At 43.6% G+C, this 142,854-nt stretch overlaps 5 protein-coding genes across 12 annotated transcripts in view; 3 read left to right on the top strand and 2 right to left on the bottom strand.

Moving 5' to 3' along the window:
* The window catches only part of LOC309876868 (rho-related GTP-binding protein RhoB), a 2,359-nt gene extending 160 nt beyond the window's left edge, over window positions 1-2,199 (bottom strand). Inside the window, exon 1 of the mRNA XM_082757703.1 lies at window positions 1-2,199. This exon is cut by the window's left edge and continues 160 nt beyond it. Within this exon, the coding sequence (XP_082613829.1) occupies window positions 1,327-1,917 (591 nt within the window). The 5' untranslated portion in view covers window positions 1,918-2,199 and the 3' untranslated portion in view covers window positions 1-1,326.
* Window positions 2,200-7,281: 5,082 nt separating this feature from the next.
* Window positions 7,282-11,392, top strand: LOC309875987 (ras-like GTP-binding protein rhoA). The gene is made up of 3 exons (XM_082755824.1): window positions 7,282-7,402; window positions 8,054-8,694; window positions 9,531-11,392. The coding sequence occupies exon 2, from the start codon at window positions 8,056-8,058 to the stop codon at window positions 8,647-8,649; it is 594 nt and encodes a 197-aa protein (XP_082611950.1). The 5' UTR covers window positions 7,282-7,402; window positions 8,054-8,055; the 3' UTR covers window positions 8,650-8,694; window positions 9,531-11,392.
* Window positions 11,393-28,321: 16,929 nt separating this feature from the next.
* LOC309876712 (b(0,+)-type amino acid transporter 1-like) lies at window positions 28,322-38,491 on the bottom strand (the record flags this gene model as incomplete). The annotated part of the gene is made up of 6 exons (XM_082757341.1): window positions 28,322-29,439; window positions 30,580-30,667; window positions 31,082-31,206; window positions 32,334-32,463; window positions 36,378-36,511; window positions 37,748-38,491. The coding sequence occupies 6 exons, from the start codon at window positions 38,489-38,491 to the stop codon at window positions 29,206-29,208; spliced, it is 1,455 nt and encodes a 484-aa protein (XP_082613467.1). The 3' UTR covers window positions 28,322-29,205.
* A 13,368-nt stretch (window positions 38,492-51,859) lies between these two features.
* PUM2 (pumilio RNA binding family member 2) lies at window positions 51,860-121,862 on the top strand. Of its 8 annotated transcripts, none has more exons than XM_082756985.1 (21): window positions 51,860-52,058; window positions 75,606-75,674; window positions 80,904-81,009; window positions 81,306-81,493; window positions 82,135-82,307; window positions 85,620-85,890; window positions 86,203-86,296; window positions 87,828-87,953; window positions 89,105-89,244; window positions 90,835-90,973; window positions 97,295-97,438; window positions 98,482-98,763; window positions 103,581-103,817; window positions 110,299-110,566; window positions 111,114-111,243; window positions 113,060-113,194; window positions 113,455-113,592; window positions 115,224-115,349; window positions 116,342-116,463; window positions 117,730-117,922; window positions 118,868-121,862. In XM_082756985.1, the coding sequence occupies exons 2-21, from the start codon at window positions 75,624-75,626 to the stop codon at window positions 118,997-118,999; spliced, it is 3,195 nt and encodes a 1,064-aa protein (XP_082613111.1). In that variant the 5' UTR covers window positions 51,860-52,058; window positions 75,606-75,623; the 3' UTR covers window positions 119,000-121,862. The 8 variants fall into 8 exon arrangements, 7 of the variants coding, with proteins under 7 accessions (XP_082613111.1, XP_082613108.1, XP_082613110.1 ...); XM_082756982.1 differs by lacking the exon at window positions 51,860-52,058 and adding an exon at window positions 52,310-52,374 and having other exon boundaries at window positions 87,831-87,953; XM_082756984.1 differs by lacking the exon at window positions 51,860-52,058 and adding an exon at window positions 52,312-52,374 and having other exon boundaries at window positions 87,831-87,953; window positions 113,060-113,188.
* Window positions 121,863-131,849: 9,987 nt separating this feature from the next.
* The window catches only part of SDC1 (syndecan 1), a 25,421-nt gene continuing 14,416 nt past the window's right edge, over window positions 131,850-142,854 (top strand). The window contains exon 1 of the mRNA XM_082755979.1: window positions 131,850-132,129. Coding sequence (XP_082612105.1) covers window positions 132,070-132,129 — 60 coding nt within the window. The 5' untranslated portion in view covers window positions 131,850-132,069. The remainder of the gene's footprint in view (window positions 132,130-142,854) is intronic.

The raw sequence follows: 142,854 nt of genomic DNA, 5'->3' as shown, positions 1-142,854 counted from the left end.
AAACAAACATAAATGGATAAATTTGTTCTCTGAACCAGAGAAACGCAAGATTATTTTCACCCAGGTCTGCTACCCTGTGAAAATAAGTTTTAAATAAACCTAAATTCTTTAAACTGCCCTTTAGTATTAAAGTCTGATGTACTCAATGCGTAAGGAACAGTGTTTTCACCCATTTTTTTTCAAGGCAAAAAGATACAGTGGTTTTATTTACGCTTGTGTTGAAGTCACAATTTTAAAAATGAGGCCCAGATGAGGTTGCTGAGTGTTTCCAACACTACAGTGTTGAATGCAGATGGCAAGTGCATTGAGTGTTTAATTCAAAAACAAACAAACAAAAAAAAAAACCTCCAAGTTGTGCAAAGTAACTTCTTTTGAAAATAAACTTAAATAAATCCCAATCAACGCATCTGCAGAAGACAACATCAAATGAAGGAGCAGGCACCAAGATCATAATATGGCAATATCACCCCCTCCCCTTGCTCATCCTGCCTGGTCTGTCAAGAACAGGATGGACACCGAGGAGGTTGGAGCAGTCCAGCTTCACTTCCCAGCCCGCAGCTGGAGACAGTTGGAGGCTCGTGCTGCCAGCAGGCAGCAGCTCGCCTCGGGCAAGTTCCTTTGCACAACACAAGTCCCAGCTGGGCACCCCCTCCCCACCTCACTTTAAATAAGCACCCCCTGCACTACCCCAGTTTTGCACAAGACAGAAAAAAAATGTAAGATATATACAGGCTTCGCTCGGGATCTCCCTCCCCGGTCCTCGGGGCACTAACTTCCACAGCAGGTCAGAACACCCGCCGGAGAGGCGAGGACGCCGCAGGCAGCCCGAGAGACACAGCCCTTCCCCAGCCCGCCTCGGGGGAGGCACATGCACGCAGGAGGCACCAGTCCCTTGGAGCATCTCAGCTCCACCGCTCTCCTCTTGCAAAAGAGAGGAGGCCGCCTGGGAGCCGGGAGCAGCAGGTGGTGGGCAAAGGGGAAGAGCCGGGTGCAGCGTTTGTTCAGTCCAGTCCCAGCAGCTGTTTGTCATTGAGAGTCAGCGATCAACTCGCAGGGGCCAGCGAAGGAGAAGGCTTCTCTCCAACCCATTCCCAAGACTCAGGGCATGCAACCCCCCCCCACCCTCTGTCCCCACGGCTGAGCCAGCACAACCCTTTTCAGCCAAGGCTAAGGGAGCGTGCCCCCTCCCTTAACCCCCACCCCAATCCATCGCCGGCCCCCAGCAGAGGGAACAGGCAGATGCTGTGTGCGTGCGTAACCCAGCTCCTCTCCACCCACCAACAGGTGACCCAGGCACCGTGCCCAGCACCACGCTCCAGCTGCCCCCTATAGCACTTTGCAGCAGTTGATGCAGCCATTCTGGGTGCCGTAGCGCTTCTGCAAGGCCGCCCGGGTGGCCGTCTCGAAGACCTCCCGGACGCCCTCCTTGGTCTTGGCCGAGCACTCCAGGTAGTCGTAGGCCTGGATGCGAATGGCCATGGCGCGGCCGTCCTCGGTGCGCACCGGCTCCTGCTTCATGCGGGCCAGCTCGTTGCGCACGTGCTCGTCGTTGCGCAGGTCTTTCTTGTTGGCCACCAGGATGATGGGGACGTTGGGGCAGAAGTGCTTGACCTCGGGCACCCACTTCTCCGGGATGTTCTCCAGCGAGTCCGGGCTGTCCACGGAGAAGCACATGAGGATCACGTCGGTGTCTGGGTAGGAGAGGGGGCGCAGGCGGTCGTAGTCCTCCTGGCCGGCCGTGTCCCACAGGGCCAGCTCCACCTGCTTGCCGTCCACCTCGATGTCGGCCACGTAGTTCTCGAAGACGGTGGGCACATAGACCTCGGGGAACTCGTCCTTGCTGAAGACGATGAGCAGGCAGGTCTTGCCGCAGGCACCGTCCCCCACCACCACCAGCTTCTTGCGGATGGCGGCCATGGCCAAGCTCGCCAAGCTGGCCTTGCCCTGCAGCAGGACGATGGCAGCGCCCTCCTGCCCGCGGCCGCCCCCCGCTCCCTCTCGCTTCTCACAGGACACCGTGGCGTAGGCGGGCCCGCGCGGGCAGGCCGGCAGGCCCTCCTCAACCCCCCGGCCTCGGGGGCACGCTCGGAAGCTCGGTGCAACCCGGCCGGGCCCAAATCCCGGCTGGGGAAACGCCGCCGAGGCCGCCTGGTAACAGCCGGGCGAGGGAGCTCCGACCCGCACCGCCGCTCGCCGCCAACTGCCGCAAGCCGCGACCGCGAGCCGCTATTTAAAGGCGCTCGCGACTTTCTTAATATAGCCAGCCAATGGGAAGACAGAGAGTGAGGTCATCCCCGGCGGGGAGCGACGCGATTGGTCGGGCTCGCGAAGGCGGGAGGCGGGGTTGGGAGGTGGGGGGGGGAGCGGGGCTGAGGGGCGGTGGCGGTCGCGGGGCTGAGGGGCCGTGGGCGGCCGTGAGGGGAGAGCTGGGGGCGGGCGGCCCCTGAGGGAAAATCCGGCTGTGAAACCCTGTGAAAGCCGAGCGGAGGCTGTTTGGGGTTAAATATTTGGGGCTCGGTTGGATCCCCGACCGCTGCCCGTCCTGAGAGGAAAAAAAAATTGGCCCCTGAGAGGAAAAAAATTGGCCCCTGTCCTGCCTTTGGGCAAAGGGGAGCGGAGGGGCTGTGCGCCGGGAGAAGCAGCAGGCTTGAACCGAAATGCCCTTTTGGTTTACGCTGACGGGTATGGGAAGTGCCAGTAAATTAATAAATGAACGTGGAGAATTAGAGAGTATAAAGGCTGTGTGGAGGCTGGGGCTGCGTGCCTCGGCACTGACTCGGTTCACGTTAATGTAGCCCTGCGCTGTAAAAGCTCACTGAAATTCCTTGAAAAGCTGGCTCTGTCCCCATCACAGCTATCGCTGTTCTCTGGGTGCTGCCTGAAGCTCGTTTCCCTGCAAGCATTTCCACCCAGGCGATTTTCTCCTTACCCCCCAGACCTTGCCTTCCCTTGCCAGCCAGGGCTGCCATTAGTGAATAGCACAGAACCCAGACAATACAACTGTTATTAAAAGCTGTATTTAAAAACACCCACTTAATGACCAAATACACCAATGAGCATATCCCATTCCTTGACAGGTGCCTTCCATAGAGTTACAGAACTGTGTGGTAATAGGGCATGTAGTTCGCTTATGACTCACTTAATCCTAGGCATTGAAATGTAATTCATCTTCTGAGAGCCTTTTTTCTGTAATTCCTATATCTCTCTTTCAAAATAACACATCTCTCCGTTGGGTGATGGATGGGTTTGTACCTTGATCTGAAGTTTGTACAGCATCTTTCCCATGAAGTCACCATCATAAATTCAAACTGACCAAACAGCAAACTATAAAAGTGTAGTCACGGTCATCAGTGCTCTCCAGGACCTTTGAACTTCTAACATGCTAAATTTCGGATTGGCATTGTCCCTTTACCTTTATTATCACTGCTCACAATCTTAAATTCTTCACGAACCCCAAAGAAGTCACTGATGTAAAAGTCTTCTTTCCATGCTGCCATGTCCTTCTCATGGTGAAAAAGACTTGTACCTCTTTCCCCTATAAATATCCCAAGCATGCAGAACCACTTTGACAGGCAAGCAGAGTCAATTTGCAGTACAATGCGAGTCTTAATACCTTTCCTCTTTTTAAGTTCCTTGAAGCTCTCAGCACTAAATGGATGATGTTTTTTTCGTCGGAGTTCAGTGCCACCTTGCGGCAGCCCTGCTGCCTCGGGTGCTCTGTGCTAACTTAGCTGTAAACCCCACACCTCTGAGGAATCAGCAGGAAAAGCTGCAAGCAAGTGCTTTACAGCTCGTGATAGGTGCTGCTTAAATCTGTGTTTGAATTCGCTGTTATTTGCTTTTTGGCTTGCACGAAGAATCATGCCTGAGCGTTTGATTCTGTCTTTTCATCAGCAAAACGCTTCATTAAATAGAAGAAAGAGCCACCCGAATGAGCAATTATGTTGATCGTCTCCTCCGTGCCGCTCCATGAGAGGCAGGGAAACAGCAGCTTATTCATTTCACAGCACACCGCTCTGCTGCTCACCCTGCTGAGCGCTGCTCACGCTGCTAGCTGCTACCTGTGTACAGAAAGCACACCTGAGCAGCCTACACTCACACCCTTTAGTTCTTGCAGCCTTCAGGACAGGGGGGCCGTGTCCAAACCATCTGCTCATCCCAGCTTCCAAACTGTGCTCAGGAAGAGCTCTGAAAAGGTCCAGCTAACCCACGTCACACTGATGGCAGAGGCTCTTCCCATTGAGCAGTGCAGATATTGCTCCAGTACCCGGTTAACCTCTCAGCCCCTGGTGGCCTGAGCTATGAATGCCTCACTCACTAGCAAAATCTTGCTTCTGTAGTCTTCAACGCGGTTATACTGAATGTTTGATCTACCACCTTGCAAGAAGGACTCCGGCAAAGTCTGTGTAACTCCAGGACATGGGGTTTCCAATGCCCACAGGCCTGGTCCAGCCACTGACGTAGGCTGAGACAGTTCTCATGTCACTGGCCTAGCCAATGGCCTCGAGGTGTTGTGGTTATCACACATTTATACTTAAATGCCTTCTATACCTTTGTACTTTTTATTACCCATGACATGATGATGGCCTGGGTTTCACACTTAATGTAAATTTGCAGTGTGCCACTTTTCTCTTGTAGTGTATTCAGCCCATAAATATCAGAAAGCTTCATTATCAAATCCCCCAGTTTAATTTTGCACTGAAGTAGAAGGAAGCACTATACGGTAGGTGTATTGAGCTGTCCAAGTGGGAGTGAGGAAGCCTTCATTTATATTTTATCAGATATATGTTTCTCTTCTCTGGAGCATCCTCTTATCAGCCTGTACATGAAAGCATGAAATGAGCCAGTTTCAAGAACAGCAGCAATCAGGAGTTGTGTGTAGGAATTCTTTCTTCCTCCTGCTTAGATCACGGAAAATAGGAATCTGAGCAGTGTTACAGTGCTGCGAGTGCAGCAGAAGGAGGAACTGCAGCAGTCCTGTAGCTGAGCACAGTGGATAATGATGTGTGGAGGTGCGTAGGCTTCCTTCTTGAAGTGGTGACAGAGCAGAGATGGAAAACCTGAGAAGAAGAGAAAATGAAAGCAGGCTCTGGGATAAGGTGGTTTGTTTCTCTCATTAGGGAATGTTGAATGGGACCAGTTCTGCATTCAAGCATGGCTGTGGCACAACCAGCTCACATATTTCTTAACTCTGTGTTGTAGTTTTTGTATTTCCTTGTCAAATTTCCATCATATGTGAAACTGTACTTCTTTCAGCAAGATGAAACTCCACTTCCAATAACCCCTAAATGTGCAGTCTCTAAGCGGAGAACTTATTGGTTCTGCTGCACCACGTACGTCGGTATGATTGATGAAAAAAGTATGAGGAGGAGAAAGAAGACACCACTTCTTCGCTTTCATTGCTTGTGCTGGTGGTTTTGAGATTAAAACCCAGCCTTTGGGGATTTTTTACTTGCTTTAATCCAATTGGTATTTTTCTGTTGTTGAGAAGACAATTTCAGTCAATTACTGGAGATTGTTTCCAGATTATGTGCCTCCTCCCTGTTCTCTTTGCTAAACAGATTTTCTAAAGGGCATGTCTGTAACTCGGATAATTTGTGTTCGAGCATAAATCTGCACCAAAAGCGCGAAAGCTCAGTGGGGAAGGTAATCTTCCCCCTTTTTGTCAATAAGTAGGCAAGTAAGTACATTGCCTGCTGTGGCATAACACGCTGCGGGAGCCGTATGTGCCAGTAGTGGCATACCGAGTCCTGCTCGCTGACTTGCACCGTAACGCTAGCAACAAGCATCCTGCAGGCCTCACGCAGAGCTTCTCGGGGAAACAAGAAGCTTCTAAAGGAAGCAAGAGCTTGCTAGATATGAGCAGTTTGGAGTGCTAAAAAGCTCTGAGAAGATACCAGCGAACAGGTAGAAATGGTAAGTGTCCATCTCTAAGCTGTGAAGAGTTTCTGACATATGTAGGAGCCAGAGCACTTGCTGCAAGTCACAGCAGGTTCACCACTTTCCAATGTCCCTTACAAAAAGGGACTCAACTCTCAGATCTTCAGCTCTTCAACTCTCAGATCCCTTGGTGATCAGTGCGCTCAGCCAAGAAGCCAGATCGATCTACCTAGAGACTGGAATGCCAAGGCACAAGAAGAGAAGGTGGGAAAGGCCTGGATATTTTCATTTAGGTTAAGTACAGCACAAGTAAAAGAACATCATCCCAAACAAGAAATGCCTTTATGATCCTAAAGAGCTGTACAGGACCCATTGGCATTGTTCTTCTAGTGGAGCAAGTCAGAATCCAATGACTTCAATTTTATTCAGGCTTATACGTGAACAGGACTCAAGAAATACAGTCTGCCGGAGTAAAATTAGACCACCACAGAAAACTAATTTCCTTCAGGTCTCCAGCTCTCTCCAATTAAAGAAAACAAGTTCCTAAAAACCCTCAGCTGAAGAACTCTTCGGTAGCTGCATGAAATAAACGGGCTGACCACATAACTGTACATCAGCAGGTAAGTGTCTGCATCAGCAGCAATGCCTGTGCAAACAGTTCTCTCTGCAGAGAGACCAAAGTAATCCACCTCTGGTTACCTTTGCTCTCAGTTTTTAGTGGATGCAAGCACCTTGCAGGCTTTGTCTACCATGGAAACTGAGACAGAGAGGAGAAATGACTTTCCCCATGCCAACAAGATATCAGGGAGGTCAGTTTCCACCTCTGGAGTCCAAGATAGTATCAATTACACTGGACAGTTCTTTCCCTTTAGACTGTCATGGATTTTATTTCACTACTTTGAGGATGATGAAACACTGGAAGTGGCTGCTCAGAGAGCTAATGGAGTCTCCTTCCTTGGAGATATTCAAAACCTGACTGCCCTGAGCAGCCTGCTCTAGCTGACCCTGCAAGGGAATGGACCAGATGATCTCCAGAGATCCCTTCCTGCTTCATCCATTCTTTGACTCTGGAATTCATTTCTGTGAGGTGCCTTGAGGCACGTCTGACAACTCTACTGCTCGTTTCCTCTGTCACCCTCCACCCCCTCCAAAAGCAGTTTGGCACACTCAGTACTGAAATGCTCACTCAGGATGAGCCTTTTGCAATAAGAATGAGGAAATTTCTGAAGCAAACATGCTGTGATCTGTCAATGAATTGTGTAACTTCCACTTTGTTGCAAGTTGACTCTTTAAAAAGCAATGATGTCATGAGGTTCTCCTCGTAGATTGGCTGGCTATATTAAGAAACATCAACCTATCCCTTTAAATACAGTGTTCATCGTGACAGTCGTTGAAGAGTGGTGGTAATCTCTCTAGATGGAAACGGTGACCTAAGGAAGCTGAGGCAGCCGCGATATTAGAAGAAGCCAATCTCATACTGACCATCAAGAAAGAGAAGACTGATGCTGGGAATTACTATCCTGTAAGTGCAACACTTCTATCTCATATAAAATGACCGTGAATATATGAAGAGAGAGAACACTTTCTTACCTCCCACATAAGAACAGATCTATAAGCAAAAGCAGCATGGATTTATCCAGCATAGCTATCACCGCTGGTAGAATTCCACGAGCAGACAGTGATGGGAAAAATGTAGGCAATCTGTATGGTTGTCCAGTACAGTGGTTTATGCTCCATCTCACTCACAGAATTAAGGCATTCAGTGTAGGAAATGAAATCTACTATGGACTGAACACTGGCGATAAATAACATTGAAGATGGTAAAACAGAAACACAGGACACTGAAGGAATCTTGGTTACACCCAGATTTAGTTTATACCTTCATTTTTTGATATACAATAAAGTCGAAAGCAAGGTAATCGCAATTTCAGAAGATTCTAATATCAGAGAAATTAAAAGAGAAAAAAAAAAAAGGAAAAAAAAAAAAAACAGGGAACAATGGTAAGGCAGAAATATGGGGAGAAAAAAGGATATAAGGGAAAGAATCCCAAGCTAACAGAATTTCTTCTCTTCTTCTACTTTTCACAAAAGCTTTAAAAAGAAAAAAAGAAGAAAAACAAATGCACAGAATGCACAGGAATAATCCATTTTTTTCTTCATCTTGGTTTTCAAGGAATGGCTGCTGTTAGGAGAAAGCTTACTGTAGTCGGAGATGACCGCAGCGGTAAGACGTGCCTCCTCTTCGCTCTGCGTCACGAACAGCTTCCCAGCTGCTACGAGCCAACTCTCTTCGACACTTATGCCACTGACACGGAGGTAGATGGGCACGAAATGAAACTATTTTTGTTTGATGTGTCAGGGAAGGAAGAAGTCAGTTACCAAAATCTCCGCTCGGTGTTCTATGAGGACACCAACGTGATTTTAATATGCTTCTCGGTGGTTAGGCCTGACTCGCAGCAAAACATCCTTGACTTTTGGGTTCCAGAAATCAAACTGTTCTGCCCCATGGTTCCCATTATTCTGGTGGCTACCATGATAGAACTGAGGGATGATGAAGGTATCCAGAAGAAACTAGCTACTTCAGGCAATGAGCCCATTAACACGACAGAAGGAAAAGCTTTAGCAGCCAGGATTGGGGCATATGCTTACCTGGAGTGTTCTGCCAAGACAAAAGAAGGTGTCGATACAGCCCTGGAGATTATTACCCAATGTGCATTAAATGAGAAAAGGAAGAGAAAGAAACGCTGTAGGTCCTGCCAAATTTTGTAAGAGGAGCGAACATAATTTTGTTGTTAGGTTTCATGATGTGGAAGGGTAAGTAGATGTCTTTGTTGCTGTTGTGTGGGTGCTGTGAGGGCTGCTTTTACGCTACAGGAAGAAAAAAGAAGTCTCTTATGTGATTGATAGAAAGCCTGCAAAGTCTCGCACTTGAAAAGTTGGATTTGTTCCTTCTCCCCTTCCAAAATAGGCTGAAGAGCACAATTCCAGGTTTGAGCTGAGCGCCAGCCCTGAGAAATAGAAATGACCAAGCTACAGATCTCCACAGAGGTGTTTTGGTCAAGGGAGACAGACACAGACTAAGACAGGAACCTAAACCAGCAGTGCTGAGACAATCACGAGAACGTGGAGCTCAGCGGATCTAATCCCAGCTCGCTGGCAGCAAAGCTCAGTGGCAAGCAGCTGTGCTGACAAGGGGTGCTGGTGTTCACTCCCTTCCGTACACTTCCTTGAAGGATGTCCTTAGGGAAGGGAGTCAGCGCACAGACACGCACAGACACACACACATACCCAGCCGTCTGCCCTACTACCAGCAGCGGGTTTCCTACTGGCAGAACAGGTCTGACTTTCTCTAGGATTGATTCTAGGATTCATTCGTAGAGCTGGCCTGGGCTTGGTTCCATAAATGCATGAGGGATACAACGTATATATAGGATATATATATATAGGATAGAGTGAGATGAAGGAAGTGCTCTTTACCTCTTCAGGCATGCATAAATAAATTGGGATAAAACAGCCTGGCTCTGCATTAGGATCTGCTTCTTGATAGAATTCTTATCTTAGTATGAGAAGCAAAAAGACCAGACTTCAGTTTCTAAACTTCTTTGTCTCTATGGCTTGAATGTATCATAAAACTTCCTATTTTTTCCTAGCACTTGCAGGCAGAATTCACGACGTAAGGGGAATGCCAACAACCACACTCCACTTTGCAAGTCATCAACAATCTGGAAAGAGACTGAGACATGCTGTCAACCTAAGCAGAGGATCTCAGAGAGGCGCAGAGATGGAGCGAAATAGAGATTTTTGGGTGCATCTCCACACTCTTCCCTTCTCCAAGGCACTGACTGCTGCCAGCCCAAGGATCTAACTGAATTATGGGCTGACATTAATGTGGAAGTCTGGGAGATGGTAAATAACGCAGGATTTGAAGACACGTGCTATAACACAGTAAATGGACAGAAAAAAAGTCCTAAGGTAAACTCCTGATCCTGGAAGTAAGGGGGCAGGACTAACTGAGCACAACTGTCATGAACTAGGAGGACATGAGGTCTAACATTTTCTTTTACTGACTTACCTATGGGTGGTCTCATCACTAGCAGCTTGTCTGCAGTTTTCCAAAGGGAAACAAAATGAGTAAACACAAATTTTGAAGTTGATCGTGCCACCTGCAGCTGGACACTCAGCAAACTAGCTTTCCCAGATGAGAGACCTAGTAAAATACTTAACATTCTTTTCTTTTTCACACTTAATATTTTTTTTCCTTACCCATTCTTCCAACAAAGATTTGTCTGTTGATGGTATCATGGGTATAGCGTAGGGTTGGCCAAGTATTATTGGATGGGTTGTTGCTACTGTTTAGGTTCGAAGTTCACAATCCCAGTGTGGCATAATTATAAATGTTTCAAGGATGATACTTTACATCTCCAAAAGTACCTTTATTCTAAGAATCTCAGAGCACTTTTCAGCACGAATTACCAACCCATCTCTTGGTGATAAGTAAGTGTTATTTTCGAAACTGAGAAACTTAAACTGCTGCCTGAAGTAACTGTGAACCATCTACTTCATGGAGTTCTGTTTTTCCTTCACTCTTTTTCCTTGCCCTTTCTCTTTTTCCTCCAGAGACAATTCTTCACCTCAATTTCTTCCCCTCTCTGTCTGTAACAATCCCCTCTATGCAACCAGCTATCGTACCCAAATTTTAAATCTGTTCTCCCCTTCCTCCCTGGATGCGTGCGCTATGCATAAGTGCTCTCCAGATTCAGGTAATAACATACATCAGTGCATTTCAAAGAGCTGCATTTATGTAGATCGGTTCAAATTGTTATTTCCATTTTATGTGTGCATGTGTGGGTGGGCAGGATTAGCCTGCAGGTAGGGTAAAGAACACAGGTGTCTCAGGTGCCTCTGATGTGGGGTATTGAACTGGGGAGATGCAGTTTTGCAAAGATGCTAGGCACTGACTGCTCCCACTACTGGGAAAGCACAGACCTCCCTGGTGAATCTGAGCTTACACTGCCTGTTTTTGAGAAGGATACTGGTCAGTGCATTGGCTGGCACCTGTCTTCAGTCTAAGCAAACCCGTGTTTTTCTCCAGAAGGGTGCTTTGTTCAAGATCAGGGTAGCTGGTTTCACTCCTAGTATTCACTGTGTGTGTCTCTGAATTAACCTGCTGCTACAGTGGGCTTTGTATCTATTCCTAAACATTAACCTTTTTACTTTTTTTATGTGAAATAAAAAGTTGGTAATTTTTTTTTTTTTCCACTGTATCCACCTCTGCAACTGAAAAAGAGAAATCTGGAGGAGTTTTTTCATCATCCTCTTGCTAAAGCAGTATAAACCTTCTTTTTGCCACTTTTGTCAAAAATGCAAATGCTTTTCCTTTTTACATGTCTCAGAGCACTTTTGCAGGAGCAGGTTACTACATTTTTTTCTATTTTTTATTTCAATAAATATTAATTTTGAGTTTTGTTATAAAAAAATAAAAAGCAGAAGAAATAAATACTGTAGAAGAGAAGATGGAAATTAACTGGACATTCATATATCATTCCACAGGGCTGTTTGTGATGTCAGTGAAGCAATAATGCAAATAAATATGTCTTTCAGAAGAACAAAAGGAAGGAGGGAGGGAGGGAGGAAGGAAGGAGGGAAGGAGGGAAGGAGGGAAGGAGGGAAGGAAGGAAGGAAGGAAGGAAGGAAGGAAGGAAGGAAGGAAGGAAGGAAGGAAGGAAGGAAGGAAGGAAGGAAGGAAGGAAAATAAAGAAGAAGGAAGGAAGAAAGAAAGAAAGATGGATGAAGGAAGAAAAAGAAAGAACAAAAGGAAGGAAATCAGTACACAGGAATATTAAGGCATATAAAGGCAATATGTGAGAGCAACTTTCCATTTTCAGTGCAGAGGTAGTTTGTATTTCATGTGATAGCGTTGTAGTAGCTTCTAAGGAAGTGGTCAAGACAAGGTTTGTAGACAAGCTGACATTTTTGTTTAAAAACAGACAGGCTTGTGGACACTCAAGTCCCCAAACTTTTTTCCACATCTGGTCTGATCAAGGACCTGGCTTCTCTGTATCGATCTCTACATATTGTGATGAGCCACGGGAGCCGTAACAATCTAGAAGGTGTTTTGGACGGAGATGTGGGCAGAACCTCTATGCTTCAGTATCATCTGCAGTGACACATCAGCAGTCAGAAACACACCTGCGCGGTGCACAGTACAGGGCTTCGGAAAGAGAAGTCTGAAATAACAAAACCCCATCTGTTATTTCCAGTTTGTAGGCTGCTCATTGCCTGCTTTGGGAACGGGCTGGAAGGAGGGTAATATGTCTTGCTTAGCAAGACCATTCTCTATTTTATATTAATTTCGTGTGTAAATATTATGTCCTTCTAGTAGCCCATCTATCAGTCTACCTACTAATTCATCTATTTACTCAGAATTACAATGAACCAGGAAGCATGCTGTATTTTATGAAAATAGATTCCCGTACTCTTTTGTCTTAGTTTTCCTCATAATATCTTTCCACTTAATCAAATTCATTTTCTGAGATGTACTGCATCTGCTTTAAATAATTCATCAGCTCAGAGTGTTTCTCCGCAAACACTCACAGAATCACAAACTGATACAAGAGCCTGTAATTTGTTAATATGTTTTGATGGAAATAAGGGGTTGGATGATGGTATTCCTCCACAGCAGCTCAGAGAAGCATATGAAAAGGCAGAAGGACTGGAATTTTATTTGCCAAAACAAAATTTTTAGGTGTCCCTAAGGCCTCAAAGCCTCCTTGTTCAGCTCCATCTCTGCTAGTGGACATGTGCATCACTGAAACCAGCTTCATGCTGCTGATGTGTTCACATTTTAATCCCACACCAAAGGTGTCGTGGGCTTTTCAGTCCTGCCATTCTCAGGCCTCTCACACCCCTTTATGCTGTAGGGATTTCTGTTTGATCTGGCGTTTCACCATGTGGAGAGATGGGGACAGGATTTGGTCAGAGCAGAGCATGAACCCTGTGCTCTGTTGCTGAACATGTGCTGCCTCCTGTGTCAGTGAGACCATTTTGGGGGGTGACTGTCTCAGCACACCCCTGGGCTGTGCCTGTTTAGGAGACAGGCTGGTAGAGGATCATCCGACTCATGAATCACCAGTGACTGGTTTCTGAGCAGCTCGATGCCATCGGGAGCAGCTCTGTTAGCTCAGGTGTGCCTGAACCAAGCAGTGTCACAAGGTGGATGTGCCTCGGTGCCGAGGGGGGGTCAGCTGCCAGTCAACACCCAAATTTGAGAGGGAGTTTGCAAGCCTGAAGGCATTAAAAAGAGCAATTTCCTGCCTTTCAATCCTTTCCCGCAGGCATGTGGCCCTGTGATGGGGGGCCTGACCTGGATTTATGGCTCCCAGGTCCCCGTACACACACACAGAACTGAGTCCCTCACCCAGGCAGGGTGCAGAGAGAAGACAGGCCCTGCTCACCAGGCACGGGGCACGGCCAGGCATACCAACCAGCCAGCCCCTCACACACACCTGGCTCCTTTCATCCCCTCACTGCTCTTTTTTCCCACCTTGTTCTTCCCCAGACTACCCAGACCCTTCCCTTTCCCCCTCTAAACATCCTGTAGTGTCTTGTGCCACTGCCCAGTCCATCACCGACCACTCCTTGCCGCTGCTCTCCCAGGGAGGAAATGAAATATGGCTGCGTTTAAGGCCTTTGGCAGGGAAAGTCTACATAAATATTTATCAGCGGAGAGAAGTGGAAGAGAGAGCTCATAAAAACGCATCTTTCGGAAGGCTCGCTGCCCACCACTCTTCCGCAGGAGGGCAAATTTAAATTAATGCTGCACAGAAGCACTGCTTTGCTATTCAAAACGACAAATGGGTCCAGGTACGTTTCCCGTGACCTGCTGGTAACAAGGTATACGCTGTGTTGGTCCTAAATTGCCAGCAGATGACAGTGCTCTGAAACAAGAGGGAGGCAGCTCAAACTTTTCTTTCTCTTCACCCCAGTGTGGTGAGGAAGGGCGCAACCCAAGCTCAAGGCCCACAAGGCCTGGTCAGCCCCAGGGCGCAAGGAGCACAGAGCCAGGCTCTTTTCTGTGGTGCCCAGTGCCAGGACAGGAGGCAATGGGCACAAACTGGAGCACAGGAGGCTCCTTCTGAACACCTGGCAGCACTTCTGTGCTGGGCAGGTGACCAAGCACTGGCACAGGTTGCCCCAAGGCTGTGGAGCCTCCTCCTTGGAGGTCTTCAAAAGCCGCCTGGACGTGGTCCTGGGCACCCTGCTCTGGGTGTCCCTGCTGGAGCAGGAGTGGGACCAGTTGAACTCCAGAGGTCCCTGCCAACCTCAGCCATTCTGTCGTTCTCTGGTTTTGTAATACATTTTGGACTTTTTTGACACAATTCTTTGTTGATATCCATGTGGACAAGGGAGAGCATTGGGGCAGACACTGATCTCTTCTCTCTGGGGACAGCGACAGGACCCGAGGGAACGGCATGGAGCTGGGACAGGGCAGGGTCAGGCTGGGGGTTAGGGAAAGGTTCTGCACCCAGAGGTGGTCGGGCACTGGGACAGGTCCCCAGGGCAGTGGTCATGGCACCGAGCTGCCGGAGTTCAAGATGCCTTTAGACAACATTCTCAGATTCACAGTCTGATTTTTGGGTGGTCCTGTGCAGAGATAGGAGTTGGACTTGATGAGATGAGACTGCAAACTCAGCATCATCTTTTTGTTAGGTCTTTGTACAGCCCCTATCACAATGGGCTGAACCTCCCCAGAGGAGAAGGAGCTCCTGGTGGTGCTAAGGTCTCTGTCCTGTGCTGCTGGTTGTCCACAACATAAATATATTAAGACAAAAAGCAAGCCATCAAGTCTGGTATATTCTGCTAACCAGGGGACCTCCCAGATTCTCAATCTGTTGAGAAAAGAGGTTAATTCAGTGCCAGCACCACTTCTCCCTATCACTTCTCCGCATGCCCAGACTCCTGATCTCAGGACCCCAGGCAGAGGAAGAGCCCGGGACCGTTCCCTCCTTACCCTGACTCACCGGGAAGCCTTCCGCCCAGTGCAGGACCTGATGCTGGCATTCGGCCTGTCCTCTAACTCAGCTACAAATTAGCGCTGAACAGAACTGTTATTTATTTCTAATTAAATATTAAGGCGGTGTGTAACAGCACTGGAGAAAGATCATATTGCTCTGTGTCTGGATGCAGCACGGCCCTCCCTAAATCACGCTGAAAGCCGATTTCCCTCCTGCTACACAGCAAATTATGTTGGGCTCATGGCTGGTACATAAGGAGAAAAATTGTTACCCTTCTGGAAAATCAATAGGCTCTTGGCAAACGGGGTTTAGTGCTGTTAATCTTCTTGAAGGCACCATCTGCCTCTGTGCCACAGCACAACCCAAGAGCCTCCCCATCGCCACGGGGAGCTGCCTGGGCACCTGCTGCATGGCTGCCAAGCCCCAGCACAGCAGGACTTGCTCCATGCCCCATGTGAAATGCTTCCAGTCAAAAGCTCCAAAAAAATCCATGTGCCTGAGGCGTCTCCACTGCTGCCTGCAGCTCCTCAATGCCCCATAACCGCATGGAGGATGTGAGAAACCCCGAGGCACAGCTCGCTGGGTGCAGAGGACCTCGTGTTGCCACATGGGGCTTCTAGCTCCCCAGAGGGCTCTGGCAAGCCTCAGCAAGTCTGGGGATGCTCCCACGGTTCCTGTCTGCAATGCCAGGCTCCAGCAGGTTCTCCTTCACCAGCATTGCTGCAGCAGCGGCTGGAAAACATCTGGGAGCAGGACCTGGGTCTCCAGCCGCCTAACTGAGCTTGGTGCTTCACCAGCAGGCAAAGCACAAAGCAGAAACCTTCCCTGCAGGGCAAGGGTGGGCTGCAGAGGCTGGAGCCAAACCCATGGAGTCTTCGGCAGGGTTGAAGCTTGGTAACACACCGTGACCACGTGCATGAGCAAGGAACGTGGCTGGGTTTGCAGGAGGTGTAACTATGATTGAAGATCTGGGGATGCCTTGGAGAGCAGTGCTGGTTAGGGAGTGCTGAGTGCTGGAAGCTATGGGGCTGGGGCTGGCTCCTGAGGTGAGGAAGGGACCCTTCTGCCACCACCTGTGGCTTCCACATCTCTTCTGCTGGGTCTCTGCCTCTCCCCTGCCCCATCTGGAAGCTCTTGTGGTCTTCAGAAAGCCACGGCGGCTCCTGAGAGCCGGCTGGAGACGGCCAGGAACAAACAGCGGTGCCCGGCTTGTTCCTGCTCAGTATTAATCAGCACTTCTCTGAATCACAGACGTGGCTTTGTCTGTGGGATATCATCTGTGAGATTCAGAAAGCAGCAGGAATTAATTCAGCTTGGGAGCTTTGGATGACTCAGACTGCTGTGAAAACACCCCAGGGCAGAAATGAGATGTAGGGCAAATTCACCCGTGGGGTAGCTCTCAATGGACTTCAACTGCAGATAAATTTAATTTGCAGAAGTGAAGAATATTTTATTTACACTTTCTAAGTAGCGTTTTAAATTGAAATATTCAAATAGACAATCAAGAGACTCTTAATGGGTTGCATTTATGGAAAGAGATTTTGATTTGAATTCCTCAGCCTCGGAGTCCCGGGCAACATTTCTTTTTCCCTGAGCGAATTCCCTGCTGAATTTCCCTGTGGCACTAATGTATGAAAATCTGGACGCGCTGAATAAACATACCCGATGACACAGCGCTGACACTCGGTTACGTGCAGCCCACCCGGTGCTCTTGCTGAGAGATGTCTGGGAGAGCAGGATGCAGCAACCGGCCGTGCTTCGGGGAGCCTGTGAAGACAGAGGGCTTCATGTGCATCGCCAGCCCACCAGAGATGGGCCCGAGATTCAAGAACCCCTTGGGCTGCTCTAACTCTGCTGCCGAATGCCTGCCTGGAGAGAAAAAAAATCCATTTTGGCAGCTGGAAAAATATTGAGGATTTGCAACACCAGGCCATGCAGGCTGCTGCTTCAGCTCTGCGTGCAGCACTCTTCCTCTGCAGTCAGTAAACATTTCATAATAATTCTGGCATGGGGCAGGGAGCCCGCAAGGAACCCAGGTTCCACCCTTGGCTCCCTGCTCTGCTTTCTGTATGCTGCGAAGGAGCAGTTTAGGTAAATGCAGCGGGGCTCCGGCCTCTTTAGAGCATCCCTCAGGATGCTGATGGCCAGGAGCTGGAGGGAAGACAAGCAGCCGCACGCCACCAGAGAAACCCCAACAGCAGGACCTGGGAAAACTCCTTCTGAAGGAGGGCATTTGGAGAACGCAGCTGGATCCCATTTGCTCCACAGATAGCAGGAGCTCCCCTTGCGATTAAAATGGGGCAGACCTTACATCAGGTTGGGGTTTCTGGTGGTACCTGTGGCTGTGGCTGTTCCTCCCTCCTCCCCAGCCAGGGAGGCTGCACCAGGGTGTTTCCTCCACCCTTTTGTCTTCGTTTTCACCATACCCTTTTTCTCCTTCTATCAGGAACCCCCCCAGCTGATAGCAGTGCAGGCTGTGGTGTTGTCCCCGCTCTGACAGACTTCTGGCTCTTCCATCTCCAGGTCTTTCTCTCCCAGGAGCTCTCACAGGTTCACCCTGTTCTCATTTCCCCCTTCTCCTCCTGTTTTCTTCAGGCCACATGTTCACCACCAGCCAAACCCCAGGAAGGAACCCAAGTCTAAGCCAAAGCCACCCGCACAGAAGCGGGCAGGTGGCCCTGCACAGCACCGAGCCTGCCATGGGAAGGGTGCTCAGCATCGTAACCCTGGAGAATTCACTGCTCGGGGTAGTAACAAAGAAACAGCACCATTACTGGGTCACAGAGACCTGCTAACAGGCACGGTGCTTGTAGTGAATTAATTAGCTATAGCAAAATGCATTCATGGCCAGCTTCCTACCTCTGCCAAGAACATTTTCAGAGCAGACAGACAAAGTTTTTGGCCTTTCTGTGCTTTCTTTTCTACATCCTCTTACAAAAGAGAGCAAGTGTATTGTTTTTACACGTCTCCTTTGCTTTGCAAGCTTTATGATACAGATTATGTTTGTATATACATTTATTTTTGAGACTGCTTCTGCATACGTGCAGCACCTCGAAAAATGCATGCTCTGACTCACAGCCACCACTTCTCTGTGCTGTGAACCACAGACAAACCAAACAAACGCCACCAGTCTCCAGCTACAGCACCATCTACAGAAAATTTACATTTAACTGATGCTCGGCCACTATCCCACGAGCTGTCTGCCGTCAGGACAGTGGAGTGAAAAAGTCAGCTTCCCTCCACCCTCGGCTGCTCAGCTCCACCTCAAGGCGAGACACAGAGCGTGCTACGAAAGCAGAGAACCTCAGGGGGCATTCCGCACCCTCAAAAGCATCTCATCCAGATTTCCAACGTGGCAGGGGAATGCTTATGTTTTGAGGCCATGAATAATTCAGTCTCCATGAATTCACCCAACTTCATAAGTGTTCCTGCTGATTTAAGGCTGGTAAACTGTCCTCCTTCCTAACTGCTGATGGATGCCACAAAGCACTGGGGCTAACATCTGCTGAACTGTACCGTGGTAGCCCAGAGAGGGCTCTGGGTGATGAAACAGTGGGCATGGAGACAATTCCTCCCTGGGCCTTCCTGCAGGGCTGAGCATGGCCTGGCTGCTTGTCCTGCTCTGCTGCCTGCTGTAGGTACGGGGAGAGGCCGATGCTGCCGAGGCCTTCATCAGATGTCTGCCACTGCCATCTGCTGGAGCCTGTTCCTTCTGCAAAATCATCTCATTCCAGCTGCCAGACCAACGCTCCTCACTCCAACAGCTGGCTGGAACAGGCAAAATACTGGACTATTGCTCTACTTGTTAGGGACACAGAGGTGACATGGAAAAGCTCCATTATGCTCTAAAGGATAAGCCAGAATGCAAAAACAAAAAGGAAGGGAAATCCTGCTGAACCAATAACCTTTATTCTGGCATTTCTGAACTTCCAGGCATGTGTCTTTGTTGCTTAGGTGTTGTCCATGTCCGTTTTTTACGTAGTCAATTCAGACATACAAGCCAAGACTCGTGCGTACAAGAATGCTTTTTCCACCTACTTCTCATTTTCCATTTTCTCAGCTCTCCCATTGCCTCCCTGTATGTCAGCCAGGGCACAATCCATGAAATTAAACAGTAAGAATTAATGACTAACCTTTAGAAGAAAAAGATGATGGTTTACCTGTCAGACTCTCAAGCCGTGGGGTTCACTGCTGCAGAGGACAAATTTGACATGATAGCTTGATACCAAAACCAGCTGGGCTGTTGTGCTACCCATTAGTTTCACTGCTAGTTTGCAAACCGAAGACCACCATTTATTGCATGACTGTGGATCTGTATCCTTTTTTAGCCAAAATCGTTCCTTCAGGCAGAATGAGTCACATACACGAAGACCCTGATGACAGTCAGCTAGCTAGTCTACAAAGTGCAAGATTGAGCTCCTGCTAAACTGTGAACTGACTCATCCTGTTGGGGAGATGTACCACAGCCCATCCAAAGTTTCTAATACTGGCTAATAATAAAATAAGGGCTAAGGCCTTATTATATATATTATATATAAGATTATCTTGACTTCTGGGCAGCAGCTGGTGATGCAAGAGTTGAACCTGGAGCCCGTGTTGTTCACTATCTTCCTGGGCAACCCAGGTGATGTGGCAGCATGCTCTCAGCAAGTTGTGGATGGTGCCAGATTGGAGGGACTGGCTGGCACACCAAACTGTGGAGCTTCAGCCTACGGGTACATGGAGACACTCGAGGATGAAGCCAGTAGTTGCCCTCCTGCAGTTGGGCAACGAGGAGCATGAGCGCAGCATCTGGGGTGGAACAACCCCGTGTCTCATAGAATCATAGAACCATAGAATCATTAAGGTTGGAAAAGACCTCCAAGATCATCTGGTCCAACCATCCTCCTACTAAACCATGGCCCTAAGCACCAACAGCTGGGAACTGTCTGGTTGAAGAAAGCCAGGGTCACCCACAGTGTGCTACAGGGAGAGAAATACAGAACAAGGGACAATAGTATCACCATAGATTTGACACTGGTGAGGACATGCTTGGAATGTTGCATCCCATTTTCTGACCTTTCCCAAGTTCAAAATGCAGGTGGAGAAACTGGAGAGGGGCCAGCAAAGAGCTCTAAAGCTGCTAAAAGCTCTAAAGATGACCTAGAGAGCAAGTTAGCACTGTTGGGGGCTCCAGTGAGACCTTGGTTACTCCCCATGTCCCAGGAAAGAGCAGGAGGGACTGGACATCAAACCCTCTGCACAGCTGGTAAGATAAATCCAGTAAATCCAAGCAGGTTAACTGTACCTACAACAGAGGAAAATGAAAATCTTTGCAGATCCTGCTCTGTCACCCAAGGGGAAATTTCTCCTCAACCAAATGATGACAACCACTTGAACCTGGGCACATGAGCAGCGCTTCACGGAAAATCACCAGAGGAGGATTTTTTTGTACCCTCTTTTCAGGCGGAGTGCAGTTTTTATGACTGCACTGAGGGCACTGCTGATGCTCCTGCTCCTTCAGGGCCCAGAGCTCTTGGGCAGACGGGACCAACGTGGTGTCACAGCACGACCTGCACACACGGCAGCTACAGAGCTCTGCCTGCCGCCCCGTTTGTTACGTGCTGTGGTAATGAGCAGCAAGGATGCGCTGCCTCTCCCTGCCACTTCTATTAAAAATATCTGATGAAGGAAAGAGAAACTCTGATTTGCATGAGAAGGGGTTGAAATAAATAAGCAATCATTTTGAAAAATGAGTGTACGCACATACAAGCACCCACGCATGTAGTTAAACCTCCCATCCAAGGAGAGAGGTTGATGCTGATTGTTTATGTTCATGCAGCAAAAAATTGTACGGAATTATTCTTCTTGGATGAAAAACAGAAACAACCACATCAACTCACTTCATTTTAATGTCCATTTTATTGTAATCATCTTGCCATTCTCTGAGCTTTCAGCCTCTTGTTTTGGCATTATAAGCACCTGTGCTTGTAAACCCTAGGTATCATAAATAAAAAGAACACTTCATTACAATAATATCTACAGAAAATGAAGTTGGTGAAAAATGTGATATTTGCAGCTTTTCAGCTCCCCTACATCTATATACAAAGCAGGAATATGTAAAGGCTGCTTATCCAAAGTGCTCAGTCTATCTGGGTTCTTTATTATTATTCATATGTCACTGATGCACAGAAAGGATGGGCTAAGTGGTAAGATGCTTGACTGGACTTTGGGAGAAACAGCCATATTTTCCACACATGTCCTGTGTGACTTTGACCAAGGTATAATCCATCCTTCGATCTGCTCACCTCCTGTAGTGTACTACACATCCGCAATATCAAATGGGGGCAATAACTCCCATTCCACGAGAATTGTGTGAACAAGACCAAGGCTGATTTTACTTAGGTATGCAACTATAGGTGGTCAAAGCCACAAATATTGTGCATGTCAAACCTTAAACTTCCCACTTTTTGCATATGGACTGTAGATCTTCACGAAAGCACAGCCCTATGTGGTAGGCTCTATAAATAAGTCAAAGAAACGGAGATTGTTTCCGAAAAGACAATAACTGCCAGAATCCATTTTCTGTTGCATTTCTGTAGCTGCTGGTATCAGAGGAGCAGGAGGGGTGGCATTGCAGAACAAGATCGTAATCAGATACACAGCTCTGGGATGGGCTGGAGGAGGCCTGGAGGATCAAATGACCCTGTTCCAGGAACACAGCACTCAGTATGGGTCTGCAGAGCTGTGGTGGTTTTACCGTGCTGGGCAGCTAAACCCCACAACCGCTCTCTCACTCCCCCTCCTTTAGATAAGGAGGGGGAGAAGTAAAGCAAAGAACAACTCACGGGTTGAGATAAGGATAATTTAATTAAAGGGAAATAATTATAATAATTAAATAAAGACTACCATGAACTAAACAATTTAACTAAGGGGAAATAAAAGGGAAAGGGGAAAAAGGGAGGAAAACAAACAAACAAAATAAATGAAAGCTATATGGAAGTGCAGAGGAAAGAAATTACTCTCTACTTCCCACAAATGAGCGATGATTGACCACGTCCTTGAAGCAAGGCCTCAACGCACGCAGCCGGTGTTCGAGAGGAGGACCGACGTCTTCTCAACGAGAGCCCACCCCTCCCCTCTTCTTCCTGTTTCCACCTTTTATTGCTGAGTGTGACACCACATGGTATGGAATATCCCTTTGATTGGTTTAGGTCAGCTGCTCTAGTGATGTTTCTCTCCTCACTTTTTGCCCACCCCCTAGGAGGGTTAGAGAAAGGCCCAATGCTGTGCCACTGCTGCTCAGCAGTAGACACAACACTGGTGTGATAACACTGCTGTTCCAGCTACAAGTACAGAGTACGGCACTGAATGGGCTGCTGCCGGGAAAGTTAACATTCCAGCCAGACCCAGTACAACCTCCACCCCTTATTCCATAACATTTGTGTCACACTCAGATCCCCATACTTTAGCATACAAGCATTCTCATCATTATCCCTTGTCCTTTAACAGGACAAGGATTTAACAGGACAGGATTAATAGGCAGATGTATCTTTTCATTTCATAGGTCTTTCTTGGAAAATGTTCATAAGAACTGTTGATGATTAGGTCTTCATCTGCCAAAGTGGCCACTCAAGGCAGGCGGAGTTGGATGTCTGGACACCAGCACCAGCTTAGTTCAAGTCCTTGTTGCACTGCTCGGCTCCTTGCAAAGTTGACCTGTCGTTGATCCTACAGCATCTTCCTACAACATATAACTTAGATTATAGATTAGTTTACTCTCAATGTCAAATCTCCTTGAGGCACACACTTGATATCCCCATTCTTTTGCATGACCCACCAGGTATACCCTGGTCCTTGGGCGAAGACAATCCCACGAGTGGGTTTGCCTTTTCCCAAGGCAGGAGCAACCCACACTGCCTTCCCCATCCACCTTCCTATATGCACTATGGGAACCTTAGCTCCTTTCACAGTGTGTAGGGGTTTTGTTTCGGCAGGACCAGCACAGCTGTCAGACCGCCTGTTGTTAACTAGCCAAGTGGCTTCTGGTAGATTTGTGTCCCATTGTTTCCACGTCCCAGCACCTAATGCTCGTAACATAGTCTTTAACAGTCCATTGTACCTCTCAACCTTCCCAGAGGCTTGTGGGTGGTAAGGGATGTGGTACACCCACTCAATACCATGCCTCTTTGCCCAGGAGGTAACAAGATTGTTTCGGAAATGACTCCCATTGTCAGACTCAATTCTCTCTGGTGTACCATGACGCCACAATACTTGTCTTTCCAGGCCCAAGATAGTGTTTCGGGCTGTGGCATGGTTTACAGGGTATGTTTCCAGCCACCCAGTAGTTGCTTCTACCATGGTGAGTATGTACCGTTTGCCTTGGCGAGTTTTTGGGAGTGGTCCGATATAGTCAATTTGCCAGGCCTCACCATATTGAAACCCTAACCATCTCCCCCTGTTCCAGGGAGATTTTACCTTCATGGCTTTCTTGATTGCAGCACAGGTCTCACACTCATGGGTAACCTGTGTGATGGCCTCAATGGTCAAGTCCACCCCTCGATCACGAGCCCATCTGTAAGTGGCATCTCTCCCCAGATGTCCTGATGTTTCATGGGCCCATCGAGCTACAAACAGCTCACCCTTACGTTCCCAGTCTAGGTCCACCTGAGCCACTTCAATTTTCGAAGCTCGATCCACTTCTTTGTTGTTCTGATGTTCTTCAGTAGTGCGACTCTTGGGCATGTGGGCATCTACATGACGTACTTTAACATCCAGGTTTTCTACCCGGGCAGCAATATCTTGCCACAGGGTAGCAGCCCAGATAGGCTTACCTCTGCGCTGCCAGTTGCTCTCTTTCCATTGCTGCAGCCACCCCCACAGAGCATTTGCCACCATCCATGAGTCAGTATAAAGATACAATACTGGCCAATTTTCTCTTTCGGCGATATCTAGGGCTAGTTGTATGGCTTTTACTTCTGCATACTGACTCGACTCACCTTCCCCTTCCATGGCTTCCACAACTCGTCGTATGGGATTCCACACAGCAGCTTTCCATTTCCGATGGCTCCCTATCACACGGCAGGATCCGTCAGTAAACAACGCATACTGCTTTCTGTCTTCTGGCAACTCATTGTATGGTGGTGCCTCTTCAGCACGGGTTACCTCTTCTGTTGGCACTCCGAAATCTCTGCCTTCCGGCCAGTCCATAATCTCTTCCAGGATTCCTGGGCGATTGGGTTTTCCCATTCGAGCCCGCTGTGTAATTAACGCTATCCACTTACTCCATGTAGCATCAGTTGCATGGTGTGTAGTGGGAATTTTCTCTTTGAACATCCAATGTAACACAGGTAGCCGCGGTGCCAAGAGGAGCTGTGCCTCTGTACCCACAACTTCTGAAGCAGCTCGAACACCCTCATATGCTGTGAGTATTTCCTTTTCAGTTGGGGTGTAATTGGCTTCTGATCCTCGATAGCCCCGACTCCAGAAGCCCAGAGGTCGACCTCGAGTTTCTTCTGGGGTTTTCTGCCAAAGGCTCCAGGTGAGCCCATGCTCCCCAGCTGCAGTGTACAGTATATTTTGCACAGCTGGTCCAGTACGGACAGGCCCAAGGGCTACTGCACGAGCTATTTCTTGTTTGATTTGTTCAAATGCCTGTTGTTGCTCAGGGCCCCACTCAAAATAGTTTCTCTTTCGAGTCACTCGATATAGAGGACTCACAAGCTGACTATAGCCTGGCACATGCATTCTCCAGAATCCCACGAGGCCTAGGAAAGCTTGCGTTTCCTTTTTGCTAGTTGGCGGAGACATTGCTGTTATTTTATTGATCACATCCATTGGAATATGGCAACGTCCATCCTGCCATTTTACCCCCAAGAACTGGATTTCCTGTGTAGGCCCCTTGACCTTGCTCTTTTTAATGGCAAAACCAGCTTTCAGGAGAATTTGGATTATTTTCTTCCCTTTCTCAAAAACTTCTTCTGCTGTGTTGCCCCACACGAGGATGTCGTCAATGTACTGAAGGTGCTCAGGAGCTCCCCCTTGCTCCAGTGCAGACTGGATCAGTCCATGGCAAATGGTAGGGCTGTGTTTCCACCCCTGGGGCAGCCGATTCCAGGTGTATTGGATGCCCCTCCAAGTGAAAGCAAACTGCGGCCTGCACGCTGCTGCTAAAGGGATGGAGAAAAATGCATTAGCAATATCAATTGTGGCATACCACTTGGCTGCCTTTGACTCTAGTTCGTACTGAAGTTCTAGCATGTCCGGCACTGCAGCACTCAGTGGTGGCGTGACTTCATTCAGGCCTCGATAGTCCACTGTTAGCCTCCACTCGCCATTAGACTTTCGTACTGGCCATATAGGACTATTAAAGGGTGAGCGAGTCTTGCTGATTACTCCCTGACTCTCCAGTCGGTGAACCAACTCATGGATGGGAATCAGGGAGTCTCGGTTGGTGCGATATTGCCGTCGGTGCACCGTTGTGGTAGCAATTGGTACCTGTTGTTCTTCAACCTTCAGCAATCCTACAACAGAAGGGTCTTCTGAAAGGCCAGGCAGGGTAGACAGCTGCCTAATCTTCTCTGTGCTCAAAGCAGCTATGCCAAAAGCCCACCGGTATCCTTTTGGATCCTTGAAGTACCCTCTCTTGAGATAGTCTATGCCAAGGATGCACGGAGCCTCTGGGCCAGTCACAATGGGATGCTTTTGCCACTCATTCCCAGTTAGACTCACTTCAGCTTCCAGTACAGATAGTTGTTGGGATCCCCCTGTCACTCCAGAGATACAGGTGAGTTCTGTCCCTTGGTAGCCTGATGGCATTATGGTACATTGTGCGCCAGTGTCCACTAAAGCTTTGTATTCCTGTGGTTCTGATGTTCCAGGCCATCGGATCCACACAGTCCAATAAATCCGGTTATCCCTCTCCTCTACCTGGCCAGAGGCAGGGCCCCTCTAGTCCTGGCTGGAGCGTCTGCCACTTAATTCTTGCAAATGCACAAATTCTGGCAAATGAGAGGTAGAGGTCCCTTCATCGTGGTCAAGAATAACATCAGCTCTTCTACTGCCTCTGGGGTACTGCCCAATAGAAACTGGAGCAGCATTTCTCTTAGGAGCCCCTCTTCTTGCTGCTGTATTTCCTTTCAGTTCACGTTCCCGAGCAGCTAGGGTTGAAGTAGGTACACCATCCCATTTCCTCATATCTTCCCCATGGTCACGCAGATAAAACCACAAGGTGCCACGTGGTGTACGTCTTGGGTACTCTCTCTCTTGAGCAGGCGAATGCTGATTCTTAGTGGATGAAGTACCACTCTGTCTAGATGAGGGGGAATATACTTTCTCCACAAGCTTGTCAAGTCCTTTAGACAATTTCTCCACAGCTGAGACACAGGACTGTAGCGGAGCAGAGAGATTGTCTTCATATTTTTGAAGTTGGCAGGAGACATCATACATTGTTGGTCCCATCCCCTCATCCCAGTGAATTGCTGCCAGGGTACTGGCATGTGCTGATGGTGCACTCCGCACAAATTTACGCCACATGGATGTTGTGCACTGGACTTCATCGGGGTCTTGAGGTGTCTGGGCATTGTCCAAATCACTATAAATCATCTCCCGCACAGCTAATTCCCGCAGATGTTGGAGACCTTTATCCACAGTGGTCCACTTGCCTATGTGATATACAATATCTTCCTTATGGGGATATCTTTCTTTGATAGCTGCCAGGAGTCGTCTCCAGAGGCTGAGGGCCTGTGCTCCTCTCCCGATTACTTTGTCGATTACCCTTTCTCTAGAGAGGGATCCCAGCTGCTTGGCTTCATTGCCTTCTAATTGTAGGCTACTGGCCCCAGCATCCCAGCATCGGAGCAGCCAAGTGAGGATGTGTTCACCTGGGCGTCGACCATAATCCTTTCGTATTTCTCGCATCTCACTCAGGGATAAGGATCGAGTGATTTCTGATTCCTTTATGATTTCCGTCTCGTCTTCCTGCTGTTTTTGTGATGGCTCTGCTTTAGAGGTACCTGCCAATTCCCCTTCTCCCTCCTTCTTAGGAGAGCCTTCTTCCCTTACTAAACGAGCTGACCTCCGTTTCCATTGTTTTGACTTGACTATGGGGGCGACTGATACCATAGTTAGTTGGTCCTCTGGGTCAGCCACAGCATGTGTTACTTGGTCATCAGATTCAGAGACTTCCTCCCTCTCTTCAAGTTGCTGGATGATGTTAAACAGTGTTTGATAGGAATAAACCAGGACCCAGCACAATGCTGCAAGCTGTTGTTCTCCGGCATTATCAGGATCAGGACATACAACTCTCAAACATTCTACCAAGTTTTTAGGATTTAGCACTTGCTCAGGGGTGAAGTTCAAAACTATTGGAGGAGACACTCGTGACAGGTATCTGCTAACATCATCCCACACACCGTGCCACTCACCACGAGACTGTTTCGGGACAGATTCCCAAATAAGTTTTCTAAACAATCGACTAATCTTAGAGAGAAAATGAAACCTGTTATTCAGAATTAGAAATAGCAATACATGGGTTACAGATGGATCTTCAAAATACTCCCAAACTGTTGTAATTAGCCCACTGTGAAAGAAGGGAAAGGTACCATTCCTGATATTATTAATAAACTGGTGTCCAGATGAGAAAAGGAAGGCAGTGTAGTTCTGAATATTCTCTGAAAGATAGTTTCCATGGGACCCAAATGATAACAGCGCAGAGCCTGAATTCCAGAGTAAAACCAAGGTCAGTGCTTGGCAGCACAACGAATTAAAAAAAGTGAACACAGATTGTAGCACTTTGTCAGATCGGATATATAGGAGAAAGGAGAATATGACACGAATTGCATGACATATGAACAAAGCCATTATTATTAACAGGGCAAGGAACATGGTTACTAGCAAGCAAGTGTGTTAGTTGTATGCGTTTAATCAATTCTATTGTTATCTCAACCCTTCGTGCCCCACGTTGGGTGCCAAAAAGGACTGTGGTGGTTTTACCGTGCTGGGCAGCTAAACCCCACAACCGCTCTCTCACTCCCTCTCCTTTAGATAAGGAGGGGGAGAAGTAAAGCAAAGAACAACTCACGGGTTGAGATAAGGATAATTTAATTAAAGGGAAATAATTATAATAATTAAATAAAGACTACCATGAACTAAACAATTTAACTAAGGGGAAATAAAAGGGAAAGGGGAAAAAGGGAGGAAAACAAACAAACAAAATAAATGAAAGCTATATGGAAGTGCAGAGGAAAGAAATTACTCTCTACTTCCCACAAATGAGCGATGATTGACCACGTCCTTGAAGCAAGGCCTCAACGCACGCAGCCAGTGTTCGAGAGGAGGACCGACGCCTTCTCAACGAGAGCCCACCCCTCCCCTCTTCTTCCTGTTTCCACCTTTTATTGCTGAGTGTGACACCACATGGTATGGAATATCCCTTTGATTGGTTTAGGTCAGCTGCTCTAGTGATGTTTCTCTCCTCACTTTTTGCCCACCCCCTAGGAGGGTTAGAGAAAGGCCCAATGCTGTGCCACTGCTGCTCAGCAGTAGACACAACACTGGTGTGATAACACTGCTGTTCCAGCTACAAGTACAGAATACGGCACTGTATGGGCTGCTGCCAGGAAAGTTAACATTCCAGCCAGACCCAGTACAAGAGCAAACACTGACAGAAAGTTGACCTGAGTAACATTTGTAATTTTGAGACACAATGAGACATTTTAGGGACTAACACCTAGACCTTTTTAGTCTATGACAGGACAACCCCATACAAAAACAACATGGGCAAATGGAAAGAAAACAGCATATAATGTTTCTTTTGCCCCTAGAGCAAGAGGAAAAGGGTTGAGACTGAGGATAATGGGAAACTACCGTGACTGTGGTGTGTGAGAAGTGGGTTAGAATTTGAGAAGCCCTGGCGTCACAGTGGGCAGAGCTAGGTGGAAATAATTAAAGTCATTGCCAGGAATGGCTCAGGCTCACAGCCTACTGTAGGAATAATATTTCATTGTCAGTCTTCTGTTGCCTGGTGCCTTGAAATATAAGAGCTAAGATTTAGATCTGCTCAGGATGGACAGCTCTTCTCAGGATGGAAAACTGAAAAACGTATTCCTTTGGAATCTGAATGTTATCTGTCCAGGGAGAGATGAAAAATATGTGCTCAAAATGTTAAGGAAATGTGAGGAGACATGGGTCTAGACCCTCTCAACTAAACATTTTGGTGACACGTTAATTCTGTTCATTCTCTCTCACAGAAGACTAATTCCTAAGCCTTGAAAACCACGGTGTTGGAATAAAGCAGGAGGGCCAGGCAGCCATACCCCAGGAGGGCACTATCTCAGTTCGCATCCCTGGCAGTCGGAGCAACTTCCAGGAACAACTGGAGATACAAAGTGACTCGCTGCAAGAAGCGGGGGTGGCACTTGAAGCGCACCAGGGGGAAGTAAAGAATGACGCCGCTGAATATGAACAGAACGATGTAGAGGTACTCGATCTGGGGTTGGTCGATGATGGGAGCCAACACCAGGTACACAGCTGCCATCAGCACAATTATGGGGATGATAATCGGGACCTGTGAAAGCAAAACATCAGAGTAAAGACTCATGTAATCCTTGTGGGTCTGGACAACCCTGAAACTTGTGCAGAAGGCTTTTTAGCTGAAATTCTGCTGCAGCCTGAGGTATTACCCAGAAATCCCAATTAATCCAGGCATCCTGTTTCCCAGCCCACTCCATTCTAAGCTTCTGGCAGGCCTGCAAGAGCTACGCCACCACCACGTACCCTAACCCCTTGACTTCCCTGACCTCCCAGACTCAAAGATGCAAACAGCACACAAAACATTACTGCAGAAACAGAACTCCGTCTGCTTGAAGCCCATTCAGCCAGCAGGTTGGGTCCTCACCCAGTGTCCTAGTCACAGGACAGAGCCACAGGAGCAAGTGACAGGAAGGCCTAACAGAGCACTGCTCTTCTTCATGCTAAGCCCTTCAGGACACTCGCTATTTCTTCGTACAGCCTGGCAGTGTCAGCCTGTCATCTGTCACCAAGAGGAACCCCATGGAAATGAGGGTACTCATTGTGCTTGTCTCAGGGAAAAGCCACTGTCCCACCTGTGTTGGCTCTCACCGTCTATTGAGCCCCCTGTTCCACAGGAGTATTTCCCTCAGTCACAGAGGAGGCCTTGCAACTCAACTCGCTCATGGCACCAGAGATAAAGCAGGTGACTCCTGATTTCCTTCCACTAAGCTAGTTTGTGGCAGGCAAACCCGTCCCCTGGCCATGGCAAAGGACTTGGGGCATTCTGGCTGAGTTTTCTCTCTTTGGCCAGCCTCTCACACCTGGGCTACCCTCTGAGGAGTGTCACTGCGCTCTCAGAGTGTAACCAGGTGGTTGTGTTACTGATCAGAATCATCCTAATTTTTTCTTAAGTCTTGAAGGAGGAAAGAGAATACGGTAGATATATTTACCATAGTAAGGGGTCATTATTAGCGTATCGAGACAGAGAATTCACACTTGACTTATGGCTGCACACTCACACTATCTCGCCCTCTGTAGACTTTTCTGAGACAAAATGTGAAATTAAAAAAGGAAGGACAACCACACTAAATCCATAGACAACTAACCCCAGTGCTCTTCCTTTCCTCATAATGCTGTCTCATTCATTCGGACAATCAAGGAAAAGGGTTGTGGGGGGTTCGTGTTATTACTTCACCTTATAAGATCTTGGCAGTTCTGGTTTCTTGATTTTTAAATACAGGAGGCCAGAAATAGTCATGCCATAGAAAAACCATGCTATAAAACTGGGGGAAGAAAATAAAATAAAATTGGGGTGAAATCGTACAGCAAAGTCAGTCCTGCCTTGCATATCCCAAGTGTACATATCTCCAATTAAAAAGAATAATATTGATATAAATGTAGTAGTCCTTGCATTCATTTCTTTTCCAGCACAAACAATGAGAACTTTAGAATGACCCAAATATTGCAGATTCATTTCAATATGAGGATGAATCACACCCAGTTAAGTAGTGACAGAAGCATGAATGCATTGCAGAGATGCTGGGTCTTAAGCTCTTTTCCCTGCTTCCCTCCCCGATATGAGTCAGAAAGCAGTAGTTTAGGTTGAAAAAAAAATAATAATAATAAACAAATAAGCTTCCAAAACAATGCCAAGAACCAGGGGCACAAGGGGATGCAAACAGAAGTGCTGTACTTACCTGAAAAAGTTCACGATGCTGGTGAAGTTTCCTGACATTACCATTACCAGAGACATAGCGGATGTAAACAGCAGGGCAGGGGAGGGCGTGAGGCACCGCACATGGGCCATGGACAGGATTTCTGGCTGCAAGCCGAAGCACAACAGCGTGTGGTCACCTCACATTCGCGCAGACACGCACCCATCCCCTCAGCAGCTGGGGGCAGTTCTGCCTGCAGCCAGACCCTCTCTTAATCATCAGGCGAGCACTGTGATATAAAAGCCATTCAGCTGCAAGGAATGTAAACACGGAGCCCCCCGCAAGGATATTTTTATCATGTCTCACTGATTTCCTATCTGATTGGCTTTGGTTCAGGCAAACATGATGAGCATGGCCCCGCTCTTCTGCCCTCTGTCACCTTGCTCTGGGACTTCTCCTGGGCTGACTGGAAAACGAGACAACTGTTCCCAATATATACATGCAGCCAAACATAAAGCAAACCAGGATTTGCTCCAGAACACAGAGAGGATCACTAGCCTCTTTATTTATTGGCTCATTGGGAAAGTTTAATAGAAAGGTTTCTTGTTTTATTTTAATTTTAAACCAAAATACATGTATCATCCAAGTACTTCTCCTAAAGCTCAGAGAAATGGGACAAGGGGGATGGTTGTTTGGTATGGTCACATTCATATCCACAGTTCTGTGGACTGCCTGGCACAGAGCTTGTCACGGTGCAGCAGACACTGTCACCGGTAAGAGAAGCCACCACCCCAGTCATTTATATATGTAACAGATTCCCTCCTGTGCAAAGGAGTGGAGCTGATGCAGGGTGGTATCCTTTGCCCCCGAGCAGAAATGGAGGGCACAGCGTGCCTCGAGACAGCTCAGCTCAAGCTCTGAAAGGGGGAAGCGGAGCCGAGATGCAGGTGTAGTGTGGGGCACCTGGAGGCAGAGGCCTGCATGTCCACGGTGCCAGCAACCAGAGCGAGTGTGGGTATGCACATGAGTGTGATCGACAGTGATGATCAAGGCAGGTTAGCTGGTGGGCAAGCGAAGTGGTTTGGGAGCCAGGGGCCTGCTGGCTACCAGAGGGCCCGGGGGGAGTCCCAGCTGGCTGCCACAGGGACTGTGGAAAGTCTTTGAGCGATAAATAAACCACTGAAGAGCTATTGCTCTACCAGTTGAACATATGTGGTATTTTCCTTTCTGATTTAGTGCCACAAGAAGATAGAGTTCCTCAAAGCAAACCAGACCCCCGTTATGGGGTCCTTACCATATGGCCTTCCCTCGCAGCAATGTAGCACACGCGGCCTCCGCTAAAGAACGTGCCATTCGATGAGCCAAACGTAGACAGCGCCACCGACAGGGAGATGAGCCATGCCCAGCTGCCCAGGACTTTGTTCCTGAGGTGGGAAAGAATTCACATCATGACATCCAGCATATAGGTGGATGGGATACACACCCCAGAACCAGACAGGTTTCTCCTCTCCATTATTTTCACTGAAAGTTTTCATGTATTTATTTATTTTTCCCAAAGCCTTTCTAGTGATTTAAAGCCTTCTCTCCATTCCTGTAATATTTAGTTGTTAGTCTCATCCAGAAGCAGCAGCTTTGCTTCCTGCCTGGTGTAGATACATTGCAATGGTGTACAAAGCTGTCACGACATACAGAACGCTTTGTGTGTACACATGCTGTGGTGTGAATCCTGGAGATGCTGCTTTTAGCACCAACAATATTAAAATGGAAAATGCAGAAAGACCATTACCACCAGAGCTGACAAAATATCCTGCATTATAACCCCTTCCCCAACAGGCATAAGAATTTAACCCTCTAATCTCACCTGCACTTACTTCTGTTCTGTGGACCAGGTTAGAACCAAAGCAATAGTTTGAATTTCAGAAGTTTGGTTTTAGAATATGCTCAGACATTTGCACTTTGCTTTCTTCAGAACAGAAGAAGTAGCAGGGCTACAAATATTTCAAGGACATATAATTTTCTCACTTAGAAGTAAAGCCTGTCTTTAGGAATGAAACAGCATGAAGAATATTAATTGAGTAATAAGTGCTGGTGGTTTGGGGTAATTATCACATACATGAACAAACACACAAACACAGTCTTCATCAAATTGGCAAAAATCCAAAGTTTGAAAGTGTTTTTCTTTCTTTTTCTTTTTTTTTTTTTTTTTTTTTTTTTTTTTTTTTTTTTAGGACAGATTTCCATCCGAATTGTGTGACTTTAAGCCTTATGTAGCAGTTTTTAGTATCACCAATCCCAAATGTTCAAAAATCAAGAGCTGGGCTTTCCAACATTATGGCAGCAGCTTATGTACCATAATAATTTCAAAAACATAGTATGTAAATTTAATATCTGGGTTATGGGCCATTGGGATTCAAGTTATTAAGCTACTTGTCATAGACAGAACTAAAAATTTCCTTTTTTTAAAGTGATGAAATCTGGGCATCTCACATGATCACAAGACTCCATAACCTCAAGATCTCAGGGGAAAACAACTTATATCACAAAAATGGTAATAAAATATTTAGCAATTGGGTATTTTGCACTTCTGAGATTCATGTTGTGCTGCTTGGGCTCTCAAAATGAACTACAGGGGCTGCCATGAATAACTTCGTACACTTTGTATAACATATAATATATATATATATATACACATTTAACATATATATGTGTTATATATATGTGTTATACATGTATACATACATATACATATATATATATGTATAACATATTTTATATATATATATATATTGAGATCTACACTTCTGTTAAATCACTGGCACCAAAGACATGTTGGGGAGAGTTTTGTGAGCCCATTTTCTGCCTGCACTTCTCATCTCTAAACAGTGTTTCTACCTAGCAATTTCCTTACTATATGGAGAATAAATGCATTTAAATGTGAAGTGCCCTCCTCTGGCTTCTTTATGCTCCTCTCCTTCCTTAATGGCTTGAAGAGCTGCATCTCTTGCTCATGAACCACAAATATTGCACCCTCCTCAGCCAGTGGCTATCCACCTGTCCTCCAGGCTTCGGAGTGCCCAGCTTTCCAGTTGCTAGTTCAAAGTTTCTTCCTGAATTGTGCTCTTGGGGTGAAAAGGTTAATCAGGCAGGAAAACAGAGGCGTTAAAAAGGAGGAAGCTCACAAGTAAGTTGTTAATCAGGAATGATGGGAAAGGAAGTGCAGAGAAAGTTCATGACACTGCAGCTTAGTAAGGCTTTGTAACCTGTTCAAACAAAGCGCTAGGCCTTTAAAAGCTCCTGTTTATAATGACATGAAAGGCTATTAGAGAACACAAGAGCTTGCTCAGATCTTCAAACTGGAGATCTTGCGAAATGCACACAGCAGCAGAGCCACTGCCAACTTTTTAGGAAGAGGACGAGCAGCGACATAATCCCTGGATATAATGTGTCATTGCTTCTGCCAGACTCATTTTCAGATATCATAGATTCTATGTCTTTGGAAAGATTTAGACTGAGTTTGGATATTCTGGTGGCAATATCAGCTGGTTCAAAGTCACTGGTGCCTACATTTCTCATGACAGTCCTTTCTATCTAATCCTAAAATCCTTGTTGCACACAGAGCCTATTCTACATCACGAAACACTTCAGGTTGATGGAAGGTACAAACAGTTTGTAAGCAAATGGGGAAATTGAACCAACACACTCTGGTCTGGTCTAATTTCCACGTGAAGAGTGGAGAGGATTAACCCAGCTGGCTTTTGTCTCTCTCCCAAACCACTGCTGCTCCTTTGGTGGGGCAGCACATTGCTCTCTCCACTCTTATGGAAATGCTTAAAATGAGGGATGTTTCCCAGTCCCCAGGCCTGGATATTCACTTGTACTGAGCCTACATGGCAAGGGTTTGATAGCAGGGGGCTGCAGGGGTGGCCTCTGTGAGCAGAGCCCAGCAGCTGCCCCATGTCAAATCAGAGCCAGCTCCAGCCGGCTCCAAAGAGGACCTGATGGTGGCCAGAGCCGAGTCAGTGAGCGATGCTGGGTGAGCCTTTGGGAGAAGAGAGGAAGGAAAGAGAGGGGAAAAAAAATAAAAATAAAAATGTTGTGCAACTGCAACTGGTAGAGAGGGGTGTGAAAATGGGAGAGACCCAGCCTTGCAGCCCCCAAGGTCAGTGCAGCAGAAGGGCAGGAGGTGCACCAGGCAGGCAGCAGCAGTTCCCCTGCATCCTGTTCAGAGGCCCCTGGTGGAGCAGGCTGTCCCCCTGCAGCCCATGGGTCCCACATGGAGCAGATCTCCACGCTGCAGCCTGTTGAGGAGCCCCCAGTGGAGCAGGTGGATGTGGCCTGGAGGAGGCTGCAGCCCATGGAGAGCCCCGCAGGAGCAGGCCCCGGGCCAGAGCTGCAGCCCATGGAGAGGAGCCCATGGTGGAAGAGGTCTTCTGGTAGGAGCTGCTGCCTGTGGGGTCCTGTGTTGGAGCAGTTTGCTCCTGAAGGGCTGCACCCTATGCTATAGACCTATATTTGGAGCAGTTCTTGAAGAGCTGCTGCATGTGGGCAGCCTCCACAGGCTCAGTTCAGGAAGGATGGCATCCCATGGGAGGGACCCCATGTGGAGCAGGGGCAGGGAGGGACCATGAAGGCGCGATGGAGGTGAAGTGTCAGGGATTGATCACAGCCCCCATTCCTCATTCCTCTGCGCTACTCAGAAGGTAGTTTTGGGGGAACGGTTGTTTTAGTTTGCTTTCAGTTTCTCAGTGCTCTAGTCTGTTAGTAATAGACAATAAATTATATCAGTCTCCCTATGCTGAGTCTGTTTTGCCTATGATCTCCCTGTCCTTATCTCAACCCTTGAGCCCTTTCCATCGTATTTTCTCCTCCTGTTCCTTTAAGCAGGGGGAGTGAGAGAGCAGTGTGGTGGAGCTTGGCTGCCCATCAGGGTGAAACCTCCGTAATCCCCTTACTGCATCCTCATTGTTTTCAGGGAGATGCTCCTGGTGTGCTCTTCACCCTTTCTTTACAGCCACTCTCCATGGAGAAAAGCACGGGCTGGAGGGAAGCCACAGTTTCCCAGTGTAAATGAGTGGGGATGGGGAGCAAGGAGTGCTCTGCAGAACATCACATCTTGGCAGACCTCGGAGACCATGGGCCCAATGGGGCTGGTCAGCTTGGTCTTTGGTCAGGGAAGGCTACCTGCTGCTCTGAAAGCAACAAGGAGCTGCATGTCAGCATGCTTCCTTGTCTGCTTCCATGCCCACTGGGAACAGCACCTAAATTTCCTGAAACTCAGGGGAAAACCCGTGTTTTGTTAGACGGCTTTGGCTGCTTTGTTACCAGAAGCAGAGCTCACCCCCAAGTGACAGCCACAGCTCCCGAGGTCAGCAGTTCCGATGGAGTCATGGCTGCAAAGTAACTCACGTTCACCAGCAAGTACAGGCAGGTAACCAAGGGAATAGCAATCATCACGGCTCTGGGAAGGGTCACCTGGAAAAGGGACCACAACTGTGTTACAAGAAGCTTCTTGGTTGTTTTAACATTGATTTATTTGTTGTTGGTGTGTTATGGCTCTTGATGTGATACATCTTCCCATGAACATCCCACTGAAATAGGTGACATATCGGTGTGTTTTGCATCATATTTAACAACTCTAAGGGCTAAATCAAAGCTGGGCAGCACAAGGGAAATTTGCTCGAGGAAGGAATTATATTTTTCTTAATGATAGGATACTACCGTGGAGCTCCACAGACCATTTTAAGGCTCACAAAAATCAGCAAACACTGCTTTATGCAGATGAAAGCACTGGAAAAGAACACCCATAAGGTGATCACAAAGCAACTTTCTACGTCTAAAAACCTGAAATATCAATTTTTGCATTCCCTGTTCTCACTGTAGGACAAGATGTGGCGATTCCTTGTACTGTGGTTTCCACCTTGCCAAGGTCTCAGTATCAGTGTACTCAGTCCTTTGGGAGACAGCACCACATGACTCTGGGATCTTTGTTGCCATTTAGATTAATATTCAACTGCATATTTTCATGTAATCTGTAATATCATGTGCTCTGCACAAGCACAGTCTATACCCGCTGCACTCACACAGCTCTTTCTAAAAGAGGGTCGATACTGCTGTAGTGTCTGATCTGTGATCTCCATGGCACAGAGAGGGCTGCTGTGAAATGCGAGTGAGCTACTTCAGCGCCTATACCATGGACAGAACAATGCCCAAAAAGCAGATATTGCTTGACTTTGTGTAAAGTTCCCTCCAAGCAATGAGGAGTAAGAAGTGGGTTTTGAACTACACATTGTAGATCAAATATTTTTCAGAATACTTGGTGTTAAGAAACCTTTGTGAATTTTAGCAGAAGAGAGGCTGCAGTGCTTTTTTGCATAAGTCTCGGTGTCCGGAGTGCTATTCTCTGAACTCTAAGACAAAAGCTCATCCCCAAGACATTCAACTGCCTATAAGCTTTTTTTCCCAGCTAGTGAGGCAGTGATTTCTTGTGGGTAGGATGTTAAATTGCTTAAAGACCTATTTTTACTCTCCCTGTAACCTTTCCAAATACATCCATAGGTGTTCTGTCCCACAACAACAACAACACACAGGAGGGAAGTTCAGCAGTCTTTCCTCCAGCTCTAATCCCTTGATTACTCCTCTTAACACGCTAATAGGCAGCAATAAGCATAGCAGCAGCAGCATGAAGCAAGAAAAACCCAGCTCACTCACCTCAGGCTTCTTCAGTTCCTCCGTTACGTAGTTCAGGTTGTTCCAGCCATCGTAGGACCAGAGCCCCTGATAAAACGCCACCCCGACTGTCCCAATCCCCGCGGTCGTGTTTTGAAAAGCGTTCTGAAAACTCTGAGTTTGTCCCTTGGCCAGCAGCACCATCCCGCCCGCCACGATCACTAGCAAAGCCAGGAGTTTGGCAGCTGTAAAAATGTTCATGATAGACGTCGCCAGCCTCACGTTGAGGCAGTTGATGATAGCTAAAACCAGGATGCAGGCGGCAGCTGCACATTTGACGACAGCCTGCGGAGACGAGCAGCCCGGGTAGAAGGGCGCAACGGCGTACTCAGCGAAGCTCAGGCAGACAGCTGCCAGCCCAGCTGGCCTCACCAGGATGACAGAAGTGTAGGCGAAGAGGAAAGCAGGAAAAGAGCCGAAAATCCTCAGGATGTAAATATATTCGCCTCCAGACTCTTTAATTACGGTTCCCAGCTCAGCGTAAGACAAGGCCCCGAACGTGGCCAGGACACCGCAGGCTGCCCAGATAAGCAGGCTGCTGGCAGGGCTCCCCATGTGATGTAGCACCCACTCGGGGGACATAAAGATCCCCGAGCCTATCATGGTGCCCGCAATTAATGACACCCCGCTAATGAGGCCGACCTCTTGCTTCAGTCTCAATTTCTCCCTTCCTTCACTCGGATCTGTGGGTGAAGGAGGTGGATCTGTTGTCTTCCTTTTCCTCATTACGGACTTGTTGGCAGATGTTTCCTCAGAGAAAGTGTGGAATAAGACTGAGTCGTTTAAATAAGAACCACCTCAGGCTTTTAGGGTTAGGTTAATAATTACAAGAGTCACACAGAACACTGACAAGAAATACAAACTCTCTTTCCCTGTTTTGCATTCTTTCATTACCCATCTTATCTCGCTAATTTATAATGGTTCAGATGCGGCCAAGTCTGATGATCTTTGGTTGTCGTTACAAGCAATGGGAATGGAGAGCATTCGGCACCACCTCAGGATCATGTAGCACCTCGCTGGACTGTGTCCCTTATTGCCCCTCCTTTAAATCATGCTTCAAATGCCACCTGAAGCAAAATATAAGATAAGCAAAATCCCGTTGCAAATCTGTACTTTATTCTTTGTTTCAAAGTCAATGCCCAAACATCTCCTTCAGTGCTGAATCATATTTTCATGCTCCGCTATAGCGTGACCCTAACAAGCCTGCCACCCAGCACGCTGTGGCTCTGCTCAATGAGCAACCTTTCCAGTGTCCTCATCAAAGACACAGAAGTGTTCTGCTAAAACCAGTCCAGACACTGCTTTCTTGCAGAGTAGTTGGGGCAGTTCTGGCTTTTCCACATTTTAGAAGCCACAGGGGAAGAGTGAAGAGGCAACAAGTACATTTTTATGGGCCCTTTTTTCCAGTGTCCATGAGGTTTGCAGATTCTTACCAGACCATGATCATCAGAGGATTTTGTCACCACTCATCATATACACATTTCATCGCACGCTCAACAGAAATGTCGAAGCACAAGGTTCTGGCAATGCCACCGGCATCTTTTTACCTACCATACAATTTTTGACTTTGGGGAGGGTTCTGCTAAAAGCCTGAAGGTTGTTACAAGGCATGAGGATGTGCTTTGTGATCTGTTAGACGTGCGAAGCATTGAGCAGAAGGGAACGTCCATATGGATTCCTTTGGACATGAAGTAAACTTTCCTGACTGCAACCATAAAGAAGGAGACTTAGTGTGCCTGGTGGTCTCGTTCAGACCTCTGTTGTGATAGATACCAGAAAGAACGAGGGAGACCTTCCTCAGCCCTTCACAGACACAGCAGACCTTGAATCTTTAGAACTATCTGTCCTCAACCATTCCGGCTAAAAACAGCATGAATATAAATAGAGAAGTATTTTTATTGTCTGTCTAAAATTTTCTTTTCTTCTAAATAGCTTTCTCTTTCTCTGCTTTTATTTTCATGAAATAATCTTCTTAGCTTTGTAGTTTTCTATGGATAACTCTTGGACTCTTAACAAAACTCAGGCACCTGTAAGAAAAACAAGGTATATGAGTCACACGATTGCTCATGTTAAAGCAAATAAAGTAGAACAAATTTCAGCATCAAGCTTCAGGTTTTAATTTTTTCAAAGATGAAAAAAAAAATCTCATTAAAAGTAGGTTTTCAGTATAAATCTTATTACCGGACAAAGAAAATCACGAATATTTTATCTTTTTTTGTAAAAGTACACTAGATGTTACTCTTAATACTAACTCACAAGTACTCACTGGGAAATGGATCCCATTTTGATTCTCATAATTTCAGAGTCACTTACAAAAATTCACCGCTGACCAAGCTGTAGCTTTAACAAAAATGAAAGGTTACTTTGTCTGTAGCAAATAAGTTTTTTAAGTCTCTCTAGTAAAGATGTGAGTTCTGAGAATAAATGTATGCACCTTGTACTGCAAGGATGTAAATTAATGCATTTCAAGTTAATGGTTTGCAAAGTGCTGGAAAACTTGAAAGCAGGCACATTTGGCAGAATAATTTGTTTTACTGCTACTAAGTGAGAGTGCTCATCTTGTTAGCTGGTTTAGCTATCTGTAGCATATTCTTTTTAAAATTAGGTGACGGTGAAATCCTTCAGAGGTCTAAAGGCCTGATTTTTTTCTGCACTATAGACACTCAACTTCTGTGTGCATCCAGACATATATTACGTATATTGATCCAATCTGAAAATGTATTCACAAAACAGGGCTAAATCAATGCTGAAGGAAAACTTAATGTGACTACTGGTAGCTAAGCACCCTTCTGGTCAGGTTACAGAAATATTTCAATAACTGTTCTCCTGTTTTAATGAAGGGTCTTTTCTGAAGTGTAAATGCAGGGTTCTGTAAAGGAGCTGAGAGGAGCTTTTCAAACCTTTGCAGTTCTTGCTTGTACAAATAAAGGATTTCTAATCAAATGCTGTAGAAACAGAATTTCTTCAAACTTGATCATGTCAAAAATTTCTGTAAGACCACTCAGATAACACGGATTAATTAATTGGTATGTCAATAGCCTCAGTCAGTTCCTAAAGGGAATCTATTTCTAATCCCAAGATCATTGTTACTCAGTTCTAACTGCTGCTACCTAAGGTAATAATTAATCTAATTAATCATGATAAGGACCTGAGGCTATTCCTGTTGAAGCTGAGACAGTCTGACTTCTCTGGATCTTTTTCCATTGACTTTGTTCATTTTTTGGCAGGTATCAGCAGCGTGGAGTAGCCATAAGATATTATAAGATATAATTATAAGATATTATAAGATATAGTAGCCATAAGATTATTTTAGATTGGCACAACTATCAATGCATTTGTCAAAAACGGCTATATAAAAGTGCACCTCACCACTCCACTTCAAAAAAAAATATGCGTATGATCAGGAGTGAAAATAAAATACTGTTTTCCCTTCTGGGGAGTAGCAAAACTTTGTTCTTCAAGCTGTTGTGCAATAAATCTGCTACCCAAGCAACTCTCACTTTTCATGTACCTTTGACATTGCGATGGGTGGTTGCCATCTACTGGTCTCTGAACAATAAAGCAGCTTTGGCCAGTAAAATACGGCTCATTCTACATTAGGCTTTGATATCTTGCATTACAGATTAAAAAGAAACCCTACAATAAAAGTTCTTAAATATTAATGTAGCACAAATAGAGAGCATACTGGATTCGTGGATGAAAATTCTCCACAATGCCATTAGGGCTATTTTTATCCCAGCAATAGCTACAAGGACTAGAGGAAGCTAATTTAAGGTAAAGGCCAATGTCAGTAGTAAGATCTAGACAAAACATGTGGGCAAGTATTTCGCAATATTTAATTTTAGGCCCCAGGAGTGGTATTTGGAACACAGCTATAGGTTTGGCTTCCCTGTACTGTGCTTGGGAAAGAGTTATAAATCTCACAGTGGGAAGTAAAAATAACCCACAGTCTGAGGATGGAGTGGCCAAAGCCATAGCCTGTAACTTCTTTCTGAGGAAGGCAACTCTTTATACCCACCAAAAAAAAAATAATAATGATAAAAAAATGTGCAAGGATCAAGATTTTCTTCTTTAGAAAACAAACAAGCAAATAAACAAGTTGTGTGAGATGAGCTAACAGTTTGAGAACTCATCCAGGACATCAGATGTGGGTCCAATGGCCTTCTCTACCTGTGCACATGGGAAACCACGAATCCAAGAAGGATACCCTTGCCTCCAAAATGCAGCTTTGAGCTGTATTTGCAGGCAGATCTTGGTATCTGTACTTGCAATATAAATAGAGACGCACGCTTGAAAAGAGGGAGGTAGGGAGTAAAGGCTGGGAAAGTGGAGCTCTGAAATAGGTCTTGAGCCCAGAAGAAAAAATGGGGGCAGAAGGAAAACCTGTCCCAGGTACCCTGTGTGAAAATAGCAGAAGGGAAAGAGGACTCATTTAGAGATGTCTGCCTGGAGAAGGGGTGCCCTAGAGTGTTGGACTCTGATCCCCTACCTCCCCGCTGCCTTCTGGAGCTGAGACCCAGCCAGCCTCACCCCAATGGAGTTGGTCTGGACTCACCAGGTCTGTCTGACCCAGGGGCCAGCAGGGCTTGGTTATCCCCCAGGGGTCAGCAAATAAACTCTGGCTGTGTTTCTAAAAATGCCAACGCCTGTGAGCTGCAGCTGGCAAAAGAAAACAGCTTGGGCTACTGGGAGTGGGATGAAAAACTAAGAATGCGTGGCAGCCCTAGGCTTCACAACCACAATAATTTCATAAAACTGAGCTTGTGTAAGTTTGGACAGTAACTGCCTTTCCCTGTCACGTTACAATAGCATATCTGAGCCCTGGGGATTAGGAGGGAATCTCAAAAACAAGAACTTACCATAAACTGAATTAGCTTTTCCGGCCGGGTCTGCAGGCAGCCTCCAGCTGGGGCCTCCGAAAGGTGAGCTCGAGGTTGCTGCTGCTGCTCAGTAAGGGCTCAGCACGTCCTGGGTCTGCAGCTATTACACTTTGAAAGATTTCCTTTAGTTTCGCTGATCTTCTGCATGAAGAAGTAGTTGGTATCCCACATTTTGCCAATCAGATAGTAAATATTTTGGTTGGTTATCCTGTTGTGTTCAGGAGGAGGTTACTCGTGTCATTCTGTACCTTCTCTGTGCTGTCCGATGGAGCTGGACACAAGGCAGTAATAGCCCCACACCTCAGTGTTTCATGGAAATACGCTTAATTAAAAGAAATTGCAGAAAATAGTAATGCAATGACACAAAACAAGAACCACAGCTGAAAATAAAATAATTACTGTTTTCATCAGTACTGATCCCGCCACTGCTTGCAAAGGTCAGGAGTACTGACTTAAGTTTAAACAAATATCAAATAAAAATAGACAATTTCATTAGAAAGGTTTATAATTAAATTAGAAAAGATAATTCTGCTTCTAATATGGTTAGAATAGCATTCTGAAGGTAAGCAGGCAAATAAAAATTGCATTTTTACCAATGGACACTGCAAACATCAGAAGCCAATGCAACCAGAGAAGACCCCAAGAAACCCATGGAGGGAAACAGGAGAGTATCTGTGTAAGTGCTCATTCCCCAGGCTGCTGGAGTAGCAATTTCAACAAAACAAAACAAAAACTATCAGAAAACAACAGTCTTAGACTGATGCTGGCTCCAGAACTCCCTGCCTTGGCCTTGCAGACAGTTACTATACCAAGTGCTGTTGCTACATTTTCTTTCTCCCAGGAAGGAATACTATATTATTTTTTTTCCTTCATTTCTGTCCATATCTATATTTCCTGATTTTATATATCCATATACATACATAGTGTATATATGCATAAATATATAGTGTTCCAAACCTGTCCTGTTTTTTTTTGTTGTTTTTTTTTTTTTGTTTTTTTGTTTTTTGTTTTTTCCCTTTCTTTCTCTTCCTAGCATTGCTTTAAATTTGTCTTAATAATCTCTCGGCGTCTGTCTGCACTCTTAAGAATTCCTTTCAAATTTTGGAATTAATTATTTTTATTTATTAAGTTTAATTCAAAATTAGATTTTCTTGTGCTATATGAAGTCTGTTTTGCAGACTCATTATCAAATGAGTGCAGTCTTTCTAAATACCAGGATACAAATCAACATTTTCACTGAAAACTTTCTATTAAGAAAGATTAAAAAAAAAATAGAATTAAAACACGGCTGCATTTTCAACTCGGAAATTCTGTTTAATCACTTAAATTCACTCCTGAATTTATGAACAGAGGTATAATTGTACTTTAACTGATACTAAATGATTTATTATTTTTAAAACAATCTTTTACAACACATGCTTAGGGTTTAATCTATACATTCATGCTCACTGTGTTAGGTATCACTCTATAACAAAACAGTGTTGTCTGTACAATTCTTTTTTTAAACATTGTAATATTACCGGTCAGAATCATTCAATTTTTTTCTTAGATGAAAAGGGGACAAAGCGACTGGTTGTATATAACTCAAAGCCTTCAAGACATTACCAAAACTGACACCAATTTTTTAATGAACCCCTGTACTGTAAGTGACATTTGTGGTTATACTGGCTGTTAGAAAACAGGACGGAGGACTGGGTGAAGTGCAATTTGTTCAGTGAATTACAAGGCTGTGTTTTACACCCATAGAAAGAGCCACTCCTGCACTTTGTGCCTGCTCCTTCCTGCCCTGTGCAGCTGCAGTGTTGTGTCTGGGGGACGCAGCTGGGGGCCCAAAGGCTGCTCCCTTTGCCATTGCTGCTGTGACAGCATCTTCCTCCCAACAGCCCAAGTGCCGGAATTGCTGCTCGCCCATCTCCCACTCTTCATGCATCCAGCTCTGGTGGTGCAGCAGAGCAAAGGGCCCACGTGGGGACGAGGAAACACACTTAGAGAACCACACCGAGGAAGAAAAACAGGGTAACATGGCCTGCAGCAGCTCATGAAAGTTTCGTGGGCTGCCCCTCTGCCTGTTTACCTTCTTTTGGTCACCGTGTGAGTGCAGCGCAGGGCTGGGTTGTCTTATCCCTGCCTCACACTGCCATCTGCATGTGTGGCAGATCTTCCTGCCACTGTTCTTCCCCCCCTCTGGGGTGGGATGTGTTTCAGCGCCGCATCAGGCACAGCACGAGGTCAGGCTTTGCCCACGCATGCTCAAAACTTTTCATTTGTGGAGTAGTATGGGCTGTACCACGGGCTCCTGGCCATGCTCGGAACACTGCGAAGTCGATCTCCTAGGATAAGCTCAGTCAGGGACAAGGGGGCTCATCCTGTCTCCATGCTGGTTACTGCCTCGCTTTTCAAAAAGCCAGGACAGGGGTTTAATTTTAACAGTCTGTTTAATTATAACCTTGCTTTGACTCTGCCAAATGTCAAGGAAAAAAAATAATGTTTGCCTGGAAAAGTCACATAGGTTATGATGCTCTTCTCTATCTGTCTCTGGCTGGTCCTTTATGAAGTTGGAACATGTATTTTGCACTTAATGGCTCGTCTTTCATGGCGTTACCAATAGAAAAACTAATGATCTTGGGAAGAAAGTGATGTGTTGAGATTGTAATTACTCCCATCTGTAGCTTTGGTTGAAGTTATAAATAGATACGAATAAAAGGATGAAATGAATTACACATCTTTTTGTGGGCCTTACAGGGGAAGTGTGTGTGGGAGAAGGGAAAAAAAATATCCTACCAGGTTATAATTCCATTTGTTATTTTCATTCGAGATTGTATGATGAAAAGGACTGTGCTTAAAGGCTTGCAGGATCCTTTCTGGTCCTAGATCATAGCTTCCTAATTGCCCTTGTCAGTGATGCAGTGAGCTGATAAATTCGTGACATAACGACGATGCCCAGGAATCCCTGTTAAGTCATACTGTTCTCTTGAATGCAACTGGGTGAATCTACAGACGTTGTCTTCCAGTTTTTAGCCCTTAGCTAAAACGAGTGGAAAAGGACTCTCATTTATACACGTAAAGTTCCTGTTTTGCAGTCCACCAACAGGATGCATTAGGAGGGAAGAAGAAGTTTTCCAGCCGAACTGGATTTCCGTCTGGAGCCAGCTAAAGCCAGTAGGCAGGGCAAGCCTCGGGCTGTGGGGTGTGGGCCGGTGCCTACTTTTCCTGTGCCAGGGGAAAGGGAATTGATTATTCCCCTTTGAACAGCTAATCTCTGCTTCCCACTTGCACAGCTCTTTGCCCCCAGTGGTACAGGAACAGCAAGGGCATAGCTGGGTGGGTGGTGGGTTCTTCCCCGAGCGGTTCCTGCAGAAAAACAAAGTGCTGCTCTTCCTTCTCGCCCTGCCTTTCCCATTTTCTGCCACAGACACGGGCTCGCCCTCGGGCCCCCACCCCTGTGCTGGGGGGCGCGGGTGCAGGAGCGGCTGTTGGGCCCAGATAGGAGATTAGGTGAAGACAGGGGTCCTGTACTGAAAGGGAGGGAGAGCTTATATCCTTGTGATGGCTTCTCTGTTTGGCTCTGTGTTTAACTAACTGCCTAGGAAGAGGAATGCATTGGAAACAGAAGAGGTACTTCAAAAGTCTGTAAAACCTGCAGATGTAGCTAAAGGTAAGCCCACATATGTATGAGTACACTGGCACTATTTATGCAATACTTTATGCAATACATGCATAACTTTGACACCTACTTCTCAGTATTACAGTGCTCGACCATTTTGTTTACGCTCAGGAAGCAAACTGGTATTTTCCTTCCTGAATCTCTGGCGTTGTGTATTCATTGTGTGATGCCTTGTTGCTCCAAAGGCACATTTGGCATAGAATATGCTTTGCATTCTTTATGTGCCAAGGAGGGCTCGTGGGTATGCCCTCACAGCAAAATGGCAAGCCAGAAGGGTGGCCTTTACCAGCTCTGAGTCGACGTGGCTGTGCTGCGTTTTGGTATTCAGATGATGTGTTCAGCCATGTAGACATATTCTGTTGCTCTTGGTCAGCCCTCTCGACATAGTAAGAACAGGAAATTCTGGGGAGCTTCAAGTACCATTAAAGAGAAAAGAAAAAAATACAGTAAATTACAACACAAGTGTAAGGATGTGTTGTAGTAAAATATAGTAATTACAACACAAGTGCAAGGACGATCACTGATGTCCAAGGCTGCCTTAAGCAAAGTCCCCTTGGTGCAGAGCTGGTTTTTTTGATCCCTGCAAGAAGAATCAGCTGAGGTCAGGAGGAGCAGTATTGGATACAGCAATAGGTGGTAATAGTAAGAGGTGTTGCTGAAACTGAGAAGTGATAGAAGCACACAGTACTGTTGCAGATCTTTGTTCAAGTTTATCCTCTGTACTATGGCTCCTAATCTGTAAAGATTCAGAGAACTTCCAGTTCATTTAAGTTGCTGAAACTTCATGCAACAACATTACAATTTACAGATGTGCTTTTAGGATTTGTAGAATGGTTTTCCTTAACAGAAAAAAAAAAAAAAAAAAAAATTCCCATGTTCCTCCCACTCTCCCTTGTTCCGATATGTCTAAACTATCTTCCTCCTCTTCTAATTGCACAAAAGAAAATATTATCTTTTTTTTTTTTTTTTTTTTTTTTTTTTTTTCTTCCAGAGCTCGCATGATTACTTCCATTGCCTGGGATAGTTCTTTGAACTTCTTTCCCTTCTGTCAGAAATTAGAGTGTTTACTTATTCCCGCTTGATATATGAAATGAGTGAGAATCAATTTAATGCTTATCTTGGAGGCTTCATTCTTTGTACTGAGTACAATATAGGATCCTCAGTTCTGAGAGCCACGGTCTGCATTCAGTGTGAAGGGTTTCTGGAACTTATTTCTCCAATGGAAAGAAAAACATAATTCTATTGAGACATGCAGGCGTTTTTCTGGAGATAAGCACTGATAGCCACTCAGTTGTGAATGAGGTGAATATGAATCTAAAAAACAGCTGGCGTTATCTCTGACTTTGCCACTCCACAGCTATTCACATTCATGTACACGAAGTAATGTCATTAGTCACTCTTGTTCAGTTACAATGACCGACTCTGGTTGTTGTGACTCTGAGGTATGTTTATGAACTGTGTTTATACCTCAGCCAATTACCAGGAGGTGAATGACTCAGGGAGAAAAGCTGTCTTACTGGTGAAACAAGTGCTCAGCTGACACCTCTGCAATTCTAGCACAGACTTACTTGGCAAAGCACTTCCACAAAGGATACCTCTTGCTTGTAACAAGTTCGGGGAGACTTACTGCAGGGCAGCACACTCAGTTCAGTGACACCTCCTGTCACGCGTTCCCTTCAAACCTCTTGCAGAACAGCTCCTTTGGAAAAGATGATACATTTACAGAAGCAATGACCATCTAACTGAAAGGTAGTTCAGCCTTCCTACATTTGGAAACAACAGCATAGTAATGAGAAAGTCCAAAAATTGGATCAGTGACAAAAGTTATTACAATTCAGCTTTGAATATTCTGGTGGTTCTAAACGGAAGCATCCTCATTTCTACTGGCTTAGTACCTTATGCCAATCCCTAGCTTGTCCAGAAATAAATAAATAAATAACCCACAAAAGAAGTTCTTCCTCAAAGAAATTTATAGTTGCATGGACAGGGGAAACCAATGAGCAATTTTGAGCAATATAGTGGAATTGGCCTTCAGCATGCTGATAGTGCGGCTGCTATTGAATGGTTTACAGGAATCATGCTAAAGGAAGGCCTTTTTGTAACAGTTTTTGTGTTGTTAAGTGAGGAATTTGAGGATGCTAAGGTAACTCAGAGGAGTTCTTCACCCCATACACACACGGAAAAAGGTTTAAAAATGTGTAGCTTTAACCATTAAAATTAGGAATTGCATACATTGGACCAAATGTTTCTGTATCAGAAGAGAGAGGACTGAGACAGGAGCAGGCCATGAAGTTTATAGGAATTAAGGCAACAGCATCAGCAAAAGCAACCGGACTGAAGAGTCAGCCCTGAGTTAGCCTGGTGAGTGGCTATGGCAGGGAACAGCTGTGCTTGTGGAGCAATGGTGTGACAAAAGGATGTGCAGGTGGGAAAGTCCCTCTGTATGAAGAGCCTGCAGCGTGCAAGCACAGCTCTCTGAGGCCCCAGGGAGAGGCTGGCCAAAGGGGACGTTGGGTGCACCAGGCTAAAGTTCTTATCTCAGTAAACACTCCCAAGTATCGTAGTCACCGGTGGCCTAAAACATGAAGTGCCAACTGATTCCTATAGCCACACATTTAGCAGTGTGTCTGGTGAATGCAGTATTTCAAAATTCCTTTGGTTTTGTTGTTGTTGTTGGTGGTGGTTTTTTAATTAACAAATTGTATGTCTGTTGACAAAGTGGAATCTAGGACTGTGCAGTAGTTGCCCAGATGTACTATGCAGCATGTGGGGACAATTAATAACTTCAGAACAGGATCTGCTCCTGTGGATGCACAAAGCATACATCTGGGTCAGCATATCTCAGAGATGTAGGTAACGAGGGTTGCTGAGGGTATATACCACCACTCCAGGGCCCTGCTCTGGAATGTGGACAGATAGCTCTAATCGCCTCAGATCTGCAGTGCTGTGCTTCCCTGTGAAGGCAGTAGGTAGGTAGTTAACTGTGGCTCTTATTTCAGAGAGCTGAGCCAGGCTCACCCTTTTATGACTGCTCCTCACAGGTAGTAGCATGGTAGTTAGCCTGCAAGGCCGGCAAGAAGATCTGAGACAAAGGAACTTGAATTCTTCTCTGCACCGTGACCGAGCTGCTCCCTAGTCCTGGAAGTGTAGGGGGGTTCACACTGGTTTAACTGAGTGCAGCCTTCCTTAGGAACGTGCTTCTTTCCTGGAGATGCTTTGAGAAGGTCTACCGTTTCAAGTTGTTTTATTTCCATGGAAAAATACCTCTGTTTTAATTAATTCAGGTTAATTATTTGCTACCATCCAAGATCTAACAGCCTGGTCTGTCAGAACTGCTGGCACACGTGGATGTCCTGGCACAGCAAGAGGAATTTTGTTCATGTGGAGAGTTGTAGGTCCTGAAGCATGTGGCTTTAGAAAACGTAGACATCTCCAGGATTAGACACTAGTGAGCGGGGATGGTTAGGACTGCAGCTTTCATTTTGAGTCAGTGCTCTTCGATTGAGTGACTTGCCCATGGTTGCACAGGTATACAGTGGAGGAAGGCAACATTATCCCAGTTTTCTGTCCTCATATACTTTTCTAAACTGTAGGCTGTACATCTGGTTAGTGTTTTTCATTGAGGATGATTATTTAAGGGGAAAAAAACCTGTTAGTTTAGTTTATCAGAAACATTTGGAGTGTAAGAAGAGCCCAGTCAGCTGTTAATACCTCCTTGAAAAAAAAAAAAAAAAAAAGCTAAGAAAAGCATTTTGTAAGGGAGTGACACCAAGTTAACATACCTAAAGTATTAAGTACTTTTGAAGTTTCTTCTCAGAAGAAAGTAAGAGAGAAAGATTTTTTGAACTTTTTTTTTTTTTTTTTAAACCTTAAAGATGTTGATAAACCGCAATGTATGTGGTTGTGGAATTTCTTTATTAGAAAAACACTTCAGAAAATAACAAAGTGATCGTATTTCTCAGAACAAATCCTGAACTGATCGCACTTGAGCATTTTTCTGTTTCTTTCTTGATCAGTTGGGGTTTTCCAGAATTGAGGAGCTCAATGTATAAGTTCTTCAAACATGTGCTTATTGTATACACGTTGAATTCTTCCTGAACAATTAATGCTTCATACAAGCACAGTTTGATGCTGATCAGAATTATCCAGGACAAACTGGGTCTCCAAAAGGGTCTGAGCTGTAGAGCTGGCCTAACATAGACCAGCTGCTGTTGTAACTTCGGGAGGGCAAGAACATTAGCAGGGTTTCTTCAGTCCCAGACTGCCTGCATGAAAGGAAGGTTGTGACTTGGGGCTGTAACTTGGAGGCCTTCTCTCCTCAAGCAAGCAGAGGATACGGCTTTCTGGCCCTGCAGCCTCCCTGGGGAGCCCAGAGGTGGCAGTGGGACAGGACGCTTGGGATCACAGGGATTAGCAGCATCAGACGTCTGGCTACTTAGCTGACTAGGATTAAACTGACGAATTCATCTTCATTTCTTGGGAAAACACTTCCAGCTCTATCGGGAGCCTGGCGCTTTTATGCTTTTAATCACATCTATAAACAGTGAAAACGGCGAGTTTTCTCCCTCAATCCACCCCTATTTTTAAGAACACGGTGGTCACAGACACCTCATCCCCTACGGGCTGCAGCGAGCGGCAGCAGACACGTGTGGCGTTCCTGCACCTCAGCTCCCTCCTTCTTGTCCTGTAGCACCCAGAATTGGCACTGGGACCACGGGCACTGGGACCAGGCCTCCCTTGTGCCTACGGGCGGCCGTGCTCCGAGTAACCCAGAACACGAGCCCTGACGGCTCGACTGTGGATGGCATCCGCGTGCCGCCTCCTGAAATGGAGTAGCGGGGCTCTGCTAGGAGCTGCTAAGAGGACAAAATAGCACGTTTCCTGACAAAACCCGTATTTTGAAATGCCACGGGCAGCCAGAGCCCCCTCTCTTTCTTTGGGGCTACTAAACGTGTGGGATTTAGGCTGGAACTCCGCGTGTCTGACAAACCCCCACCGCTTGCAGTGTTTATTAGCGTGGCGTTCAAGGTCCAGTATCTAACTCTTAAGGGGAGGAAACGACCAAACCCTCCCCACACCACCACACACCAACTACCGGCGCGTTACTTTATTAATAACTCCGGCCATGCCTTTCTCTTTATTGTAAAAAAAAAACAAAAACAAACAAACAAACGAAACGTGACCCGCCCCGCGAGCCGCGCTTGGGACGAAACCCGGGGAAGTCGCCCATCACCTTTTCGCCCACCCTTTTGTCCCCCAAACCCCGGCCAGCCCCGGGGGGGTGCTGAGGGGGGCGTGAGGGAGGAGAAGGGGAAGGAGAAGGGGACGGCGAGATGGCGGCGCAGGCGCCCTGAGCGGCGGAAGGAGCCGGGGGCCGCCACCGCCTCCCTCCCGGTGCTGGGGAGCGCATGCGCTGGGGAGAGAGGCGGCGAGGAGGAGGAGGAGGAGGAGGAGGAAGCGAAGGAGGAGGAGGAGGAGGAGGAGGAAGGGGGGGAGGGAGGTTTGCCGCGCTCTCGCTGTCCCTCTCCCTCCTCTCCCTCCGGGCTCGCCCTCCCGCCATGTTGTTGTGAGCCCCTCGCCGCGGCCGAGGGGGGGTGGGGAGGCGGCAGGAAGGAGAAGACGCCGAGAGGAGGAGGAGGAGGGAGGAAGAAGAAGGAGGAGGAAGGAGGAGGAGGAGGAGGAAGGAGGGCGGGGGTGTCCCAGGGCCCGCTCCGGCTCCATCGCAGCGAGCAGCGCCGCCAGCCAGCCCGTGAGTACCCGCGGGGGAAGGGGTGGAAGAGCCGCGGCCGCGCTGCTTCGCTTCCCCCCCCCCCCACTCCCCCCCTTCTCCTCCTCAATCCCCCTCCTTTTTCCTTCTCCTTCTCCCAACCCACCCCCCTCCCTTCCTCCAGCCCCCTTTTGTCTCCGGGCTCGGCTGCGCGCCGAGGGAGGGGAGAAGCAGAGGAGGGGAGCGGAGGGAGGGGGCCATGTTGTGGCAGGTCCCCGGGCGGCGCGGGGCCTGCTCGGCGGCCGCCCGCGCCTCGCCGCCTTTGTGTCCTCCCGCCTCGCCGGGGAGCGGCGCCGAGGTGGGGACGGGGAGTGTGTGTGTGTAGGGGGGGGGGAGGCATCGTGCTGAAAAAAAAAGGGGAAAAAAGGGAGCTGCCCCCATCCCGGGGTGGGTTTTGGGGAGGAATTTAGGGGGTGTGGGTGAGGGGGGAGCCGCGCTGAGGGGTGTTTGGGGACCCCCCCCCCCCTCCCTCCCCGCCTCGTTGGTCGTGTGGGGTTGGGGTGAAGCAGGCTTTGTTTGGGCGGAATGGTGAAAACTTGTGGCTTTGTTTTTCTTTTTTTTTTTAAAAAAAAAAAACGCGTTTGGAGGGTGGAAGGAGAAGGCCGAGCGCTTGATAGAAGTCCTGGGGGTTTCATTTTTCTCCCGACCTGGACGTGCAGACAACAATAAAGAGGAAAAAAAAAAAAAAAAGGAAATAAAAAAAAACAACTTGAGAAAAATGCCAGCTGTCCGAGTGGATCCGACTCACAGCTCGGGTTTTTAATCTCCTTGGCAGTCCTTGCGCAAAGATTGCTGGCATTGTTCTGTCTCGTGTTTTTCATAACCTCGGACTCCGGTTCCTTGAGAGAAAAGGAACAAATTTGGGATGCTTTCTGCCCATCCGCCCGCACGATAGCTGCCCACCCAAACACGCAGAGTATTTTTGGGGAGATGCGATGAAAGAGGTTTTTACCTGCTGGTTTTCGGATGCTTTTTCGGCGTGGTGTGGCAGGGCACGAGCTATGTAGGTCATGGCAAATGAGAATCGGGAAAACTTTTTTATATCGCCTAATCGTTTGTCACTCGTACGCAGCGTATTAACGGAGTACTTGGAGGTTTCTTTTTAGTGTAGCTTTTATTCTCTTTGTTGAGCCTCAACTGAGAGGTGAGGCTTTTTTTTTTTTTTTTACTTATCCTCACTCGATGGTATGGATCTTGGGCTGTGGAACATGAGTGCGTTTGAGACGTAATTACTACCTCACGTTACCATTTTCACATATAAAACTTGGTTTTCTGTTATATTTAGCAGTGTCTAGGTCTAAAACCAAGCGTTGCCAACAGATGCAGCTTTGTGGAGAAGCCGAATTATTTTCTACCTTTCTCCGATCTACAACTCCGCCAATCCGAGCACAATAAATGTGTTAGCTTGCAGGGAGAAGGAGGCTAGACTGAAAAGGCACATGATAATTTGGTGGTGGTGTAGCTTGGGTTGTATGCTTAGAACGGCACAAAATCACCTGGTGGTTTTCTGAAGTGCTCAGAGAGTTGAAAATTTGGAATTTGTCCCAGCAGAATGGTTAGTAGGCAAATGCATGTGAGAAACTGCTTGATAATGCACATTCTGTGGTTTATTCTGTGGATATTGCACGTAGGGAAGTATATTATTTGTGTAGTTTTTTTTCAGTGTTAACTGGAAATAGCAGCTCTTTTCTGTAGCATCACCCCACTACTTAATGTTTTTCTCCGGTGTTTGGGATCCTGGCACAGTGCTGAGGTAATTACAGTCATATCTGATGTCATGACTGAGTTCATAGTGCGAGAAGCGGTTGGCTGAAGAAGCTGGATTTGCCTGTGTTTCAAAGAGAAGCTCTCTGGTATATGTTGGATATTGTGTAGCATTGTGGTGCACTGAAAGCTTTGGGTATTTGTTTTCCTCGTGGTTTGTTCTCTGGAGAGTTTCTTTGCTGTGTTCTCATGGGGCAAGGTATTGCAGATGTTTGGGGCAAGTGTATTACCAGGACATCAGCTTGTAGAGTCCTGTGAACTAGATCTGATTTTCAGCAGCATTTTCTGGTTCAGTTTTCGGTTTATTTTTTCCCCCTTTGATTTATTGATATAAGTGTGCACTGAATAATCTGCATCTGTAGAATTTCTAAAAGCATTCTCTTTGATAACTTCATTCTTTTTCTTTGTGCAGTGGTTACTAAAACCCCAAAATGATTAGACCAAGTGCTTATACACAGAGGCAAGTAATGTAGTAGATTGTTTAAATTCCTGCATGTCTTCATGCCTTTTTTTTGAATGTGGAAGTACAAAAAGAAAATTTCACTGTGTATTGCACTAAAAAGAACCCTAAATTCTCTTGAATGTTATTTGTGTTGGGCTCTCCTGTGAAGCAAGCATTAATGCCTTGCTTTCAAAAATTTCTGATAGAAAATCTAGAAAGGAAACCACGCTAGGCTGTAGAAGAGACTTGCTTTATAAATACTTCTCGTGGTGTGTATCACATGTATAGGTATGTGAGTGTTATCAATCTTCTTTCTGTTCTGCAGTAAACTTAGTTGAAGATGCTTACCTCATCTGATGTGAATTTCCCCCACCCATAACATAGCTGTTGTCTTGATTATAACACACAATGCGACCGTTCCAGTGTTGTCACAAAGCCAGTGCCCAGGCTCCTGTCCCAGAAAAGGGACAAGAAGTCTTGCGCTTAACAGCTTGTTTCCTCCTGCCTAACAACAAATACCAGCTATGTCATGCTTCTAATAATGAAGTCGGAGGCACTTCATCATCACATAGTAGAAAAGAGTTTCAAATGGCATCAGAACACATGAACGTATTCAGTCCTAGCTGCCTCGGTGTAATTTCAAACAAGTTCTGTAACATTTATTTTATAGTAATGGCTTGTATACTGAAGCTTTATGGCAAGGTTGAGTGTAAGTCCCACTCAGAATACCTGCTGTGGCTTTTAGTGCTTTCCAGGCTGGCATATGAAATGTTTAGCTTACAAATCAAGACCAGGTGTTATCTGTCAAAATATCTTTAAAGATTCTATCTCATAATTGGTTAACTTTTTTTTTTTCTAAACACATTTATTTAGGATCAGTTCTAGACATACAGAAGAAATGTGTCTGAAGAGGTTATGACAACCATCTTATGAGTAGAGAAAAAAGAGTAAAACTGAAATGTAGCAAAAGTATCTCAGTAATAATCAAAACTTGGAATTACTGCTAGTTCCAAGTCTGTATCTATTTCTGCATTCAAGTCCCACACTAAACTTCAGAGCGGCAGTGTGATCCTCTGTCCTGTGCAGGCTGTGCTAACACCACATCTGCAGCCTTTTCAACAGGCAGAACTTTACAGTGTGTATTTGTGTGCATTGATCTAAATGATCTGATGTACGTTTCTTTTTTTTGTTTTGTTTTGTTTTCAGTTTTAATTTTTCATAAAGTTCTAAAATAGGTTACTTCTGACTTCACTGAGGAATTGGCAGAACTCTGTTAGAAGTAATAGGTCTGCCTGTCTTTCTGCTTTGAAGCACTCTGCAGGTAAATCTTAATGGAAGAAGGTGGTGTCAGACCTATGTTTGAGAACTTTGCTCTTAGTTTTCATCTGCATTATTTTCAGAAAGAAGTTTAAGGCTGGAGTATCAAACTAGTTGTATGCATTTTATGCTGTGTGGCTGGTCTGAAGTTTTACATGGAATCGGTTCACAAATTTCTTCAAAGGGGAAGTGATTTTGTAAAAGCTGGGTTTGTGTGCTTAGTTCATGAGTGTTTCCACGTGCCTATTTAAATACAAAGCTGGACTCTCTGGATTCTACTCACCTAGTGCAGTTTGAACTAGAAATAGTAAATATTACTTTTTTGATCCTCTTTTTTTTTTTTAAGCATCTTGCTGTTTATCTCCATTGTAAGTTCCTTAAACTTCAGTCCTGTGAATACTGAATGAGTTGTGTAGTGTGAAGAAGCCACAGAACTGATTTTAGTAACATGTTTTCATAGTAAAGCAAATACCTACTGTAGCAATACAAATAAAACAAAGTAGCTTTAGATCTTATTCACAAAGCCATGTTTATTCAAGATTGTAAAACTATCCTGCTATCATATATCTACACATAAGATATTTTCCCTTAATGATTGGATATGCAATAGTCGAACAGGCTAGATTAAAAATGTAGGAACATGTAGAGGGATTAGAGGGCTGTGGTTCCTTTTGTCTACATCTTCAGATCTAAGTGGCCTATTTTGGTTAAGTATCTTTCTATATATGTCAGTTTTATTGTTTGGACTTGACATTCTTGTTTAGCATGAAAAGTGAGATATTTCTGTAACTTGAAAATTCAAGTAACTCCTTTTTTTCTCCACGAAAGTACTTAAGACTGTAGAGGAGATCTGTTTTTTTTTTTGTTTTGTTTTGTTTTGTTTTATATATTTGTAGTCCTATTGACTTAGAAATTAGACCATTTACCTACTAAAGATTGAAAATACGTCAGTTATGGTAGATTGAGAATGGTGTGTCCAGGGACAGGTATTTATTTATTTTTTTCTTTTACCTGCAGAAGATTTTTCCAACATCGGAGAGCAATTTTTACTATTGTTGTTTATACTCCTTTCAAGTAGAATAAGTATTTTGAAAGGGAGTTGGCAAACTTCATTTCAATCTGAGCCTGAAATCTTTGTTTCATGAAAAACCCAAAATATATTATATATATAAAATATATATTATACTGTACTGGGTTAGTGGAGTTTAATGTCCATTACTTACATAGTGTACCAAACTTGAAAGGAAAACTGAAGCTGACATACCAGAATGAGATGAAGTTCGGTGAAGTTAGTTTTCTGTGTTACTTCATTTCATGGTCTACAAATGTATAAAATCAGACATAACAGTATGGCAGAATTAGTGGCTTTACACATCATGCTGAGTAATAATGCAAAAGAAACTATTGCCATTATGATCTGAAATCATATTTTGATTGTTTCTAGCTAGAAAATTCACAGGCAACCATTTATAATATATGGAATTCTACCATATTAATATACTGCCTTGACAAAAAGGTTTTATTTATTAATAGAAGCCATATTTGATAACGGTATTTAAAATTTAAAGTTTAAATAAATCAATAAACCTTTTGACAATGAATGGCTTGGATTTTTTGTTGAAATCCTAATTCTAAGAACTGCGCATTTCAAGATACGTAGAAAAGCCTTTTGTGTTATTATTAAGACTTCTTCTTTTTAGGTTTCTACGTGGAATGAGCATTCCATGTGTCCTCCTAGGCATGAATGAAGTGGCCTGGCAGGAGACCAGAGGAATGATGCATGCCAACATCGGTCAGGAAGCGAGTGGGGTTGGAATAGGGGTTGCCCCAGCTGGAATGGTAGTTGGAGCAGCAACAGGGCTCAGTGCAGGTGGAAACACTCCTCACCCCATCCCTGCAGCTGCAGTGTCAGGTGCTTCCCATGTCCTCAGTGGATGGACGTTCTCAGGATGATAAATCAGGATGATATCACAGTTGGATATTCCTTCCAGAGACAGGCTGGTGAGCAGTTATGGGGCTACTCCAGCACACACTGCTGGCCCGCAGGAGATAGCATTCATGTATATCGTTTGGTAGGTAGCCTGTTTGTTTTTCATTGAAACAACGATGTTTTGTGTTGAATCCACATCTTAAAGAAAGATACCTGTGAGTTAAGCTACCTTTTCAAAGCCTGTAGGAATCCAAAGTCTAAAATACTCAGTTACTGCTATTAGAGCAGTTATAAATCAAACTGCGTAAAATAATTTCAAAATGCTCAGTTTGGACCTTTCATGTAATGTGTATAAGCATTTCATGCTTCTGGGAGTACCTTGTTTTAGTCAGAATACTGTCAAATAAAGCCTGAATTCATGCAAAACAATTTTTCTAGTTTAAAAAGGGACTGGCTTCTTGCCCGCTTTCTGAGAAGTAATACGTATTTGCACACAATCGTACTTGTTACACTTGTAGGTAACAAGTTTTGGTTAAGGTGCGATAGAAGCAGTGCAATTAAGTGTAGATCAAAACTTAACGCACTTCTGTTGCAGATGATAACCTGGGGGAAAAAATCCAGTTTTAAGCTTTTACTTGCAAGTGTTTAATTGATAGAGCTTCCTCATTTTTCTTTAAAAACTTGATTTTGAACTTCAGATAGGAATGTTTTTCCCCCAGTGACTCTTGTAATGTGCCACCCTAAGGGCCACAAGGAACTTGTTTTACCTTCCCAAGCACAAGAACTTACGGGATGTGTTCCAAACATGTAGTAAATGCAGGAGCAAGTGTAAATAAAATGTGCTGCTCTTAAAACCAGGAGTATCTGTTGTCTCTTTGTTTTCCCTAATCTATTTTTTTCTGATTCTTTGGTGCTTTTTTTGACTTTTTTTTTTCTGGTTTTACTCTTCCATTCTTTTTCTTTCTTTTTCACTGATCAGTATAGCAAAATAAATCTTTTGCCCTGACATCCAGCTTCATGCTATATCCCATTCTGTGTGACATTTATACAGAAGCTGTAGTGCAGCTCTTTAAAAAGAAAACTGCAATATTCTACTTGTCCACTTGGACATACTTCCTGAATGTGTGAAAATGTTTTTTTTGACATTCAGTCTGCTACAAAGGCAGCTGTGCTGATTTTCACTGGCATTTTACATGGCTGATAGGTTGTGTAGATAGAATTATCCCATCCTCAGTGGGAATCAGAGCCACATCTTAATCAACAGCCTTGTTTAATAATTGGCTAGATCCATCACAATATTTTTGCATTCCTTTAGCAGGTAAATGTCATAAACATAAGGTGTGTTTTCAAGTAACTTGGGTTCAAGGGAACTACTCTTATCTTTTGTAGTGCTTTCATAATTTTATACACTAAAAATTTGGTGAGGGGAAAACTGCTGTGCATTATCACCTGTAGGAAAATATCTTCCAACGTGCTGTAATCAGTACTGCATCTGTTCTGCCATTTTTCACTGTTCCCATTCATCCTTGGAAACATGAACTAGCAGCAATCACGTACAGATCAGACTTCTCCACTTGAGTTCTGTGATTTGAGTCTTCCTCAGTGTGCCAGTGCTTTTGGGGATTTTTGCTGAGAGAAGTTACTGCATTTATTTATTTATTTTAAAGAGGCAACTCCCGAGTTTAGAAGCACTAGATCGAGGGGGGTTTCTAAAACCTTAAATTATGCAGACTGGTAGAAACTCAGCTAGTCGCTATTGTGTTCTCAAAGCACTGGGTAGATAAGATCTCTGAATATATGGAGATTTTTTTTTTTGATACATTTAGAGAGAAATTGCAAAGAACATTAATAGAAATAAGTGTAGTAGATAACAGTTGTTCTAAGTAAGTAGAAATGAAGACACTGAAATCTTTTATTCAACATACGTTATCTAAGCATATCTTAAAACTGTGGATTTGCAATAGTTTTAGCACATCTTAGTGAAGTCACAGCATGTGAGACTGCCAAAACAATTTTTAAAATGCTTTTTGGATATAAATAGAAAGACTGAACCATTTTTTGTAAGACAGCGGAGCTCTAGCTCCACTGCTTCCAGTGAGAACTTAAACTGTATGGAAAGTAAAATACAAAATGGAAGCTAGCAATTTCAGCAGGGATTTTTTCAAGTAAAAATAAAGCAATCCTTATTTACAGTATATGAAAAATTCTTACTTATGGTGATGTGAAACTTTACAGCTCTTATGGCAAGAAGCCAGCATGAGCCCAAGGCCTTAGCAGGAGGATTAATTAAACACAGAAGGTGGAAGAGCCTTGTGTTCTCTTCCATAATAGAAGATACCGAGACTTTTGACTGAGTGGTACGGAAAAGTGAGTCAATACAGTTGTGTGCACTTTGTTTTTAAGAGGAGCATCAACTTGATTGGAATCACCGATGGATTTTGAAGAATCTTCAAATTAGTTGGAATGCTAAGGAAGTCAAGAAATCTGTTCTAAGTCAGAAGAATAACTTAATAAACATGCTCCATTAATTCTAAGAAACTAATTCCTGGGAAGACCAGAGCAACATTATTTTGTTTTCCTGAAAGCAATCTGAAATGTCTGCGAAAGAACTGAACATCTTATTAAGCATAAGGCAACACAACGTCCTTAATAAAGATAATTATTTGTCTAGTAGCTATTTAATTTTTGCTCATGTTAAGACTGAAGATTTGCTTGTCGGTGTCCTTTGTAAGGGATTATTTAGAAATGAACTATGGTAATTACCAATGAAGTGTCAATTGTTGGAAACCAGTGCATATGAATAAACCGTAGCATTAGAGGCCTTGATGGCATGGGGAAGCAGCAGGTGGATTGGATTGTCCTGCAGTTCCGTGGCAGTACTGGCACCTTAATGTGTGCTGCTCTGGAAATCATAGAGTTATAGTAGAGCCTGAGTTGGATGGGACCCACAGGGATCATCGAATCCAACTCCTGGCACCACACAGGTCTACCCAAAAATTCAGACCACGTGCCTGAGAGCACGGTCCAAACGCTTCTTAAACTCCAGCAGGCTTGGTGCCGTGACTGTGTCCGTGGGGAGCCTGTGCCAGTGTGCGACCACCCTCTCGGTGAAGAACCTCTCCCTGATAGCCAGCCTGAACCTCCCTGTCACAGCCTGACACCATTCCTGTGGGTCCTGTCACTGGTCACTAAAGAGAATAGATGGGTGCCTTCTCCACTCCCCTCGCAAGGAAGTTGTAGACCGCAGAGAGGTCCCCCCTCAGCCTCCTCTCCTCCAGGCTGAACAGGCCCAGTGCCCTCAGCCACTCCTCATATGTCTTCCCCTCTAGGCCCTTCACCGTCTTCATTGCCCTCCTCTGGACACTCTCCAACAGTTTAATGTCCTTCTTGTACTGTGGTGCCCAGAACTGCACACAGTACTCAAGGTGAGTCCGCACCAGCGCAGAGCAGAGCGGGACAATCACCTCCCTCGACTGACCAGCGATGCTGTGCTTGATGCATCCCAGGGTACGGTTGGCCTTCCTGGCTGCCAGGGCACCCTGCTGGCTCATATTCAACTTGCTGTCAAACACAACCCCCAGATCCCTCTCTGCAGGGTTCCTTCCAGCGTCTCATCGCCCAGCCTGTACATACAGCCAGGGTTGCCCCTTCATCGTGAAGACCATGGTGGAAAAACTTGAGGTGCCACACACATTTAAGAGAAGAACCAGGAAGTTCAAACACATCACAGTTGAATGGCATTCAGCTCTCGGTTGAGTTGGAAAAATCTTTGATGTGAAAGCTTGTTTGACCCAGTGTCTTAAATTAAGTAGCCGCTCAGACTGGAAGCTGATACAATTGGCTCATAGAAGGCTTCAGAGTAACAGTCACATGGACGTGTGATGCTGTTAACATTTATATTCGGTGTTTTTCTAAGGCTGCCTCAGCTGTAGCAGCAGGAAATCAAAGTGATGGACAACAGTTACTCGCAGGGAGAACACTTCATTTGGGAAGAGTTGAACTACTTGCCAGAGGGGAGGGCTGTGCAGAATAATTGGCATCATACGGGAGGGCAGGGCTGGAGAAGCACTCATTTGCATGAGAGATGGTATCCAAAAGTCGTTTGGCGTTGGTTAGCTGGAAGGTCATGCATGCACAGCTCCATGATCCAAGGTGACAAACCCCAAACTGTAGTTTGAGTCAGGTGGCCTTCGTTGTTACCCCTTACAATAAACCAGATGGGAGCACATCTGTTCAGTGAACGACAGGATTAAGCAGAAATTTCTCAGTCTAGAACCATACCTGGGTCTCATTAATCTTCCTTTATAATATTTAATATTGGAAATAGCTATAAAGGATAATAAGTTATAAAGGATAATAAGTATAAAAAACTGTCTCAGTTGGGTTTTTGACTTTTTTCTCCTACCCTTAAGAACAAAAAAGAGCTTCGGGCTCTTTGATGGTGCCATCTCTGAGGACGATTACTATCCACTGTGGCATCATCCCTTCGTTAACATCCCCGTAGGGCTGCAGACAGGTTACTGACTCACCGTTAATTCACATCAGTTCAGTGTGAATTTTTGAAGCTTAGTAAAGTTGGTAAAGTTTGCTTTTACAGAGATGAGGGTTTGGATTAGTTCAGGATATCATTGCTCGGATGTCAGAGCACTTGCATGTGTTCTTGGCCACGTGCTGAAGCCAAGAGGTACGGCAGGGGGATGCTGTCCATCCTGTTCGTTCCTCCCCATCTGCCCTATCTACTGGTATCCCTCATAGCAAAGGTGTATAAGAAGTTCATCAACTTCTTTAATTAGAGTTAGGAATTTGAAGATGAGGTTAGCTATTTCTGTTCTCTTTGTCCTAGTAGAGGGGTTTGGTAGGAACTGTTGGTGAAAACATTCAAGTCTTGCAGCTTGGTCTGCTAGAGCCTCATTGTCAGATCCTGAAGAAGCGCCAGAGAAATGCTGTGATTGTAGCAGCTTCTTTGGAGGTTTCTAAGGATAGTGGTGCTGTAAACAAAAGAATGTAAATTGTTTTTTTGCCCAAAGCTTCAGTGAGGCTTCAGTTGCTGTAATTCATTTCTGGTAGAATTTATAGGCTTCTGGAGAAGTTCTCTGAGTAGCTGCTGACACAAAGTCCTTTTTGGGGTGTGAGGGGGCAATAGGGCAAAGAAGTGCCTTACCGAGATCCAGAGCTTTTTAGCACTCGTGGTATGGAGGAGAAACTGTGTATCGGTTATTACAAGTATTCAGCATGACTTGCACAAGGATCTGTTTGAATTCAGCCACAAGGACATGCATGGATGTTATTAAACTAATAAAATGTGCAAATTTTTAACATTGCCTCCAGGAGCAAATGGACAGTTCCTAGCAAAAACTTTGCCTTCGTTTTAAACAATAAAATTGTTTTTGACATTCAAATAAGATACGCACATATGTTTGTGCAGTGGAAGTGGGGAGATATTTTTGCCATATTAGATCTCACAGCCACGTAGCCCTCTCTCGGAGCAATGATCATCATCTCATGGTTCAAATTGGGAACAACATAATCTGTTTGCTCACCTTAGAGTGGGAGCCGCATCGCCTGAATCATTAGCTCTTCCTTTTGTAGAACCCACTTAAAACCATCCCTAGAAATCTGAGTGAGCTTGCACAGCATAGATTTTTTATTTCCTAACTTTACAGCTTTTATTTAGTTTAAAAATAGTTTCAGTTGTTAAATATATATATATATTTTTTCCAAAGTAGCTTTCATAAACAGATATTTAAGACTTTCAAGTGCTAAGCAACTATGCAGCACGTAAATAGTCCTGCTAAAAGCGTACGTTTTGTGCTACGTGATTGATGCTTCCCTCTCCCGGTCAAGTTTACAGCAATCTGAAGCTGTGTTGGAGATGGTTCATTTCTGGTTCTGCCTTACAGGTTCTGTAATAACCTCATTACAAGTGTTGTCTTTTGATGATTTTCAGCATTTCTAATTATATTTTGCTATTTTCTTTATTTAATTACAGGAACGTTTTCCTCCATTTAACTAGAAGCTCAGTTAATGACTGTCAAATTAATGTTTTAAGCAGCTTTTTGAATTTGCAAACTAGCAAAACTTTTCAAACCCCACAAATTAGGAAGAGAAATCTTAGAAAGAATTTTTTGTCCTGGTTAACGGAGAGTTCAGGTGAGGGTGTTTGATTCCTCTTCTGGAAAACCTGTGCCCTGTCAAAACTTGTTTAATAAGTTCATGATTTTTTTCATCGTACTAGTGCTGTAGAATTTTCAGGAAGTCCCCCAAGGCTTTTTGGGGTGAATTTTAAGGTGATGACTTCTTGTGCACTAATAAAGGTCTTGCACTGTGCATTTTTGAGAAATCGCTGTATTGCGTGCTTGAGACTCCCACAGTTCTGACTTTACTTTCATAGTCAGAAAGAGGTGGCTGTTGTTCCCATCTCTTTCATTAAAACTAGGTAAAATTGTGTATTTTATGGCATGCCGCAAGATGTTTTCATGTAATTTAACAGACCAAAAAGCATTAGGAACTTGTCTGTAACATGTTTCTTTATCTAGGAAGAGGGAAACTCTCTAGCTGTGAATTTTGCAGATACCTGATTTGATTTTAGCAGTTTCAAGGACATAGTACATGGAATAGCTGTCCTAATGGTCGGGAGGATGACCCAAGGGAATGGCATGGAGCTGCATCAGGGGAGGGTCAGGCTGGATTTTAGGAGAAGGTTCTTCAACCAGAGGTGGCCAGACACTGGCACAGGATCCCCAGGGCAGTGGTCGCAGCACTGAGCCTGCTGGAGTTCAGGAAGTGTTTGGACAACACTTTCAGGCACTTGGTCTGATATTTGGGTGGTCCTGCGTGGAGCCAGGAGTCGGACTGATCCCTGTGGGTCCCTTCCAACTCGGGATTATCTGTGATTCTGAGGAGAGCAATTGCAGCCCCATTCTGCCTCGTACAAACAAGTTCATTCCATGCAACGTGTGCTTCAGAGACTTACTGAATCACTCCTTCCAGTCATGGTTGCTGTTCTGATGCATCTGCATACTTCCTACATCTGCATACTTCCTACGTGCCCTTGTCACCCTTTCGAACCGCAGCTGATAGTTTCAGCTCTGAGTTACTCGGCCAGTCCCCACACTGCACACACTGTCTCAGATGCTGTCTAGCTGCGAACTGCTACCTCCTCCTTGTGAATTTCGGTACTGGTTGCGTCTATTACTGTAAGTATGTTCACAAGTGGGCTTGTACTTTGTTCAGTTTGTGCTTTCTGACATACCTCAACCTTTTGCCTGCCCCGATGCCTCCAAATACCTGGCACTTGTGCGTTGTTAAGTGTCTTAGTGTGACTGGCTACCTTATTCTTACTTTACCAGTTCAATTTCTTATATCAGTCTTCGTAACTTGCCTTACACTCAGACTGAAAGCTCTTTGAAGCAGAGCCCTTTATGCTCTCTTGTTCAGTAATTATTGTAGTGAGCCTGATACAGTACTGTAGCAAAACAAATGGCACGCAGTCATCTCAGCATTCTTTGATTTACATACAGATAAATTACCCTTCATACTTGTACAGCGATAGCTCTGTGCAGAATCAGGTCTGTGAGGAATTACTGACAGCAGCATAAATCTGAATGGTAGTGCTGCCTCTGGAGACGACGTGGGTAACGTGGGCTGGGAGCAGCAGACAGTTCATGTGCCTTGGAGACTGACACAGTGGGATGGATGCACAGACCCCAGCTGCTGCTGGAGCTGGTTGAGGTTTCTTTGCCTTTATTCCCAATCATTTATTCACAATCTTTATGCTCCTGCTGCTGGGTGGGTTTATGACTGGGCCTCGTTCCAAACCTGATTGCTGCCCTGTTGTGGAGTTTTGTCCCAAAGCTAAAACTTTGGGGGGAAATTCTAGGGGAGTTCGTGTAGACACCAGGATGAGCTGGTGGGAGCCAGTTAGCTTGGGGAGAAATGGCTGCAAGTAGTCACTCAGGCTTTTTGCAATTACGATGTATTCATATTTTCTATTTCAATATCTTGTAATTCGAGCTGTCGATAAATAAAAATATTTTAAATTGGGGTCAGTGTTAATTATTTTTTAAATCCAAGTTCTTACCTGCTGATGTAGATTGTATTTAGCTTTCTGTTTTCCTGTGATTAAAACCACCACAAAAATGTGTAACACCGCTTTATTGCACGGAGGTGCTACCTTCTGTTTTTTGAACTACTTCGCTTTGGTAGTTTGCAGCAAAGTTAGGGTAATCGGGATGCTTGTGTGTCTGTGAAGGTTTATGTGAAAGCTTCTTCACTTCAGCGAAGACAGGAGGCTGGAATTCATGAAGCATAGTGGTGGGTAAGTACATGAAGGGAAGCAGGGAGGTAGCACATAACACAGAAGATCTCCTTTAATTTGATAGATAGTAATTCATGCTGTTGGTAATAACAATTGTTAGGGGGCTTGTCTTTCCCCCCATGATTGTTGCTTCTCTCTGCTTGTAAATTCTGGTGTTTACGTGCTGATAGCTACCTTTGTGTGTAAGTGCGCTTACATTTTTGGTTTCTAACTGAAGAGATTGAAGAATTTGGCTTTTAATCTATTGTTACACAGGTGTCTTAATGCCCATCTTTGAACTCATTTTTGTTACAAACCTTTTATTATTTTCATTTGAATTGTAAATGGCCTACTGTAGTTCCAGTAGCTTAATTGTCATCAGCCTGCGGTGTTAGTTGAGACTTTTTTTTAAGTTCCTTTGAAGGACTGTGCTGGCCAACGTTTAATGAGATATTAATGTCCAGGGCTAAGCTGCCGCTCTTACTGAATTAGAAATGAGGCTTATTGAATTAGAAGTAGTCTCTTTGTAGGTTTTTGTGTAGTTGGCTGTTTTGTCGGCTTTTAGGCAATTGTAGAAATCTATGGTGAATTTCAAAACGCCTGTTGTCGAAAGAGAACATCCTTAGCAAACAGCTGAAAAAATTGATAACAGCCAGTGCTTTGTGTCCATTCCTTTGCTGTAGGCAGATAAAGTAGAAGACGTACTCTTCCCTATAGTAATTATTTGAAGATGCGTTGGAACAAACACGCTTTGGTGTTCCCTGCGTAACCTTCTGGGCTGTCCTTGGTGTTAGGCGGAGAGCAGCGCCTTGAAGGAGGAAGGCAGATGTTGGTGCTGACTGGCACATATTGGAAACTTTGTTTTTTTCACTGACATTTTCTGGTGGTGATACAGGGGAGTTGTGTGCTCTAGCAGCAGTTTTCCTTCAAAAATCTAGGTATCCGTGCTTACATAGTGGAAGGAGAAGTCTCAGAATTCTGATTTTATTTGTACTGGTGTGATTCAGCTCGCTGGACAAAGAATTAGCCACTTCCGTGTCTTCATCTTTGGTTTAGCACACACTTGAGGAGATGTGGTGGTTTCACCTTGATGGGCAGCCAGGCTCCACTGCACTTGACTCTCACTCCCCATCCTCAAAAGAATGGGGAAAAAATAAGGTGATAAAAAGCTCATGGGTTGAGATAAGGACAGGGAGATCACTCAGTGATTGTCATCACGGCCTAAACAGGCTCAGTGTAGGGAGAGTGACATAATTCATTGCCTATAACTAGCAGACTAGCACAGGGAGAAACTAACAGCAAACTAAAACCACCTTCCTCCCATTCATCCTCTTCTGCCTCCTCCCTGTGAGATGCTCAGAGGAGTGAGGGCTGTGGTCAGTCCCTGAAGCTTCATCTCCGCTGCTCCCTCACGGTCTCTCTCTGCCCCTGCTCCACCCGGGGTCCCTCCCACGGGATGCCGGCCTTCCCAAACTGAGCCTGCGGGGGCTGACCACAGGCAGCAGGTCTTCAAGAACTGCTCCCACACGGCTCCATACCATGGGGTCCATCCCCCAGGAGCAAACTGCTCCAGCACGGGTCCCCCATGGGCGGCAGCTCCCCCCAGACCCCCTGCTCCTGCGTGGGCTCCTCTCCATGGGCTGCAGCTCCGGCCCAGGGCCTGCTCCTGCGGGGGCTCTCCATGGGCCGCAGCCTCCTCCAGGCCACATCCACCTGCTCCACTGGGGGCTCCTCCACAGGCTGCAGCATGGAGATCTGCTCCATGTGGGACCCACGGGCTGCAGGGGGACAGCCTGCTCCACCAGGAGCCTCTCCATAGGCCGCAGGGGAACTGCTGCTGCCTGCCTGGAGCACCTCCTGCCCTCTTGCTTCACAGACCATGGGGGCTGCAGGGCTGGGTCTCGATCCTCGGTCTCCCATTTACTGTTGTGCAGCAGGTTTTTTCCCCCTTTTTTAAAATCTTCTGCCACAACATCATTTATTGGCTTGACTCCGGGCAGTGGTGGGCCCCTTTGGAGCCAGCTGGAACTGTCCCTTATCTGACATGGGGCAGCTGCTGGGCTCTGCTCACAGAGGCCACTCCTGCAGCCCGCTGCTACCAAACCCTGCCAGGTGAACCCAGCACAGATCCAACTTTTGCTGTTCACTGGTTCCCTCTTACCTTGCTCTGAGAAATGACCTAGCTCTTTTTTTCCACAGGGTACACTGTTCATTATTTTTCCATTTTCTCCCCATTTCAGATTTTACAGTATCTAAATTATATTCACTTTTCTGTTTGCTGTGTGAAAAACATACATTAACAAAGAAGAATCGTAGATTACAGTGCAGAAGGCTAATTTCTGGAGATTTTCACTTGATTCTAGTCATGTACATTTTAATTGTTCTGATTCTTTATGAATTGGTAACAGATTGAATCAAAGCTTGTCGACTCTGTTAGAATGGAGTAGCTGTGTATTTAATTAATCATTACTATACATTAATTGTCCCTAGTTTCTGCTTGTGTGTAGATGATCTTTTCTGTACAAAGTTTTCATTTTCAGAAAAGGCAAATTTCAAGCTTTTGTATAGCTTACAACCTACAGAGCACAGACATTTTTGTCAATTTTTTGACTTACTAACTTTTTGAATAAGAGCTAATTATGGAGTCACGAAGGTTGGTGTCTTAAAATAGCAGTGCATCATTTTCGTGTCACGCTTCCTAATGGCATTAGCTGTAGTATTAATACTCCCTGACAAAGCTTTTCAGTACCGAATGAAATAGTGATGGGTGGAAATCCCTCATGAGTTCCTGAATTCCTGTTACCTCCCTGGTGTCACTTACCACCGTGCTGGGGCAAGGTGATGCTACTTGACTAGCTTAACAAGAAAAGGGCAGGTTTTTAAAACGAGGAAAAAACAGCTTTGCAATGTGCATACATGAAGTAATCAGCATCAATTAAATAATGAGCGTGTTGAGACAGCTGCAATTCAGACTTCGTTTCACAGCTTAGTTCCCAAACCTGAATAGATTTTAGTGGCTTCCCTTTTTGTGTGTGGAGTATTTCTGCAGGAGGGTTGGAGATGCTGAATAACACAGCAGAGCAGTAGGGAGAAGGTTAAGAGTCTCAGACTCTCACCTTAACTGTTCCTTGCTGAAGATTAACCTATAAATTTTTGTGTATGAAAGTTCTTCAGTTGATTTATGAGGAGTAGATTTCAGTCCCTCCCCCCTCCTTTTTTTTTTTTGAAGAGCTGCCTTTCCTTGTAGCTCATTTAAATAATAAAATAAGTGTCTAAATAATGTATGGGCAAATATTATTTCAATAAATTAAAATAAATTTCCTGTTCATCAAAACTGTCACTGCACGAGTTTTTATGGGATTTTTTTCTTCCCTTGTTTAAGCTGTTAGGTAAATTATACATAAACACTTAAGCAACTTTAGATGTTTATTCTACAAAATTCTGTAATATTTGTCTTCCTGTTACCTTCCCTAGAAACTCTTTGGAGCGGGTAATTTTTTACACACTTAAGACTTCATTGAGAAATCTGCCCAGATATTTGGCGTGTATTCCAAGGCATGTAGGAACCTAGCGCGTCACATGGAGCAAACAGTAGCTGTTAGGAGTGGTTGCAAGTTCTGGTTTCACAGCCGCCTTATTAATAATGTGTGAAGCTGGTACTTCTGCCCGTGGGTGACCGTAGGGATTCAAGTCCTGACTTTGAGGACATCTGACAGGAGTTGAGGAAAATTTCTGCCACCGAGCAAAACTTGAGCTGGTTGGGTGGAAAGGGGCGTGAAAGCCTGTGCAAGGAAGAGATAAGTTTCTTACATGACAGAAGGCTTGTTTGTGGGGAGTGAGGGGTATTGCAGCTTCCCTAGAGCATGTTTCATTTCACAGCCAGGAACAGAACCCAAGGTTTCTGAGTCTCACTGGGCCAGCGTAGCCACCAAATGGGCTGAAGGAGGTGGAAGGATGTGCTTCGTTTGCCTCTCTTGGTGGAGGCGGTGTCCTGTCGGACGTGGTTTGTACCCTCTGATGTTAGAGGACTGGGAAATTGGTCTGTAATTGGCAGCTGTGTCAGTGTCTTGTGGGATGTCATCCAGCATATTTATATTTATTTATTTATCTGTTTATTTATATATTTATCTATTGCTGTTTGTAGGAATCTAGGAAGTTTCCTTCTCCAGCGTGCATGATTCCAGATTCCTGGTGCTCCTATTGACAAGCAAGAAAAGCAAGCACACGAATGGTTACCCAGCCATTGGTGGTTGTGTATACACGTCAGCTGTTGGGGTCACTCCACCCTTCTGTGACTTGCATTTTCAGTGGGTCAGGCAGTGCTTTTGCAGAGTATTTCTTGCTATGTGCTACAGAAATCCTACCTTGAAATTATAGAGTCATTTTTTTTCGCTGTCACAGGTATGGATGCTTCTCAAACTTCTGCTGTAAGGAACAATAACACCCAGCGATTGCTGATGGGGGGCAGTCAGTTCCCTTTTGTTAGAGCATTTGCATGTGTGAAGGGTCATGGAGAGCAAAAGAAAAGAATTCTAAAATTCTAGATCAAGTATCAGTTCAGAAACCTAAAATACACAGATTAAAGAATTAATTCATTTGCTTGTGGAAGTTTTGAGTTGATTTAGTGTCTTGTAATTCACTTTTGGGTATTTAGGTAAATCTGCAGTTGTGTTACTGTCGTGTATGTTGTTCAGAAAATATTACTTATTTTCAAAATGTGCTGTGCCTGTAGACATTTAACCCAGGAGCATAAACTTCTATTGGGCAGCTGGGTATTGAGCGAGCTTCTGGCTCCTTGATGCTTCAAAGAGGTGTGAGTAGCTGCATCTCGCCAAGGGCTGTTTTAATCAAACAAATGCCTTGTTTTCTTAAAACATTATGCTAGATATTTAGCAGTTTGTAATTAACTTAGATACAGAACATGGTTCCATGATTGCTTATGATTCCAGAAGTTGCTTATTCAGCTGCTGAAATGCTTCTGTTATCTGGATGCAGGACTGGCTAGCCTCAAAACCAAAATAAGTGAAGTATGAAACCAGCAACATACTCTGGAGTAGAAAACCATACGTATGGCCCTGAACTACTGTATTTGGTAACACAGGCTCTGGGATTTGCAGTTCAGGCTTGTTGCATTTTTTTCCCCTTGTTCTTCTTTGTTACAAATCTCTACTAGATTTGTCGAATGCGTTAATTTATATATTTTAAAAAAATAGTATTTTTCTTCAGTCATTTCAAAATGCTGAAATGTTAAATGAGCTTTTGTGTATTTCTGACCAAGTGTCCAAGATAACAATACTGGACAGGATTTAACTTAATCGGAGGGCTGGCAGAATCGCTACGTACTGTGTTTCAAATTACAGCCACTTCTGTGTTCCAATGCTAGTTTAATTTGCTGATGTGAAGTCTCTGCCATAAGAATATACTACATATAAGAAGATAAAAGCTGCAGAAGAGCCACCCCCTGTAGAAAACTACTGAAAAGGTATTTTGCACTGAAGTCTTTCAGCAAAACACCAAAGGAGGCTCAAGCATTCGCCTTGCAACCAGCAGCTTCCCTTTCGTTCCAGCCACGCTGTTGCAGTTGCCAGGTGTTGAATCTCGCCTAGGACCACAGCTTCAGCAGCAAAACCCCTCCTGTGTTCTCTGTCCTGGGGTTACGGTATTGACCTGGGAAGGGAGAGATGGGAATCCAAATGTCTTCATGCAGGAAATGTGGCTTATGGGCTTCCCGCTCAGCTTGTTTGCCTGCTTCTGATGTATAAAGTGAGATCATCTCTCTTTTGGTTTTGGTTTTATTATTTTTTCTCATATATATATATATATGTGTGTGTGTGTGTGTATATATATATATACACACACAGATACGTATATTTAGAAAGGGCTTATCTTTGCTGTTTTATCATGGAAATTGTTCACGAGCTTACTTCTAGCAGGATTCAGGATTCTTGGAGAGAATACCACTACTGTCTCCTATATAATATCTATATATCTCCTATAATAGTACTGGTCAGAGTACCTACCTCTCTGCTAGGACTCAGGTGCCTAGATTCCAGAAGGGGAAATAATTTTAAGCAGTGTTTCTTGGGGTAACTCTAGATGGCCATGCAGTCAGCAGCCCGGCTCCTGGATGCCACCCCGAGGTCAGGGCACGGTTTCCAGTTTCCACCTGGTGCCGCCGGTGCTCAACTCCACCGTGCTCCAGAGCAGCTCCTGCTCGTTGCTTTCCCTGTCCCAAATCCGTGCTGCAGCTGGATCAGCGGGCTGGGCTGGTGAAATCCTCATGTACAGAAAAGGGAAAGAAAAACCTGAATCAAAGGTTAAACCCTTTACTCGATGACTCCCGAGGTAATTGCAGGGGAAGTGGCGAAAGCTGCCACGGGAAGAATGGCCGAGCTGACCTGCTCAGCAGCAGCTCCCCAGACCTTTTTACCTCTAGCATCAGCTCAGTGTGCTGCTTGGATGTTGCAGCGTTCAGAGGGAGGATTGCCTGGTGGACAGACCACGAGGTAGGAACGAGACAGAGCCAAAATGAGAGCCCCGCTCTGGGAGTTCGAACAGAGTGAAGGAAGGTCTTTACATATCTGTTTAGGTTTAAAATGTATTTTTGGTATATTTTACAGACAGGGCAGAGAGGGAGTGTACAATCAAGAGAGAAGGAGGCTATATTTAAAAAAAAAAAAACAAAAAAAAAACACAACACTATTTTTGGACTCAGCATTAAAACCTCCTGCTTAATACGGTGATGAATAATGGACTAATGTATGCCAGCACGTTGTATCCAGTTTCAGTGGGAGTGGAAAAAGAACAGTTTCAGAGTATCCATGAACTTTTCCCCCTTTCACATATTGATAGAAAATTCTGATCCAGTCTTTTAAACAGCAGTGTGTGGGAATTGTAATACCTAAAGGATTTTTTTTGATGTGTCGTTTCCATTCGTGTGTAATTTAGTGGGCCCGGGGAATGATCTGACATGTATCAGAAGTGTGGAACGACTGCCAGCTTCTCCTCGTAGGAAATGTTTGTTCGCTTTCAGCTCCTGAAAACTAAGATTAGATCGAGCAGCTAATTCCAAGAGCAGGTAGGTGGAGGAAGAGCAGACTTCAGAGTGATTGTGGGGGAGAAGACAATGAGAAAATAGATGTCACCAACCAAAAACATGAAAAATTTGTAAATGCTGAGTATGTCTGTTAATAAAAAAAAAAAGTTCAAAGGATTTTTTTTGTTGTTTTATGAATTATGCTAGACAGGGGATGAATAAAAGTTTTCTCAAACATTTTTGAATGCTCTGATTTTCTTAAGGTTAAGACCATATTTTCTACCAAAGAAATGTACCTCTTAAAAATGCATATTTCTGGAGCATATGAATTAGCTGAACGTTGGCACCATGTTAGAGAAAACATAATTAAAACTTCCTGGTAGTGTGGATAACCACCCAACGTTTCTTTTCCCGGGAGAGGGCACATCTGTGTGTGGTGCTAGGTCTAGCTGGCTTGCCCATGCCGTAGATGTTTTCTTCTGTGGTCGTAGAGATGGGGGCTTGCACCGACAACAGCAGATCTTCTCCACATCCTAGTGCTGCCTGTATTTTCGCCAGTCAGTAAGCTAATCTGTGAAACCTGTACTCGTGATACGGGACAACATTTTGTGGCTGCTGTCTTTGATGGAAAGGCAAATTGGGACCCTCTTTGCTCCGGTAATAGGACTGTTATTTTTCGTGCTGCTGCTAGCGAGAGATAACGCTAACTTCAATACCGTCTTTGTAAGAAAGGGGTGAGCGAGCAGAACCAAAGTTCAGCGTACTCAAGTTTATTTTCAGTTTCAGGAAACTTCAGTTGACTTCAAACTCAGCAGGAAAAAAGAGTTAGCCATGCTGTTACCCTGCTTCTTGGAGTGCCTTTTCTTAGAGATTCGGAGGTGCGCGTGGCCTTGGGCTTGAACCTCATTGAGCTGGGGAAAAATAAGTATTTGCTTTTAGGTCTTGTACTAAAAAGACATTTATTTATTTATTTATTTATTAGTTGAACAGTGTTTATTTGGGTAGAATTGATGGCAGATATGAGCTATAAATTCTGTTTAGGAGTCCCGTTAGACCACAACCACATATCTTGAGACCTAAAGTACTTCTGAATTGTAATTGAAACTAAAGTGCACGACTTATTTTGGGGAGCGGCTTATGGTAAGATACTCAAGTCTCCCAGCTATCTACAGGTGAAATTCTGCTTTCCAAATTCTGACAAATTCAGAAGTTCTTCAAAACTTGAATCTTCAGTTTTTCTTTCTAAAAAAAATCCCGTTCTTCTACAGCTCATTTTTCCATGTGCATGCACAAAGATTTGATTATCCCTCCGAGCTAATGAGGAGCTTGTTTCACATAGTTTACAATTAACCTAATTTTAAATTAATTTGAAAAATGTGTTTAGCTTTTTTTTTAAGATACATGACAATCTGCTTACAGTGTTTAAAAGAATAAAATCAACATAATTAACTTAAATGTCAGCATCTCTGGAAAAAAGGCCAAGGTGCTGATATTTTTTTCATAATTCGCTATGACACTCAATTTTTCTCTCACTGAAATTGTTTTCAATTGGCTTCAAAATCTGACTTTCAGAGAGAAGATTTCATCTTTGATCAGTGAACTTTCAAAAGTATAGAGACACAACCTCAAATGTAATGGTTTATAGTGATTATGGGGCAATAAAAATACTTTAAGAGTAGAATTTTGAGATTAAAACATCTGTCGGCAGGCAATACAAACTTCCTCAAAGCTAAGAAAGAATTGGTGAAGCTGTTTGTGCCGGAATATAAGCACAAGATTGTCTTTGAGTATTTGAGTATTAATTTAAGTTGATCTTAATGTGTTATCAGCTGTATGGAATAACTTTATTTTGGTCTGTTTGTCAATGTGAACAGGTGGGCTTACTAGGGGGAGGCAGGTATCAGGAGGAAAACTTTGATTTTCCTTTTTCTTTACGCTTGAAGAATTTGTTTTCATTATTTTACCCTACTACATCTCCCTCCTGAGAAAGATGGGTAGAGGAGAAATAACTCCAAATTCCCCTTTATTTATTTTTCTATGCTTATTATGGCTTTAAAAAGTGGAAACAAAATGTGGAAACAAATTTCTCAGGAGAGAATGCCCCTGGTGCCGCATGCCGTGGAAAAGGGGGCTGCTTGTCTCAGCAGCAGCTCTTGCACTTGTAATACACCTTCTGTATTTAAAAATACAAAATCCACCCCCACCACTCCCCGCACACACGGAAGAGTGCTATTTCCTGGAAGAAGGCAAGAGAAATTGTGCTCGTGCAGTCATGCAATCACTTACTGGGCCGTGATAGCAACACGCTACGAGTAGCTTTTGTGTCCTGTCTTGTGAGCTGCTCTTTGTTTGCTGCTAAGTGTGCTCAGTAGCGTTGTGTGCAACCAGCCATCCCCTTTCCGAACTATATCCTGTGCTCAGGTCTTCAATTTCCCTTTATTTATTGCAAATACAGTATTGGTCACTGTTCCCATAGTGAGTGATTTCCGTCTGGATGAATGAATTTTATAGGTTTTTAAAATTTTCCATGGAATTTCCTACACGTTGTCTATTTTATTAACTTGGTTCATTAAATTGATCATTAACTGTGGCTGTTCGCAAGATCGAGACTCGGGTCCAGCCTAGGTTGAGTAGCAAATTTTGTGTGCTCTCAAGTGTTAAAAATGCAGAGCATTGCAGACTAAACTTTTGAAAATACATTGGACTGTGTAATGGATCACTCTTTTTTTTTCTCCTTCCTGCAGGTCCGATCTGTGGATGAGATGAATCATGAGTTTCAAGCTCTTGCCCTAGAATCTCGGGGAATGGGAGAGGTAAGTATGGAGGACTCAAAATCCAGCGGGCGGTTTGGAAATTTTGATACAATCTAAGAAGTCATAAATTATATCAAATCAAGTATGTAGCTTCTGTTAAGACCAAATTGATTTTTCAGACCACTAAGATCTCCTTCCTAAGGCAAAGATGAGCTAAGTGGCTGTGTTGGGTCTGTCTGAGCTGGAGTCACCTTTTCCCTGCAGCAGCTATGAGTGCAGAGTCCAGCACTTCTAAGAGCACTGGGATGCGTGGTGTTACTGTGTCAGTCTCAGCAGATGACTGATACTGTTGAGGAAGTGGCAATGTAATTTCTTTGAAACCTTGCTTAATTTTCTGAAATGAGGCAGGTTTTCATTGCCACTCTGTTTAAACAAGCAAAACAGTTGCTACCTCCAACAAGCCAAGGAGGCTAGGATCTGCTAAGGGGTTTTGGCTTCAGGAAAAGAGGCACTGGCACAACCTAGCAGAAATATGAGGTAATTTACTGTGCCTTTCCTGTTAACTACTCCTTAAAAGAAGATTTTAATCTAGGTAGATGGAGAGGAGGAAGTTTTTTTTCTTTTTTTTTTTTGTCAATGTACTTTTTGAAAAAGTTGTGAAGGTAATAGAGGGTAACTTAGGGAACTGCCTTTGAAGGACCTGAATTGTTTGAAAGGTAATCAGCATGCATTAGGGCTATTTGCCATGGCAGGATATGATAACGAAATAAATTCCTATTGAACAAAGATTTCAAATACTGGTCCATTTGTTTTGCTGGATCGTAGATAAAGCTTTTTGATAATTGAACCAGTGACAATATTTCTGCTTAATTTTAAAAAAATTACAGGACTATATGCTGAAGGGAAACCGTAACTTACAAAAAGCAAATGTCATGTTCTAGGTGCTGAACACTTCTTGGTTGACACAGTGCTGCTATTCTTATTTGTTTTTTCTGATGTTAATGAAGCATTTAATGTATTCTGCAGAACTATGAAGATTTGTTTTAAAAAGAAAACAGTTCTGGTGCAGTAATCTGGTATCAGAGATCAGTATTATATTATGACCTTGAGCTTACTAGGCCATTACACCTTTCATTTTGATAGATTCCAGGTGTCTTCATTTAACACAGGTTTTCAAATCAGTGGGTTGACTTTAGTAATTTTCTTAACGTATTGCACAACAATAGATTAGTTCCTGGAATGTATTCCGGGATCTTTTGATCTTATTTTTTGTAATTTTAACATCCTTCCAAAATATTAGAGAAAATACCCTCATAATTACCCATGTCAACTAGAATTGGTAGTTGTACGTTCTGTGCTTCCTTCTATGAGGAGAGGTTGAGAGACCTGGGTCTGTTCAGCCTGGAGAAGACTGAGAGGGGATCTTATCAGTGTTTACAGATATCTCAAGTGTGGGAGACGGAAGGATTTGGCCAGCCTCTCTTCAGTGGTTTGTGGGGACAGGACGAGAGGTAATGGCCATAAAATGGAGCCCAGGAAGTTTGGCACCAACATGCGAAAGAACTTCTTCACGGCGAGGGTGACGGAGCAGTGGAACAAGCTGCCCAGGGAGGTTGTGGAGTCTCCTTCTCTGGAGATATTCAAGGCCCGTCTGGACGCCTACCTGGGCAGCCTGCTCTAGGGAACCTGCTTTGGCAGGGGGGTTAGACCTGATGAGCTCTGGAGGCCCCTTCCAACCCCTTCAATTCCGTGATTCAGCCTGCTTCAGAAGGCTTGAAAGGGAGGTTATGTCAAGGGCTCTGCTTCTAGATACTGGGGAGTTTTCTCCCTTAATTTTTCTCCCTAGATAGATTATATCTCTGAATTGAAATTAGTTTTTTATTCATAATTCTTAGTCTTCTTGGTCTTTTTTTCCACCCACTGGGATTCAGTGCTTCCTGACATTTGGAGCCCATTAGGTCTTGGTGTTCACATTGTTACTGAAATTAAGACAGTTTATGAATCCTCAAGCAAGTATCACTTCCAGGTGCTAACACAAAGGAATATATTACAGAATCTGTTTTCATTGTACCAGAAAATACTTGGAAATAATGCATCCTGGAAGAGCTTCTGTGCAGGTATTCATCTGAGCTGGCTTCTGATAGAGCCCGGTGTGAGTCAGTGTCGGGAACAGGACTGGTAACGTGAGCCAGAAGGACTGGTTCCTAGAGCCACGGGATGATCCTCGGTCTCTTTCTGTCTTGCAGTTCTCTGCTAATTCATTCCTTCTGTAAAGAAGCAGCCTGAAGTTTTATTAGCAAGAGATCTGCTGTATTGCAGGCATCTTTCTAAAAAGGTCTCCTAAAACTTTAGCTGTTAGACTCAAACGCAGATGCTGCTTCTGGCTCCAGCTCGCAGCTATCGTGACCCTCAAGGTCACGATGATATTCTGAAGAAATACTGACACGTGTTGCTATTTCTCTTCTCTGGGCATCTGCTGTTTGCTATTTCAGGGCTGGCATATTGGGCTTCGGGACCCTTAGTTGACCTAATACAGGCATACATGAAAATTAATTGTCAAACAGAATATAAAATAATTTTATTCGGTAACATCTCTTGTTACAGAAAATGAGAGAATCAGTATGCACATAAATTGTTTTAGGGAGAATGTATCCATTTCTGGTGTCAAGACTTCATTTGGAGAAACTGTAGAAAGCTGTGTAGGAATAACTTCTGATCCTAAAAAAAAAGTCCTTAATTTAAGACCCAGTAATTGAGACTGCAGTGACTTATCTGAGCTGGTTAAGAGGCAGCTTTAGTGTAAGTGGTTATCGTCTATGCATGGAAAGGGCTGTGTTCATCTAGCAGAGACATAACGGCGTCCAGTGCCAATACTGAAAAAGATACTTTGAGTGTACTGTTGGAAGAGCTTAGTAAGAAATAGGGCATTTTTTTTCCATTATTTTGAATTAGGAATTGATGTATTTTTGTACAGTTTTTCTTCAACTACAACTGACTGCATTACATAGAGGAAATACTGAGCAAAAGGCATATCAAAGGGTAAAGCAAGATGATTATAGTTACTCGTTATATTTGTGATGACCTGTTCTTGATTACCTTTTTCTGTGGAACTAATCAAATAATTTTTTTCTTGCCTCTTAAACAGGAACACAATTACTCATTTTTTCTTTATTTTAAAAAAAAAAAAAATCAATTTATTTAGATACTTGAGGAACTTCTTGTATATGTATAATTCAGCCAAGAGCTTCTCTTTAAATCTGTTCAATCTTAAATTTAGCCTCTGGATTCATAGATGATGGCATTATGTTTTGAGTTGAAGATTTTTGTTGTGTGCTGGAATAGTTAAGGCTGTAGGAAGTTGAGTGTATGTTTGGAACTTGAGCATGCACTTTAAAACAGAAGAAAAAAAATGCACACAAAACGCTAAACAAACAAACAATAATCCACACACTTTAGCCTTTGCAGCTTTTTATCAGTGAACGGTTTCTTCCTCTGACAGAAATCCTACAAATGAGTTTTGAAATCAAAACCAGTATTGGAGTGTGTTCTGCTTAAATTTGCTTATTGTTTGCCATGGTTTTGTCTGAACACCTGTGTGACGGTGGGATTGTAAAAATGATTGTCCACTTCCATACTGGGAGGTACCTGCTAATTTTATGACACCGAAGATACTACTTGATCAGTTTTTGTTCAGACCTCCACTTCTGTTATTCCTTACAGCTCTGATCTCAGCTGGAAATATCTTTGAATTTCTATTGGGTTGCATTTAATATAAAATGTGGTTCTCCTTCCCTCTCTCAAACCTGACATTTCACAGATGACATGAAGTGCTTGCTTGCTGTTATAATAATGTCACAAAATGAAAAGCAAGTAGTGTTGTGGTCTTGGTGCAAAATTACCACATGAAGCAGAAAAAGATTAATAGATTGTCTGGGTTGATATGAAATTTGCAATCTTTTGCTTTCTAGTTGACCTGTAATTTTAAGATTCCATGCATGTTTTCAAACCCTCAGATGGCTGGCTTCATCCAGCTCTTAAACCTGTAAAACTTCATATCCTGGTGCTCCCAAGGTGGTGGTGGCTCTCCCATGTATCGAGGGAGAGGACATCTGTCAGGGCAGGTCATAGCTACGATACTCTTGCAACTATAGTACAGTCCCATAAATAGTTCTGTTGGGCTTTGGCTGTTGGTCATCTCTAACCCCAGTCTTTGTGTTACTGAATTTTTTATGTAAAGAACCCAGGGATTTAAGTATATAGCTTAGTTAATCAAAATATTTTTGTGCTAAAAGTTCTGGGAGACACAGGAAACATCAGTCAGCAATCCTTAAGTTACCAGAGAGGAGCTCCTTTCACCTCTGTTGTTTCATTATTAATATCTGTGACCTGCTAATGGCAGTCTTAACCTCTGCTTTAAGCAGCTTTCATGAACTCTTTTAAAGCTACATTAAGAAAAAAAAAGTGTCGTTAATAGTTCTATTGAGGCTTGTATTAGGCAGATGTGAAGTTGAATGATTTTTCCTATCAGATAAGCAACAGGAGAGAGATTCTTATTTGTTTGTTGCTTTGGTCATGTCACACCAAGCCTCGTTCTTGAAGACAGTACAGAAGTGATTCTGATACTGATAACTTCAACAAGCTTGAAAACTTCCTTTAGAAGTAGTAATGAAAAAAATCATACAGCTAAATGAAATGGCTGGTAGGTGCAACTGCAAATGTGATGGTCAGTGACTTGTAACCAGCAGATCCGTATGGTGTGGAGAAGCTGACGTGTCGTGGTGTGGGTTGGTTGCTTTCTGAAGTTTGGAGCATGATCCGTTTGAGTGAGCAGAGCTTTATAATGAACTGCTTCTGTTTCTGTTCGTCACGATGGTATTGGTTAAAGGCCAAGCTTCTGAGCCAAAATGTGGAGAAGGCAGCGTTATGTTAACATTTCTGAGAGGATTGACTTGGTTTAACACAGGGATTAATGTGATTAGCGTTTTATCAGAGCTGCTTCTATATTCACTATCGCTTCCTCATAACTTGAGAATCTGTCTTATTGGGGTCATTTCAACATATATATTTTTTTAATACAGCATCAGCAACAACTTTTAAGTCTTTTTTTTTAAATTATTCCTTGGTTGTGCACGCTTCCTTATGTAAAGCTAACTTTGGTATTGGCCTCTCTAAAACAAATTGCCTGTCCTCTTTGTTATACTATTTATTTTTTTACCTATCTATCTATTTTCTTTATCTATCTTTTTTACCTATCTATTTTAAATAAAACAATTTTCTCTTTTTAAACAGCTTTTACCTGCCAAAAAGTTTTGGGAACCTGATGATTCAGCAAAAGATGGACAAAAAGGGATATTCCTTGGTGATGAGTGGAGAGAGACTGCATGGGGAACTCCTCGTAAGTGATAAATTATGTACTGAGAAATCAATCATGTTTAGTAAGTGTTATTTCAAAGTAAAATATTACAATAAATGATAGGTGTATGTTTAATTTGTTTTTCCTTTTGTTTTAGTTGGAAAAATCTATGTTTCACTGGTGTTTGTGTGCTAAAAATACTTTTTGAAAGTGAGGTTTGGATTTTCTTATGTACTTGAATTTTGGTCTCGTTTCACTTCTCATCTGCAATGAAATGCAAAAATATAACAAGTTGTGTTCAGAAAGTACAATTGTGATTATTTATTTATTTTTAACAGACCATTCTATGTCCCAGCCTATTATGGTACAGAGAAAGCCTGGACAGGGTTTTCATGGAAACAGTGAAGTAAATGCTGTATTGTCTCCGCGATCAGAAAGTGGTGGCCTTGGAGTGAGCATGGTAGAATATGTGTTAAGTTCCTCTCCAGCTGATAAATTGGATTCCCGGTTTAGGAAAGGAGCTTTTGTAAGTAACATAGTGTTAAGCTTGCTTAGTTATCTACTGTAGTCTTACTGAATTACGTGGTTATATTTTCTACCTAATTTGTTCATTTTTTTATCTCTTCTTTTTAGAAGGAAGTGTGTAGTTGCTATCTGCCTTTCTTCCTTGGTTGGAGGGGGCAGAAGAGGTCAGAGGGAAGTGGTTTGGGAATCTTGACTAAATAGCTGTCTTAAAAACAGTACTTTCCTAATACCTTTAAATAAAGGTAGGAAAAAAGATCGCAAATCCATTAATTTAAAATCTGTAATGGGCTTTATTTTAGAACTTCCTATTTTGTGTTTCAGTATAAGGGGGTTTCATGTACTGGATGTTTTAACTGTGTAAGATAAAGTTTAATTTGAGGTGTTACTGCTTTAACAGTGCCGCTATAGTTAAGGTTGAGTTAGCTCTTCCATTATAAATCTTGGCATTCCTTTTCACATTCTGGCAGTTATTAATTGCATGTGGTTGAAACTTGATGACCAAGTTACCCACCAAATGCAATTTCATTGAAAACAAACTGTTTGTATTGTTTACGTGCACTGTAGTGTAGAATTAGGTCACCTTGTGGTGCTCCTATTGTGTTCTGTTAAATACTCAGAATCAAACAGATTCTTTTTCCTCAGGGCACTAGAGATGCTGAAACAGATGGACCTGAGAAAGGAGATCAGAAAGGCAAGGCTTCTCCATTTGAGGAGGACAAAAACAGAGATCTTAAACAAGGAGATGATGAGGATGTTACTAAAATAAATGGCAGAGGTTTGCCAAATGGAATGGATGCCGATTGCAAAGATTTTAAGTAAGCTTTTAACTGTTTCTCAAGAAGACGAGCATGTCTCTTAAGGCATTATTACAGTTCTGGTTTGTGTGTCAGCTTTAAGCATTATCCAGCTGCAGAGTGATTCTTGCTGCTACCTCACGTCCTCCCTTTCCCACTGTGCCACATGTTTCTTAGGATGTCATTAGTGTGTGTATCACTTCTCATGAGCCAGGTTCATCTTAATAAAGTCTTTCTTCAGAGTAAGTGAGTACCTTCTCGATGTGGTGAATTAAAGAGGGATGAAAGCTTTCACCCTTTTAATTGCAAAGAAAATTCCTTTCTCTCTCTCTGCTTCTTTTTAATACTTTATAACTTTTGCATCTGATTGTTGCTGTAGAGAGATAGCCCTGCAGAATTTTAATTTGCCTTCTAATTTTGCTGGTGGATACCGCAGTCTAACACAGCTACTTCCCCACAAAAGTTTTTGTAGAAACCATTTATTTGGCTAAGGGGAAACGATGTATTTCTCTATTCACACAGCTGAATGTTACCTATTTGCAATATAGAATGGTGTTACGATTTAATTTGCTTTCTTATTAAACAAAATGGAGCAAGCTCAATGTTTTTGAAGTACAAACTCCTATAGGACAGCACAGCCACCCTGTTTTTGTTTTTGTTTTCATAATAATAAAATGCATTTTAAATTGGGTGTTTTTAGAGAACTAATCTTTGGTTTTAAATGACTGGTGCATTTATAACTGTCACACAGAAGAGTTAGCAGGGTTAGAAAACTAGAGCGCTGCTCATAAATTTGTATTGATGTGATGAACGTGACTGAATAGTTGTAATTTCATTAGTTTATAATTAAACACTTATATTAAAATGTGTGTTTGAATCCCATATGTAAGTATTTCTTATCCTTTTTAAAAAAACAACACAGTGTAGTCACTTGAGGCTAAGGAAGGAGTTTTCAGGCCTATTTTTCAGGACACGTCATTGAAAAGAATATGTATCAACCATATCAGAGAGCTCAAGCTAATTACCTCCTTCCGGGAGCATATGCAAAATAAATTTGCTTCCAATATCATAAGTAGAAAATGCAGAATAAATTTTGTCCCGCTTTTCTTTTCCGGAGTTTATTTCAGTTTTAAAATACTTGATTGCAAAGTACCTTTTGTATTATTTAAAGAGGGAAATGACTAAAAACTAGTGCAAAAAAGCATCCAAAGCCAGTAAACCTCTCAAAACATAAGGTCGTCCAATTTAAATGGCCCATGTAAAGTGATGGTATAGAGCCCTCCACTTAGAGGTTTATAATTGAAGTATTGACACAACTTTAACTATAGCAAGAACAGCACCAATATGAGGAGCTTCCTATGCTACGTAAACAAGTATTAACAAAGAAACTTTGTCCTGTCTTCCTCCTTGTATTTTTATTGTACTTACTCATGGCATTTTTTTAAACTAAAATACGTATTGAAATAACTGCCTCTTCCTTTTGTTCTTCAGTCTTTTGATACTGTATGTCACTTGGGAAGAATAAGGAATGTTAAATGGCTTCAAACTCAGGTTTATTCATTGAGCAAGATACACTTGCTAGCTAGGATACTTAGATGATAGCCTGTACGTTGTACATGACTGAATGTGACAAAAACAAAACAAAACAAAAAAACTACTGTAAAAAAAAACTGCTTTATCCTGAAATATTTTGTCCAAAGTAGTAGATTATATTGTACTGTTGACTGAGCACATGAAAAGACTGCTTTCAAGTTAAACAGTCTTTAGAGTTGATATTAGCAAGTGCATAAGTACTAGCAGATCTCTTGGCATTGATCTTATGCTTTGGTGAAGAAGAGGGACTTCAGCTTTGGAGCCCTGAGGAGGGAGGAGAACAGGTACTAAAGGCTGTGTCTCTATCTTAGAATTAGTGTTCAGGCAGTGTAGTGTTGGAATAGATACAATTTTAGTCCTGCAGGGTTGCTTTTTTTGATTATGAATCCAGTCTTCACAAATAAAGCAGGTTTGCCTGGAATTTGTGTGTTTCCTGCGAAATGATAGATTGCTGTAATCACAGCGCTCAACACAACTAATGTGTTAAGGGATCATAGACACAACTCACTCCTGGTAGCTGACATTAAATTATTGTCAGTAAAGAAAGGCTAGTCTAAACAGAAGATAAAATACCAGTCCAAATTAAGGTACCCTAAATTTAACGAAATGCAGGATTGGGAATCTGTTGAGGATGTGACTCCGCTGACACCTCAGTTCAGGTGTTTGCATGCAGGTATTTGCAGGTGCACTGGGAGATTCTCCTGTAGTCAGTGGAGATGCAGTCAGTAAAGCAGTGGAGATGTGAGAATGATTCAGCTTTTACTCTGCAGTTACTTCCTAGTGACTGGTCAGTTGAGTTGCTATCTAGGCTCTGTCAATGGCACTAACTAAATTTTCATCCTCAGTAGGGTTTTAAACACCAGTGCACCTACAGATGCCTAAGTGTAGCCATCTAAATCCCAGACAGTCCCCTCCAGCTCTTCCCATTTGGAAAGCTGAACCTCAGGGCTTTGACACAGTAAACAATTTCCAGCTGCATCTCTCTGACTTGCTGTCAAAAGAAAAAAGGACACTCACGTTTTTGCTCCATCCTAAGGATTTTCCTCTGGAACAATGGGCTGTGTTTATTCTTAGGAAAGTTGAGATGGAATGGATGGGGTTATAGTAGGGACACTTTTTTCCCCTGAGCAATCATCTGGTGTAGTCTATTAAATCACTTGTGTAGGACATGAAATGTTTTAATTGAGTGCTAAATGAGGGACTTCCAGTTTTACTTAGAGGTGAAAAATGTATTGTTTGCTTTGAGATGTGAAGGATACTAGCTCTATTGTATGTTTGTCTTTCCCAGTTGAAGTTTTATTGTTTCCTTCTCTCCTTTGGCATGAGATCCACTTAGCCATGTCCTTTTATTTATTTTTAATTATTTCTCTTCAGTGTGCTTTATAGTAATTGTCACCCCCAAAATGCAGTAAAGAGCCATCCCAAAAGTTACAGGTTATTGCAGTTCACTTCACTGTAAATAGCCTCAAAGTTTAGTTTGTTGTTCCTCTTACAATGATTTAGAGACATGTATATTCTAAAGTTTAAAAGAAAAAAAAAAAGAAAGAAAAAGGAATTATGCTTTGAAATGAAATATATCCTTTATCTTGAGCCATCAGTGCATGCTGGTTAAAATCAGTCTGTTGTTCTCCTTTGTAACATCTCTGTTCAGAGATCCCTTTAAAGTAGAAATGCTGTACTCTGCCAATAGACAGTGTTATTTAAGACTGTAAGAGCCTATCTTGAATTTCTTCTAAACAGTCGTACCCCTGGAAGTCGACAAGCCTCCCCAACAGAAGTAGCTGAACGCTTGGGTCCCAATCCTAGCACCACAGAAGGATTAGGTCCACTTCCCAATCCTACAGCCCACAAGCCTCTGGTAGAAGAATTTTCAAATCCAGAAAATCAGAATCTAGATGCCATGGAACAAGTTGGTCTTGATTCTCTACAATTTGACTATCCTGGCAATCAGGTACAAATGGACTCTTCGGGAGCTACTGTAGGACTTTTTGACTACAATTCTCAGCAGCAGGTTAGTACTGGACTTGAAAAGATGCCAGATGAGTCCTTTAAGTTATGCATTATCCAATTTGATAGTTGTTTAAGCATGTAATGAATTTTGTTTTATTATATGTCCTTGACGTAGTTAAAGGGAAATATATATTTAATCTGGAAGAATATTGGTGTGTAATTTTCCAGTTAAGTAACTTAGGGTAGAAGCCTGGTTTAAAATCTTTTTTTTTTTTTTTTTTTTTAATAAATAAATCCCAGTAAATTATAGCCATGACTTTTGAAAACTGAAGTGCTTCTTTTTGTTTTTTTTTTTTTTTTTTTTTCCTAATAGCTTTTCCAGAGGACTAATGCTCTGACTGTTCAACAGTTAACAGCAGCCCAGCAGCAGCAATACGCCCTGGCTGCAGCTCAGCAGCCACACATAGGTGAGGTTTTTGTCAAGTGCAGCAGGTGTCTGTGGCAAACATTTGTGTGTGATGCTCTGATATACTCCTGTGTTTCACCTGCTCGATTCTAATTTAGTTAGATTGGTCTATTTTAGCTCATTTTAGTGGTCCTTCTGAAAACTGCCCCGAATTACTGCGTAAGACAGTCCTGCCCTTAGAAAATGCTGTTTCCTGATTCATTCTCGTGTGTAATTTTTTTAATTTTGAACTGTCAAGGTAAAGAAACGAAAGGTACTTTAAATAAGAAAAATCTCCAATAATTAGTGATAGAAACAGCACTTTTATTATGCTGTTATGCAGTTCAGTATTTTTGATAGTCCAGCTAAAACCATTGTATAGTAGAATTTGGAAATCAAACTTAGTGTTTGGGTTGATTAATTCTTTCTTTGTTAATGGCATCAAACAATACCTCTTGGTTTCTGGAAAAAAATTCTTTAGCAAGAATTTTTGCTGTCTGTTAAAGTAATGCAGTGAACGAATTGAATGCATAAAGTTCTTGCATGAAGCTCACTACCAGCTCAGCAAGGAGGCTAAGTTTCAGTGACACCAGTATCAGTTTTATCAGCCACTGTGGCAAAGATGTGCGTTTGGGGAGGTAGAAGCAGGTGAGGTTGGCACATACGAGGAAGCAGTTCCTCATTTAGGGAAGGGAGCTCCTCAAATTCTGGCACAGTAGGACAGATATGAAGACACTGTAAAAGTGGTGGCTCTTCAGCATCATCCAGTTGATGGATACAGACTTGGAGTTGGGAGCGAGGCAGGCTGAGACATTTGTGTGAGACCACGAGTCCTCTCTAATGCCTTGCTTTGCCTTCTGAACTGCAGAGAAGCCCCCTTCCTACTAAGTGCTGACTGAGCATTCAGCATTCGTAACAAATTTAGCAGCCAGCCTCCTGTTTGGAAGGAGGAACATAGTTTGATGCCTAGCTTGATGGTTCTTCAGTTGTTGCCTTCCGTTACAATCTTTACATCAAATTTAGATGCTTGTGGAAGTGAGGTTAGCATTTCATAACTGGATAATTTAAATCAGATACCTGGTTTTTAAATATCTGATTGTTGTCTTTTTGTTTTGTTTTGCTACTGTCAGTGGAAAGAGGTTTATGTATCTAGCAGGTGATTCCTTATCTGGCTGATGCACCCAAGATACTAGATGGTTTGTCTGATGCAGATTTAGTTGTAAGACTAGTGAGACACGTAGATGGTTAAAGTTTGGCAAGGTAAATTCCACCTGGAATATTCCATTCTGTTTAAGGGTGGATAGATATATGAGATAATTTCTTTGGAGTCTGTAGATCAGCACTACAAAGCCGTTAGGCTCTGGGAGCAGTAACAAAGGACTGGTGAGGAGAGAAAGAAGCTTTGATTTTTATAAGGCTGTATCTGCTCTTACAAACTTCCGAAGTGTAAGCAGTTCTGATTGTAACAGATATGCCTTGTGATTTGTTTGGTTTGAGTATGATAATGCTTGCTAAGTATGTTAGCTATAATTAAACTCTGTTTATTACTGTAGCAGGCGTATTCTCAGCAGGCTTGGCTCCAGCTGCTTTTGTGCCAAACCCATACATTATCAGTGCTGCTCCTCCAGGTACTGACCCATACACTGCAGCTGGATTAGCTGCAGCAGCCACCCTAGCAGGTAACTGAATGCTTTCTGGTGTTTATCTTGATCATTTTCCTGAATGAAATTAGAAAGTCCATCCCGTTTATTTTTTGTTAAAGGTATTTCTAGGAAGGAGGGACTTGTAGGGAAATATTTGCAGTTTTGAATTTTTTCAATCTGTAAAGGAGTTCAGTTCTCGTTACATATGCATTCGGAATATTTCTTTCCTTTGGGCATCTGTATGCAACAGGTTTCTTCTTTTCTAAAAAAGAGTTTATCATTAATGAGGTTGTATCTGACATTAGTAGAACATCTTATTTTCAGAAGATGAGACAGCTGGCATTTCCTCCTACGTTTTTACTCAGTGCATGAGTTTTCTAATTCCAGATTTTCTCCTTCCCAGTGGGCATGAGAATAAAGTGGGTCTCCAGTGTGCTCAAACCCAGGCACCAGATAAAAAAAAAATCTCTTTAAAAGTTGATACCGCTGTGAAACAACACTACTGAGCATTCAAGTCCCAGCTTAGTGCTCAGACCTGAGCCTAACATTTCAAAAAATTCCAGAACTCCAGTTGGTGGTTTCACAGGAAAGGCAGTAGAACAGATGTATTATGTATTCGCATATTTACTTGTATACAACACAATGATATAAAAAGCTCTTTATAAGAAGAAATAATAAGCATTCTTCTGTGTGTTCTATATACCAGCAGGTTGAAAGGTAAGCGTGCAAGATTAAGCACACGCTGCAGTGTGTGTTGTAGCGGGCAGGGAGGGAGAGGCAGTAGTCGTACACATAAAGGAGTTACACAGAAAGGAGGAACAGTGGATGGCCAAAGGCTCAGTAAATCACTGCTGGGGGGATGAATGTGGCTCATTCCATGATGTCCTTTTTCCAGCCGTGGGAACTGATTTTGAGTGTTCTTTGATTAAGCATTAATTACTTTAAGTTTTCCCTTTTATCACCTGAGCTTTATCACTTTTCTTGGAGAAGTTACAACTTCATAAGAATCGTTTAAATTAACCCATTTGTGTTAATATATCCTTTTGGCTAATATGGGAGAATTTATTTTTTAATACTGATTTTCGTTTGACATTTAGAAGATAGATCAATGAGAGATGCTACAAGCAATGTAAACAATTATTTTAATTGGCTGCAACAGATAGAATAATCAAGTTCTCTGTTTTTAGGTCCTGCTGTGGTTCCACCTCAGTATTACGGTGTTCCATGGGGGGTGTATCCAGCCAATTTATTTCAGCAGCAAGCTGCAGCAGCAAATACAACAGCAAATCAGCAAGCGGCTTCACAGGCACAACAGGGGCAGCAACCGGTACGTTCCTCCTGTAAAGGAGACATGCCTTTAAAGCCCTAACTTACCTTTTTCAATCTGTAAAACAGATTAGATTCCAGAAGACTTTACTGGACTCCTTGTTCTGTTGTAACAGTGGCTGAACATTAATGAATTTACTGTTTGATTTCTTTTAGTTCTCAATTTCTTTACATTAATGTACATTACTCTTAAAATTCACTTATTGCATACCAAATATTTGGTTTGTTTTGCAATCTCAATTTCTAAAAATAGATGAAAAATAATTCCTTGAATCTAGGATACTGTGCTGTTATGAGTTTACCTGTCCAGATAACATGGTGTGTGTACTTAAACTTTAAAGTAAAATTTAAAACTAATCTAGGAAAATAAACATGAGGGCTGGAAAGGGGATGGAATGGTAATTTATATTACAACACCCGTGTGTTTCCTGTTATTTTTACCTTGGTAAATCATGACTAAGGAATTGGTACAAGAACTTGTTGGGATTTTCCTTAAGTGACTTGAAAAAATAATAATAATTTTCTACAGTTATTCTTGATGCAGTTTTGAAGCTTTAATGTGATACTCCAGTACAAAAAAAATGGCCTTTTTTTCCAGAAATGAAAAATTCAAGATTTATAATAACGTTATGCTTGATAGATGCTTGAATGAATATTAGTTCATTTTCTACTAGCTATATGGTTAACTTCAGTGTCATTTGTAGGATTTTGATGTATAAGAGATGACTTAGAGTTACCATGAAAAACTTCAAGTTTCCTTATCATCATGGTTTTGGTATTTGGTGGAGCTTTCCTCCTACTGATCATGGTTATTGGTGAACTGCATCAGTTGAATTTGCATCTCCAGTAGCCTTTTGCTTTCTCTATAAAAAATAATATCCAGTTGGTACAAATCACATGTAATATATTTTATGGGGATATATTGTAAATCTAGGGGGTTGGAGTTAAATGATCTTTAAGGTCCCTTTCAACCCGAGCCATTCTATGATATTGTTTTCTTCTTATTTTGGACCCAGAAAATATTATTTAAGCTGAGGGGAATAAAGTAGTTGCAATAATTTTGATTGCTTTTTCAATCTGATTGATTCCCACAGGTAGGCTGTCAGAACATAATAAAAGAAACTTGTGTTGTAGGGTGATGTGTTACATGAATTTTTAAACCTTAATGGGTGCATTTTTACAGCATTGTTGGCAGAGTACTAGTAATTATTTAGACTACAGGCTTTGAAGTATTTATACTAACACTGATCGAGTGCCTGAGAGTAATGTAAGCAAGTAATAAATGTATTTGTCAAGGAAGGACGAGTGTTCAGTTAATCTGGATCACAAATGTTACCACTTTCAGATTTTCTTTCTTACTTCATGCTCATTATCATTGATGAAGCATACATATACTTTGTCACACCTGTGAGCAAATTCATTTGCTTGTTTTTCTTTATATATCCTTGAAACTGATAAGGTGGAGTATTCACAATACGAAATTCAAAATTTATATCAAATATGCAAAGCAACTGTTCTAGACCTTTTGCAGGATATGATGGATTTGTTTTCTCACCTTTTAAGAAAATGGTGTCATGTTGGCCTTTTGCAGGTTCTGCGTGCTGGAGCAACTCAGCGCCCACTTACCCCCAATCAGGGTCAGCAAGGGCAGCAGGCAGAGTCACTTGCAGCAGCTGCAGCAGCAAATCCAGCTTTGGCTTTTGGTCAGGGTCTTGCTACAGGCATGCCAGGTATGTACATCTACCACTGAATTAAGAGCATACTTGAATGTTAAAATATTGGTGGTGTTAGATACCAACTTAACTATCAAAGTCCTGCTATGTTTATGAATAACTTCTTAGAATTGAGTTTTACATAGTCATATGTTCATAAAATACTCACACAGGATTCTTCAAACACAAGAAGTCAATCGAGCATTTTTGATTTGAAGCATTTTCTCTGCTGTTACAAATGCATGCACAAGGGATATCACAATTTCATATGTAATGAAGCAAATCATGCTGTCTTAAAAGGTTATTAATTGTTTAAATGGTTACTCCGATGCAACATGAAGTAATAATTTATCTTTCTGAAGTATTTTTTTTTACCTGTGTCATGTTATAATAATTTAAAATCTAAAAATCAGAACCCAAAAATAAATTTAAAAGGAAATTACTGCCTAATTTCCTCTGAAGACCTCAATGTGCTTGAAGTGGATGTACTCCAAAGTTTTTCCTAATCCCATTCCTGCTGAAAACTCCATGTCTTCAGCACGCATGGCTTCTGACTTCTAGGGAATGGTTATTCTGTGTCTCAGTACATGTGCCATAAATTCATAATGTCAGTTTGAATTTCAGCATCCTTTTTAAATGCTAGGTACAATTACCTGAGCAAGAACAAGTAACGCATACTTGGCCCTTCTTCAGTATCAAAGTTAAGTTTTTACACAGTTAAATCAGGTAAAGTTGATGGTAGCTGCAAAAACACTCCACTTATACAGGTTGTGTCCCTTGTTAGCAGTACTGCGAAAATGCCTTGCAGCCTACAGATGGATGGATACAGTTCGTCACTGGGTGCTCTGGGACTGCACTGCATGCTTCACCCAGCAGTGGGATTTCATACCTCTAGCTGCAGAATAGACTGACTATTGTACGTTGTCTGCTCTGTTTTATAACTTTTATTTTGTTCCGTGCAGTACTATCTTCAGCTTTTAGCATCTTTCTCTTCCTCCTAAAATGAGAAGTCATCAAAGTGTGCTGTCATAGCACCTTTCAAGTGGTTTCTCTGCGCCTCCCCAAAGCAGCAGAGAAGGCCTGCAAACAGCACAGCTTATCAGAGATGCTGTAGGCATCTTTGCAAAAGCCTCAAAGGCTTATCTGTGCCTTTTTGTGTGTGTTCTGTGGTTTGCTTTTTTGTTTGTTACTGCTGCTTATTAGCTCTTCCTTTCCACATGGAGCTTGAGGATTGTGGAGTGGCCTGTGCCTTGTAGCAAGCTTGTGACACTTAGCTGTAATCAGATCTGAGAAGGCCTTCGTTATAGGAAGACTTAAATGTGGCATTATTTTATAAAAGTATCCACATTAGATAATTCAAGGGTAGTTCTTAAAGCTCACAAAAGGCAAAAGCCCCCTCTCATCCGAGGTGCAAAGAGAATGTCTGAAATCTACTAAGTCTATTTCCAAAAAAATTATTGGTCTCTTTTAAAATCATCAAAAGTGAAATAGGTTTGTCACTGGAGTTGTGCAGTTACATTTGAAGTTCTTCTGGTCCTGTAGCAAGTCATCCAGTAACAAGAGTTCTTAAACCAGGCAGTTTCTGGTAAGAAGAATGCGCAAGGCAAGGTTGGAGGGTACTCCCAATTTCATCATCTATGTTCAGTACACATCTGTTTCTCCAAATAAAACCAGTCTTTATCACAGAGGAGGGCTGCGTTGGGCTTAGTCATCTGGATTTGGGAATTTCCGTGACCTCAGTGGTCTGAGGAGCTGTTGTGCTCCCAGGAGATGTAGCTGCTGTACAGATGCTGCAGGGCTGCTCTGTTTACCCTTAAATAAATGTCTGGTGGCTTAATCACGTGGAGGATTTTGTTGCTTGCATAGGCTAAGTCAGGTGTAACTCCAGTTATATCCAGTTCACCCAAGTCTAGCTGACAATGCAGTGGTGCATCTAGCGTGCAGATGGACGTCATCACAGAATGGCTTGGGTTGGAAGGGACCCCAAAGAACATCCAGTTCCGACCCCAAAGATCATCCAGTTCCAACCCCCTGACACAGGCAGGGACACCTCCCACCAGACCAGGTTGCCCAAAGCCCCATCCAGCCTGGCCTTGAGCACCTCCAGGGATGGGGCATCCACAGCTTCTCTGGGCAGCCTGTGGCAGTGCCTCACCACCCTCTGAGTAAAGAACACGTATATAAGTTGTCTGAATTATGTGCATAAAACACTAAAATCAACAGTTTCGGTTTATTGGCATTGGGAGTTTTATTACCTAGAAGAATTTGTAGTGTGCCATTGCACTGGGCTGTGCATTCTGTACCTCCCAGGAAATAGAAGTCAAATTTAATTGTGGCAGATATACAGGGAATTAAGGGTATTGGCAAAATTGGAATGGTTATAGCAAGTCTAAATCATTTACTGATAGGAAAATACGTGCTGAATGTGATTTGTTGAGAGGAAAAGCACAGAGATAAGGCTGTGTATATCTTTGTCAAGACAAGCAAAAGGATACAGCACTTCAGTTCTCGGTGAGCTTGGGAGACTGAAGCGGAGGATGCAACATTTAAGGAAAGAAGATGAAAAGCTGAATAAATTTTCAAATCTGTATGCAGAGGAGAATAGCTGGATCTTGGGAATGTTCAGAAGGAAGAAGCTGTAAATTTCTCTACACAGGGACTCCACAGTGACTTGCAGGTTATGATCCAGAGTGGGGGGAGAGGTGTCAGGGTGGTGGTGTTAAAAGGGGCAGATAAGTGAGCTGGCAGTAGGAAGTGTCACATCTGTCAACTTGAGCAGAGAGAAGTGACAAACTTTGACATATGTTTGGCGTAAACCTGTGTCATCAGCGAGGGAAGATGCATAGAGAGAAAGGAGTAGGAGATCTGGGCAGAGCTTTGTGTTATTATATATATAAAAAAGTGAGAAGAGTGTACGAACTAGCCAATGAAAGGCACTGAAGAAATTACTGGATGGATAAAAGCAATGCCGAGCATGGGTTGTAAGAGCCAAGAGAACATAATCTCCTCTCGTTTTCTCATTCTGTAAGAACATTTAAGGTTTGTGTGACAAGAATCCAAAAACTTTTCAACGTGTGGCTTTGGAGACATTTGGAAATGATTTCAGTAAAGCAGAACACTGGTAAACCAGGATGTTTATTTTAGTATTCCCTGCTGATCTTGAGACAGTAAGTGTAGGTAGAGCAGCCAAGTTCTAAGATGAAAGGTGTGCTTAGGATATGATTAGGAAGCAGAGTGTGCTTTCTTCTTGTTCCACTCTAAGACCACGGGAAGCTTGAATGTGAAGTCACCGAAATGAGGTTTGATGGCTGTTAATTTGAGGGGGAAATTGCATAGCCACAGGGAGGAGGAGAGTTGATGGAGAGGTAATAAAAAACAAAACGCGAGGAGAGAAGGAATTAGAGTGGAGAAGACCTGGCAAGTCACCATCGTGCCTTTGAGAAGGGAGAAAGGTGGGAAATAGTGTCTGTTGTTGTGCATGCCTCTCTGGGGTAGGGCACAAAGCTTGTCAAATACAGTGTGATGAGGGAGGGGATGGCAGAAGGCTTCAACTTTGCCATGAGAGCTGCTGTTCTTCCATATTTGTGATGTCAAAGCAAATAATTTTATGCCTCGCTTTGAGGCTCCAGATGCACTTGGCAAGGTCTCAGATATTAAATAATCTCTGTGTTGCTTTCTTCTGGTGGCTTGAGTAGAAAGCAGAGAGGTGCTGTTATGTGTCACCTCAGAGACGAGGAGTGTGGAAGCATCCCTCCATTCTCATACTTAGCTCAGGCCTTCTGAATCACAGAATCATCTGGGTTGGAAGAGACCTCCAAGATCACCGAGTCCAGCCTCTGACCTAACACTAACCAGTCCTCCACTAAACCATATCCCTAAGCTCTACATCTAAACGTCTTTTAAAGACCTCTAGGGATGGTGACTCAACCACTTCCTTGGGCAGCCAAATTCCAATGCCTAACAACCCTTTTGGTAAAGAAGTTTTTATTTTCTGGATGGGCTGTATCTCAGTGCTAATGACTTAGCTTATTATTACTAGTTTTAAGTGGCCTGTTTGTGGTTGGTGTAAGAGTGGCAAGTAAGTGTCAAGAGAATTGTGGATTTTTTTAATACAAAGGTCAAGTGCAAGTTGCTTCTGTTTTTTAATTTGGTGGTTATTGTTCTCAGTTACTTTATGAAAACTGAAATTAATGTGTTAAACTACATTAGTATTAATTCCAGAAAATTTAATTACTACAGTAGGGTAATTTTTTTTTAATTTTTCTTTTTCACATTGGAAGATAGGCTTATTTACATTATGTGGGCCTGAAGTCATATAAGAGTGCTGTGTATTAGTTTCAGGTGAGATCAAGGGTGTAAATACATGATCAGTCCTTTTTTAGCTGTAGCATTGTCTGTGGGTTCGAACATCTGGAGAGAGTAGGTGGACAGAGCAAATCCTGGTAAGTGTTAACCAGTTCTGAGTTTTGGAAAAGTGTTTTTCTATGATAACAGCAACAACCCAAAGCAGGACCAGCATGATCTTACCAATTAAACGTGCTATGAGTAGAAGTAGAAAAGGAAAAGGTAATTAAATATTGTTAAATTAAACATTAAAATTATCAGTCTCACATCTCCCTAGCTTGGGAAGAGGTGAAGGTAGTGGAGCAGCACAACTCAGTTGTGCAGGTGGAATAGGCAGTGGCAGTTAAAGTTTTTGGACCAATTTCATTGTAAGACCCTGCTTTGGTTCTTTTTAGCTAAGTCACCCTGTGCTGCTGATGAGGAAAGAGAATATAGATGCACCTGCACCTAGAATGCAAAGCAAATAATGAGCAGTGAGAAAAAGCAGGTTGAGGATGATAGTACTGGCAAGTTTTTGTAATTAGCACTACGCATGCATCTTGAACATGGAATTGAACCTGAACTTCTGGATTTTCATCACTCCTTTCCTGTTCGGGTAATACCTGAGTCTCTTCATATCTTCAAATTTTCATAGTGTGAGAGAATTTGGACTTGAATCTCCAGCTTCCCTGCCCATAGCCACCAGGCTGTAGGCAGTTGGTGTTTCTAGCTCTGTTTTTGAAGCGAGGCTTCTGAGCAGAAGAGATTATACATCTTGTTTTAGAAGTTGAGGAGAACAAACATGACTTGGGAGCCTGGTGATGAAGGTACTCACCTGGAATTAGAGGCCCTGGTCCTTATGTTGAGGTCTGTACCTGTTTCAGAGAGAACTTGAGAAATTATGCCCTCTGTTAGACCTGGTTTTAAACATGCATATTGACTGCAGACGATGTGCAAAGTCTTCGTTCTTACAAGCTCAAAACAGTCATTTGTGTGATTTTTGCGAAATCTTTTTTTTTTTCTTAACAGCATGAGTAATATTTGAATATGGAAGGAACATTGAAATTCTCTTTTCTCACTGCTTTATATTTAATAGTCAAACTACAAATTAGTGCTACATTTCTGTTGTCAGTTTCCTTTCCTAGGTTATTCTAGCTCTTGTCTTCCATTTTTGGGGATTCTTATTCCAGTTCTCCAACTTGATTATAAAGTATCAGAGCTTTAAAATTAATCCTCTTGCTCTTGTGCTAAATAAGAGGTTTTTTTTTCTCTTTTGTATCTTTTCCTTTGCTTCATTCATGTCTTTTGTAGTATTTTTGTTCCTATTGCTTGCTTTTTTTCCGTTTTCAACTCAACTTCCTTTCTCCTCTAGTTCCAACTCTGTCAACTGAATGAAATGGTACTTGGATTACAGTCTGTTCTGTGAAACTGATTGGGACTAGATCGTTTTTATTGTTCTAAAATACTCTTGCATGTGGAGCACTCGTTTCGTAATGTATTTTTGTCAGTGGTCTTTAAAATGTGGCCAGGCAATATAAGGAATTGCCGAACTTGCACATGGTCCGGCCCTTTAACTGTATAGATTTCAGTACCTTTTCAGGAGTATGAGACAGTTGTAGAATATTTAAAATTGCTGAAAAGAAGAAAAAAAAGATTCAGTAGTGATCCAGTTCTGACAAGTTGTGGCATTACTCTACCTTTTCAACTGTGGTATTGGAAACTTGATTTATTAACCTTGAAGATACACACTCAACTTCAGATCACTAAATTTAGCTGTTGTTCTAGTTTCTTAAAGATGATGTAGAATACTCCTAGGCTTTTATAAGATTTTGGAGCTCTTTTATGGTGTTCTTTTTTTTTTTTTTTTTTCTTTTGATGTCTGGTTGATGTTCTGGGGTGCTACTGCAGAAATGCTGTTTTCCCCATCGTGGTGTGGTGCCAAGATATTTCAATGAGAGAAGCGTTGGCTGATCAAGACAACATGTACTCCTAATTCTTTTATTCTGTATTGTGTAGGCTATCAAGTACTAGCTCCCACTGCCTATTATGATCAGACTGGTGCCTTAGTAGTAGGCCCTGGAGCAAGAACTGGCCTTGGAGCACCAGTCAGATTGGTGGCCTCAACCCCTGTTATAATCAGTTCTGCAGCAGCACAAGCAGGTAAGTATTGGGTCCTCCAGGGAGCTTTCTTCCCATTTTGTACTGAATTTCAGTAATGTTAGTTGACTAGTATTTCATATTGTTGCTTTGGTTGATATGCATCCTGTGAGGCTTTCCAGTTGTGAAGGATATACCATGCATGATCTTTTTTATTTTTTCACCTCCCTTTCTCTACCACACACAGCTGTTTTACTGTTTTTCGGAGATGCAGCTTTCCTTTTTTTTTTTTTTTTTTTAATTCAGGTTTGCAGTCCACTCCCTGTACACATACAGGCACATTTCTGCAAATGCTGTTGCTACTCTGATAAGAACAATTTCCCCTTTTCTCTCCCCATGCATACAACACACATTGCTCATTGCTCCCCAGAATGGAAGCATCGTTTAATTGCTTCAGCCTGGCAGAAAATGATGGAGTATTCTGGGGCCTTGCTATGCTTTTCTTATGAAAGTATTTTTTTTTTTTTTCCCATGAGAAGTATGGCAAGGAAAAAAATACTTAATGGATAGCAGAAAAGGAGAATTAGTACTGTGAAAAGTATAGAGCTTTCTTTTTCGTTAGGTTAGTGGTAGTCTGGTACCACTTCATTAAAACGCTGTATTTATTGTATTTATTACATTAAAATCCAAAATATTAACACCAGATGAATTAATGTTTAGAAAATGAGATTTTAAGCTAATCTATAGGCTTCCTACTGTGGCATTAGTTGCTGAAGATGTCTTTGTTAGCTGCAACTCTGCCATTGTGAATTTGTGTATTGAAGCACAGTTCAGTGAACAATAATGTCTTACATGTTTACACTGAAAATTCTCTCCATTACATTAACTATTCTGCATCTTTGAATAGCTTACAACATACGCTGTCTTCATTTTTTTCCATCGTAATTAAGACTGCATTATATTATAAAGTCTCTTTTAGTCCTTTAATATGTGAATTTTTGCTTGTTTAAGAGGGTTTCGTAAAAATAAGATTTAGATCTGAATAGTCCATTTTCAGTCAGAAATGTTTGGGAGAGTAATGACAATTGAAAACGTGTGTTTTACAGCTGCAGCTGCTTCAGCTGGAGGAACAGCAAACAATCTCGCGGGAGCCACGAACGGTCTATTTCGGCCCCTTGGTGCCCAGCCACAACAACAGCAACAGCAAACAAATAGTAGCCTACAATCCAATTCATTTTATGGCAGTAACTCTTTGACCAATAACTCCCAAAACAGTTCCCTTTTTTCCCATGGTCCTGGCCAACCAGGAAGTACATCTCTTGGCTTTGGAAGTAGCAGCTCTTTAGGAGCAGCTATCGGCTCCGCACTTGGTGGATTTGGCTCATCAGGTAGGTCGTTAACGTAGTGAGGACATTGTGAGACTTGTGTGATAAGGAAAAAAAATGTATCTGTATCCAGACACATTATATGCACATACATTTCCAAAATCAATGTTGAAAAAAGTTATTCAAGTTTAAAGCAAATTATAGGTGAAGAAAAAGGGGGTTTAATTTTGTTCTGTATACAAGATTAATTTTTGAAAAATACCCTGTAGTTACAGATACCTCCAAAATGTTTTTCCATATTGAGCATTGTACTTTGCCCCAGAACTTTATATTGATTTTTTTATTAAGCTTATTTTTTTTATTTGCAAGCATGTCTTCATTTTGTGTTTAAAATAACAATCGATTACTTTTAAGATACGCATTCTTTTGTTGTTCTTCCTATATCAGGAAAATTTCCATTTTTTTTTTTTTTAATATCACATGATACTCTAAATTTAATCAAATATTGCAGTGTTTCTTTCCATAACATTTTTTGAGGATTTAGGCTGTCATCCTGGAAGGACTGAAAACCTAATAATAGTCCTCGTTAATTTCAATAGGTTTAATCTTAGATACATTTAAGCAGAGTTTGGGGCCTTAAATTATAGCAACAGATGCTCCTGTTTGTGTTATCAAAAAAAAAAAAATAGTTGTCATCTTTTTATGCTCTATAGCAGAAATTCATTCTCACAGATTTAAATATAAAAGGTAGGTTTTCTTATATTTAAGGTTCAGCGTTAGTAAGGGAAGTTAGGTGTTTTTTCCAAAGAATATTTCTTTTGGCCTGTTAGTGTCTGAGTTACAGAACTGATTTGTTTACTTTTATTATTTTAATGAGATAAATGGAGCATATTTATATTATGAATCCTGCAGATGTGTAGAAATTGGAATAAAAAAATTATACTTAAACAGTATTTTTCAAAGCAAATTGCCCCATGAGGCTTTATAAAAATGTTGAAAGGAGCATAGAAAGTGACTATTATTACAAAATAGCTCGGTATGTGGAAAAACAGAAGGAAAAACACACCCTTCAGTGTTAAAACATGATACCTCTCATTTGGTAACTAAGTGGAGAATAGTGACATCAAATTACCACATACCAACGCTGAGATCTTCTCAGTATTGTTTTTTCATAAAATAATCTGACAATTTGCTTTAACAAAACTAATGCTAGGAAATCCAAAATAAAGTTTTACACTGGTCCTCTCTAACCTCTGCCTTTAAAGAGTGGAGCAGGGAACTCTAAACATGCCATTTTCAAATTATTTTTTTTTAAAAGGCCACTCAGATGGGTAGGGCCTCTTAACAATTTTCTGTAGGGCCACAGCAGGTAAATCTCACAAAACAATTGTGCTATCCCAGTGCTGTATTTTGTAGTGCAGATTTTTCCTCAAATACTTGCAGGAGTTCAGTGAATTCTTAGCAGCTGTGTTTCGCTCTAGATACAGTTTCATTTCATTGATAGATGTGGTCATAAGCATATCTGTATATTTAATGCAACAGGCCCATTTTAAGGCTCTAGGTAGAATACTTTTAAGCCATAGAAAGAATTAAGCCACAGAAGTCTTTATCCAACATTATCACAAGGACCTCCATACAATGCAAATTTTAGTTTTGTCTCCTTAAGAAGAAACAGAACAGGTTTTGTTTTGTTTTGTTTTGTTTTGTTTTTCCTGGCACAGGAGATGATGCCTTTTTCTTGTAGCAAAGTTCAGTTGCAGAGCCTTGTGCAGAGCCTTCAGCATAGACAGCATGTTCTGAAATCTTGCAGCCGTGTCCTAGGTGATTTAATTAGCCTGGTAGTTTCCACAGAGGAGCAGGAAGCTGGTGCTTTTGCAGTTTGAGAAGTGCTGATGAAAGGTGCTACCTAAACCTGAAAGATTTTTAGTAGTATTACTGGAGTAAAAGTACATTGAAAGTGCCCTTCTGCCAAGTATAAATTGTACTTGCCATAACAGCCACTTAAAAATATGCTTCCTGATTTTATTATTTTTTTTAAAGCAACAAATAATAAAATAAAAATAAAAACTAAGAAAAAAAGAGCTGTATGTACATATGAATTGAATTACACAGATGAGTACTTATAAAAACACTGTTAATGCATGTTGAGGCAAATTAAAAGCGAGTTTATTTTTTGATTTGCCAAGGCTTCAGCTTATCTGTAGCTTGTCTAAGCGTGTTGTAAGGGCTGGATTTCAGTTAACGTGTTCCATGAGGTCTGACAGATGGCGGTACTGATCTTGCCCTTACACCTTGCTTATGTTTTCAGTTGCTGCTGGGAGGGAGCAGAAGAAGCTCTGTTTTAAAAAAATAAAAATAAAAAAAGGCAAAGTTGAGCCTGTTCTAGCAGAATGACTGAGCAACAAAGGAGAAAATAGGAAGAGGCAAGCATAGCATGTAAATGAAATCACGTTACAGTCCTCTTTTATTACAAAGTTATTCACACTCCACTTTAAATATTTAGGTGCATGGTAAGGTACTGCAGCTTAACAGGTAACTGAGAATTAGATGGACCACAGCAGCTTCCCAGATGACTTCTTTCAGCTTGTAGCTAACACGGTTACATTTGTTTAGTGATAAAGAGGGCTGAGCTAATTCAATTTATCTTGTTTCCATGAGCTTTGCTTGTGTGTGTGTAAAGATTCAGCTCAGCTGGCTCGTGGTGACTTGTCAAGCTGCAGTAATCTAGCTGAATGAGAAACCCTAAGGTTTAGCTTTTTTTTTTTTTCTCCCCATAGTCAGTTGGAAAAATAACAATCCATCCCATAGCGCTGTATTAACATGCACATAGCTCATCAGCTGAGCCAGAACCTGTAGAGCTAGTCTCAAACCTCAAGATTTCTTTCAACTGTTCCCTTAATTTGCTCTTCTTACTCTCAGTCTCCTTGCCTATTTAGCCCAGTATCTTTTCCTCCTGGCTTCTACTCCAGTATGTGTGCCTTCCCAGCTTCCAGGCAACATTTATCTCCCCTCCTGCCCCCAGTTTGTGTCTGTTGCTGCTCGTGCCGTGTGGTGTTCCCATTATCAGCTAACTGTTCCAGGCTCTTTGCCCCACAGTCGCATACACTTTCTATAAGCCTAACTTTTCATCAGATCTGCTTTCGTTTCCATCCTCAGTTCCACCACTTTTGAAATTGCCTGCCAGTTTCCTTGCAGTCTCCTTGTTGGCTCCTTTGTCTGACCTTTCTCTCCTCCTGGTTCTGGTTTCATTTTTTTTTTCCTGGTCTATTTCTTGTGTTTGGCTTTTGTCTCCTCTGCATTTGAAGTAGATTAATTCCTTTCCACACTGCCTGATGGGGCTTCTGAACACAAGGTGGGATCTTGGACAGCAGCTTTAGAGTCCGTTTTTGGCATGGGACACAAAAGCCCAGAAGTTCAGTTGCAGGAAAACCTTCATCAGCCATCTCAGACGTGCCATGAATGGGCAGGAGTTTGAGTTTTCAGCTACGAGTCTGTACCAGATCTCTGCTGAACTTGGATGAAATGTGATTTTGCTAAGATATCTAGCTCAGAGCATGAAAATAAAGGTCTCCTGTTGCTAGCATGATGATCTGAGTAAATGAAAGCATCAGTTTCTCAAATTAAAGGTGGCTGGATTACTTCACTAAACTTGAAGCATTTTTCCTGCTTTCTTAAAACAGCTGTGTCGTTTGGGCAGAACTTCTTTGAACAATTTGGTCCAAGGAGGTACTTGCCATGAAAAATACTAGCCACGTTGCTGATGTTAGGAGCAGCCAACCTCTAGTCTCTCAAAATGGGAAGTATCAGGCGACCTTTATGTGGGACCATGCTGCCAGATGTGGTAGGGTACATTGATGAGGATAAGAATTATGGAAGAATAAACTTTGACCTTTTCCTTTTTAAGATGAAGTAGAAATCAGTCTTCCAAATTCAGCTTAAGAAGCAGCTTTACATTGCCAAAATATCCATAGTCTTGGATCACTGATATAATATTCCAGTGTTTCAAATAGGCGCTATAGTTAAATATGTCACTAGTATGCCACAGATAACAGAATTTAACATTTCTAAAAGCTTTCTGTTCTCCTAATTTATCCTAGACTGTTCATCGCCCTGCTGAATGATGCTGTGCAGGATAACCAGTCCTTCACTAATACTCTGTTAGCCAAACAAAACTCGTAGTCTAATTTGTTTGTCAGAAAGAGTGATAGCAGTAAAATTACATTTTTAGTTTCTCACCTTAATTTTCGTATCTCTGCTCTGCTTCTCATCTTCTTCTTAGCCTACTCCCTCTTTATATTATCTTTCCAAAACGCTTCTTTGAGAATTATAATTCTCTCAGGGAATTTGAAGTAGGTTTTTTTTTTTTCCTAAAGATGAGGGGTTCACAAACAAGAGGAAGTTCAGAAACAGCTGAATAGTGACACAGTGTATTTTCTAAACTCTTAAAAAATTGTTTCCAGCCTTTTGCCTGCACTCAAGTATTGCTGACTAATAATTTCTGTTGTAAAAAAATTCTTGAAGAGTTTAGTGGGAATATCTTTAGAAGCACTTACTATATGCAGTGACACTGTAATCTCATAAATTTCGTGTTTGTCCCGATGCCTGAAGCCAGGGTGTTCAAATGGAGTACTGCAATATTGCTGTGAGAAGTCTAGAATAAAATGTTGAAAGACATGGGCATTGATGAAATTACTTACCAGTGGTATGTTTATACCCACTTAGATTTACTTAAAAGCATGTGTGGTTATCACAGTAATTGTCTTTGTCATAACGATTGCTGTAATTATTGTGATCGCATCTGTTATTGCCCAGCTGTAGTTGGGGATTAGGTTTTATTCAGTTGACACTGTGTAATTAGGGTCTTTTTATTTCTTCTTCAGTTGGCAGTTCTGCAAGTAGTAGTGCCACAAGGAGAGATTCTCTATCTACTAGCTCTGACTTGTACAAAAGATCTAGTAGCAGCCTAGCACCCATAGGGCAGCCATTTTACAATAGTCTGGGATTTTCCTCCTCTCCAAGTCCAATAGGCATGCCTCTGCCAAGCCAAACTCCAGGACATTCACTTACGCCACCGCCATCACTTTCATCACATGGATCCTCATCCAGTTTGCATTTAGGTAAAAACAACAAAAACAAAAAAGCAAAAAAAAAAAAAAACCAAAAACCACGTTTTGTTTGTATGTGTGTATGTATTTCTATGTGTGAAATTATATGTTGCATAAGAGATGTCACGTTACCTTTGCTGTTGAACAGTTTTGTAATGAAGAGGGCCCCTTCCTGAAGGCTGAAGAGCACAGTCAAATGCTCGTTGATTTGGCAGTGGAGGGCACTCGAGCTTTTTTTGCAGTATCGGGCCAACAGCTGATTTTTCTTCGCTTGCAGATGGCCCAGTAAGATTTACCCATCCCTTTTGTACTATGTGAACTGTCTGCAGTATGCCGAGCGAAGGTGCATTATTTTTGTTTGTGCTCCAGTGTGTTCCCACTTACGAACGCTTTAAGACGAGCTCTGTGTGGAGCAGTGACGTGACTTCCACTGCTGCCCCTTCCCATGACGAAGTGAGCAAAGCTGTCGCTGTAATGTGTACCGAAGGGTGGTTCTGAACCAGGGAGCCTGCTTCCGTACGGCCCCGATGCTTTGCCAGGATGACAAGTGCTTACCGCCAGGCTGGTGGAAGAAAAGAAAATGGATTTATTAAAGACACAGCAAAAGCTTTGTCAGGGGTGGCTCTCTGTTATCAGATGTATTTTTAAGGAATGATGACAGTAATCTCAATTTTTTCAGCTAGCTAGATGACACGGGAGCTCAATCTTTAAAATAAACATTAAAATCTAAAGAAACTCCACCACAGCCTACAGTATATTTAAAAGAGAACGCCTCTGACCTGAGGTTGCTTGATAAACTTTCCTTTTTTCACTGCAAGTATTTGCAGTCATTTAATTTGAATGCTAAAATTGTACAACAAAACTGGCTACGCTTATGAGATTGAGTTGCCTGTTGCTCCAGTGTGCACTCCTAGTAGGAAACCTAACCCCTGTACTTTGGTTTAGTGCAAATAAAACAAAAAAAAAAAAAAAAGTTAAAAGTGCCCAGCAAAATGCACTTTGTGAGAAATGTGTGATTTCTGTAACAATGTTAAAAGTAATTTAAATATATTACATTTGCAGTTCAGTATCCCCTTCATGGTTATGTGCTGAATACCCAAAGTAAAGCTGGGCAAGGGGATGTTTCAGCACGTTTTATTTTTTTTACTTACCTTTTTTCCTTTTCCAGGTCTACAAAGTGCACCTTTGGGCTGAGACCAAGCATGGAAAGTTTCAGCCCAAATGGAGGCTTTTGAGAAAGTTCTGAACATCTGACAATGGGGTTATCATGGAAATCTTTTTCTTTCTTTCTTTCCAAAGTACTCTCACAATAGTTTTCATATTACTGAAAACTATACTTCAGCCAAATTTTGGAAGGCATTATCTAAAAATCAAAATATTTAAAGTCGTGTTGCTTTACATCTGAAAAAATGCTAAATAAAAGGCTTTTAAGTATTGGAGAAGATAAGCTGCAATCAGTATAGAGGACTACCTCTATCGGCAGAAATTGTTAATATATACTGATTATAATCTATTTCAGACTGTTTGGCAGTGTGAACGAATATTTTTAACAATATTTTGTTAAAATCGTGTACCAGATCAGTGTGTGAACAGCCAGAATGTACAGTTGTACTCTGAAAATTGACACATTTTTGGCTTCCGTGCCTGCAGCCTCTTCATCTTCCACAAGCAGTGGACTTTGTTGATGGGTAAACTTTTTGCTGCCTTACCAAACCAATCAGAAGTTTTGAATTTGAGGATCTCTTGGATATTTTCATTAAAAAATGCAGTGATTTTTTTAGCATTTCCTGCACTCTGCCCTTTGTGTTAATGTCATCGTGCAGTTGCATCCACGGTGCACCATTGCGAAAAGTCCAAGACTTTTTCTGTAGTTGTCTGTCCCGTTAAATTTATTCTGCTTGTGTTTATCCAACACTCTTAGAAGATTTGTTTTGTTCTCACGTAAAAAAGAAATACTAATAAAGGCAAAGCTTTTTCACCAAATAAGAAGTTACACCTGAAATCGAGCAGGGAGTGTGTTTTGCGAAGGGTCACCCGGTCACTTTTCAGAGTAGAACAACATTGTAAGTTCATGTCTGCATGCAGTTTCCATTGGTACTCTGATAATGCCTGTCAAATGCAGCTTTCCCTCCACCTTCAAAACTCGTTGTCCTGCCTGCTTGTATCAACAGGTTCAGCTAAGTTTAACTCCTGTTTTAAAATGGGCATCAAACTCGGTTGCTCCTGTTTCAGCCACCAGAATACTAGAGCACAATCCTGGGGAAGGGTGCATGGTTTTATAACCCCTTTGTCAGACACTGCTGCAATTTGTAGCTAAAAAAAAAAACAAAACAAAACAAAAAAAAAAAAAAAAAACAAAAAACACACAACACAACAGTTGCCCTTTTACAAGAAACTTGTGATATTTTGCTGTTTTTATCTCTTCTCACCAACTCTTACCCAACGTCCTAAAACGGGAACGCACTAATTACTTTGGTCTAGTGTCAGTTTTCCTGTATCTGAAGGGATTTATCAGTTTGTAACTGCTTCTTTACTGTAATCAGTTGGAGCAGCATGGTCATGAATTTGAACTACCCTTTCACTCCCAGGGACAAAAAGGTGAAAACAGAAGTATTTTTTCCCATGTTATAAAAATTCCTTTAGATTGGCAGCGCTTCCTTGTTGGATGGTACATTGCAGTGTTTCAAGGGTTGGTTTTAGGGATAGGATCTTCAAAATGTGGGCTTTTGGAGGTACTTCTATTCAGTCTGTGCCTTGCAGACCGAGCTTGTTGGTAGATGATGTCGGTGTTTTTAGGAACGGCTTGTTCGGGGTAATAGGGCTATGCCAAGGGACCTCCATTCTGGGGAACCTTGCCTTGCCTCTGTCATGTACCTACTCTGTAGGACTTTGGTAAACCAGGCATAATAAGCACTTGCATTGATTCCTAAAATACATATGCATGGCTATACAGTCACACACACATACATAGTCCATTTCTCAGGAGTAGATAAAATGTGTACTCGTTTTAGCTGAGGATGAGATTAAGCTGATTTTTTTTTAACAGATAAAAAAAAAATATTTTGTATAAATCAAGTTTAACATGTTTATATAATTTTATGTTTTACTAAAAAATAACAGTGCTGGCTGCATTTAAATAGCAGTTTCTGTGCAATAAATCTGTTTTATGTCTTGGTTAGAAATAATTGAACCAAATGCTTTGGTAATAAGTACTAACAGACTAATGCTATCAATAAATCTGTATAGACCTAGATAAATCTAGTTTTTAATACTTTTTCATACTACCTTTTACATTAAATATGTTGTCTAAGCTAAGGAGTTCAATAATTTAACATGATTTGTCTCCTTAAAGCTTAGTAAGGCTCTGTTTTAGATGGCCTATATGCCTTTTATGCCTCTGAGCCTCTTCTTCCCTATGGACTAGGCACTGGGATTTGGGTTCAATTAAACTATAAAACAACTTAATATTATTCCTTGCTTTGGAGATCTTCCTTTTACAAGATCAGGAGTGATAGCTAAGTGATTAGCTACAAGCTCCTTGCTTTATTCCCCAGTGGTTTGTAATTATGTGGACACACGGATTCCTGACAGCAGTCTTCTGAAGTGCCAGCATTTGCAGAAAAGTTTAGACTAGGTGTTTTGATCTAGTAGGGTATGCTTTTTGTGTGTGTGTGTTTTTTCCCCAAAGTAATTAGTAAGAACTAGCACGTGTTACGTTCTGGTAGGAAGTCAGACTCTTTAAAACAATATTAGAAGTTCTTGAAGAGGATGGGGATGTGGTAGATGTGGTAGGCCTACCAGGAGGGTTTGGGTGACTAGAACTCACATTTCAGTTCTAAGCCATTCACAGTAAAAGTTTTTGGGAAGGAGGAGAGCAGTCGTCTTCAATGTCCACACTAAGGCTTATAGCTGGCTTTGGGCAGAGAATTTAATGAGAATATAATATTTAAGAAAATAGTCCTTTTTATACAAGAGTGTATTGAGAAATAGCAAGTATCTGTGACAACAGGATTTATTTTGTGGTTTTCTTATTTTTCAAATCTGCAAAGTTGCCACTCAACTAACATTACTGCATAAATTAAAAAAGAGAAAAGCTATTTTTTTGTGGGAAAAAAAATACCAAATCAGTTTTTCTAATAGTTTCCAGGGTTTTACAGCTTAAGCTTTTGAAGTGTGAGTTTCCTCTAGGAATTATGGATATGTTTTTAGCCATCCTGCATTATGACCCTGCTTAATGCGATCATCTCAGGTAGTTTTTCAGGCTAGAGAGGAGTCTCCCAGTTGCAGCATTGTGTTCTTAAGCCTTAAAAAGGGACCATTCCCAAGCGGAAGGACTTGATTGATAATCCTGAGTGTGAATTGTATACGTGCAGCTTTACTACACACATAAAACATTTATTAAAAGGTAGGAAGTTTCTTAATTTGTTTTAATTGTTGGATAGATTGTCACATTTATTTCATACTTACATGGAGACTCAAGTTAAAAATATATATATATAAAGATGGATAAATGATTCCTGACTCACATGCGCAATTTGACTGTTCATGCTAATTAGACCCATGCAGTATGTAAACTCATAACTGAAACTCTCCTGTTAGTTTCTGGCAGAGAATTGAGCCTGTGATCCAGGAAGCAGTAGAAATGTTAGAACAGCCCATTAAGGCTGCTTTTAAACGGGCTTTGCTGCCCTCTACTGGCATTAAGTACTGTTACTGCACAGCACTTGAAGGAAGACAGGTTTCATTCCAATGTTTTAATCATTTAGATCACAAAGTCCATGTTTTCAGGTACACAAGTTCTCTGTTGTTTAGGAGGCCATTCCTAGAAGAAGAATCACTGTAGAGCATCACTGCATCCTGCTTCACCTGCAGAATGTTGGGTTTCTTTTTCCTTTGTCTGTTAGTATCATGTCGCTGTCGTCTCTCTTCTGGAAGTAGTGATTGTCAATGAAAACTAAAAATGATAGTTAAAGCTGTTTTTTTTTCTGGCTATAAAGAATTAAGAGGCTTTAATTTTAAACAAAAGAATTTGTGGGACAAATTATTTACTGATTCTTTACTAATTCTTACCACTGAATTTTGAAAACTTGTATTTATTTTAGGGCATAATCCTGTAGAATTCAATAAATGTGATGCTTGATACGTCTTGCAGAGCACTAACATATCAGATCCTGGTATTTCAGTTTGACCTTTCGAAAAAGATACTTGACCATTACTACGTTACCAGCCCACTGTAGCTCTGTTGTTGCCTGGCCTTATAAATGCTTGGAACTGAAGGAAGGCTTGGCTGGGGCACTGTCAGCTGATACATTTTTTTGTTCACTGTGTAATAGAGCACCATTCAAACAGCACATACTGCAATTTGTTTAAAATTCAAATTTAGTTGCTTCTGTTGACTTTGACAGGGCTTTCAGTTACTTTCTAGATCATTTGTGGGGAAAATGAGAATATTTTTTCTTTTTCACTTTTTACTCGATGATTTTAGCTTGGTATTTTTTGGATGCTAGAGTTGAGGTATTGTGTCCTGCTTGTGTTACAGCAATATTCCTTTGAGAAAGCATATCGTAGTTGCAAAAGATGCATTGTTTGCATGCTTATTATGAAAATTGCTGCCTGTTGTGGAGGAGAGAGGCCTTGTGGCAGAGTTAGAGGGATGTGAAGTGGTGGAAGAGCAGCGTGTGAGGGGAAATTCACGGGGCTGGGAGAGGATAGCCGTAGGTGGGACCACTAGGAAAAGGACCTTAGCAAAGCAGTTCAGCTCATGGAAAGGAAGGAAAGACAAAGTGTAGTGAGTGGTGCATGTTTTCACAGCCAGGCGAGGACTTGATGCTTTTAAAAGGAACTTGTTTAATATGTTTTCTGGTTGTTTTAGAATTAAGTAGAGCGTTCTTAGTTTACCTGCTTTGAAATTTGACGCATTTAGTGCATAGAGAGAGGTACCAGATCTAAAGCCTGGGATGCTGAAGTCATCAAATTTCCTGCAGAACAGGTACAGCCTGACAAGAGGCATCACACGTGCCTCCCCAAAAAAGCCCTTTCACGCTATGAATTGACAGAAAGGAACCTCAGCAGGGACTGAAGGGTAGTTCAGATTTCATGGTCTGTTTTGAAACAATTGGCTAACTTCAAGACTACTAACAAGAGTCTGAATCATCTGAATTGCTTGTGGAGATCTGCCCACTAAGCCGAGGCCCACCCAGCCCTAAAGTTTCTGTATGTCTGGGTGGTCACTTTACCTGCTTCGTTATCCTCTTCTCACGAGATTTCTTTTCCTGGTGCCCTTCACATAAAATGAAAACGAGGAGGAGAATGGTTTTATTTCTTGGCAGATAAAGCTATCTAACTCCTCAAACCAAAACGAGGTAAACATAAATAACAAGACACCACTGTTGTTTCCTTTGGCTCCAAGGGTATCTGTAGTTGTAGTACACTTGCTGTTTTGCTGTTGTTTATTTTCCTTACGGCTTTCACTGACAGAGCTGCTTCCTTGTAGGAGGACTGACAAATGGTAGTGGTCGCTATATTTCTGCAGCACCTGGAGCAGAAGCAAAGTATCGCAGTGCGGCAAGTACCTCCAGTCTTTTTAGCTCCACCAGTCAGCTCTTCCCTCCTTCACGCCTCCGTTACAGTAGGTCTGATATAATGCCTTCTGGACGCAGTCGGCTGCTGGAAGATTTCAGAAATAATCGCTTCCCTAATCTTCAACTGAGAGACCTTGTTGGACATATTGTTGAATTTTCCCAAGATCAGCATGGTTCTAGGTAATTACTACAGTAAAGTTAATGACGTTTTACTGCTTTGATAATGTCATATTAACATTAAACATGCTGGGACTCTTCTTAATGCAAAGCATGCTAGTAATTGGAGCACATGCTCTTACACTGACCTCTTTCTTTTCTAGGAAATTGCATTGTAACAGTAGTATAAATTTAGCTGCTTATAGAAGTTTTCAGGTTAGGAACAGCCTTATAACTAGGCTTGTAAACTCTAGTTTTTAAGTATCAAAAAGGTGTTGATTAAGAAAACAAAATATCTGGCATCTGGAATGTTAAAACCATTTTTAGCAATACATCATCAGGTACTTGTTTATTGTTCTTATTCTTTTCATCTTTAATACTTTTCAAATGAAAGTTTTAAGGATCGTTATACCGAAATGCATCCTTTCATATGCAAAGGCACTACTTTCATTTTAATAAGTTCTATAACGTTGAACGCTCGCTTCAGAGTGTTGAGGTGTCTCATTGAAACAGTGTTTGAGAGGTTTTCCTGTTGTTCATGTAAAGCATAATGTACATTTTTTGCACTTAGATTTATACAGCAAAAGCTAGAGCGAGCTACTCCAGCTGAGCGCCAGATGGTATTTAATGAGATCTTGCAAGCAGCATATCAATTGATGACTGATGTGTTTGGAAACTATGTAATACAGAAGTTCTTTGAGGTAAGCCTAACACAAAGTGTATGAACAGAAACTTGAATGAAAAGCTGTAAAGTCTGATTAAATTTAAATGTTTTTTTTTTTTTTTTTCTTAACATCATAGCAGAATTCTACTGGACTCTCACTACAGAACCCAGGGGTCTAATAGTGCACACGTGTTTTCTGTTCTGTTCCACCCCCTTTTTTCATAACAGGCCTGAGAATTATAGGCATTGCTTTCTTTTGCACTGGTGATACACGTGATAGTGAGCAGCATTGGCTGCACACTCGAGTTTTTAGCTTGATTTACGTAGACTTCCAGTTAGTGATAGGGATCACAAAAGATTTGAAGGATACTTGTAGTGGTTACTGCATCTTGGCCAAAAAATGGGTCTGAAAAATGTTCTTGCACCCAGATAAATAGATGTGCGAATTTTGTCCAGTGCTCTGAAGGAACTTTTATCAAACAGGCAGAAAAACTTTGAGGAAGGACTGTCATATGATACATTCAGTACTAGTAAAATTAGTATTTAAAACTGCTTTGCTTTTGTGTTATTGTTGCCTTACCAAAGAGCTACAAGATTCAACCTGTGGAGAGGAGGAGAAAAGGCAATGCCTATGTCTTGTGGAAACAAAACAAAACACAACGTAGGACAGATCTGAAGCATGGTGTACTTCAAATCAAGGACCATATCAAAATACTTAGTTGGATAGAAAGAGAAGCTGGAAAGTGTTCAATAAGAAAAAGTTGCCCAATTAAAAATACGATTGCTCACTCTAAACAGGAATGTAATTTTTTAATAAGTCTACAAAGCCTACGAAACGGTGTGCTCATTTTTTTGGTCTTCTGAAAAGTGTGGCTGATGTACAGCATATAAGTTCTTGATCTTGCTCAAGAGAGATAATTATTGACCATTGAGAGATGTTTCATCTTAATTTTGCGTAAGAGTTCCCAAGAAAAATACATAATCCTTTACACATAGTAAGGGAGTTTGTTCATCATCTAAGTGGGAGGGACAAGTTGTTGGAGCTTTCTTCAGAGCTTTTGGTGACTACAGGTTTGGCATTTAATATTTCCCACAGGGTTGTGTTATTCTGAAGCCAGTCTGGCATCTTCTTTGTTAAACAGGAAGCAAAACAGAAGGTTGTAGTGACACTGAGGAGGGAATGATATTGGCAGGAGCTAGCTACTGCTGAACAAATGTTAGTTAGCTTATACACTAATACAGCCAGCATATAAAACCATTTTGATTTTTCTCTGCAAAGCCTGAGTATTTCTAGATTTCCCCAAATACTCATGGTGAGAATCATCCTCCAAGGCACATGAAGTTACCAGGAAGCTGCTACAGGGCAGATGCTTCTTTTTGTTGTTTTTGGTTTCTCTTTCTCCTGTTACAGCTTGCTTACCGTACGTAAGGTGTAAGGTGACCAATACAAATTTGAGATGGTGAAGAATACATAGTTTGAATTGGTATGCTATGGTAATCTGATGTAATTAATTTGGCTGATACCATTTGTCTAAATAAGTGGGTTATTGCACTTAAATCTTAATCTGTATTCCTACAGACAGGCAAGTATAAAGTACTTAGATTTTTTTTTTTTCTGCTGCCTTTAAAGCCATGCAGTTGAAAGCAGGTACGTGACTGGAATGTAGAATATTGCAGAATGTTGCACTGAGGGGTGGGGGAAAGCTTTTGTAAATATACCTGTCAGAGGTAAAAAGGGAAAAATCATTCAAGGCCCAGTAAATTTTTAATATATCATGAAAGTTCTGACTGTCATGTAAATTCCAGCATACTTCATGTCTTCATTTGTTAACAGCATATTTATTTTCTTTTAGTTTGGAAGCCTGGATCAAAAGTTAGCCCTAGCAACACGCATACGTGGTCACGTTCTGCCATTAGCCCTACAGATGTATGGTTGTCGTGTTATTCAGAAAGCACTTGAGTCTATCTCACCTGACCAGCAGGTAATTGTAAGTTAGAACAATATTTTTTTTTTGTATTTCATTTCTTTTTAATAGCACCCACCTTTATACTTGCTTAAATTGTGGATGGTTCCCTTCATTATGAAAAGCCCTAGGGACCAAAAATAGTTTAAATTATAAGGTTATGATATGCAAGTAGATGACCAGTGCATAGGAAAAATGGACAGTTAGAATGAAAAGGAACTTCTCTTTTTTTTGAAGAAGAAGAAGAAAAATCACTGAAAAGATAATCTTTTTTTTTTTTCCAGAACGAAATGGTGAAAGAGTTGGATGGTCACGTTCTGAAATGTGTGAAAGATCAAAATGGAAACCATGTTGTCCAAAAATGTATTGAGTGTGTTCAGCCGCAGTCGCTCCAGTTCATCATTGATGCATTCAAAGGACAGGTAGTGTTAACAGTTGGTTTCCTTTTCTGTAGGGTTGCTTTGATTTGCAGATCTTTTTCCATCATTTGCATATACAAGATAGCACTTGACACTTTACCAGTCAGCTTGTATTAAGTAGGATTAAAGGAGGGGATGATAAAATGGAAAAGCTGTTGAATAGACAGTTTCACGCTGTAAAAAGATGAATCTGTTAGAGCTGAGGATCTAGAAAACCTGTTTGGGTGTGCTATAAATACTGGTAGAAATATTTGGCTTATGGCCAGGCTGTTAGAGTTTTGTGTTGTGCAATTTTAAATTTCCTTTATAACTTTCAGCATTGCTATTTTTTATGTAATAATAAAGTATCTGATCCATGGCATATACTTTTCATTAAAATTTCCTTTCCATTTTTTTCTTCTGTTGCTTATCTCGTACGTCTGTCTCAGTGTTTTCCAATTAATACCTGTCATTAAGGAAATACTTTGAAGAAATAGTAATCTGTTCCCTACACATGGGCTAGTGTTAAGTGAAGGGCGGAAGGTATTTGTTTATTTAAAGTTTTTTTTTTATGTTTCCAACAAAATTACATTCATACAAGATTGGTATTGTGCCGCGGGCTAGAGAATATATTCTGTGACAAACATGTACTTTTATAGTCTCAAAGAATTGTAAAACATCGTACTAACTTGGCTGTGTTGCTAAATTTTACTTTAATGGCTGACCATATGTGTTTCTTAGCAAAGTCTACGATAAATTCTCTCGCACTTACAAGAGCACTACCAGAATTATTGTTGTACGTAGCAGTAAATGGTGTACCAAGATGCTGAGGGGCAGGTCGTTTCACATCAAAAAATGTATATGGGGTAGATGAGCTGCAGTTTATAAACTATAAGTAGAGCCCCATTGACTGAGGCATGACTGCTTATTTACTGGACATCCATCTACAAATCCAAGTCATTGTAAATTTAGAAGTATATATGTATTGGCTAATCTCAAGTGGCAAATAAAAAATACTGCACTTCAGTCATGTCACCCAATGGTTATGTATCTTTGTCACCTCCTTCCACCATGTGGATCTCTGTTTGATCGGCCAAGATTCTCTCTGTTCAGTTCTGACCGATACTGACTCTTAAATAGTCTGAATTAATTCCCAAAACACAAAACTGACTTCTGGAAAAGGAATAAGTAAGATCATGTCTGTATGTTTTAAATGCTTACTTACAAATATTATATGTGTGACAGAGAATGTGAAAACAGTGAAAATCAGCTACTGTAATTGAGCTCCTTTTTGTAAAAGACAAAATCTTAAAATGAAGAACGAAGTTGAAGGCTTGAAAGGTGAACCATGTTTAACTAAGGGTTAGACTTTAGGGGTTTTCTTTGCAGTTAATAGGCTAGAAACATCATAATGAAAACTTGGTTCTTAGGCAGCTGTATCATTACTGGAGTCCTTGATAAAAAGGAATATTATAAATGGCCTCTTAGTCTTCTTTTCTGGCTTTTACAGGGGATTGAATTCTGATACTAGCAGGCAAAAGTGTTCATATTTTTATAGAAGTAGTTGACAAGTTCAGTTCCATTTTGAACATGGCAATAGTAGTGCATCTGTAAACTTCATTTGGATTAACTTAAATTTGCAATTCTATTTTAAGGTATTCGTACTTTCTACTCATCCATATGGTTGTAGAGTAATTCAGCGTATTCTGGAACACTGCACTGCTGAGCAGACTTTACCCATCTTAGAAGAACTGCATCAGCACACAGAACAACTAGTACAGGTTAGTATAGTCCTTTTTGCAATGCATTGTAGAGCTTTTTTATATTATCATAATTTATTCCCGTTTCTTAGTGTATGAAATAGCTTAAATGCATTTGTTTCCTTTTAGCGTTGTAGACATTGATTTTTGTCTTTCTTTCCTTCCATAGTTTTAATGAAAATGAATTTGGAAGTTGGGAGGCAAAGAAGATATAAAAAGCCATTTCCTTACACTTTTGGCTGTAGCTTCAAGTATACATTGTACATGCACAGAATTAGGTTTTTGGGTTTATTTCTTTCTATATTCATTTATTGCAAAGATTGCCTTTTTGTAGTTTCTCAGTTCATTCCGGTGTCCTTCACATAACTTCTAATAATATCTAAACACAAATACGTTGTCAAAAATATACATTGTGCATTCCTACACACACAATATACATTGCATATTCGTACACAATTAGGACATTTCTTCTAAAAGAAGGCCAGGCCAAAGACCTTATACATGATTTCCTGTCTTGGTCTCAAATGAACAAAATTTATGGCTTTGAAATGGATTCAGGTTAAAATAATGGAAGAGACTTGTTCAGTAGGAATTTCTACATGTTAAAAGGCATGAATTGCCTTTTGCTTTATATTCAGTCTAGTTTACTTCTCAGCTTTTTGTATATAAAGTCTCTATTAGACCGCATTTGGGGAACCAAATTTCAGGGAAATCTTACAGCTGTTACAGAACGATGATCTTAATTTTGAAGACTTTTTCTTTAAGAGAATAAAAGGTACTCTAGCAAAATGCCATTTTTACAGATAATTTCCATGTTCCATGTAAATTTTGTGGTCCATTAAGTAATTCTTGATGCAGCGTTTTTTGCATCCCTTTGTTTCTGTGTTGTTGACATTACTGCAGGTTTCTTATATCCATATAAATAGTAAGTTGAAAGTTTATACAAATAGACAGTAGCTACATGGATTGTTTGGTATGAACACAAAAGAAAATTGAAGTCATCTTATTTTCAGGATCAATACGGAAATTATGTTATTCAACATGTACTGGAGCATGGTCGTCCTGAAGACAAGAGTAAAATCGTTTCAGAAATCAGAGGAAAAGTTCTAGCTCTGAGTCAGCACAAATTTGCCAGGTATTGCCCAGCTTTCATATAATATTGAAGGTTCGCTAACCTTTTGAAGTTGTAGTATTGGATTTATTTAGTGTGTTCCAAAAAGATTTGTTATTTTTCCCTTGTGTAACGTTTTCTGAAATCTCGTATTTTTATAGAGATGAACAGTGGTGATATCTTACCCTCTGTGAAATATGGATTTGGGGAAAGAAAAGGGGAAATGCAACTCTCCAGTAAAACAAACAAGATTTTGTGGGTTTTATGGAATGTCTTGTGTTCACCCTCTACAAGTTCAGGGAATGGGGTTTCCAGACTCCAAGGAGAGGCATATGAGAATCCCCAGAGCTAGGTGAAAAGCTCTCCTAGAAGTTGCTTGATACACTGCTGAGCTGAGACCTCCAGTTTTGTTTTTTTTTTTTTCCTATCAGTCCAGTCAAGCAATTTCCAAGCATAAAAAGGCTAGCTGTAAAACGTGGTGCTTCAGCACGAAGCATTAGGAAGACTCAAAGTCTTTATTTAGGACCTAAAAATCATCCTTCAGTGTTTCTTACTGAAAGGTACATCGCACCTTTTTCTAATTTAAGTATACTTCAGAATTCATCCTGGATGGTATAGTGAGACTAACCTTGTCATCAATCTTAAGTAGAAACATGCCGTGATATTTTGAGGGCATGGGTTTTAAAAAATCAGTTGTATGCAAAGTAGCAAGTTTGTCTGGATTTTATTTTTCTTTGCCTAAGCAGAACTATTCACATTCTTCTTCTTGGAACTTGTTTAATTTCTAAAGCAGAAACTCATGACAAGAATCATTTTGTTGCTGGCTTATAACCACTGATAGCGTTTTCAGCTTCTGAGACATCTGGAGGTTGTGGACTTCATCTACACAAAGAAATATTTGAGGGTTTCTCTGATTTAGGCATGCTCCTGAAAAGATCCTTTATTCAAAAAGTAGAAAGCCTTGTATCTGGCTTTCTCTATATCCTAAAAGGGTCCACAACTAAAAACAGATGTACTACAGTACATATGCAACCCAAGGTCCAGTATATCTGCCATAGGACCAGTGGAGAATCTCTCCTAAAAGTATCAGAAAATGACTTTTGGTGGTAATCCTTTACCTTCCTTAGCTATTACAGAGTAAAGGTTTGGAAATCAGGACTTAACATTTTTAGAATGGACTCTTCAGTAGCATTAAGGCACTTGAACTTGTTCAGATAAATGTAAAATCAAATTGCTACTTGGAAGAATGTTACATATTAAATCACAGGATGCATTTGTCTTATTTTTCAGCAATGTGGTAGAAAAATGTGTAACTCACGCTTCTCGTGCTGAAAGAGCTTTACTTATCGATGAGGTCTGCTGCCAGAACGATGGTCCTCACAGTGCCTTATACACCATGATGAAGGACCAGTATGCCAACTACGTTGTTCAGAAGATGATTGATATGGCTGAACCTGCTCAGCGGAAGATCATAATGCACAAGGTATATGGTTTTATTGCTTCAGAACATTTTCTCTTTATATTACTGCCTTATCTGTTAGAATCCCTTTCCCTCCAGACTTAAAACTAGCTGGTTCTGTAATCTAGAAGTTGGTGTATAAACATTACATTTGAGGGAATTTGATAAGGCATAATATATTCAGGTCTGTGAGCGCTGTTTTGTAAGCTGAAAATGTAAATCTATAGAAAAGTTCTAAAAGTTGGATTACAAATCAACTTTTGGTGTCAGCTTTTCTGTGAAAATACTTTTTTTTTTTAACATTGAAAGTATTTGTCATGTTTATTAACAGAAGAAAGACAAGTTTGTCTTTTTAAAATAATAACAAATAATGCTAATATAAATACTTCCTGCAGTTTCCTCTGAAAAGATTCCCATGCTTCCAACAGGCGGTCACATTTTCTAGTTGAGAATACCCAGAGAGAAACAAAAATGCCATTGCCCCAGTTGCCCTGGGCTATTTGCTCCCATGGGAAAACTTTTTGGGGGTGTTCTCCTTTGCACTCCTGTGCCCCCAGCTGTTCAAATGCTGGGTTGGATTTGGGGAATGCCGTATGTGTCAGACAGCTCGGCCTCATCTGCCACTGTGGGTTAGGTCACACCTGAAAATACCCCCCTTAGCCTTGCCTGATGTGTTTACATCGTGTAGTACTGAGAGGTTTTTTGGTTTTTGTTGATGTTTAACAAATTCCAGTAGTCTAAAGTATGGCTTCGCCCATCTAAAAACAAAAGTGGAGTCAGTCATCAGTTGAATTATTTATAATGTGACAGGTACACCAGTTACTTTGTGATTCAGCCACCATTTTTATATCTTTCCAGAAACTTCCAAAACTTTGACAGGTTTCTGTCATTTTTTTATAGAATTGCTCACAAGTGTAGTAACTCTGCTTACGGTTTTTGAGGAAAAAAATGATGGGTTTCTTCTTACAGATTCGACCCCACATCACAACTCTGCGTAAATACACCTATGGCAAACACATTCTGGCCAAGCTGGAAAAGTATTACCTGAAGAACAGCGCTGATCTGGGGCCAATTGGTGGACCACCAAATGGGATGCTGTAAAAGACAAAAAGGAAAAAAAAAAAAAAAAAAAAAGGAAATGGAAAAAAAAATTTATTGTGAATGATCAAAACATACAACTTAACTATAAATGTTCTGATTTTTTTAAATCTATTTATTGACTTTGTTCATCCATTTGTAAAATTTTTATTCTTTTGTATATTTTTGGGGAGTGAATTATAAAAAATAAAATAAAAAAAAATCTCCAGCCCTGATCCGGAGACCTATCAGATTGGACGGCTGGCAAAGCACAGAATGCCTGTATATGATGTAATTGTATCAAAATAGCTGTCACATATTTTGTAAATTTTTACCTTGTAAAGTCACTGAAATAGTTTTTAAAGGGAAAAAGTACAGTATTCTTTTAATACACTGGCTTGCAATCTGGTAGGTCTACCCAACATCATAGCACAACAGGTTTATAGAGTTGTATATAGAATTGATCCTTATTTTTCCCTTTCGTGTGAAGTCTTTTATACCAGATTAAAATTGATCAGCTGCATAAACATTATTTAACACGTCAAAAAGTTAAGTTGTGTTTTGGTGGTTCACAACATACTATTCAAAAAATAAACTGGGCACGCAAATTAAAATAGGGAATAATGAAACAATGGAAACTTCAAAAGACAGTTTTCACCACTTTGTGGACACACTTTATTTCTCTTTTTTTTTTTTTTTTTTTTTTTTAAATTAGTGCCCTAAGGTTTTCTCTAGCGATGTATTAAAACTAAAAGTGCTGTATATACTTATATATTTAATTGTTGTACAAGGTAGAGGAATAAAATGATGGTGGTACTTCCATTCAGTAAAGTACACTGTTGGAGAAGGAGTGAACCCTGTATTAACTTTACAGTCAGTTTTACAATGCAGGAAGAGTAGAGATTTGTATTTTTTTATTTTGCATATAGAATTGTAAGGATTTGGAAGTGTTGAGCATTTATTTTGCTTTCTCACTGTAGATGCAAAAAATAGGTATTGATGAAGAGAAAAGGGGCCACTGAAAAGTAAACTTGATAGCTCAACATTTAAGCATGATTGATTAAATATCCAGATAGCTTTTTTGCTTCCTATAAATATATGCATTGTATACGTGTAGTTAATAGGTGTAAGTTTACAGTTTGAAAACAAATCTCTTGTTTCGATGTTTATTACAAGCCTTGCTAATTTAGTAGTGATGCTTAACCTTGGTTGTACAGATGTACATTTGTAAACCTTCATGCTGTAAATGTAATTTGTTTTACCCTTTTTGGGACAAAAATTTGCATTTTAGTGTATATTCATATCCCCCTTCCCTTTTCTCCCCCTGGCATATAGTGTTGTATAATGTAAATTTATTTCAGCAAATCAAGAGTGATTTTTTTAAATTCTATCTTTATATGGTTTCAGAAATATGAACCGGCTTTCTTTTTATCTATTGTGAGAAACATTATGTTTTGTTTATAACATAGCTGTTGATTCTGTTAATATGGACACTTTGGGAAATCGATCTGTTCAAATTTTAAGTTGGGATAATAAGCATAGCAAGAAAGAAATGGACTGAAATACTTGGTTATCGCAGAAACCAATGCTTCTTCCATCTTAATAAATGTGGCATGATTTTTTTGTACAGAAGAGTACTGTATTTTTGAATAGCCTTCTCCCAGCGTAAAGCAAATATGTATGATACTGTCAATTTTTTTCTCTGGACATATGACATTGTAACAGTAACATAAAGATGATGTACATTTACAAGCGGCCTTATGTACATTTCCCAATGATCTTTTTAAGGCAGAGTTGTGACCATATGTGTATAATTAAAATCCTTTTTAATCCTTTGCCTATGGAAATATTTTGGAAAAAAAAAAAAAAGCTTACTTTGTATATTCAGTTTCTGAAAGATAAAGGAAGTGCTTTGTATGTTGTCGAAGTAAGTATTTTGTGTAAAACATTCGTTTGGATGGCATAACCCGAAGCTGTGATCACCAAGATAGGTTGAAAGCAGTGTCGAGCATCGAGCAAATAAAGGCTGTAATGGTAGGGCTCTGATCATGAGGAAAGACAATAGTAGTGGTATTAACTTGTGTAAGGAATTCTGTTGTGTTACTGTTTATATCAGGTTGACATAAGTCTTACTGAAGCATACATCTGAGTTGCTACTTTTTTTTATATGCTAGTGTTAATTCATCAATAGGCAAATGGGAAAGTTTCTTCTGGCCTACCTTTGGTGTCTGAATCTGTCATTTAACGCCTGCATTAAGTGATGTAGTAGGCCTAATTATTTTTAGTAATCGCATTTCTAATGGCCAAATAGTTTTTGAATGGCAGTTCACAAAATTCCCTTCAAGAGGCACAAGCCTTGTCATTGGAGCCAGGGCTTTCCTGTAGTCACACAAAGGATGGCATTTGAGCACCTTTCTTGAACATGTTAATTCTCCAGAGTATTTTTTTCCTGTGCATAAATGTTGTATGTTTTTATCTGAAGAGCTGACATTCTCTCCAACGTGAGGCATTAAATTAGGCTTTTGGGAATGTCCAGGCAGAAATTGGTAGTGTCCAAGTAGCACTCATGCCATGGTTGAATTTAAACAGTCCTATAGCCATCATCCCTAGTGTTTTCAGTACCTTGAACATCTTCCACTTGCTATCCTAAAACCTTTTTTTTTTTTTTTGCACAAATTATATGCAGGAACGTGATCACTGGTTTTCCTTCCAACTGTTTTAGGCTTTGGGTAGAACCACTAGACTTTTTGCTATCATATTGCTTTTTTGATATAGATTGTTTATGGACCAGTTTGATTAGGTTTGACTCCAGGTGGCTCATATCGAATAATGTAATGCTCACGTGTATATACTGTAAAAAAATCAAAATGAAAATGTGTGAATAACACTGTGTGAAATACATCTGGTCTTGTGTTTTTCGTGCAGGAAACCAGCATTTCGTTTTGTTCTCAGTTACGCCTCTTGTTTGCTGTCTGTGGAGCTCAGCTTTGAAAAGGTACCCGCTTCAACTCAGTGATCTGAGGAGAATTATTTGAGAACCCTGTATTAGATCATGCAGATTCCAGCTCTGAGCAGCTAAACCATCATCATAAAAATGTTTACCGGTGGGTAATTAAGGCTACAGCCTCGCAGCAGTTCTTTTGCCCCACTGAAACCCTGATGAGTCCCCGAGCATTGGAGAGGGTTGGGAGTTGGGGCTGCTCTTGCCATCATTGCACCCAGTCTCTTCTGTTACTCCAGGATTTTCTTTCAAAGGGCCACTTTTGGCTTAAGGTGGGAGTGAAGTGGTCTAACTGCAGGGCAGCGGGTGCACTTTTTGGTATGACATTAACCCTCCTAAGTGGCCCATTACGGACACAGAAGCCATAATACCATTACTTCCATTGCTGACTGTGATCCCCTCATGCTCTTTTTCACTGGAGTCCAGGGAACCTTGAAGCTTCTGCAGCCATCATATCTAGGTGCCTGAGGGTGCTGATGGCGCTGAGACACTGCTGTAGTCACTCCTCGCCTGGGGACCAGGCATTTTTCCTCCTGGCCTGCTGTGCAGCAGTCTGGTGAGTTGGTTGATCTGTCAACCAGTTTCACGCCACGAGAATGATGTTCAGCATGCCAGTACCTAGGAAAAAGGGTAAAGAGTGAGGTGGCCGCTCCCACTGTATGGCATTCAGGGAAATATAAATGAGAGAAAAATCGCAAAAGAGTTTTAAGATCTTGTGGCTGGTACTGAAAGTCACAGACTACATCCAAGTCATGCAGCTGGGGAGAAAACCCAATGCCAACTCCACAGATAAACAATTTTCCACTTGATGGTTGCAGTCAGGTCACCCCAGAGCTGTAATGCTGAATTTTACGTGGAGAATGGTGGCTGGTCATCATCCATCCAGGTGGCTGGCACCTTGTTCTGGAGCTTTGCTCAGTGGTGGTGTAGCTCTGTGTTGCTGCTTGAGAAAAACAAAAAAAAAAGGAAAACACGTCTTGTATCTGATCTTTGCTGTCCCCTGTCCCTGTCCTGGTCTCCAACCTGCAGCTGTCACTTTGTTGACACAAAGGTCCACGTCTTGTAGAGCTCTGATAGTGTTGTGGACAATGCTGATGACAGGAGGCATGTGCTACAGCCACACTACGTCACGCTGCCCAAAGAGTTTCAACTTGGAGTATTCTCCGTGGTTGTAAACGATGTTGGAGCTCTCACAGGCTCCATCCATGCCTGAAAATTGCTCAGTCAAGCACCTTTGGGCTTGGGAATGGAGAAGCTTGGTTCCTCTCGGGGACAGCAGATCCCATCAGGCACATGCTTGGTTCCTCAAAGTCCAGAACTGGGCTAGAGATTTGGGAAAACGTAGCAAATATTTAGATCCTGCCACCCGGAAAGATGCTCAGAGTGATGCTGCAGAAGGAGCCGGGGATGTTGCAGCACTCCTGCGTGGCAGAGCAGCCCAGGCCATCAGAAGGGTTGGAAAGTGGCACCATTGTCACAGAAAGCAGTCGTGGTCACCTCCTCCCAGTCGTAAAGGATGGAGAGATGGCCAAAGGCTGATGGCACTCCAGCTCCAACACGGTCAGGGGTGTTCCTGGCTGCTCATGCACTGCCTGTGCTAGGGACGGGAGGCAGCTGCTTTATCCGGGACTGAACCACAGCCCGGTGTTACACACTGGGTTTTGTAACACAGAGGCTGTCAGAAAGCTGCCACCCTGTGCCAGGAGAACAGCACTCGGTGTGACCGCCCTGCTGGTGCTCCTCAGCAGCGTGGTGCAGGAGCATTTCCTCCATCAGCCCCGCGGACCGAGCTTAGCTTCCTTGGAATTAGTTTCCTTTATCAGCCTCGTGGGTCCGAACCCACTTCTCTCACTCCACAGGAGCGTGGCCTAACCACGGGGAGCTGGGCGGGTTCACGTCACTGGATTTGGGCTGGGCTTGGAGCAGGGCTGGAACCACGGGTTGCATCACAGCAGCACAAGATGGAGCATGACTGAAGCGCGCAGGTGGGAGTGGGGAGGCCCTGCCCCGGAGATCCTTGTCTCCACCTTGCTTCTCCCAGGCTCACTTAACGTAAAACACATCTTGGGAGCAGCACAGCCCCATCCTTAAACTGGAAACTGTCTGTGAGGCTTCTTTATGTAGCAGCTGGAGAGGAAGGAGTCTTATCCCTGAAGTCCCTCTTCATTGTGTGAGGAAGAATCATGTTTCTTCCCTGCCAAGCCTGGCAGGGAGCAGGGAGACAAACCTTCCCCTTCCCACAGTGCACAGGTGCCGGAGGCTGCTTGGGGCTGGCTTGCTGTGCTGCTGATCACAAGGCAGGCTCACACGCCACGGATAACCCTTATCGCTTTTCCTCTTCAGCACCAGGAACTCTTCTCACTGCTCCCCATGCAGGCGAGGAGGGAGTCAGGCGCCCACAAGTTCCCACAAGCGAGGTCCTGGGAAGGTTTCCTCTCCCTGGTGGGTCGGCCTCAGCCCTGTTCCCTGTTCCTTGGTGTAGCTGCTGCCGTCCAGAGGCTGGTGGAACGATGAGAGCAATTGGTCATTAAGCAAGGGTTACGGAGAGCTGAAGAGCCGAGGATGGACAACCTCAGCACAAGCCACAGAACCAATTCCTCCCCCCATGGAGGGATGGGATGAATGGAACGGAGTTCACCCATCAGCTCCAGGCTATATGCTGGTCTCATTCAAATGGGCCACGTGGCTCTTAAAAAAAGGCTTTTTGTTCAAAAAGTGACCATCCTAAGTACTCCGAGACTCACATGATACCTCCGACTTCCTTGAAATGTCATGTGTCTCAGAACCCGGGGCTTGGTATTCACCCCACTTCAGGAGCACTATGCACTTGGGTCCTGCTGGGAAAAGGGCAGCTCTACCCTCCCTGGGACACATGGGGAACCAAAAGCCCGGAGATCTGATGGGGGCAGTGAAGATCACTCACTCCGCGTGTCTGTGGGCGCTGTGCAGCTCCCGCTGTCCTCTCAGAGAGGGGATGCTCCTGGGATCCCAGCTCACAGCCTCTTCTGTTTAGGTGTGGGCACTTCCATGCGGACACATACCCCAGGAGACGATCCTGTTGCCTACTGCGGTGCCTGGTGTCATTCGAGGCACCCTGGGGCACCCAAAACATCCAGATGGGGCAAGGAAACATCAGCTTAGCCTCTAGCTTCTGCTCCAGAAGGGCATCGATGATGGCACCGGGCACCTGCATACAGGCAATGGGTCTCTTCACCCAGAAGGCACCAGAAATCGATTAGCAATTTCTGATAAATCTGTAAAATAAAATAAATCGGGTTAAAAGAGGGTAGAAGGTAGGGATAGGTCCAAAGGGTTTGCTAGGGATGGGAGTGGGAGCAGCTTTATGTTGTGGAATAGGATGGGACAATAATAATAAAAAGGCACCTTTATGCACAGCAAAACTTTCACTCCAAGCCTCCCTGTGACGTACAGTTAACATCATGATCAACTAAATGAAGAAATAAGATTTTTTTTTTAAAGGGAGGAAAAAAAAAAAAAGGCAAAATACCTGTGTATTTTACACCTAAAATACCTAAACAATTTAAAAAAACTATTAAAATGCCTAATTAAAATTTGCCACATCAGCCAGTGCTGCTCGTACCGCCTGGAGGGGTACGGTGGTGGAGCCTCCGAGACAGCCGGTATCTGCGGAAATGTGTGAGTGGCCTCAAAATGCTAAATGAAGTATGATAATTACAGCAGGATGCATCCTTTTGGTTAATCGGGAGGAAAGCCTGTGTGTTACATCACACGGAACTGATGGCGTAGCCGCAGCTGATGGCTGGAGTCGGTTATAGGAGCTGAAGTTAGCCCAGGTGCAGCATTCCTCAGGTCCTCAGCTAGTCTGGGGTCCAGATCACACCAGCTTACTGAAAAAAAAAAAAAAAAAGAAAGAAAGAAAGAAAACAAAAAAATAGCATTTTTTTTCACATTGCTACAAATGTCCAGCAGGCAGTTACAGAAATTGAGCTAAAGCCTCTGATGCAGCCTAACCCTGCCCTCAATGGCTGCTCTGCTGCAGCATCTGCTTCTTCCCAGACCACAGCCCTTTTGCATACGTGGGAGTATTAAACCTGCTTTGGCAGAATTCCTGGAGCTATACGTGCTCATTCAGATGTAGCAGAAACACCTACCCCAAGTCACTTGGCTGCTCGCAAGTGGCAGTGTGAGAGCGCGTGGTGAACGTTTTTCTATGGCTGTGGACTGAATGAATACTTCTACATTTTGGTTACAAGTCCTTAACTTTCATCCAGGACTTCTTAACCAGCAGCACAGCACCGGCTTATGCAAATGCTGCTCGCTGACTTCAAGGGTATGTTGTGCGTTTGGTACGGTCAGAGGGAAACGGGCACGGCATCCCACAGGGAGAACTTTTACAGCTTTATGCAAGTTACTCGAGCATCCAGGAGGCTCTCGCACAACCCAGGACAGCGAAGGAGCACACAGAGGAAATACAGGAGGCCTTTGATTAGAGATTAAGTACTCCATTCCTCTGAAATCCCTACCTCTCCCAGGCAAATAATGGGTCTCTGTGGCACTGCCAGAAGAGGCTGTAGAACCAAAGCTATGCGTATTTTTTATCCTCGCAGCAGTCGTCAGGGCACTAAAAAGGCACTAAAAAGGTATGAAATATCACAGCCCCTCTCCTACAGGACTGCAGGCAGCTGTGAAGTGTCCAGCTCCTGTCTGCTGAGCTGGAGGCACTGCAGCTCGGGCATCCAGCCTGTTCCTCCAGGTCTCAGCATCGGTGTGTATTGGTGAGCACGCAGAGGAAAGCCCCTGACAGCTGCACCAACAGAAACACCCGCTGCAAGAGACAGCAGGTACCCAGCAGTGGGTACAGTGGAAATAATGCAGCTCTGGCATCCCCGTGCCTCTTCCCTCTTCATTGAAGCTCCCAGCAGCAGCAGCCTCCGGTCCGAGTGCTCCTGGGAAACGTGATAGCTTTCTCTCCGCGCTCGTTTTAGTGCCAGGGCAAACCCCGTTCTGTGCTCAAATTAGTTGGGGTCATGGAGGTTGAGGGTTCACACACTGCAAGCCAGTGTGAGTCACTGCCAGTGAGCTGTCCTGAGCTAACCACACAGGTAAGTGAATCACAGAGGTGCAGAACAGACTGAAGAAGCTTGGCAAAGAGGGAAAAAAAAAAAAAAAAAAAGTGGTTATTCAGGTGAGTGCTTTGAGAAATACCTGCCTAGTCCACGAGCCCTGGGCCTGGTAGACCAAAACAGTTGAACAGTGAAAGCACAGGCCAGAATTATGGCAAAAGGCCTCATTAAGAGAGAGCGAGTCAGCCTTTTTTGTGGGCAACATCCACGTAACTTCAGCCAAACCCCACGCAGGCTAATGGGAAACCCTCCGCAGACTCTGATGCACCAGCCCCCAAATCCAGCTCTGAGCGTGGAGGATCCGACCAGGCCCTCACGTGCGGCATCAAAGCAATGCAGGGTTTTTTATCACAGCTGTTTACGAAAACTACCACAGAGGTGGCACGCAGCTGCCAGCTGGGGTTTTGCCAAGCGAGGCTCTGCTAAATTCAGTTGGGAAGTATTTGGCTAGGGGCACAGACGTGGTAATATACAGTTTTTGGTGTCCATCAAGGAGCAGAACCCAGGGAAAGGGGATGGAGAAGACAAAAAAGCCACCAAAATTCATGGGAGAGGCAGCCAAGTTGATTCAGCTGATATCTATAAAGCCAGCGCTGCAGCCACAATGAAACTTGGACCACTAGGCACTGCATTGTTTAAACTGGAAAAAAAAAAAAAAAAGTTTTTGCAAGAAGGCTTATTCTTGTCCAAATAAGCCAGGACATCCCTTCCATCAGAGCGTTACATGGAGCAGAAAGGAGCCCAGAGCAGACATCCATCCCCTCAGGGCAGCTCCACGCTCCCCGCCTTGGGGTGAGCTGTGGGGAGCCTGCTCTGGGCTCTCACTTCCTGGGAGGGAAAGCCAAACAGAGTTGCTCAGAGATTTCTGACTCACTGCAAAAAAGGCTGGACAGAACAAGCAAAATCAGATATCACTGTGCAAGCACACTGGGTGGGTTCAGGTGATCCTGCTGTAACTCACCATCGGCATTCGGAAGGGTCGGAATCAGTTATTTCTGCGTCAGTGCACAGGGACAGCCAAAGCAAACTGTGCAACAGTCGCCCAGGCATCAGAGGAGGCAGGAAGAGAGTTAAGTGCAGCCAGTACTGCGACCCTGACCAGAGAGCGACAGTCTGGGGAACTGGGGACCGCAGTGCCTGTGCCCCCAGAAGATGAGCTGGATGCCAAACATTGCACACTAGTGGACAGGTTTTGGAAACGCAAGGTTGAAGGCCCAAGCTGCGTCCTCCACAGGCTTGCTCTTACACTCGGTATTGATTTAAGGCATGGGCGGATTGCTCTTTTGTTGCTGCAGGGAGCTAGCAAGAGCAGGATGTGAGCCATGGGTAACAGAAGCTTAAAGGGAACTTAAAGGGGAAGGAGTAGAGAAAGAACAAGTTGGCAGGGAATAAAACTTTGCAAATCCTCCTGGTCTCTGCAGTCTCCAAACAGACCACCAGCCACATTGCCCTAATCTCCTCCTAGCCCTTTCAGGATAAAAACTTCCTCTTCCACCCCCGGGTTTTAGGTCACCAGCCACAGGTCTCTTGCCAGCTCACCTTTCTGAGGCACCGTCCATGGGAAAAACCCAGACACAGAAGGGAATTTCACTGACAGTGCTTCAAGCCCTCATCAAATACCACCACTTGTTTCAGATGCGTTTCCCACCTCACTTCAACCAGTTCCTGGGGCAGACTTTATCTGAATGCATTTAACATCCCATAAGTGTACCTCTTACCTCTGTGTCCAGCCCAGTGATCAATAGATTTGAGGCTTTCACTCAAGGTCTTGTCTACATCTTATAGCTGAGACAAGTGGAACATACAAGGTACTGTGGGTTTCCCATTCTTATAAACACCCTTTAATTAACTGAGGTACCCAAAAGGGAAAAGTCTTCTCTCTGCCACAAAAGCAGCAACTGAGAAACAGGCAATCAGCAGCAGGGAAGCCAATTATCTGAAGCCAACCAGAGAAGGCACCTGTTGGTGCTGAGCTGTCAACTCCACAACAACCCCAGTAGGCAGGCAAAACTGCCTTTACACTGAGGGCAACTCTTCACATATACTCTAACCTCCCACCGTGTATTAGGGAATATACTCCCCTTCTTCATCCTGAGGTGTCAGGCTGTAATATCCTAGACAAGTTTGCAGGTGAAGTCACTGAGATGTGATGTGTGACCACAAGGTCCTCCAGACCTTGTTGAGGAACTCAGCTTTTTCTAACCCAACTCCATCTGGTCACACTCCGTTAATGCACCGTCTATGGATAACATGGCATCAGACTTCAGCAGCAGTCATCTGCCCTGCAGGCTCCACGGCTGCTGGTGGGCACAGGCGAGGAGAGGACACACGGTGAAAGTGGCCACACCACCTCATGCTGCTGTAGATAGCTCCAGCACCTGGAAAGCCAGGCAGGCAGCTCCCACTGCTGCATGATGCTCACATTCACAGGGCATAAGAGATGATGGCCTCTGCTGCAGAACACTGTGAAGAATGATGGTGGTTGCCCAACAGCAAGTCGCCATCCCAGCTCCCCCCCTTGCCTCCGGTGGTGGAGGAAGCAGCAGGCTGGGTTCGTCCCCCAGCTGTGCTTCCCCTCTTCCCATGGCAGGACACAGTTCAAACCAGCCCCTTGTCCCCAGGGAGGCCGAGTTCAATTGGGCTACGCTGCTGGAAGCCCTTGATCCATTTCTGGGAAATCCCCACAGCTCCACTGTACTGGGCAGAGACAACCAACTCGTATCATCCCCTGAGCGCGGGGCTGCCAAGAAACTCCTTTCCATACAAGTCTCATCTGGCTTTTCAGCATGGAGCTCTTTTGACTGAAACCACAATACTTAACATGCTTCAATGATCAAGCAGAGGGCACGGGAATGTCACTGAAAACACTTGGCTCCCAAACACAGCATTGTTCTTCCCCTTACCCCATTCACAGATCCTGACCAGAACATCCCAATCAAGCTTTAAATGTTTTCTAGCAAATCCAGCAAGTAGTACCACAGTGCTATTTGATCTCCCATCTCCCCGAACACACACGCGCACACACTTGCATGAAATCCATATGTTGCGAGGCCCTGCCAGCGCCTCCGCACAGCTCATGGAGGCAGCCCTCATGGCAGCGTTTCCTCCATGTCCGAAAGCTTCCAGCACTGGATACAGCCCAGACAAACTGGCCTCTACCACACCAAAATAGCCGAGAAGGGTGATGAGGAGCTCCATGCTAATTGCCAGTCACACCGTCGCAGCTGGGATGTCCCCTTGCTTGGACGTCACCACCTGCACATGGAGCCCACCTCACCAGCGCTACACTTCTGGGTGCCACCAGCTCCAGACATCTGTCAGCCTCCATCACCCCTCTGCCCTTTCTGGAGCACAGACCGCAATGTGATGGCCATGCCGGGCACCCACATGCCCCCATAGTTGTTTTTATTTTGCCTCCTCTCCCCACCCCACCTTGCCTTTCCGCCCCACCGCCTCATGCCCTGCAGCCATCTTGGCCACAAAGCCACAGCGGCGCCATCTTCTCCCCAGCAGCCCCAGCATGGGGGAGCGGAACATGGCGGCCGCGGCCCTGCTGAGGGAAAGGCGGCATGGCAGGGGTTGTTCCGAGGAACGCTGCATGAGCAATATAAGAGAGAGGGAAAGAAAGCGAGCTAATTAAAGACACGTGATAAAATCATGAGTTTTAGCCACATTGAATATCCAATTAGGTCTATTAGCCTTTGGGCCACAGCTGCGGAAAGGGATCCTCAGTCTGGCAGAGGTTGGCCGTCCCCTTCCAACACCCGCCCGAGGGCCCTGAGAGACACCAGAAGCACTGATTGCAGCTCTTTTTTGTGTGCCCCCCCCCCCCCCCCCCCCCATTCGTCCTAGGACAGCACGGCCCCATGGCTGCTAGCTTGGCTGCATCCCTCCTCCATCCCGGCCACCCCACAGGCACGCGGTGCCCATTGACAGTGCCACCAGTGTGCGCTCCCAGCAGCACTATTAGCTCTTAAAAAGTGTTTTTAATTCATTCCTTTTTTTTTTTTTTTTTAAAGTCTGCACAGACATTTGCTTGCATTGTTTATAGCCAACACTCCAGCGTGTGCTGGCACACACACACAAAGGCAAAAAGAAAAACAACCCGACAACTGAATGGACTGGGAGCAAACAGGAACTGCAGCCCCGGCCGTGCGAGCGGGGTAATAAAACTCGGCCCGTGCTGTATTTTGTGCAGGGTTATTGCCTGCTCCGCTTGCACGATCATCAGCAAGACGTGCAAAGAGCTTAGGAGAGCACGCAAGTTGCTTGTAACTCTGCACGGCCAGGCAGGAAGGGGCTTCTTTGAAAGCAGCCCTTCATGCGGCAGACCCAAAGCAGCATTTTTTTAACCCCATTTTACCCCTTTGGAAACCCTGTCCCAGCAGCAGCACGACCCAATCCCCACTTCTTTTTTTGGGGGAAAAAAACAAACAGAAAGGGGGGTGAAGGGGCACAATAGCATCGTTCCCACCGCGGGAAGGGAAGGGAGGGCTTTCAAACTTCTCCTTATTTTTACCCAGGAGGAAGGAAGCACGGCGGCGGCGGAGGAAATCGGGGAAGGGCGATGCGAGGGGAGCGGAGGCTCCGGGCTTGGGGGGGGACCGGCGGAGGGCGGCCGGGGGCTGGCGGCGCAGGTAGCGCGGGGGCGGGCAGGGCCGGGCCGGGCCGGGCCGAGCCGGGCCGGGGCAGGGCTGGGCTGGGCTGGGCTGGGGCCGGCGCGGGGAGCCGAGGGGAGGGGAGCCGAGGGGAGGCGGAGCCGGCCGGGGGGTGGCCGTAAGGTGAAGGTTGTTGCAGTGGGTTCATTAAAAGACAGAGTTCAACTCCTCGCCGCCGCAGAGAGAGCACGAGAGCGGCTGGGGAAGGGAGGGTGAGAGGAGAAAAAAGAAGGAAGAAGAAAAAAAAAAATATTGAAGAGTGAAAACCGGCAGGTCTTTCTTCGAGCGTACTCCGAGAGGAAAGGGCAGTGCCGAGCCCGAGGAGGAAGGATGATCGGCGCGGCGGCCGTGTGGCTGCTGGCGCTCTGCCTGCACGCTGCTGCCCTCCCGGTGAGCCCGGCGGCGGGGGGCTGCGGGGCTGGGGGGCGCTGCCTCGGCCGGCCGGGCCGGGCTGGTGCTTTGGGAGGGGATTCAATGGCCTTTTGTGCTGGCGGGAGCCTTAATTCAAAGCAGCCCCGCTGCTGCTGCTGCTGCTGCTCCCGACCTGCCGGCGGCTCCGCCCCGCTGCGAGGCTCCGAGCACGCCGCGGCCACCCGCTGGCTCCCCCCTTGGTCTCTCGGGGCTGGGGGTGAGCCTCGCATCGGGCTCTTTGTGGCTTGGGAGGTCCCTTTGCGGACCTCTTTCTGGCCCGGGCAGCGGGTGGCGGTGTTCTGCTGGGGGTCCGGTGCCTCCTGGGGCCGTCCCCGGCTCGCTGTGCTCTTCCTCCCAACTCCGGAGCTCCAGGAGGGGCTCCGTGCCCCGGGCAGCTCGGGGGGGAGGAGGCCCGGTGGGGCTGCAGCCTCGGAAAGCCCCGGCTCCCTGCCGCAGCAGCAGCCGCCAGATGTCATCCGCGACTAGAGGAGAGGACGGCTGGCCCGGCGCTGCCCGGCGGGGCTCTGGCCGCAGCAACCTCGGCTCCTCGTGTGGGAGCTCTCCGGGTGGTTTGTGAGGGGTGGGAGCCCTGCTTGGCACCCCCCGAGGGGCACACAGCCACCCTTTCCTCGCACCATGAAGGGTGCTTGCTCCCCAGGTGCCTGCATGCATCGTTTGGGAGCCCTCAGCCCTGCCGAGCAGCTGGGAGCAAGCAGAACCTGAGGCTTCGCGTGGGCAGGAGCATGCGAATCAAAGCACGCTTCCCCTTTTTATTTTATTTCGTTCAGAAAAGGTGTAATTGGTTTGAAACTGGTCTGGAGACGATCTGCAGCGGTAGCTGGATAAGGAGTGGCAGAACAAAGTGCACAGCAGGACCGAGGCCGCTCAAAATACCTGCGGTTTTGCTGTGCCGTCCTGCCTGTGAGCTCTGCCCGTAGATGTGGCCATCCATCCATCCAGCCGGCTAGCACACATGGTAGTGAGTAGTTAGTCCGTGAGGTGGCCAAAAATGACAAGCACGTGAGCGTAATCAGCCCTGCCTCGTGGGGAGAGGGCTCTGCTCGTCACTTCCGAACGAGCTTGCTAATGAATAACGTGGAAAAACTGCAGTTTACTTGCAGCCTCTGCAGCGCCTTTGGATAAAATTACCCAGTGATAAATGTTTCTTATTAGAAATGGTAAAGGCATGCAGTGAATGCTCGTCTGGAGTTTTCCTGTGCGTGGGGAGATGGCCTGGCTGATGCTTCAGGTTGAGGGAGGTCCTGGTGAGCAACAGAGGAGTCCTCGGGGCTCTCGGTGGTGACTCAGCGCTGAAGCTGGTTCCCTCCTGGGCATCACGTGGCCGCCTTCCCATGTCGAAATGTCAGTGACACAGATGAGGCTGCCTTTCCCACCCAGCTGGAGCAATTAGGCTTTAGCATCAGGTGGCTGTGCTTGGTGTTGAGTGGAGAAAGCAGAGTGACCTTACGCAGCCCTTTGCATGTGGCAGGTCATGGTGTTAAGGGTGCTGGCATGGGTGTGCTGGGCTCCTGGTGGTTGGTTATAGGAGGGTGTCCCGTTGCCTCTGGCACATGGCTTGACCCTTGGCTGTTGCTGCAGGACTTAACTAAGCAGCAGGAGCAAGAAAGTGGCCAAATGATAGCTGTTTTCTTTCAGAGCACTCTTAAGAGCATGAATAGTTGTGGGTTCCTTTCCTTCCTCAAGATAACACTTTGCTACTCAAACATCCCATATGAGATTAAAATTCCTCTTTGAAACGATGGGGGCATTGAATTTCTTGAAATAAGAAGGCTGATGCATCTTAATGGATTAGTGTGGTTGTTGTCCCAAAGGGATGTTTCTGTGGGATATAACCCTGCCGCAAAGCCAGCTGAGCGTGGAGGAGGACAGTGCACCTTGAGGAGAACGGGGTTTCAGTTGTTTCACCTGGTGTGGGTGTGTGCTGGTGGTTAACGCAAGCTTAGCAGGGCAGGCAGAACCCTTTTTCCAAGGGTGATATCATTGCTATCTGAATGCAAACTAATTAGAAGAAATTAGGTAGCCCGGCTTGCTTATTAAACATGTAGGCAGTGGATAAGAAGGAAACACTTTCTTCTGTAGAAGTACCTACAGAACGGCGTCACATTATTTATCAAGTACTGCAAACAGCACTTCTGAGCCTCACTTGCTGGTGGCTCCCTCCCTGAAAAGAGTGAGTCAGCTCCGATGAGAGCAGAGAGCGGTAAGCTACGGTTTGTGCTGGGGAAGGGGGCTCCGCTGCGAGTTTCTAGCCTTTTGTTCCAGGTTTCTGGCAGTTTTAAGTGGCTAGAAGAGCTAACACTTCTAATGGCAGCACTCTGAAACTTCTGGAAACCAAACAATCCTCTCTAACAACCCGAGACAAGTTGCAGCAAGTGCAAGAAACCTGTAAGCCTTCTAAAATTAAGCGAGTGCACTAACCTGAAATGTAGGCTGCTGTTTTAGCAGCAAAATTGGTCCATTTTAAGTATGTGTTTTGCATTGCTAGTGGGTAGATGTCTCCAGGTGGCCTGTGTGGTAGCGCCTTGTCCTAACCTTGTTTGATGTGGCTCTTGTGTCTGAGGACCATAATAATGCCTCCGAGAGGGGCACTGCACCAATGTGCGTGTCACCTGGCACCTAGGGAGCTGGGGTTTTAGTGGGGCCAGCTATAGGAGTAGACAGAGGAGGGAGTTTTTTGGGAGAGAAGACATGACCTCTTTCCTCATCTCTGGAAGTGTTCAAGGCCAGGTTGGGTGAGGCCCTGGGCAACCTGGTCTAGTGGGTGGTATCCCTGCCCGTGGCAGGGGTTGGAACTGGATGGTCTTTGGGGTCCCTTCCAACCCAAGCCATTCCATGATTCTTTCCTGAAGGGGTAATGTCAGTGATGAAACTACTGAAGCAATACAGTTTTATCTTAGATCTCCTTGTTATTAACACAGAGCTCTTAGTACAGAACTTCAGGACAGCAAGACCCTGATCGCTTGCTGAAACGCAGGATACTTCAAGTGGCACATGGCCCTCGGGACAATGATCAGCTGATGTTAAGACACCTCAGCGTAGGTGTCTACGTGTGCACTAGGTGCCCAAGCTCTTATTGTAGTCACAACAATGTAATCAGTCAGCCAAAGAGAGTGGTTATCTGACCAGCTCCTGCATGTCTGCTCCGAGGTGAATGGCTTTGTCTGGGCTCAGCTGATGGGATCTCATCCTGACCGTAAGGGGAGCACAGACACCTTCGTGTTAGTTCCTTAATCTGGGAGCGATGTACCTGAAAGCGCTGCTCCTATTTGTGAAACTTCCCTGCTAACCCAATCCATAAACAAATGGTCTAGGCCGCCGCTGTTCCTGTGCCAAGAGAGCTAGCAAAGCAGTGGGAAACATCAGCTTTCAGCTAGAACAACAGCTCTCTCCTGTTCTGGTGCAACAGGATCAGTGCCTCTGAACAATAGCCCAGCCTGGCTCTGCTGGAGTAGAGCTGGCTTCTGTATCAGTGCTCTGACGTGGGAAATGGGAGCAGAAACATACATACATGTATATTTTTAGAGAGAGAAGGAACTGTGAGCTTTTTGGGGGGATTAGAGCATTTTAGTATCCTAAGATGCTGTTTATTGGTGGATTAGAAGTGGGGCACCTTTGTTACTCCCTAGGCTTTGATACAGGTGGTGAATTTGCAAAGAGGAAGATGTTCTGACCAGCAGTACAAGGAGCTCTGGTATTTCTTACGGGTTCATTTATCCTCTGAGCTGAGGAGGAGACACTCTGAAGGCCAGGATCACATGCTGTCTCCTTTGGAGCTTGGTGCTGAGCATCAGTTTTCTTATCAGGTCCCAGAGTTACGAGTTGAGTAGCATGCCCCGTTTGAACCACTGCTCTGCTAGGCTCTTGGCGTACCGCATAAATGAGCTTTATCTGGCCTGGCTAGAAACCTGGGATAGTGCACTTTCAGCTGTGGAGGTGCTAGTGGAGAAGTTCCTGCACTGTGAAGCCTCACCTCAAGGTGAGATAACATTCGGACCTCCTACAAGCAGCCCTTGTGGAGTAACATCTGCTAATGTGGTGGTTTCCCAACCTCGCAGTTTCTCAAGCAGCGCTTGGCTGCAGTTGACGTTCTAGGTCTTGTGGAACCGGCACAGGTCCAACAGAATCTGTTAGCTTGGGCTCCTTGCCACGCCGGGCTGTGATGTTTGCATCGCACCGCTGAGACCAGTCTCACCTGTGAGGCCTGCTGAGCTGGATGGGAACCAGTGTGCTAGTGGCGCTTGGACGGGGCTGGTGATGGAGCTTCCTGTTGAGTCACTGCAGCTCCAACTGAGTCACGGAGATGGTGCAAGTCATGGCGCTCCTGCGAGGTTTCGAGTTGGAAACTCTTGGGTTTTGATCAGTTGAAGCTTTCTTGCTGCTTCATGTGCACATCATACTGCCCTGCTCCCTGGCAGAGCTCTCTCTTCTCCACAGCCCTTACTTTTGCAATATTATTTGTTTTAATGTCCATTCATTTTGTTTCCTAGCGTTCAGGGTCCTTCTGATACCTGAAAGCTCTTCAGGATTGCTGTTGCAGAGTAACTCCTGACTAAATCGAAGGCAGAGATGTAAGATGGGGACGTGCCTGCCAAAAATACTCGGGGTATCTTGCCTTTCATGGTGGCTCTTGCCACCTCCACACCGTAACTTTACAGTACCTCCTGAGTGGTAATGGCGGTGCCTTGTGTGCCGTGGAAGCAGAGGCTGGCAGTCCTGGTGCTGGGCTGTAGGCAGTCCTTGGGGTGCCCTGTGTCTACCACCTGTGCATTCACTGCCATAGCTCCAGAGGGGGTTGCTCTTTTGTCTGTCCTTGCCACACGATGAGGAGCCCGTTGCCTCTTAATTGGAGGGAAACCTGAACTCCGTTCCCGTTGTAAGGACAGAGCGACAAACGCTTTCTGGGCAGAGCATGACTGCCCCGTGCTGAACACAGGAAAACTCTTCTAATTAGTTTCTAATGTCGGTGTCAGTAAACGTGGTACAGCCACTCCCATCCAGCCCCTTGCATCTAGGGATTGCTAGAAGAGCAGACTGGATATTGAAGCCAGAGGTGGGCAGGGGAGAGTGGAGCCAGTCTGCCATCTGGAGAGCAAGCAGTGATTAGCCTAACAATTTCCAGATGAGCTCCTTTGTGAAGCTCCATGTCGTGGCGGTGCTGCTGTGGCTGTGTCGGTAGGGAGCTGTTGCATGGGAGCACACAGGGCTGGCAGCTACAGTGTTGTAGGAAAAGACTGCCTGGCTCTCCCCTGTCCCAAAACAGGACCTTATCGATGCCTTTTTGTATGCTTTTGGGACCAGTAGAGTGGAGAAACGCACACGCAGAGGTCTCCGCATCTTGTGAGGTTTGTTGCCCAGCTCGCAGCAGGGTTTGGAGGCTGTAAACCTTGAACCCGGGACGAGTGATCTGGGAGGCTTGTGTGCCTGCTCTCTGCACAAGCACAGGAGCTCAGGGCAGCCTGTGTCTACCAAAATGTCCTCCTGGGGTAGGAGTATCTCTGCAGGAGACAGGACGTGCTATCCCATTGACCAGCTAACAGATAGCTTTATTAGTAAAGCCCAAACCTTCTTTGGTCAAGAAGTTGAGGCATAAGAAGAGTAGGAGTCCAAACCAGAGCAACTACAAAGCTTGCTTGAGTTCATGTCTGATACAAACAGTAATGTAAGTGGTATTTTTCACTCTCCTGCTGTGCTCTGTGCTTATGAAACTGTAATAAAGACTCTCGCACTGGCAGATCTGATGGCCAAATGAGATTTGTCCACCTCACTGGCTCTACCGGGGTGTAAGTGGCACCTACGTGCAGTGGAAAAGTGGTAGCGAGGCTTGCATCGAAACTTGCCTAACAGCCTGCAGCTAGGCAGCTTTGACTTCTAAATCTCTTTCTGTCCTAACGGAGGAATCATCTAGATCGTGACTACTTTCCCATCAGCGAACAAAGCGCCTAACAAAAGAGGCTGACTCTGGCATGTCTGGGCAGTGGCAAAGGAGTGCTCTGCTATCGGGCACTTACATCAACTGACTCATGGCCCTGAACAGGAACGCTGTGAGCTTAATCCTCCAGCGGCATCGGCCCCGCTCTGAAGCATCTCTAAATAACTTGTAAAAGGCTCCTCAGCAGTCACGGCTGAGGAATGGTGGCGAGCTTCTTGCTGCGGAAGCTGGGAGATGCGATCGCAGCCCCGAAGTGCTGAATGCGCCGCGTGCCCCCTCCTCCCCAGCACGCAGCCAAAGGGGGTAAAAAATGACTCCGTATTTACTTGTTCCTGTAAGTTAAATGGGCTGGAAACTGCTCTGTCCCGTGGCCAACTTCAATTCCGGAGTCCCAGTCGTAAAGCAAACCTTATTTTCTCACCCGTCCCTCAGTGCCTTCCCCCCTGCTCCGTTCTGCATCCAGAGGAGTGTTCCCATACATCATTTGGGGGCATACCAGTTGGCAAGGCTCACGGCTGCCTGGGATCGTTCTAATAATTTGATGGTGTAGATTGTGTTCCAGTGCCCGGGGATGTTCCCTGATGTTGTTTAATTTACTAGTATGGATGTAGCCGGTGGGCCTCTGGCAAGAGGCCCAGGATATTATGAAATTGTGAAAAGTGCTGCACACAGTAAAAGAAAGTGAAAGCCCTTAATAGGATATCACGGCTCTCTCGGTGAGTACTGAACCTCTTGGATGCATCAGAAGGATGAGCAACTACAGCTGTATGAAAATCCCATGGAATCAACCAGCTGAGGGCTGCAGGGTGAATTAATATGAAACAGCAAAGCAGTGTGGCTGTGATGGTGCTGGTGTGTGCCAGCGATTCAGCCTGTCCTTGTGGAATTGGCCCATAAGGGTGGTTCTTCGGCACGGTGTGTTCCTCTTTCTTTAGAGGCCTTGGCTAGAGTTTGTGGTCATCGAGTAGACCCAGGAGCTTATTCCTGTATGAAATGTCTTCAACTTGGTGATGTTCGAGCAGTGTCTTTAGGATTAGTTGGATCTGCTGTTACGTAGCATCTAGCTATTCTGAGGATACTCCTTGCCCGACCTACGGGACGTTGTGCTAGGACTAATTCAGTACTGCAGCACTTTACCTTGTCTCACAGCTTAATGGCTTGTGTTGCTGTCTTAATGATTTGTCTTGATGGTGGACAGTCCATCAGAGGTGGCATTAGTGATCTCTTTTCCCTTTACAATTCAGATGTGCAAAATTAAAAGGTGTCCAAATCATGACTTGGTGAGTCTTAGCGGCCCATAAGAGTCAGAAGGAGTGCAGCCCCCACAAATGTGGTAGCATTTCCCCCTAAACTCAAACCTCCTCCAGTGACACGGTGACTGCCCTGAAGCAAGGCCATGGGGAGGGCAGGAGAACCAGCTGTAGGCCCAGACACGACGGCATGAGGTAGCTGAAGCTGCTATCTGGTATAGTGAGACTTGGATCAAAGGCAAGCTCTGTGATTTGTCCCGCCTTGCTCAGGGCTCCCTTCTACAGATGTGGTACCAAATGGTTTAACTGAGCCACTCTAGATCAGAGTGGATTAATCCTAACCCACTAGGTGTTTACTCAAAAAAAAAAAACAAAACAAAAAAAAAAAAAAAAAAAACAAAAAAACCTCCAGTGCTCATTTCTGAGGTGAGTAAATCTGGGTAATTGGAGCGCAATTGCAGCAGCAGGATTTGAAAACGGTTTCTGATGGGAGGATTTCGCTCGATGCTCCAGCTTTGAAATGGTACCTCTACACCCTTGTGACTCAGCTTGGAAGCACCCCAGCCAGCTTCCATAACCTCATCCAGGTGTTGCATAATTTAACTGTAACCGGGGGTAGCAGCAAGCAGCTGCTGTCAGAGCTTTGTCTGACGGGCAGGGTTAGCAACGCTCCGAGACCACGAGAGTCGTGCCAAGAGCTTGAGCTCCGCACCGCTTACTGTGGGTAGACCACTCACTGTGTGCTCTGGTGGTTGTGGGACTGCCTATTTCCCTGGGGTGGGGAATTCATGCAGGTTGAGCAGTTTTGGAATAGGTGAATGAGATGTGGGCCTCTGTGCCCACAGCCATCTTTTGACTTTTGTCACCAAGTCACTGCTGCTCTTTCTTCCAAGGAGGCAAGCAGTCCCTGAAGGGCTTACCTGCTGCTTTCCTTCAGCAGGGGCACCAGTGTTCAGGAGCTACTAGGGCTGTGTGGAAGGAAGGGGTGAGGCTGAAAGCCCCTCTTTGAGAGGGATCTTGGGATGGAGTGAAGCTGGAAGCCCCTCTTGGGATGGGGGAGCAGGGTGTTCCCCACCTGAAATGTGGCTGCTGCATCTAGTGGAGATGTTGGGTCCTTTCATGCATGGCTCAGCCATGCTCGTGTAACTGCATCTGTTTGGCAGGGGTGATTTCTGCATTATAAACCATCTAGACTTAGTCAATGCTATGAGGTGCTGTGGATAAAACAGACCCGATGGCATGCCTCCTGACCTAGGGGAAGATGTAATACCCTCACATTTACGCTGATTTAATTAAAACTGGAAATGGTGGGGCATGGAAGCAAGTGCAAAGAGTAAACTTAACCATGCAGTGGTAGAGTAAGACCTGCCAAGATGCAAAAATCACACCCAGTTGGATCAAAAATGAAATCTAAAGCTGCTTGCATGCTTTTCCTGAGTCCAGCAACTGGCTGCTGATGGAGACTCACAAGTTCCCTCTAAACAGACTCAAATCTGACTGATGTGAATCCTGCTGAGCAGCACGGAGCTCCTCAGAACGAGCTAGATCCTGGCTGTAGCGAGCGTGACCAACCCGAAGGGAGCTGCTGCATGCCAGCTGTTGGCTCATTTTGTTGCCCGAGCCACATCAGCTGCTGCAGCGCCCTTGCAAATAGTCGCAGCCTCCTGCAGCAGCCCGGCAGATAACAGCAGGAAGGGCACAGGCTGTGGGGTGTGACTGGTCCTGCCATCTCACACGGACGCGGGGCTGCTGTCTGTGCAAGCCAGGCCACTCATTTTGGGTGCTTTTTTGGGGTACTTCCAGCTCCCTGATCAGTCGAGCCCTCAGTGGGGTGTGCTGGGGGAGGGACGGTGCTGGAACTGAGGAGCTGGGGACGAGATCTTTGTCGAAAGACATAACTTAAAGGCAGAAAATGTCTGGGATGTGGTATGGAGAATAGAGATTGTTAGGAAAAAGTTGGTTAACAAGCTTCGGAGGCTTCATCATTTCTTCTTCTGGAGCAAATGTGGAGCAGTCAAGAAGGCCCTGGATTGTTGAGCCTCAGGCTGGTTGTCACGAAAGACTTTGTGCATGTCCTGTAGGGTCAACTATAGGCAAATCAACTGGAAAGCTGAGGCAGAGTTTGGCAGCAGCTGGCCTTAAAGCTGGCAGGTGTATCTGCCCCTGAAGTGTCAGTGGGTAGTAATTTTTGTTTTGTGCATAGGCAGTTGCTGTAGGATATATCTCCATACGAAAATCTTAAGTCTGGGTGGCTCCACTGTAACTTAAATCAGAATATCCTATCAGCATTTTGTGTTGTTTTAAAGCTAACTGTTAGTAGATCTAAGTAGCCTTACTAAGTTTATCAGCTAACCTCCTTTAGCTAAGACCTTTGGTACCTTTGGTGACCTGGTGTCAGTGTCCCTGCTGGAGCACAGGGCACTGAGCCAGGTGACTCCTGGAGGTCCATTCAGATCTCGGTCATTCTCTGATACCTTCAGGGTTGCAAGCTCAGCATTCTGCTGAGGTTAAAACACCTTGCTAGCTGCTGGGAGCCAGAAGTAACCGCCAGTGAACCCTTAGTTTGATGATACACCTGGATTTTCTTATCTGGAACTTGGATTTCACTGAATAAGCGTAGTATTACAGCACTTTGCTCAAATCAGAGCCTGAATGTGTGTCACTAATGCAGTGAAAAAGCTTCTGTGAACCTTCAGGAAGATCTTACAGCTTTGTCTCCTGGCTCCTTGGCATATCTCGCACTAGGTAATTGCTGGAGTTCAAGGAGGAGAGGGAAACTCCCAGGATTAAGATAAGAACCTGGGTCTTCTCCTAGCCTTGTGCCTAGATACCAAAGGCTGTTGCATTCACTCTTGCCTGATAACAATTCCTGGAGGACGAAGGCATTGCAGGCTGCATCTTGGCTTCCCTTCCTGTGGTGAGGCAGAGCATCTCCTTCCCTCCCAGAATACTGCATAGCGTGGTGGGGGGCACTTCTGCCTCCTGGGATCACATCTGCTTGGGTCAGAGCACCCACAGAGCTCTGGCCTTGCGCATGCTGATCACACGAAGGTTGGTGTGGGGCTCATGAAATGGGTTCCACCAGTTGTGTGGCCTCCAGGAAGCAAGCTTCCCTGGGACCAGAGGCACATGCGTGTTTTCCAGGTGCTGCTGAGTGGCATCAGTGACTCAGCGTGCCACCAGCCTAACCTGAAGACCTGAGATGCTCCAGAGCACACCAAAATTTCCTATAGACATGTCTCCAGTTTCTGAGCCGGAGCTTCCTGAGCCAAATGGCTGAAGATGAAAAGATCAAGCTGTGTTCCTCTGGGACTGAAGTGTCTCCTGTGTCCTGGTGTTGGTGCTGCAGGCTCCCATTCTGCAGTGATGGCCAGAGCAGCAGGAGCACGCAGGTCTGATCCTGTCGGTGTTCTGGCGCGTGGCCTCTAGCTGCACACTGACCAGTTCGAGCTCGCGGGCCTACTGGAAGAAGACAGCCTCAAATGGGATGATTGGAGACACTTG

This window comes from Aythya marila, assembly GCF_965140915.1.
Source record: "Aythya marila genome assembly, chromosome: 3".
Taxonomy (NCBI): Eukaryota; Metazoa; Chordata; class Aves; order Anseriformes; family Anatidae; genus Aythya; species Aythya marila.
This window is presented reverse-complemented; position numbering and strand designations above follow the sequence as displayed.

What these genes read in the sequence shown, in the direction of transcription:
- LOC309875987 (XM_082755824.1), top strand. Translation starts at nt 8,056, where the DNA reads ATGGCTGCTGTTAGGAGAAAGCTTACTGTAGTCGGAGATGACCGCAGC.
- PUM2 (XM_082756985.1), top strand. Translation starts at nt 75,624, where the DNA reads ATGAATCATGAGTTTCAAGCTCTTGCCCTAGAATCTCGGGGAATGGGA. An exon ending in GCCGATTGCAAAGATTTTAA is followed by an intron (nt 82,308 to 85,619) that starts GTAAGCTTTTAA and finishes TCTTCTAAACAG; the next exon opens with TCGTACCCCTGGAAGTCGAC. An exon ending in TAATACAGAAGTTCTTTGAG is followed by an intron (nt 111,244 to 113,059) that starts GTAAGCCTAACA and finishes ATTTTCTTTTAG; the next exon opens with TTTGGAAGCCTGGATCAAAA.